The following is a 116,710-nucleotide window of genomic DNA, read 5'->3' as shown; positions in this document are numbered from 1 at the left end:
AAAATTGCTACAATATATGCCATTGAATCGTCCATAGGATTTATTCGCATAAGTTCACTTTACGTGAGTAAATGGCTTTTGAAAATTGCTACAATAGTAGTTACATTTATGCGCGTAACTCCTTTGAAAATTACCCCCAATTTGTCTTATCCAGAGGGTGGATCAGTCAATGATTTCCTTCCTAGGGATCGGTGCGCAGTATAGTATGCATCATTTGATAGTGCTATTCTGTTAGTGTGTAAATGTGGTAAAGGCTAGAGTGACCATTTGGAAAAATGAGTATTCCATACTACAAAGGACGATGACAAACCTGCCCTCTCTATAGAAGTCAAGGAGTTCCTGAAGTTAATGGACAATGAATTCTTCAAGGATGAGTCAAACAGCCGGGTGGCTCACTTGCGATTCTGAACGCCTAAACATCATCTTCCAAACAACAAAGAGCAGGCCCTTTGACAGCCTACCTTGCAACATCGGACCCTGGAAAGGAAGCCTGTGACAAGAGATTACTTTTATGCAAGACTTGTGGAGGTTTTAAGATTTCCTTCTAATTTGCTCCACAAAAAAATAGACAAATCTGTTGAGTACAATGCTGCCACTTTTATTTTCAATGTAATATTACATGGGGGGTAACCACACTTCGAGCAGACTCTCAGTAGGTGTACCCCAAATTCAGCACATACAATTAGACATATACAGAATCAGCATGAGTCAGCAATACATGTCTTACATGATTACTTAATAGGTCAACAACATCACCTAAGTTCCAATTTTAATTCATCTACAAGCACAGCATATAAGAACATAAGAACATAAGATATGCCATACTGGGTCAGACCAAGGGTCCATCAAGCCCAGTATCCTGTTTCCAAAAGTGGACAATCCAAGTCACAAGAACCTGGCAAGTACCCAAACATTAAATAGATTCCATGCTAATAATGCCAGCAACAAGCAGTGGCTATTCCCTGTTGATTAATAGCAGTTTATGGACTTTTCCAGGAACTCTAAAACCCTTTTTTAAACCCCTGCTATAATAGTTTCCATGATTTTTCCCAGCACTGAAGTCAGCCTCACCAGTCTATAGTTTCCCGGATCACCCCTGCAGCCTATTTTAAATATCGGGATTACATTGGCCACCTTTCAGTCTTCAGGTACATGGATGATTTTAATGATAGGTTACAAATTGTAATAGATCTGAAATTTCATTTTTCAGTTCTTTCAGAACCCTGGGATGTATACCATCTGGTCTAGGTGATTTTTTACTCTTCAGTTTGTCAGTCTGGTTACTATATCTTCCAGGTTCACCACGATTTGGTTCAGTTTATCTGAATTGTCATCCTTGAATACTGTCTCTGAAACAGATATCTTCCCAACATCCTTACCAGTAAACAACAAAGCAGACTTCATTTAGTCTTTCTGTGATGGCCTTATCTTCCCTAAGTGCCCCTTTAACCCCTCAGTCATCTAATGGTCCAAACAAAGCTCTCACAAACTGCCTGCTTTGGATTTATTTAAAAAAGTTTTTATTATGATTTTTTGCCTTTGTGGACAACTTCTTTTCAAATTCTCTCTTAGCCTGTCTTATTAATGTTTTACATTTATCTTGCTAATGTTTACGCTTTTACCTATTTTCTTCAGATGGATCCTTTTTCCAATTTTTGAAGGAAGATGTTTTGGCTAAAATGACCACTTTCACTTCACCTTTTAGGCATACCGGCAATTGTTTTGCCTTCCTTCCACCTTTCTTAATCTGTTACTAATAAGAAAATTCCACACATTATTATATCTATTTTCTACCAATTATAATTATCTTTTATCTTGTCCATGGAGCCAAAAAGTTACATGCTTTTCATTGTTATTATAATATAAATCTTTGCTTCTATCTTTGTTCATAGCAAGCATAGCATAAATCAGTAAAGAATATTGTAAGCTGAACTAAACTATATTGAACAGAGAGTTACAATAACATTTTTGTATCTTTGTGAACATATCTATAATGGTCATGTGGAGGCAGCTTCACCTCTGAAGAAAGGTGAAGAGTGTTTGGTATCGCCCTACATTTGGTATATACCATCCTTAGAATCAGGAGAAATTAGAGTTGTATTTGATTCAAGTATTCAGTTTCAAGGATTTTCTTTGAACAATGTGATCTTCACTGGGCCCGACTTGACCAACAATCTCTTGTCAATATTAATTTGTTTCATGAAAGAACCCATGAAAGAACCCATCACCATTATGGCTGATATCCAACAGATGTTCTATGTTTCATTGCTCACAAAGACAACAGAAATTACCTAAGATTCCTGTGGTACAAAGACAATAATATCATCAACAAGATAATCGAGTATAGAATGCATGTGCATGTCTTCCTTGGAGTTCAATAATGTTGATAATAGTAGTATCTGTGATAATAAGCGGGGAGTGTTCTGTCTTCATAGTGTGTTTATATGTTTTTCTTGTTATACTGCCATTCTGTGTTCTGTTGTGATATTGGTTGGCTAAGATTTTACCATACTTCATACCTCTCACCTTTCCAAGCAACCCCCAGGCTCCAGCTCTCTGTCGCTCGCAGCAGCAGCAGTCCACTGGCTCCGACCTCGGACCCATGCCAGCGACTCTGGCCCTGCTCCACGTCACGGGACTTCCAGCCAGGATGCCTCCATTCGTTGGGCCTCTCCGCGGGATTCGCGGAGAGACGCTGCCAGTGTTGCCTCGCCCCTCCCTAGGCATGCGCGCGTGCATCAGTAGAACCTTTAAAGGGCCCGCAGTGGGAAACTGGCCTCGGACCCGGATGCTGACGTCAGACCCTTCAGCGTATGAATCGGAAGGTGGACCTCTGATCCAAGGTAGAGTGAATGCTACCGAAGAGTCAACCCTCTAAGGTAACTACAGTCGGAGGGCGAGGCCAGGTGAATCAGCAGCTGAATGAAGACTTCGTCCTGGAAGCTCGTGATCCCCCCAGGAGGAGCCTGTAGAGATCCGGCTGCTGGGACTTAGGAGACTCACTGAAGTCTAAAGATAGTCTGGATGCAGGTGCCTCCTGCAGGTCATGGATTCCAGACAGCTGGCACCTCCAGCAGCTCATAGACAGTCCGGGAGTAGAGCTGAAGAATGGTCTGCAGCTGGTCCGATGGTCAATTCCAGAAGGGGGTTAAAAGCCAGTCCAGGAGCAAGTCAGGAGAATGGTCCGAGTAAGCCAGGAGAAGTGTCAGAAACTGGTCCAGGGTCAAGCCAAGAGAAGTACGGAAGTTGGTCCAAGGATCAGAAGCCAAGAATCTGTCCAATGAGGGAGAAGAGCAGGAGCAGGATGAAGATCAGGAACAAAACTAGGGAGCCAGGACCAGGAACGAAGACACTGTGTCATGATCCGCTATGCTGGTGGGAGGAGCAATCAGATAGGGGTGTCAATCTGATGTATTTCGTAGGCGGACTTAGCAATCTGTTGATATAGACTGCCGGAGATAGTAGTAAGTGGATCCTTGGGCCGGTGGCAGATGACCACGCCCCCGGGGGAAGATCCCGAGTATGGAGACAGACACACACTAGTTCTTTTATTAAACAGGTCTTGAAACCACCAGAGGTGGCAGTAAGTGAGCTGAAGTGCCCGGGAGGGCTGAAGTCCCTCAGATACTGTAACAGCGATCCTTGGATGGCTGAGTTGTTGAGAAACTGTAGACATTGAGTAGGCAGGGTATGCAGAGTTCATGAACAGAACTAGATGACAACACTCACAAATTGGTCTCAGGGAGCTCAGGAGCTGGAAAGGATAGACCCTCGAGGAGCAAGTACCTGTTTCCAGGGAAAGCTCTGAGAGAGCGATGGTAACTCACAATGATGTAGATAATGATGACTTGCAGGCAGAAGAGAATCCGCAGATAGTCAGGAATGAGGGCCCTCGAGGAGCTAGTACCGGTTCCTGTCTGTAACCTGAAAGGCAAAGAGAGAGAGCGAGGTCCCCGAGGAGCGGGTACCTCTGGTAAGTCCGAGGAGGCAGAGTAGCTCAGGCAGGGAACCCAATCTGAACCTTAGCCCATGCTAACTCAAATAGTAGCGATATCAGAGACCTTTAAATATCGGAAGCGGATGACATCATCTCAGGGGGACGCCCCAGAGGTTCGCGCCCTTGCTGGTACTTCACTCGGAGCATGCGCATCATGGCAACATGGCGGATATGTAGCGTCGAGCCGGCCCGGAGACGCTGGAGAGAAACGGCAGGGAGACCGCGGCAGCCAGCCGTCCTTCAGACCTGGAGGGAGACCACAGAGGTAAAACGGGCGGAGTGAAGACATCGGGCAGCGACGGTCGCAACACACTGGAACCACCAAGCCAGAAGCCTCAATACCAAGGCAAGGTCTGAGGAGCAGACCTTGCCTAAAATACCCAAAGCGAGGGAGGAGTCCCGGGAAGGAGCCACGACAACTTCCTGTCGTAGCCCCTTTAAATCTTATCTTCAGCCGCGCGTGCGGCTCTAAGTCAGCTAGAAGGGAGAGGAGTCCTCTCGGCCATGCAGGGCCCTGCGGCCAGCCTCAGCAGCAGCTATGGCCACGAGGAGAGCACCGAAGGAGGCTGCCTGCTCCTGCAGGAGCCTCGGGGCCAACCCGATACCACAGGTGAGTACTTGGTCCTGGCCGCGGACCGCCGCAGCTGGCAGCCATAACAATATATAGTCTCCTCTTCTGCCCTGGGTTGAGGAACATCGGAAACCTTCTGAGTAGGCCACATGAGGATCAACGGCTTCAGGAGTGACGTGTGGAAGGAGTTATGAATACACAATGTGGCCGGCAAACGAAGCTGGTAAGTCACAGGGCCAAGCTGTCGCAGCACTGGAAAGGGCTCAATATAACGTGGGGCCAAGTGCATGGAAGGAACTCTCAACCGGATGTGCCTGGTGCTAAGCCATACTTTTTCTCCTGGATGAAACTGTGGTGCTGGCCGCCGATGTTTGTCAGCAAACGTCTTGGCGGTGTGAGCCGCTTTACAGAGCATGTGTTGAGTATGAATCCAGAGCCGCCGCAACTGTACAGCAGTAAGTTGGGCTGCGGGTGATGGCACCGGCAAGGGCAAAGGCAATGGCGGCCTGGGTTGTCGGCCGAATACAATCTGGAATTGGGAGGCCCACGAAGAGGTACAGGTATGTGAGTTGTGCGAAAATTCAGCCCATGAGAGGAGTGTTGCCCAATCGTCCTGACGGGAGTTGACATACATCCAAAGAAATTGCTTTAAAGTACGATTTGAACGTTCTGCCTGACCATTAGCTTGTGGGTGAAACGCCGTGGTATAGTCCAGAGAAATGTGAAACTTCTTACAGAGATTGAGCCAATAACGGGCCGTGAACTGAGGTCCGCGATCAGATGCAATGTGTTGTGGAAGACCATGGAGGCGGAAGATATGGAGCATGAATAGTTGGGCCAAGTGAGGAGCGGAAGGAAGGGAGGGTAGTGGGATAAAGTGGGCCATTTTTGAAAATCAATCCACTACTACCTAGATTACTGTGTTGCCCTCTGAAGGCGGAAGATCCACAATAAAGTCTGTGGAAATGTGTGTCCAAGGCTTCCTGGGGGTAGGTAACGGCTGTAAAAGTCCCCAAGTTTTTCCAGTGGGAATTTTGTGTTGCACACAGGTTGGGCAAGAATCCACATATGCTCGAATGTCCTTGTGCATCTCCGGCCACCAATAATATTGCTGAAGGAGCGTTTGCGTCCAAGCTCATCCCGGATGACCAGCTAACTGTGAATCGTGCCCCCAGGCTAGTACTTTGTTACGCAGTTTCTTAGGCACCAAGGTTTATCAGGTGGAACGGTAAACGTCTCCGAGAGGGTAATGCAAGCCGGGTCTATAATATGTTGAATAGGCTCATCAATGTCTTCTGCAGAAAAGGATCGGGATAAGGCATCTGCCTTAATATTCTTGATTGCCGGTGGATATCGCAATTCAAAGTTGAAACGTGTGAAAAACAGTGCCCACCGTGCTTGACGTGGGTTCAAACGTTGTGCTTTATGGAGATACACCAGGTTCTTATGGTCAGTGTAAACTGTTATACGATGTTGAGCTCCCTCCAGCCACTGCCACCAATCTTCAAATGCTAATTTAATGGCAAGGAGTTCTTTATTGCCGATGGAATAATTACGTTCGGCATATGAAACATTTTTAGAGAAATAGGAGCAAGGATGAGAAACTCCTGTAGAGTCATTCTGGCTTAAGACAGCTCCAACCCCTTCAGCTGAGGCATCCTCTTCTACCACAAATGGACGTCTGGGGTCAGGGTGTCGAAGACAGGGTTTTTTGAGAAAAGAGTTCTTGAGTGCAAGGAACGCTTCTTCAGCCTCTACAGGCCAGGCCTTAATGCTAGCTCCTTTGCAAGTAAGAGCTGTGAGAGGTGTAGCCAACTTGGAGAAATTCCGAATAAAACTAAGATAGTAGTTAGCAAAACCAAGGAAACGCTGGAGTGCCCATAACCTGTTCGGTTGGGGCCATTCTTGAATACATTTCAATTTAGAAGGATCCATCTGAAAGCCTTGTTTGGAGATGATATATCCCAGAAATGGTAGTGACTCTTGTTCAAAAATGCATTTTTCGATTTTAGCATAGAGATGATTTTCTCTTAGCTGTTGTAGAACCAACTTAACGTGTTCACGATGAGACTGTAGATCAGAAGAGAAAATCAAAATGTTGTCTAAATAGACGACAACGCAGACATAAAGCAGGTCTTGAAATATCTCATTGATGAGATTCTGAAATACTGCCGGAGCGTTAGTTAATCCAAATGGCATGACAAGATATTCATAATGTCCATCTTTGATGTTAAAAGCCGTCTTCCACTCGTCCCCTCTCGTATCCTGATGAGATTATATGCTCCTCGAAGGTCCAATTTAGAGAACACCTTGGCTCCCTTTAAACGGTCAAATAGTTCAGCTATGAATGGCAATGGATACCGATCTTTGATAGTAATGGCATTTAGCCCACGGAAGTCAATACATGGACGCAGAGTCCCATCTTTCTTTCCAACAAAGAAGAAGAAGTCAGCTCCGGCTGGGGATTTAGAACGCCTAATAAATCCCTTCTGTAAATTTTCTTGAATATATTCCGTCATAGCACGGGTCTCCAAGGCGGATAACGGATAGACCCTACCGCGAGGCGGGGTAGCTCCGGGAATCAAATTTATACTGCAATCAAATTCTCGGTGTGGAGGCAAAGTGTCAGCGGCTTTTTTGGAAAAAATGTCCGCAAACTGACTGTATTGTGGAGGTAATCCTTCAAGACAGGAGGTGCAAATGAAACTACATGAAGCGTTAGTTCTTTTAATGCAGGTCTTATGGCATGCTGGACCCCATTAGAAAAGGGTTAATGATGTCCAGTCAAACTGTGAATTATGCTGTTGCAACCACAGAATGCCAAGGACTATTGGATGAATACCTTCTGGATGACATAAAAAGAAATCTTTTCAGTGTGATTCGGTGCAATGTGGCACTCCATCGGAACCGTGTGATGAGTTATCCTCCCTGGTAGCGGATTACTGTGAATGGAAGATACAATTAACGGCTTCAGACATAGACGAATAGGAATGTGTAGTTGTTCTACAACATCCTGTAAAATTAAATTTCCTCCAGCTCCAGAATCTACTAAAGCCAGAGTGGAGAACTGGTGGTCTCCCAGACACAGGGTGACTTGCAATGTTAGTGGGAGAGCCGGAGATGTGATGCCTAGGGTCATTCCTCTGATGGAGCCTAGGCTTGGGAGTTTCCCAGATGGGTTGGACAGCGGGCAATGAGATGGCCTGATCCTCCACAATATAGGCAGAGACCTGCCTTATGGTGTCTTTGCTGTTCTTCAGGAGAGAGAGGGGCACGGCCTAATTGCATCGGTTCTTCGACTGTCCCTTCTGTGGTAGATGCAGATCTAGAGATGGAAGCCAAAGAGCGAGAAGGAGCGGTGACCGCCAAGTGCCTTCTTGTGCTCGATCCCTCACGAGCTCTCTCCTGGAGACGACGGTCAATCCTGGTTACTAAGTCAATAATAGAGTCCAAAGAGTGAGGTAACTCCCGGGCTGCCATTTCATCCTTAAGTTTGGGAGACAGACTCTCCAAAAATATGGATGTAGACAGATCTTGTCCCAATGGAGTTCAGAAGCAAGAGTTCTAAATTCAATTGTGTAATCAGCCAGTAGCTGACTTCCTTGTCAAAGTTGTAAAAGCTTAGAACCTGCGACTACTTGTTTCCCTGGATCATCGAATACAGTTTGAAACACTTCCAAGAATTTAGGAAGGTTTTGCAGGATTGGGTCAGACCTTCGCCAGAAGGGAGAGGCCCAGGCCAGGGCCTTACCCTCTAACAGAGACAGGATATAAGTAGTTTTCGTAAGATCATCTGGAAAGAGGGAGGCTTGCAGATGGAAGTGCATGCTGCACTGGTCCAGGAAGCCCTGACACAAGCGAAGGTCGCCAGAGTAACGTGGAGGAATAGTTAATGGAATCATGGAGCGGTTATTTCCTGGCATCATGGATGATAATGGTACTGGTGGAGGGGCTGCCTGAGCTGCCGCTATAGAGTCGAGACGGGCACTGAGTCGCTCCAAAGAAGACGCCATGGATTCTAATATCTGCTGCTGCTCCATGACTTTCTGGGCCAGTCCAGGAATGGCCTGGTGCGCTGAAGCCTCTGCCAGGTCCATGGCCTTGGTATTCTGTTATGAATCGGAAGGTGGACCTCTGTTCCGAAGTAGAGTGAATGCTACCGAAGAGAGAGTCAACCCTCTAAGGTAACTACCATTGGAGGGTGAGGCCAGGTGAATCAGCAGCTGAATGAAGACTTCGCCCTGGAAGCTCATGATCCCCCCAGGAGGAGCCTGTAGAGATCCAGCTGCTGGGACTTTAGGAGACTCACTGAAGACAGAAGATAATCTGGAAGCAGGCGCCTCCTGCAGGTTGTGAATTTCAGATAGTTGAAGACTTCGCCCTGGAAGCTCGTGATCCCCCCAGGAGGAGCCTGTAGAGATCCGGCCGCTGGGACTTAGGAGACTCACTGAAGACTGAAGATAGTCTGGATGCAGGCGCCTCCTGCAGGTCGTGGATTCCAGACAGCTGGTGCCTCCAGCAGGTCTTAGTCAGTCCAGGAGTAGAGCTGAAGAATGGTCCGCAGCCGGTCCTATGGTCGATTCCAGAAGGGGGTTGAAAGCCAGTCCAGGAGCATGACAGGAGAATGGTCCGAAGCCAGTCCAGGAGTAAGCCAGGAGAAGTATCGGAAGCCAGTCCATGGTCAAGGCAAGAGAAGTACGGAAGTTGGTCCAAGGATCAGAAGCCAAGAGTCTGTCCAACGAGGGAGAAGAGCAGGCATGGGACGAAGATCAGGAACGAAACCAGGGAGCCAGGACCAGGAACAAAGACACTGGAACCACCAAGCCAGAAGCCTCAATACCAAGGCAAGGTCTGAGAAGCAGTCCTTGCTTTAAATACCCAAAGCGAGGGAGGAGTCCCAGGAAGGAGCCACAACAACTTCCTGTCGTGGCCCCTTTAAATCTTATCTTCAGCCGCGCGCGGCTCTAAGTCAGCCAGGAGTCCTCCCGGCCGTGCAGAGCCCTGCGGCCTGCCTCAGCAGCGGCCATGGCTGCGAGGAGAGCGCTGAAGGAGGCTGTCTGCTCCTGCAGGAGCCTTGGGGCCAACACGACGCCACGGGTGAGTACTTGGTCCCGGCTGTGGACTGCTGCGGCCGGCGGCCATGACAGTGCCTGCCTTCTCCAAGCCTGACTATTGCTATGTCTGACCACGCCTGCCTTCTCCGGGCCTTGACCACTGCTACGTCTGATCACGCCTGCCTTCTCCGTGCCTTGACCACAGCTACGTCTGACTACGCCTGCCTTCTCCGTGCCCTGACTCTTGCTACAAATGTCTATGTTACAGACTCTTTGTGTCCAGAGTTCTACGTTACTTGCTACAGCTTCTCATTGCCGCCAGCATTCATCTGAATCTGACAGTGACGCCTCTGTCCCTATCCTCTGGACTTGGACTCTTAAGGCTTCGGCCTTTCTCTGCTCAAGCACCTTCAGTCAAAATCCATTCCTTGGTGCTTAAGTTCCTATACTGGGACCAGTCCAGGATAACACTACGTCACCTGCTAGCTGCTGTCTCTGAGCTGAACTGCTTGTCTTCATTGTTCTATCTTGAGGCTCGCCTAAGTCCTGCCGGTCCCAGCACCCAAAGGCTCAACCCGAGGGAAATGTGGGCTGGTATAGGTGAAGCTCCAGTGGCCTCTAGCTTCAGCTCATCCACCTGCTGATGGTGGGGACCCGTAGGTCCCTGCCTGCGGGTTGCGTCAATCCCACCTCAGCCCGAGGATCCACCTCTGGCGCATCAAGAACCTGGCAAGTTCCCAAAAACTAAGTCTATCCCATGTTACTGTTGCTGGTAATAGCAGTGGCTTTTTTTTAAGTCAGCTTAATTAATAGCAGGTAATGGACTTCTCCTCCAAGAACTTATCCATACCTTTTTTTAAACCCAGCTATACTAACTGCACTAACCACATCCTCTGGCAACAAATTCCAGAGTTTGTGCGTTGAGTGAAAAAGAACTTTCTCCGATTAGTTTTAAATGTGTTTTGAACTTCTTAATGAGAGTTGTTCTGCTCTGCCTTTCTTTCTCTGTATTCTTCTTAATTAGAGTTGTTCTGCTCTGCCTTTCTTTCTCTGTATTCTTCTAAATTAGAGTTGTTCTGCTCTGCCTTTCTTTCTCTGTATTCTTCCCTGCTTTCTATTGGTCCCTTTAGCCCAAGGCATCCCGGAAGGTTTTTCTGCCTAGAAGGGTTTTTTTCTCTTAGCAGTTTGAACTCTAGCTTCTATCAGTCTGCAGTCTGGCTTCATAAAAACTTGATTACAGTTTCAGAGAAATTCTTCATGGCTGTTACAACTCCTGAAACCTGTGCAGTTACTCTTTATTCCATTTCATTTCAGTGAGCAATTTGTTTTATTCATTATTTCAATACATTTTTTGGAACTGAGTCTATCTGGTTATCTGAAGCTGGGAGAAAAGGTTAACTACCTGTCTAGAAGCACAAGCAAGTCATCCTGTTCTGAGAGCAGCACAGCCATCATGTTCGCAGCTGTTTGAACCACACAGTGTACCACTGAAATCTATGGAGCACTGGGTGGTTCAAACATTTGATCTGAGCTGTGATCCAGATGGGCAGGAGAGGCACAGCAGCAGGAAGCGAGGTTAGCGAATCTTCAGGCCTGCCCCTCCACCAGCTGGCTCTCCCTTGCTATTAGCTGGGATTGGTCCGTTGGCATGGCAAAATGATAATAATCACCAAGACCGCCCCCAAATTATTGCTCCACCACCTGATCTAATCAGAGATCTCTATGCCTAGTTTTGTTAAGGGTCAGCACCACAGTATCCACATCTGTCTAGACTCATAGTGGTAGGAGTGACAGCACATGAAAAAATAGAGTTTACCTGCACTAAATAAAGGGATGTGACCTAGAAAAACAGCCCTGGAAATACATTAAGGGGCGGATTTTAAGAGCCCTGCTCGCCTAAATCCGCCCCTTAATGTACATAGGCCTACCGGCGCGCGCAGAGCCCCGGGACTCGCGTAAGTCCCGGGGTTTTCGGAGGGGGGTGTGTCGGGGCGTGTCGGGGGCGGGACCGAGCGCAGCTGCGTTTTCGGGGCGTGTCGGGAGCGTTCCGGGGGCGGGCTCGGGGGCGTGGCTACGGCCCAGGGCGGTCCGGGGGCATGGCCGCTCCCTCCAGACCCGCCCCCAGGTCGCGTCCCGGCACGCTAGCGGCCCGCTGGTGCGCGGGGATTTACTTCTCCCTCCGGGAGGCGTAAATCCCCCGACAAAGGTAAGTGAGGGGTTTAGACAGGGCCGGGCGGGTGGGTTAGGTAGGGGAAGGGAGGGGAAGGTGAGGGGAGGGCAAAGGAAAGTTCCCTTCGAGGCCGCTCCGATTTTGGAGCGGCCTCGGAGGGAACGGAGGTAGGCTGCGCGGCTCGGCACGCGCCAGCTATACGGAATCGATAGCCTTGCGCGCGCCGATCCCGGATTTTAGCGGATACGCGCGGCTATGCGCGTATCTACTAAAATCCAGCGTACTTTTGTTGGCGCCTGGAGCGCCAACAAAAGTACGCCTATTCGCGGTATTTGAAAATCTACCCCACATTGTTAGGAATTATAGCTACAGGATGTGCAGTAATAATATATTTCATCTTTTATGACGCTTCAAAGCAGATTACATTCTGGACCTACAATCCTATGTGAAAGAACAATATTTTTTGTTAAGCAGGCTGCATTGGAAATCAGGAGTGTGCTTGGAATGTGTACTGAATCATCTGCCCACCCACCCGTACAGCCTTCTTGAAATCTCGGCTTTCAGGTAGGGTGGGGGTGGGGGGCCTTTTGATTTTAGCAAAAATAGCCTAGCCTGTCCTTATCTGCCATTGATTTGGAAATATCCAGTAGTTCAGAAGTTTTACTAGTTGGTAACAAACTTATTGGAATCTGTTCATTTTACTGCGCACCCAGTCTTCTGTCCTCCAATTATTCTCCTGTAATTGAAGCTTAAATGAAGATTAAAATTGAATTAGGTCATGTTATTGTCCTTGGTGATTTTAACCTTCATGTGGATAAACTTCCGCTCTTTGCACCTTGCTCACATTTTTTGGAGGCCATGATGGCTTTGGGATAGAACCAATGTGTTCACAGTTCCACTCATTTCCGTGGGCATTCACTGGACTTAATCTTTCTGAGTGAGAAGCTTGCCTCTCTGTCAGCAGCTAGAATTAGTTGGAAGGAGGTCACTTGAAGTGACCATTTTTTAAAATAATGAATGAATCTATGCTAAATCTATGTGACTTTAACCTCAATTGTCCTGGCACGGTTTATTCAGGGTAGTGCCATATTGATTTAGGTCATCTGGGTAGCATGGCATCTGGTTTCCCAAGTTATTACTGCTGCCCCAAACAATACTGATGAAGCCATAGAGCTTTGGTATGATTTCTTGCAGTTGGCTGCAGATGAAATTGCGTTGGTTTTTTGCAAGATCTCCATTTAGCTAAAACCTTGCTACAGATGCTAGAACAACAATGGTGCAAACTTCATAATACTGAATCTTTGACTGCATATACTCATCCTCTTATGACCTATCAAACCAGTTTCAATGAGGCAAAAAGGCTTTTTCCTATAAAGTTCTTTAAATCGCTGATAACAATTCACGCGAGTTATTTCACATTGTCTCTAACAGATCAGATATTGATAACCAGCTTCGCCCTGAGTCATTTGCCAACTATTTTCAGGGTAAGATTAAAGATCTCCATTCTAGGCTTAGAGCAAGTTCTATTCCATCCCTCTGCTTTACTGAGGACTCGGTAGTGAAATGGAATAGATTTGTTTTCTCGCAGCAAAAAAATTATAAATGTAATAAAAGGCCACGAGCTTGTCTAATTGTCCATTAAATCCCTGTATTACAACAGTGATGAAAATCCTCAGAGATCTGTGCTCCTCTGATTAAAATAATTAACATGCGTCTGGCTGAAGGAAATGTACTAGCCTCATTAAAAAGAGCCTTGATGCCCCCATTGCTAAAGAAACCGCAGTTAGATCAATCCTGCCAATTTTTATCCCATCTCCTCCATTCCATTTATTTCCCAGGTAATAGAATCCTCTATATTCCAGCAATTGCATATGTTTCCACATGCTAATAACATCCTAGACACCTCTCAATTTGGGTTTCATTCCAAATATAACACTGAAGCTTTGGTGGTTTCAAGCCTCGACACTTTTCATCTTGGATTTGATACTGGCATAGAATTTATTCTGATTTTACTCGGTGTCAGTAGTCTTTGACACCTTGACCATAGCATCTTGCTAGGCTGCCTAGCTGAGATTGGCATTTCAGGTACGGTACTGACTAGGTTTCAGTCTTACTTGACAAACAGATCATAAGAAATCAGATACAATGCTTGGATTTCAAACTGGTTTCTGTTTGATACTGGAGTTCCTCAAGGGTCAACTTTGCCACCCTTTTTAACATATATTTACTTCCAGTATCTAAGCTTCTTGTTGCTCTTGGTGTCCAGTATAGAATCTATGCTGGCGACATTCAGGTTTTTTTTCCTCTATTAATTCTGACTCTAAAATCGTCCTTGGTTTGTTTACCATCTATTTAAAACAGATTAATATCTGGCCATCAGGTAACAAATTTGCCTTAAATTTGGGGGGGGGGGGGGAGAAATGAACAGAATTGTAAAAAAATGTAATCTCAGATTTTCCTAAAACATTTGAGGGGATACAAATTCCTGTTTCCAACAAAGTCCGCAATCTTTGGTAGCGCGGTCTCTTTTAAACTGCATGTTAATGCAGTGCTGAAGAGCTCATTGTTAAAATTACAGATGTTGCATAAAATTAAACCTTTTGTGAATTTATGCGATTTTCCTGCTGTTTTGTTTGCAAGCGCTGGTACTTACAGTGCTTGAATGATTACTGTGACACGATTTATTTGGGTCTTCCACTAACTACAGTCAGAGCACTGCAAGTAATTCAAGTCTCAGCAGTGCATATTCTAACAGGAACTTGCTAGAATGACCATAGTATCCCCATTCTACACTCTTTCCATTGACTCTCAGTTCAATTTAGAATCACCATTAAGGTACTGTCTCCTATTCATGAGGCTTTAAATGATGAAACTCCTCAGCGTGGGAGTTCTCTATTAAAAATCTACAGTCCTGAGAGGAGATTAAGATCTCTTAGATGTTCCTTCAGTGTGAGAAGTTTGGCTCTTGGACTCGGGAGAAAAGACACTTGCAATAACTGATTGCCTGGAACAGTCTGCCTGAATCCCTGGGGATGGAAGCTTGTTTTACAGCCTGTATAAAGAAGCTAAAAGCACATTTGTTTGAGAAGGGATTTCTATAAAACCCATAAGTAGTCTTCTGCATCTTTTAGTTTAAATATGTATTTATTTATTTAAAACTTTTTTATACTGACATTCATTTGCATATCACATCAGTTTACATATAATGGGGGTTAATACAACATGATTCAGAAAGTGAAAAAGAAGTTACATGAAACAGGGAGGCGAAGGAACAAGATGGGAATGAAGTAGAAGAATAAAGGGTCAAAAGGGCGGTTGGATAGGTTAATAAAATGAAAGAAAATAACGTAAAATAAAATGAAAAAAGTAATAACTATTTACATGTTATATGTCACACAGTTTAAATTTTGCCTTGTTCTTATTGTTTTATTTTTTTACTGTAACTCTGTAACAGGTCGATCCAGTAAGGCCGCGGTAAAAACAGTGAGGTAGTGTCAGGCGCACCCTTCCTCCCCGCACGCACAGTTCTCTTCACTAACTCCCCGATACTCTCCTCTAATCGCATGCAAATGCATGCCGCGGCTGTGAAGCGTTAGGGAAGGGTTATGCCCGCGCAACCCATTTTACTGTATAGGCGCTGTAACAGCGCCTATACAGTAACCTGGGTGCGCTGGTACCTGTCATTTCAAATGACATTTGAAATGACAGGCACCAGGAAGTGTAAAAAAGTTTAAAAAGTGTAAAAAACAAAAAACCTGTGTGTTATATAAAAAAATAAAACAATTTTAAATACCTGTCGGAGGGCCGTGGGTCCCGGTGGGCGGCGGGCAGCCATCAGCGGCATCCGGTAGTCCCTTCTCCCTTCCTCCCTCCCTCCCCTGCCTGGATGAGCGCCAAAATCGCACGGGCGGGTCGGCAGCGGGGGGGGGGGGGGGGGGGGGGCCGCAGCAGGATCCGGGAGCGGCGGGTAGGCGGCAGCGGGGTCCGGGGGGCAGCGGCAGCGGGGTCCAGGGGTGGCAGCGAGATCCGGGGAGCCAGCAGCGGCAGCATGTTCGATCGGGCAGGCAGCTAGGTGGCAAAGTAAAGATGGCCGCCTGCACGGGAAAATCGTGCAATTGGCCGCTGAAGACGTGACGTCACGACGTTTGGCGTCACGGGGTGTGACGTCACGTCTTCAGCGGCCAATTGCACGATTTTCCCGTGCAGGCGGCCATCTTTACTTTGCCACCTAGCTGCCTGCCCGATCGAACATGCTGCCGCTGCTGGCTCCCCGGATCTCGCTGCCACCCCCGGCCCCCGCTGCCGCTGCCCCCCCGGACCCCGCTGCCGCCTACCCGCCGCTCCCGGATCCTGCTGCCGCCCCCCCCGTGCGATTTTGGCGCTCATCCAGGCAGGGGAGGGAGGGAGGAAGGGAGAAGGGACTACCGGATGCCGCTGATGGCTGCCCGCCGCCCACCGGGACCCACGGCCCTCCGACAGGTATTTAAAATTGTTTTATTTTTTATATAACACACAGGTTTTTTGTTTTTTACACTTTTTAAACTTACCATAGCAGGCCCGAGCCTTGCTACTTTTTCGTTTGTTTTTTTTTGCCCTAGTCCCGTCCGGTCTCCTGCAGCCCCGTCCGGTCCGGACGGGGCTGCAGGAGACCGGACGGGACCAGGGCGGGCAAGCAATGTTTTTACCCTACACTACACTACACTAACTCCTACTAGGGGGAGGCGGTAAACTAGCAGGTTAAGGCCGCGGCAGAACAGCGGGTTACGGAGGAGATAATATCAGCGCCCGTTACAGTATCGCAGGGGAATAGCTAATTCCTTCATTATACAGCTTTTTCGTTCATTACATGCCGGGTGCGGAAAGGGTTATGCGTCTGTTTTCAGAAGCGATACGGACGCGTGAAACTGGAGACTGTATCGCCGAATTGCCTTGCGCGCCCGAATTGTGCGCTACGAGCACGTTACAGACGGGCAATCCTCGAGCGGACGATACTGGATCGACCTGTAAGTTACTTAGAATTTAAGGTAATTTAGCATAATGAAAGTTTTAAACATTAAAGTTACTTTTTTATTTACATTTTACAAATATCATCTTTCCCTAATATTTGTTTTCTTTCCCGAGCAGCAATAAAATGCATGGTAAAAAAAAAAACAAAACAGCCACGTCTCCTGGGCGTCTAGCGCTATATTTAAATGAGCTGGTATGTGTACAGGGACGCGCTAGGGAGAAATTGTGCATCCCTAGTGCTCAAATGCATCTGGAGCCCAGGAGACATAGCTGTGCGCTTACATATGGCTATGGGCACTCAAGAGAGAATTAATGTAATGGATTGATTACAACCCCCCCCCCCCCCCCCCCAACACACACACCTTTTCTGGACACGTTATATACACACATGGGGCAAAATCGTCCATTTCATTAATTCTTTATTGTTAATCACCCAAAGCAGTAGATTTAGGATTTTTTTCATAAGCCCATGACTTGTGGAGTGACTTGACGTCAACTTGGGGACTGGTGTTAAAAAAAAAGTGTGCTGTTGGGTGCTCTGGTATTTACTGCATCAAGGGGCAATAGCTAATAGCCTCATCTACATTGAATTTACACGTGATGAGCGCTATCAGCTAGGCAGTTGTTTGGGCGGCATTTTGGACCCTCTAATCCTTTTAGTGCCATTGGGGTTTTAGTCCAGAATGTCCAAAACGCTGGGTAACCTGTGCACTGGGCTGGGCACACTTTATTGCAAAGGCCCCATAGGGATTACTTTTGTAGGGGTGGTAAACGGCCCGTCCCTCGCCAGGGTGAGCTCTGTAACTCCCCTCCCCCCTCCTCTGGGCTCGGTAGCAGCCGCTGCAAGCTTTCCCTCCGGCAGCCCGTGCGCATGAGCGAGCGGCAGAAGGCAGGACAGGCTTGCTTCGCTCCCGAGTTTTCCTCCTGTAGCCGCCAGTACAGTTGGCACATTCATAGCATTTGGTGTGGGTCTAGAATTTCAGCCTCCCCCTATGCGAGCTTTTCTTTTTTGTTTTCTTTGTTTTTGTTTTGAGTTAGGGAGGTGAAACCCTCGGATTGAATCGGACGGCATCGGCGGCTGCTGGTGCACAGCTGGAGCGGTGTCAGCCCTGCTCTTGACGGACCTCCGCTCCTCGGCATTAATTGCTCGCTGTCTTTCCACAATCCACGAGTTACTGGCACCATAAGCAATTCTTTTTTTCCCCCTCTCCTGCCGTCCTTCCGTAGATTATTTGGTGCAACTTTCTGCAAAGTCTCTTCTTCCAGCTTTCTGCTCGGACTGGAGCTCATCTGATCTCCCAAAGAGGTAAAGTACAGAGGGCACGTTTGAATGTCAGGAATGAGGGCTCAAGCCAGAAACCTGCGGCATCTCCCGAAAGAGGATATTAGCGCCTGAGAGTTGTGTTCAGTAAGGAAATGACTATAACTATAGAGGAGTAGCTTTAAAACAAAACGGTGACGTAGCCTACTCGTTTTAAAACTTGGGCCATTTGAAATGCGGCTCAGTGCGATAAATCTTTTGTTAGGGCCACTTTTCAGAGATCTGGTTTGTAACATTTTTATGATTTGTATTTTAACGCCTCCCTCTAACCTGACCTGATCCCAGGCTGCCTGCTGACTGCAAATGATAGCGAGTAGAAAAGCTATTTCTCCTCAGCTTCTTATGAAGGAAGAAGGATTTCCTGGCTCTAGGGCTCCTTGCTCATATTCACAGGATGCAAAGTCTTTACTTTTAATCAAATATGGAATCCCCAAGTGGTAAATGTATTTCTTTTTAACAAAATAGTTTGTAGGACCTTTAAACCCCAATCTCAGAATGTGACTTTATTTATACGTCCAATTAAATGTTTATTTTTTGATGATTTTTTTGTGCTAGTTAAAAAAAAAAAGTTTACATTTATATTAAAAATTTTACTTAGCTCAAGCCACTGCTTATAATGTAGAAACCCCGACACGGTGCAGTATTTCTTCTCCATTGGATTGAATATTACCAATAAAAATAAAATTGTACATATAAATAATAAAGAATTCCCAGATCCTTGCACATACCCCGAGCAGCAGGTGGTGACCCCCACCTCCTCGGTGCCCCATTGGGAAGGCTGCTTTCGAGGGAGTCTTGGAGTTCCATCAGTTCAAGGGGGTGAGGTATTTATTTCCTTGCCTTAGATCATTGCTGTGACTGCATTCACACCAGCTGGAAGCGCGTGCAAACCAGGAAAGAGGGCTATGGCAGAAATATGGAGTGGCTGCTATAACATTTAGCAGAATGGATACTTTTAATGTGATGCTTTCCCATGCATAGAAATTATTCCTGTTCGGCAGGCTTCGTTGGAAGTCAGAAGATGCGCGCTTGAATCACCCGCACCCCTAACCCTTGAACGAAAAGTTCAAAGTCACTTGATTTATTACTTTTTTTTTTTTTTTTTACAGATATTGTTTTTTCCTAGTCTTTGACGACCTTTCCCGAGCGGCTCCCCAGGGCGAGCGCTGTAATTCCCCCTGCCCCCTCCTCCTCCTCCTCGGGCACAGCAGCAGCCCGCCGCCTGCCGCGCTTTCCCGCCGGCAGCCCGTGCGCATGCGCAGTGGCAGAAGGCTGGACATTCTTGCCGCCGGATTTGTGCTGTGAGGTCCTGAGTTTTTGCCCTCCACCCCTCGGTATTTAATTGTACCCAGTACAGTGGGAACATTCATACCATTTGGAGTGGTCTAGCATTTCAACTCCACCCCCCCCCCCCCCATGTGAGGTTTCATTATTTTTGCTTAGGGTTAGTGACGTGAAGCCCCGGGATTGTACCGCGAGGCAGCGGCGGCTGCTGTTGCACAGCTGGAGCTGTGTCAGCGCGGCTCTTGACGGACCGCCGCTCCTCGGCATGAATTGCTCGCTGTCTTTCCACAGCCTATAAGTACTTGACGATACGGACAGTTATTTTTCCCCCCTCTCCCGCCGTCCTTCCGTAGATTATTTGGTGCAACTTTCTGCAACGTCTCTTCTTCCAGCTTTCGGCTCGGACTGGAGCTCATCTGATCGCCCACAGAGGTAAAGTACAGAGGGCACGTTTGAATGTCAGGAGTAAGGGCTCAAGCCAGAAACCTGCGGCATATCCCGAAAGAGGATATTAGCGCCTGAGAGATGTCTTCAGTAAGGAAATGACTGTAACTATACAGGAGTAGCTTTAAAACAAAACGTGACGTAGCCTACTCGCTTTAAAACTTGGGCTATTTGAAATGCGGCTCAGTGCGATACATTTTTTGTTAGGGCCACTTTCCAGAGATCCGGTTTGCAACATTTCTGTGATTTGTATTTTAACGCTGTCCTCTGACCTGGTGATTTCCAGGCTGCCTGCTGACTGCAAATGAAGGCGAGGAGAAAAACTGTTTCTCAGCCGCTTCTTATGGGGGTACTGTAGAAGGATTTCCTAGTTATGAGCTCCGTGCTGGTATTCAGAGGATGTAAATCAAAGTCTTTACTTTTGGCAATATTAGCGTACACTGTAGTGCGTTATCAAGTCTGTCAATAATATTTCTGCCGTTCTTTGGCTTAATGGGTACATGACTTCCGATGTTTATTTTGCAAAATTATCCCCGCGCCTTGCTAGAGTGCACCAGCACAGACCCAACCCCTAGTTTAGTTGTTTGAAGATCTGATTTTCAACATTCAGGTCTGTTTGTCACGTGACCAAAACGATATGATTGAAATTAATTATTAGAGCAAACTTATCTGGTGAATAACCTGAAAACCAGATCTGATTGGTTGTTCCGTTAGATTTGGCTTGGATGCCTGGAGCTGGGAATCGTACTTTAATGGGAAGACTCAGAGATGTACCATGGGTTTCCGGTGCCTGGGGGTCAATGCTTCCATTTGGGTCCTTCTCATAGCAATACATAAGGTCATAGAAAATCACAATAATACAAATTGTTACAGTTCTGGTCTTTGGGAGGTGTGTGTTTTGGGGATGGGTGAGAGGGGATAGAAAAAGATGTATCTGAATTTTTCCTTTTTTTTTTTCCTGGACCTAGAATCAGCATTTGGGAAGGATGATCTGGTTGGTTGCCTGGAGCGCTGTGAGCTGAGGGGCACTCTGGGCGCTGCCAGCATCATCCATTCTGTGTCACTTAGATGCAATCCCACCGAGGTTGAAGAGAGACCCAGTGGGGGACTCGGCAGATCCCATCCTGCCGCAGTGGTCACTGTCCCGCTGTGATTGAAGAAAAGTCCAGTGGGGACCATGGCAGATCTCATCCCACCACAGCTGAAGAGAGGGCCAGAGGGTGGCATCAGTTGGGAGGGAGGAGTTTCATCAGGGTGCCATTTGCCCTAGATCTGGTCCTGCCTGGGCCTTCATACTGGGGCCTTATTGCATCACATTGCCCACCTCCTTATGTAGAGGGGATATATTGACATATGGGGGCCATGCAGCCACACAGCACGTCTACTAGGCAGTAGTGGCAAAGGCCCGATGGCTAGAGACATTTAGGAGAACAAGGCCCTGTTTTTGACCAACTGCTGGGGAGGGGAAACAGCAGCATGGCTTGTTAAAATCTATGGGTGGTGAGCTGCAGTGTGAAAGGGACTTGGGGAAGATGGGGGGGGGGCACAATGGCAAAGGAGGGCTCAGCAGAGAAGCATCAGCTCACTCAGGTGGCACTGAGGTCTGCATGGAGACGGGGGGAAACGGTGTCACTTAGGGACCCACATATTCACAGCTTTCCCCCTCTATCTATCTTCTGCCCCTTCCATCTTCCATATATGACCCCAAGCCTGACCCAGCATGCTGCCCCTTCCCTTCCACCTCCACCTCCTCCCCCTCTCCCCCCCGATCCTAGGCCAGGCATGGGCACACAAAACTAGAGCAAAAAATACTAACAGAGGACAGCCCTCTGCTTTCTTCTTTAGTCCCTCGTCTGCCAGGCTGCTTGCAGGGAAGAGGAGGGGAGGTGTTGGCACTGAGGTTGGCACTGAGGCCACGCAGATTTTAAAAGGCCTACGGCCAAGTGCGTATCTCCCGGTACGTAGATGATAAAGTTTTGGCAAAAAGGGAGTGGGAAGTGGGCATGGTCTGGGCAGGACATGGGCAAGCTGGGATTGCATCATGCAGTCAGTTACATGCACTAGCGAATGCCGGGATCCCACAATCGCATAACTTGCTTCTGTAAGTAGGTAAATTAAAAAAAAAAAAAAAAAAGGGTAGTTAGCAGGATTTTAAGGGTTGTGGTTAGTAGGGTAAAAGGGAGGCTAGTTAGGTAGGGGGTTTAGAAAGTACTCTCTTTTACTGGGGTGAACTGGGAGGGAACTGAGAAATAGGCCTAATGCGTCATTGCGTACATCTACTACAATGCCCCCACTTAATGCACTCGAGATGGCATTCACGCGCACATGTGGGCGTTGATATAAAATTGTACTTGCATGTACGCCCATGTGCCGGCAAACACGCACACATGTGCGCATGTGTGTCACTTTGAAAATTACTGCTTAAGTTTGTACCTGAAGCCACGGAGGGTAAAGTGACTAACCCAAGGTCACAAGCTGTGGCAATGGGATTTGAACCTTGGTTTCCCTGGTTCATAGTTTGCTGCTCTAACCACCTGTTGCGTCTGTCGATCTCAGACTGCTTCGACCTCTGTGCCTCACCTTTCTTCCTTCTCTCTCCTCAAGCCTTGGGAAGATGGCTGCTGCCACGTCTTCATGCCACTCTCTCCGGTGTCTCCGGAACGGTGACGGTGTTCGCCATGAATTTCCTGAGGGCCTCCTAGGGTGCGCGTGCGCACGCACACCACCCACGTCTATATCCACGTCATGGCGGGAACCTCAGGGGCGTCCCCTCCAAGTGATGTCATCACATCCTGTTATTTAGCCTGCCCTTCGTTTGCTAACAAACTGAGTTAGCAAGGATTGGACTGCCTCCGGTCTAAGCTGCTCTGCCGCTTCCCAGCTGCCGCAGGAAGCTCTCTTGGGGTATTTCTCTCTAACCTGGGTACCCGCTCCTCGGGGGCCCTTCTGCTCTATTTCAGGTACCTATCTTGGGATACAGGGTACTCGCTCCTCGAGGGCCTGCTCTCCCTAATCTGGTGCCTGCCACTGAACAACTGCTGCCTGCCAGGGCCTTCAGCAATACAGCTTCTGCTTCAGTGAGTACTAACACTTTCAGTCTCTCTCACCTTGAGCTTCAGCGCTCACTGTCTACATCCAGGACCTGTCCCTGCTACGCCGCGCTGCCTATCACCTACTCGAGTGTGAGACTGGTCTCCTCTGCTGAGGACCCCTGGACTACTTCTGCTGGGTTACCTTCACTGCTGCCCGCTCCCCGGGCAGTACCATCGAGCTGTACAATAAATACCATTTCTCTGTGTCTGCGTGTATAGAGTCTAGCCTAGTATTGCGGTTCCTCACGGGACTCCTCCCATGGGAGTGGCCATCATCGCAGTACCCAAGAATCCACTCCAACACCTCAAAACCATAGCACCACCAGGCTACTCCTCCCCATTTACCATGTGTGATGGGGCTTTGCCAGTCACTAGTAATATTCCCATGTATTTTTCTAGCAAGGGGCAGAAGAAGGGGTTTGTTTTTTTTTTGACGTTTTTGATTCCTCCCCTGGCCATAAACACACCTTTTTGGGTGAGGCTTGTGTGGGATATAAATGTACCCATGGGGAATGTTCAGTCTTCATTGGGATAGGAGAAAAGCTAGAGATCCCCACTAGGTCTCATGCAAGTGGGTTGGAGAGAGAGACTTGAGAAGAAGTTGAGAAGAGCTAGAGAATCCTCCAGGAGCGAAAAGCAAGAGGGCCTAGAGGTTCCCCCAGGATCTCAAGGAAGAGTGGTTAGAGAGCTGGAGATTCCCCCAGGATCTCAAAGGCAATTCAAGCATTCAAGCAAGAGTTTTGAGGGAAAAGATTTTGAGAACATTTTTGGGATTTGATTGGCCAGTGCCAGAGGGAAGGGCAAACCCCTGGTATCCCAAAGGACTGGATTTTTTTCCCAGGTGACCAGGTAACAGCATGGGAGAAGAGAGGACTGAGACTTTTGAACCAAGAGCTCACGAGACTTGAAGGTTTTGCAGCTGGATTACAGTTCACCAGTTTTGATCCAGTTTTTGGATATTTTTTTTATCTTTCTACCTATTGCGCTTGAAGATGTTTTTCCATCTGACCAGTTTTATGCTGGCGTTGTATTCCAGTTCTTCCTTGGAGGAAGGGCAAGAGCAGGGAGGAAAGTGAAGGAGAAGAGAATGGACAAGGAAGCCATCTGTTTTGTCTTGGTGATTTGTTTGTTAGTGATTCTTATTTTTGTGATTCTGGCCTGGATACTTTTCTTTAAATTGCAGTAAAGACTTTATTTTGAGGACCACTTTGGATTGCTGTTGATTTTTCTTACAACCCCAGTGCAAAACTTGAATGGATGGACATTGTCTGAAGTTTGGTTTCTACTCCTTTTATTGGTTCCGGCTTCCTTGCTCCTTTTCTGGACAGTAGAGCAGCACCTTCTGGAAATCCTAGAACTAGAGTGTGAGTTTGTGGCTAAGATTGTGATTGACAGCGCCAGGGGACCCAAAAGATCATTCTTTCTCACCATCTGGACTGATCCCAAACCAGTAGCACCCCTGGATGTGGCTAAACCACCCAAATGGGGTATCTGCTACCTGTTTCCCCTTCTCAGGCCCCATCTGGTCCTCTCTGCTGGCAAGAGAAAGCAAAGTTTGCCTGCATCTATACAGCTCAAGTGCCACTCAGGTAATTGTGAAGTGCTGGAAGATGCCACATGAATAGTGCAAGATCTGTGGGTGCTGCATAGAAACCTTTGCAGCACTTGACCCTACTGGAGTAAAGATACAGTTAAGTTTTTGATCATCTTCCTGGCTGAGAAGGAGGAGGAGGAGGACTGGAACATATTCCCTCCAAATTCCGAGCTAACCTAAAGACCTGGCTATTCAAACAAGCGTACCCCCAATAATCTCAGCTCCGCCTCCCCTCTCTTCCTATCATGCCAGCTCTTTGATGTACTTTGTACATTTCTCTGTTACAACATTTTTGTTGGAAATTTAACTGTGATTGTACTTGTAATTATAATTATAATTGAGTATTTATATGCCTTATTATTATTTAGTAGTTGATGTTTGACTGGTTCTCATGTCATTTCCTCGCTAAGCCTATTGTTCCTATATATCCTATGTAGCCCCCCCTTCCTGTTCAATGTAATTTCCTCCTTGCTGTTACATGGTAAACCAATATGATGTTGCCATGAATATCGGTATAGAAAAGTTTACAAATAAATAAATAAATAACAGTGGGAAGGGGGAAGAGAGAGAGACTGGAGTAGGCAGGGAGGAGGAGAACGGAGTGTGTCAGGCGATGGGGTTGTGCATGCACACCAGCTGGATAAGTCCCTGCATTTTGTGAATGCTGCTACTGCTATGCCCCAACACACTTTCCTGTGCTTCTGGATAGGTGATGGGAAGTGGGGGGTAGAGGTTGGAATGGTGTTATGTGGAATGAGAGAGAATTGAGGGATGGTGGGGGGGGGGGGGGGGGGGGGGGGGGGGGGGGGGAGAGAAAAATTCATTTTCCAGGGCAGAAGTTTCTTGCAATACATAGGGTTGGGGCAATTCTGCAGCATGGACCAGATTTTCTATTCCTTGCCATAGCTGCGAAGTTGCAGGAAACTAGAGCCATGATTACACCTTAACCCCCAAAATATAGATATTCCGAAAAGCACTACTAGTACATTTGGGAGATTAAGAGCATCCCCAACATATCCTGGTATAACAATAAGGTTTGTTCCTGCCATTGCATGCACAAAACAAATACATTTAGAGGCATTTACCGAGATAAACTATTAGAGTATAACATTAATTGAAAGTACATCTTAGTTGTGAACCTTTTATGCAGATGAAACAATGTCTTTTTAGAAAATGTCTTTTTAGAAAAAAAAGTCTTAAATTACCCAGCTGATTTTAGAATACATTTTTCCAGCCTAGGCAATTATAGTTCTATTAGGTATGTTGGGTCTAATGCATTAAAATATTCAAATGCAAACTCACAAACTGGTGACATTTTGTACTAAAAGTAAAATTTACATTCAAACAGAATTTTCCTGAAAGAAAAAATGACTCACAGCTTGAAAATACCATCTTGTTTAGCATCAGTTAATATGAATAGAGGCTTATTAGACTTTACTCTCTGTCTGTGTTTGTGTGCCCTCCCCCCTTAAAACTTAGCAATGGCTTCATGTAGCTCTGTGAGTTCTGCCGCTGGCCTGCAGGTGACTTAGTTCATGATGCAGTGAACCACCCTGGCCAGGTGGTTTGCTCCTGCTAGCTCTATTGTTACTACTACTTCTCAGGGGCCATCTTGTTTTCTGGTTTATTATTGTTGAAAAGGTCCAACTCAAAGTTAAAACTGTTTAAAAGAACAACTCTGATTCTACTTTTCGTTATTATTCTTTATTGCAAACCTATACTGTGTATAAACAAACAGATCGATACACAGGAAGCAAAAATATACTCACATTATAGTAAATAGCACAGCGCTGGCTCTGGAACAGATTCTTTGCTTAGAGCCCTACTACATACCAGCTCTGCTTATATAGGTTAAAAAGCAAAGTCAGCAAATCATCTGATTTCTGCTTGCATGCTTCATACCACTATTTTTTACGCTGTCTGCTTACAAGCAGCTGTTATTTGTCTCCCCTTATCTTATCTCCCCCTTCGCATTCCTTCCCACAGACTATTTGCTTCGTACCCTCAGAGTTATCTCCTGCCCATCCTGTGGCTTACTATGTTGATTCCGCCGGTGTCTGTGAATTCCTGCAAAGACAGTTTATAGCTTTCTTCTTCAGAGTCTGGCATTCAAGGTCTCAGGTTTGTGTTTCTGGTATTTTTCCATCCGCAGACATACCATCAGTATGTTCAGCAATGGTGGAGAAGCCGGGGATTGAACCCGGGTATAATCAGCAATCCTCCCTTGAGCCAGAAGGGCCTCTGGCTCACACTGGTATTCAATTCTTCACACAGGGGACTAGCAAAGAGACGAGGGCCGTTCTTCCCAGTCTGGGGACGAAACTTTCCTTAACCCCTCCCTTTTAACTACTCTTACTTTCCTCAGCCCTTCTATCTCCGACCTGAGTTGTGATATGTATCATGCAAGCAGTATTCAGATTTTACAGAGAAGAGCAACTACAGAGCAATAAATCTGCATCAATTCAAATGGAATCATTAACGTGAGAATCATAATAATAACAATTGCAAGTAACAGTGTGACTAGGTATTACTGAGTGTATCACAATCATATTTCATCATAATTATCAGTTATTACATTTCAAAGAGATATACATATTACTTAAAAACATTGTCTAAGTGAGGCCACCCCCATGGAACAAGGAAATTCTGAGCACTTCAGTCCATAAAATGAAAGATTCAAGGTATCTTCTGTGGCAAAGGGTAGGAAGACTTCAAGTTATGAGGTCAATGACAAATGAAGTGAATATGTCTTGCAGCATAGCACTCTGGAAGCTGTCCTCGAAGTACAGCCGCTGCACTCCCAGCATTAATTCAGATGTTTGTGTGTATGGATTAATACCTGATAGAAGATGAATAAAATCAAAAAATGAAGTAAATAAGAAACTCTACAATAAACATCAATAACTTCTGGTATGCAATAATCCCTATATACACTATTCATATGGATATCCAATATAATTTTATCATACGTCAAAGAAACAGCTACATAATATCTAATCCCTTTTTTGTTTCCCACTTTTCTATAAAGTAACAATATTCAGACAAAAGCAACCCAGATGCTTATACATCCTTTCATTCAAACTGTCACACATCTATTCATTGCACAAAAGACAAAACAACAATTAACACATATTGTGAGCTCAAAAAGCAAATCAAAAAGTAAAGTTAAACCAGAAAAAAACTGGAAAATGTTTGAATTGGCCAGGGTAAAATAGAAATCAGTATTCTGTTTAAAAAATGGAAAAGAAAATAACCTGGACAAATCTGGAAAAAATGAAATTATTAGTCTCACTTTTTTCATGGCAGGAAGGCTGTCGTTCTGGAAAATAAAATCTGGCATACAACAAACTTATTGATTACACTCAAATTATTTCATATTTCTGTTAAGCCTCAAGGAGGCACTACTACAAGGCACTCTAACTGGGCTTAGGTCTTAGCAGGGACAGCTTTCTTCTTTGCCTTCCGAGCCACTGTGGAATAATATCAATTTTAGTTTTTAACCTAAGAGAATAAATGCAGTTAGTAGAAACTCTGAGCTACAATGATATCTGTGCCCTCATCAAAACATTGTTAATAAAAGCATTTGGAATTTGCAAGGAAAAGCTTGTGGGGTGGCTTTACTGGCTAGACCCCCCTTTTTTTTGTTTGCTCAGCTTCTTAAACATTTGCTGACAGTGTCTACGGGATGGCCCCCCCCTTCTTGGAGGGGAGAATTACTGATAGCATCACTGGAACCTCTACCTAAACTAATGATGGAAATGTACTGTTATCTGGTAGGCCTTGAGCTGGAGACAGCTCTCCTACAAACTGCAGCTGCGCTGACTCAAAATTATGTTTTCGTAGTAGGGAAGACAAATACATTCCGTTCTCTTGGGTAAAACTGTACTGGCAAGTAATCAAAAAGTCACCCCTTAGCATAATATACTCTAAAACATTATTAAAACATTTTGTCAATAAAATCTTACTTTACTTAAATGACGTCAGAAGCTGTGTATTCAGTGCACTTTTCTAGTCAGTAAATTCTGTCTTCATCTACACACAGTGACACACAAACAGAACACTTAATGACAAAGAACCACAGACAGAAAACAATTATCGAACATTAAAGTTCACAAGTAGGCCTTTTAAAAGTAAAAATCTTTGGATCCAAAATTAAGCAAAAATCAAAATTTTAAAACAGATCTGTTCAGAAACAAAACAAAATCTAGGAGAAAGAAAAAACCCTCAGCTTCCTGTACGGCAGCTTTTATTCTTGTAAATCTGTAAAAGAAAAATCTCACATACAAAGAGAGGTTAATTGTAATCTTTTAAATCACATTACAAAGTTTTAAACGGCTAGCTATAAGTAACTGAGCAGCATCGTTAAGTTAAAAATCACTACTTAGAAGATAATCCAACTAAAAGATTCTAATTGCCAAATCACGAAACCAGAATTGTTTACATTCCTTCAAGTTTAGTCATGTGGGATAGATGGGAGAAAGATAAAAAGGTTAGTCTCTCCCTGCTTCTGTAAAATCTTTTAGCTAAATCTATAGCTGCACAATTAAAATATGACAAGCTTTTCATTAGGTCACTTAAATCAGTCTTTGTCACATAATGCTAAAGTGAACTACACACAGAATGGGATACATAATCATGACACATTTGTGTAAGAGCGACAGAACAAAAAAGTGTTCCGCTACTGCAAAGAAAGGAATGATAGGGGCAATAAAATGTAACGGAGTGTTGCCAGGCACTCCCCTTTTCCTAAACCTGGTACTGTGTGCCACTGGGGCATCTACCCTATCTGCTGTCGTCTCATGACAATTTTCATTCTGTCCCTCAAATGTTCTTAAACACTTGTCTAAAGGTTTTAAAGAGGCTGGGTCATTATGCTGATAGCCACAGGCTCCAACTGTTTCATTAATCTGTTCACGGGCTGGGGAATCTAATTCTATAACAGGAGTACAATGAACTCTGTTCATGATATCAGTCCTAGCGGAGTTCCCTGTAGGCTGATATCCAGCTGCCTTTAAAGGCTGGTCACTAACTTTCTGTGGAGACTGGCATACGTTGTCAGAATTCCTACTCTGCTTTTCTGCAACTGGTGTAAGCATTTCTGTCTGTGCCTGAACCGAAACCATCTCTATATCTATTACAAGGCTTGGCTGCCCCGTATTATCTCTCGCACCGTCCTCCGACAGTCGCTCCAACTTCAGATTGTCTCTTTCCAGTCTCAGCTCCGCCTCCTTGCTCTGGCTGCACCGGTTCACCAGGGCTTCTAGCAGTTCCAGGATGCGGATGATTTTAAACTGCAGCTCAGAGATTCTGGCTGCTTGCCCCTGCGAGTCGCCTCCGCACTTCAGCAGATCCCTGCCGATCACGGAGGAGATGTCATAGACATCTTCCACTGTCAGATGGAAGGGATCCTTATCCAGGGCCAGCTCGAGATCCTTCATAGCGAGTAAACACGTCTCGGGTAACCAATTATGTACGTTACCGGAGCGCTGGCATACTCCGGGATTGCAAAGGATGGGGCAGAAAGCCTGCCCTTCTGTAATAACTCACAACTTCTTATCTTAATAAATATATACACGCTAATAGCAAACCAGACAATAAATACAAGAAAAACAACAATTGCTGCAGCGTTAAAACCTTTGGCGCCTTTTCTCAAAACTATCACCACGATTCACACAGGACTCAGCCTCTGCCGAGAACGTGAATCTAAACCCCTTAGGTGCACCTTTCAGCAAGATTCACACAGGACTTGGCTTTAAACTGATTACTCCCTGACCACGGCTGATCATTCCGAGTCAAGGGAATCACCAAAGAACGTGAATCTTCTACACTTCACTAGAAACAATCAGAGTTGCTCCCACAAACATATGCGGAAGATGCCCGCATTCTCCACCAAATTGTTGAAAAGGTCCAACTCAAAGTTAAAACTGTTTAAAAGAACAACTCTGATTCTACTTTTCGTTATTATTCTTTATTGCAAACCTATACTGTGTATAAACAAACAGATCGATACACAGGAAGCAAAAATATACTCACATTATAGTAAATAGCACAGCGCTGGCTCTGGAACAGATTCTTTGCTTAGAGCCCTACTACATACCAGCTCTGCTTATATAGGATAAAAAGCAAAGTCAGCAAATCATCTGATTTCTGCTTGCATGCTTCACACCACTATTTTTTATGCTGTCTGCTTACAAGCAGCTGTTATTTGTCTCCCCTTATCTTATCTCCCCCTTCGCATTCCTTCCCACAGACTATTTGCTTTGTACCCTCAGAGTTATCTCCTGCCCATCCTGTGGCTTACTATGTTGATTCCGCCGGTGTCTGTGAATTCCTGCAAAGACAGTTTATAGCTTTCTTCTTCAGAGTCTGGCATTCAAGGTCTCAGGTTTGTGTTTCTGGTATTTTTCCATCCGCAGACATACCATCAGTATGTTCAGCAATGGTGGAGAAGCCGGGGATTGAACCCGGGTATAATCAGCATTATCCATAATACATCGGGCTTGGAGTGTGTCCGTCAGTGATCACGGATGTTCCGCAGCCCGCCGATAGATGGCGCTATAATATTTATTTATTTATTTAAAATCTATTCTATACCGTCGTTAAGTTAATTCACCATCACAACGGTTTACAAAAAGGCACAAATAGTATTAAAAGTTCATTAGTATAGATTGCATATTATAGATGTGCCATTAGTGAAGAGTAACGTGTTTTTTTATAATATAAAAATCTATGTGTTGATTTTGCTTATATGTTGGTTGAAAAAACTTCTTTTCGGTTCCTATATAAATTTAACACGCTAATATGTATTAGGAGATAGGAAAGAAAAATTTTAAAAACTGATTGCTTGGTGCTTACTTATGCGCTCATTTGTTTTCTTCGTTCTCCTTATAAAAAGCCTGTTTAAAAAGCCAGGTTTTTAGACTTACTTTGAAAAGTTTAAAGCTTCTCTGCAGTCTAATTTCGAGTGGCATTGAGTTTCCCAGCCTGCCAATAGATGGTGCAGGCGGCTCAAACATGGCACAGGTAGGAAGGACAGCGGCCATCGCAGGAGAGGCAGAAATTAGCAGACCCTGGCATGCAGCACATGCTCCGTTCGCGGCAAGGAGGAAGGCCCGGTGCGCTGTTTGCGGCGAAAAGGGAAGGCCTCTGTGTGCCTCAGCGCGCCCGGGCCTTCATCTTTGCTGCGAACGGAGCGTGTGCCACCGGACGTGCTCCGTTTTTTGCATGCCAGGGTCTCTGCTGCTATTTTCTGATCACACCGAAAATGGAAGGCCCCCATGTGTCATGAACGGCGCGCCGGGCCTTCATCTTCGCCGCGAACGGAAGTGATCCAAACTGTTCACTGGGCTTATAAAAAGAGAAAATTAAGCCCTGGCTGAGACTGAGGAGAACCACAACACAATGCAGGAGCAGAAGCCTGCACTTCAAATATTCAACGCCAAACAGAGGGAAGTGCAGGTAATTCAATAAGTCCCCTCAACTTCAGATTCTTTTCATCAAAGGTTTCTTTTTATTTCTACATCGGCAGCTCCATTACTTAGCAAACACAGAATTTAAGAAGGGTCCCCTGACACGGACTGAGGAGAGCCACTAACCCAAAGTAGCGCAGCTCCAGATGGAATCCTGCTTTCTCTTGTGGAGCCAGTGCTGCCAGGATTGGTTTTAGGGTATTAGGTATCATATGCGAACCTTGCAGCCTTGCACATACTCATAGCCCCACCTTTCCCACAAATACATTTAAAATATACATTTATAGCAACAGATTTTACATGAAAAAATATTCAGTGTTCTAAGGTTAAATAAAGATTTATAAAAAATCACTTATAATATGTGCATTATTTACATGCACCACTGTGGTACCAACCAGAAAACTCTGCAAAAAAAAAAAAAAAAGACACCTGCAGCCATATGTTATTGGGACTATTGTAAAGCATGTTGGTTCTTCTTTTCACTCGAACTGCTTGAGCCCCCCCCAGCTTGGTTTCCGCTCCTCCTTCCTGGAGGGGGGGGGGGGCAAGCAACCTTCTGCCACGTGGCAGCTGAGCTGGGAGTTGTCTTGGCTGTCAGGAAATTCTGAGCCTTGGCTGAGGCTTCTGAGCCTTGGCTTCAGGTCTGTCACCTCTCAATATGCACAGCAGGCAAGCATTCAAGGCCGATGCAATATCGGTGCATATTAAGCTCCCTTAACACGTGCAGAGCCACCTCTCTCAGGCACCCAATTTAATATTAAATTGGACGCCGTGGTAAAAAGGAGGCACTAGGGGAAACTGCATGCCCCTTGTGCCTCCTTGGCAGTGGGTGAGGTGGCTGTCAGCCAGTTAGGAAAATGAACGCTCGTTGATTAAGCATCCCTTTTCCTAACTTGACCAACAGCTCCCTTTTAAAAAAAAAAATTGTTTTTTGGGGACATTTCAAATTTTTTAGTTCCTCCGACTTAATATTGCCACAATATTAAGTCAGTGGAAGTACAGAAAAGCAATATTTTCTGCTTTTCTGTATACTTTTTTGGCTCCTCCAAAATTAACACCTGTTTGGAGTAGGCGTTAATTTTAGAGAATAAAAATATGCATGTTGGGCACACATTTTTTTTTTTTTTTACATTGGAGGAATAGATAATAGCCTCATTAACAAGCATTTATATTTATATTACATTATATTATATTACCTATGTGCGCGATTGGACGCGTGTTTTGGACGCGCTGACCCCCATTTTGTATCGCAGGTTATGGATGCGCGTCCAAAACGCATGTCCAATCGTGCGTTGAGCCTTGCGCTGTGGCCAGCGCATGGTATCGCTTCAACCTGATTGACTTTTCCCTTCTCTAATTGCTGAAAGAAGATTTCATTCTTTAACAGAGGCTTAGACAAACAATGGCTTGGCACAGGAGATGAGATATTTCTGAGATACAGGTGAAAATTATGGTTTTCTACAGAAGGAAAGTCCTACTGGCCCCCAGAACCTAAGGGTTCAACCTTCACAGGCGGGGGTTGTTTAGGCAGATGATCACTTCTAGTCCTGCCTTGCAGTCCTGTGTCGCTTCTACAGGGGTGCTCCCTGATTCCAGCCTACCCGGCATGTTAGTAGACTTGAAGGATTTTTGGCAAACTCTGTAACTTCTTGGATTTTGGCACCTGGCAGAAAGCACACTTGCTGGAACAACATGTCTGCCTGGCACTGCTTCCTAAGTGCAGTGGTTGTTGAGCCCACAGCTTTCAGGTTTGCAACTTTTGGTTCATCCTACTTATGCCTGATTTATACCTTAGAGACACATATCCCCCGTCTCTCCTATCTTCAAGGACAAGGGCACTCAACCCAGTCCTCAGAGCACACCTAGCCAATCAGGTTTTCAGGATATTCACAATAAATATGCATGAGATAATGTATGCAAATCTATCTTGTGGATATCCTGAAAATCTGGCTAAGGTGTGTCCCAAGGACTGGATTGAGAATCCATGTTCTAGGTTATGCATATTTAGATCCCTAAGTCTCTGCAGGGATCTAACTGTTGCATCTGTCGGTCTCAGACAGCTTCGACCTCTGTGCCTCACCTTTCTTCCTTCTCTCTCCTCAAGCCTTGGGAAGATGGCTGCTGCCGCGTCTTCATGCTGCCCTCTCCGATGTCCCCGGACCGGCAACGGCGACGGTGTTCGCCATGATTTTCCTGAGGGCCTCCTAGGGTGCGTGTGTGCACGCCACCCACGTCTTTATCCACGTCATGGCGGGAACCTCGGGGGCGTAACCTCCGAGTGATGTCATCACATCCTGGTATGTTTCTATTTTCACACAAAAAAAAGACTCAATCAAATTCAGATGTATCCAAAAGAAATTTAAAAAAACATCTGATTATAAAGTTATAACTTTTCAGTCCCTTGGCGTATCTTATTTCTTTTTGTGGGGCCTTCATAACTACCCAGAGGATACTCTGTTATTTTAACATTTCCACCACGTCTGGTGATATGTAATCATTGGTCCTGAAATTATATATATATATTTATTTATATTTTTTTTTAAAGAATTTTTTGTTGCTTTTAAAATATAAGGGAAACAGATTACTTCCTATTAAACATAATCATGATCCGACCAACGACCTGCCCCTTTTTCAGGGTCCAGCACTTGTGTGCATAACCATCGGTATTTGTGCACGAGGGCCTTTGAAAATGTGACCTTTTATTTATAATTTTTAATTGTGTGTGGCCAGGGCTATGGGAGAGGAAGGTTAGGCAGAAGGTTGTAAGATTTGCCCTAGGCACATAATACCCTTGCACTGGCCCCCAACTGGAGAAACAATTACAGATGAAATGTAATAAGAAAAACCAGAATGAGAAGGGGGCAGCATAGTACCGTAATTGTTTGCAAAGAGCAGCAAATAAGCCAGCATCAGCTCTGTTGTGGGACTACAGCTGGAATTCTTCCTTAAGTTTTGAGTTTATATCTTGTTTCCTCCCTTACCTTTCTTTTTTTTATTGGCCTGCTGATGGTTAAAATTGAATGGATCTATAAACCACTCTAATATCCTTTTTTATTGTTGTTGAACTTGGGAGTTAGGCCTGCTGTCTTCTGCTGTCTCGGTATTATTGTAAAATTGAATAATTACGTATCATAAAAACGTAGCTTTATTAGAGGGGCAGCTTTCACACTGACCACGGTGCTTGTAAGGCTGCAGAGTTTCCCTTTGATTGCGCAGGCTGGCAGAAACACGCTGTTACTTTTGTACACCCCCCATCCCCCTTTTCCTGACCTAATTGCACTCACTTTTACCTGCAGTAAAGGGGGGATTTTTGGCTGTATTTTTATGTTGGTAAACATGAGTTTGCCTGTGTTTAAAACCTTTTTGAATATTGCCCCTTTACTGGGGTTCATTTTTTTTTACGTCATGGTAGCTGGTGAAGTAAGGACTTGGGCCGACTAGATCGACTTTGAAAATTTATCGCCAGGGTTAGCTCAGGGGAAGAAAGCTAGTTGGCTAGTGCTCATTTTTATTGCTAGCTACGTGATGGCTGGCCAAATTTAGGTGCTGCAATAGCAGGCCTAAAGCTACGCTAACCACTGAATCAGGTTCTAACCATGTAGACAAATCTATTGCAATCCGCTTCAAGGTCATTCTTGGTAAAAAGTGGAATATCAAATGTCAATAAATAAAAATAAGTAAGTGGCCACTGCAGCAGAGACATCGTTGACTGGTGCTCTTCATTCCCTGAAGGTCCCAATCAGTAAGGCAACCCCCACCCCACACACACACACTTCAAATCCAAAATCTCCTTCCCTGCCTCAAAGCCTTGTCAGTGAAATACTGATCGCATAGACCAGCTTATGTCCTCCCTCTCTTCTTGCTAAGTTCCTTGGTCTGAAGGCCTAAGAGTTTGGCCGACCAAGTTGCACATCTAAGTTCTGAAAATCAACTTCAGCTTCTTAACTTGATCTAACTGTAGAGACCCCTTGGGTCTCCACTAGATGACCCCAGTTCTCTGCCCTTGTGTTGGCCAGCTTTGAGGGAAAATCCATTCTTCTCAGCACTTCGCTTGAGGCTGTCTGAAGTGTTTTCTTTCCCCAGTTCACAGGGGGGAGGGGGGGGGGGAGAGAGGCTGTGTAGGGTGTGTTGGAGAAAGGAAGAGGTATTTTGGAGTGTTCTGATCTCCTAAGTTAGACCCTTAGCCTAGATCAGGAAAGGGAGAGGCACTGTCTTGTCACCTCCTCTGGAAGGGCTAGCCAAAAAGCTAAGTGAGAGAAGCATTTTTGCCTGATTTCCTGAGTTTTGGTGTTTTTTTCCCTTAAGACCTATGTCTTTCTAGCAGGCTGTTTCCCTTGCCCAGGGAGTTCAGAAGGGAGCTGTATACCTTTTCCCTCCATCTAACAGGAGGTTGAAGTAACCATCAAGATGAAGAGAGAAAATTGTTTTTTCCCCCAAGTCTATTTTTGTCTGAGTTGGGACGGAAGATTTTTCTGACCCCTTCCTTTCCCAGAGCAGGAAGCTTTAAGAACTGTTTCCAGTTAGAGACTTTTCCCCCCTGGAGGGTCCAAAACATTTGCGTGAAGACGACTGAAGCACACCTGGAAGCCCCCCAACAGAGTTTCCACCCTGGAATACAAGACTCGGCCAGGTTGGAGTTTGGGAGTAGACATTTGGACTTCAGGTACTGTGGGGAAGAGGGCATCCATTATGGTTAGGATACCCCAACCAACTTGGGACAACTATCATTCCACGGCATGGATGATAATTAGGTTCCAAACTCCTGTACTGAGGGACACCTCCACAAAGGTAGATACATGTTAAACCTGTTTGTTTGTGTTTAGGATGAACTGTCATATAAACATTTTCAGATTACAGTTTCTCAGGTTTTGTTAATGTGACATACTGATTCTTCCCTTCTACTGAAAATGACACCTACAGTGATAGATTTCTCCCACAGTGTGCCTATAGAAAAAAGATTTATTGATCAGGGAAGCTAAATTCTACAACATGGTGTAGTGTGCTAGGAATTCTTACTCAGCAGTGCCACCTTCTGGACTGGTCTTTTCTGACATATATTCAGTTCCAATAATATGATGAATAAACAAATTGTGCAAATGATAATCTTTTAATTGATGCACTTTAGCTGAAGAAGAAAGGATAGCTTTTGAAAGCTAGTTACCGCATATTTACCTTTTTATTTCTATATATCCAAGTAAACTAGCATGGCAAACACAGTACTTTATTCAGTAATGTATTAGAAATTTTCACTCTCTTCTTCGCATCAAATCCCTGATTATTTAAAATAATTATTTAACAAAAAAAACAAGATGATGTGTTGAACTTGTGACAACCTTTTTCAGTTTTGTACACGACTTTGGGTGGCTTCTTGAAGTCGGGGAAGTGGTGTTGGGAGTCATGTCAGAGATGAAATGATAAACCAACATCTATGGAAGATGGAGTTGGCACGAGTTACTAGAGGCAGAGGTTTGAATTCAGGTGCTCTGAAGGGCCAGGAATGGATGTCTGTAACAAAGGGATGAACAACATTTGAGATGCAGTAGTAGCAGTTGGAGAAGGAAGCTGTTCGTTGAGGATGCAGAGGAGCCCGTCCAGTGAACACAGAGGAATGAGGAAGTTGAAGAAGTCATAAACAGGAATGGAGATGGAGATTTCAAGGGATTGGCATTTGTGATGTAGAGGGTTTTAAATTTGTTTAAACCAATATGGATGCTGATTTAAATGCAGCACAGCTTGGAAATAACTTGACTGTTTGAAGTCATCTAAGCTTTTGTGCTGTTTAGGATAAATAGCTCCAATTTTAGACCATAGCATCTCAGAATAAAGTATGTTTTAATAACATAGATCTCTTTAGGTGCTTATTTAAATTATTTTTACTTATTTAGACATTTTATCTGCTGTCGTTTCATATCAAGGTCACAACGGTTTACAGAAATAACATTCATAACTATAAATCAACAATTATTGACAGTACAGAGGTAGCTTTCATAAACAGAAATTAACATATATCAAATGAAGTGTTCCAATACATATTAAAACCGCTTACTAATGATATAAGACATAAGGCAAGTAGTACATGAAAGTATTATAACAACTATCACATAATAATCAGTGTATTGTACTGAGATTCTTACATTTTATTCCTCATGCTTCAGATTAATATCTTTCGTCCTTCATGTTGTGCATGAAATCCTTCACTACATGTCTGATATGCCACACCTCTGTACAGAAGTGAATAAGTGGCTAGGGAGAAGGGCTTCCTACCATATCATTCACTTCCCCAGTATGGAAGACTAAGGCTTCAGCAGCTTAAAGCCATTTCTCTCTGCATATGTTCTAAGAACACTATTGCATACAATATCTATTACAAATTTAGATTACTGTAATGTCCTGTGTGTTGGTCTTCTCCAGTCAACTGTTCATGTACTTCAAATTATAAAAAGGTAGCAGCATGGATTGTGATGGAGGCACAAATCCATGAGCATAGGTTACCAGTTTCTTAGAAGGCTATGTTTAAAATATTGTTTCTGGTTTTCAAAGCTATTCATAGTCTTGCTCCAAAATGTTTCAACTCTTCCTGAAGATTTACCAGCCCATATGGACTCTGAGGTCATCTTTCCAAAACTTGTTAGACATTCCTTCTATTAAACAAGTCAGGCTTGCGATATCCTGAGATCATTTCTGTAGCCAGCCCATGTTTATAGAGTTTGTTGCCAGACGAGCTAAAGGCAGAAACTTCACTCAAAAGGATTTGGAAGTTGTTGAAAGCGTATTTCTTTGAGCAGGCTTTTGGTGGAGGCTAGCAGGGTCTGGAGCTGTTGTGTTCCGCGCCCGTGGACGGCCACGGGCGTAGCCCCCTACCTCCACCACGGCGGCGACCCGCTGTGGCAACTCCTGACACGCTCCCTGGGGCCGGTGCCCATCACCATGGGGATGGTCCGCGGTCTGGCTGCCCGCTGGGGAGCCGTCCCTGCGCCTCCCTCGCAGATTTCTGCTAGCTTTCCTCCTCGGAGGACATCCAAGATGGCCGCCGCCATCTTTAGGCACGAGGTCATGCCCCCCTGCTGGATTAAAAAGGACCTGATCCCTTTAATAATACTCACCTGCTTCCAATGATCCAAGCAGAGGAAGTATTTAAGGAGGCTTCCTCTGCTCATTCCTCGACTTGGTGTTCCTGGCTCCTGACTTTGGATTGGCTTATGGTGATTCTCTGGCTCCTGACTTCGGATTGGCAAGCGGTGAATCTCTGGTACACGACTTCGGACTGGTGAGCATTGACCCTCTGGCACCCGACCTAGGACTCCTTCAAGACCACCATCTCCAAAGGCCCACCTAAGTCCCAGCGGCCCGGGTCCCTACAGGCTCCTCCTGGGGAGACCGCGGGCTTCCAGGGTGAAGCTCCAGTTGGCCTTTGCACTGATACCCTGACCTCTCTAGGCTCACCTAAGTCCCAACGGTCAGGTCCCTACGGGCTCCTCCCGGGGGGACTGCAAACCACCAGTGGTGAAGATCGCTCATCTCCTTGTCCATCTCCACAGTAGCTTCTGTCTTCAGTGCCAAGAGTCAGCTGCTCTCCTTCTCTGTCCTGCCTCGCCACCCAACGAGAGAACCTACGGATCCTCCGCAAGGTGTAACATCCCCTCGTCGGCCCAAGGGTCCACAAGCCAGAGCATAACAGGAGCTTTTGTTTGTAGCTGTTTGTTTAAGATATCATGATAGTCTATGATTGTATTTTATTTGTTCTATATTTGTGATTTTGTTTTATTTTAATTTTATTTTTTTTCTGATTTTATGCATGTACTTTTGTGAACCGCCTAGAAATGTTAATAGTTTTGGGTTATAAATGTTTAAGTAATGTAGCCTGTGTGATGTTTACTATTTATGCTATTTCTGTTCAGACAGAATATGTATCTTTCCCTTGTGTCATTCTTAACAATAAAAATAATACTGGGCCTTTACTTTTTATTTCCGCTGTAAACTGTAATGAGCAGTGTGTCACACATGTGAGCGTGGTCTGTCAGGTGTGTCACGATGGGAAAAAGGTTGAGAACCACTGCCTTAGAGAATAGCTACTGCTTATTATCAGCATTAGTAGCATGGGCTCCATTTATTTATTTTTTACATTGATTTATATTCTGCTTAATTTCCAGTATTCCTGTTCTAGGCAGGGTTCTTGTTTGGGTACTTGCCAGGTACATGTATCTGAAAACAGGATGCTTGGTGTGATGGACCCTTGCTCTGACCCAGCATGGCAACTTCTTATGTTCTTATGGGAATTTAAATTTAACTAGTTTGCTCAAGCATTCAACAGAAATGGTGAAAGATGGGGCTATCTTATTAGTTTCCTGCACTTCTAAGTCAGATAAAAAATCTTATTATGAAGCTTTTCTTCAGTAATAGATTTTTCTTTTATGGGTCAGAAGAGCTGGATTTGCAAGTAGACTCAGGATAAAAGATCATTTTTTCAGCTGTATGAAGTTGTGCTGGGGTTAGGGGGGGGAATTCTTTTAAATATATCCTGCCAAACGATTAATTAAGTTAGCTGGCTGTAGATAGACCTTTTTTGAGCCTAGTCACCTATAGAATATTTTAGCTAGTAGAATTTCTATGGTTTCTGTCTCAACTCCAGTGCTTGTTTGATATGCAGTGTTGTATAAAATTGTCTCTGTCTCTTTTTTTCTGTAAATAACTTATGGAATCTACCCCCCCCCGCCTCCCCTATCCCCAGGTGGGGAAAATATTAGGACTGGGGTGGGCCCGGGTCAGGCTGGTCGGCTGGCCAAGGTACAAGGTACATGTGAGAATTTCCACTTTGGAAATCCCCTGTGCGTTGTTTACCTTTGCACTGACCCAAGGCACATTTTCAAAGGGAATCTCCACAGAAAGTTTCCTTTGACAATAGGCTTGCAGTCCCACAAATACTTTTCTAAAAACATGCCGTGCATAAAAACTAGGTGGGAGGACTGCCCAGAAAGTGAAAAAACAATGCTGAAATGATGAAGCAAATAAAAAAGCTGGAAGCAAGAAATATGGAGGTTAGTGAGGGCATGGCCATAGCTTTCTATTTAATTTTGTTCTTTATAGATTTATTACTTTGATAATTGCATGCCTTTCTTCTTCAGCAGCAGAGCACTTTTTATTTTTAATAAAAGAACATGTAGTGGAAAAATCAGTAATGCATTTATTTTCTACGAAATATTAGTAATATCTGTGCATCTTAGTGCCCGGGCTACATTAGTTGTACCCATCATCACAAAAAGGATATAAACATAAGAAGTGCTGAGCTGCATCAGGCCAGCGATCCACTGAGCCCAGATATCCTGTCTCCAGAAGTGATCAATCTGAGTCACTCGGAAGATGTATCAACAGATCCTAATGGGAGATCCACTCCCAGCAGAAAGAGGTGGCAATCTCATGTCTACCTGGCTAACAACTGTGAATGGACATGTCCTCCAGAAACTTGTGCAAATCTTGTTTTAATCCAGTTATACAACTGGTCTTGACCATATCCTCTGGCAACAAATTCCACAGCTCAGCTGAAAAAATACTTTCTTAAATTTGTTTTAAATCTACTGTCGGGAGATCCCAATGATTGGTGCACCCATTGTGAGCCTGATGGGTGTACAGAAGGCTTTGGATGAGAGAGACCCCCAGAAGTTATCATTGTGTCTGGTTTTGGCAGGAGGAGTAGCCTAGTGGTTAGAACAGTGGGCTGCGAACCAGGATTCAGATCCCGCTGATGCTCCTTGTGATCTTGGATAAGTCACCTCACTCTCCATTGCCTCACATACAGATTTAGATTGTGAATCCAGTGGCAAAAGGAAAATACATAAAATACATGAATGTAATATGTTTTGAAGTGCCTGAAAAGCAGAATAGAAATAAAATATTTAAATGGTTGTGCATGCAGTAATTCTAGATGGCATTTTAGGTGTGTGAGCATTTAATAATAGGTAATAATGCGCTTCTGTTCCCTTCAAGTGTTGAGGCATTATGACTGGGTACCCAAGGCTGAAGCAGGAGGTATTAAAGTGAAGGGTTTTGGTGGGGTTTTTTTCCTTTTCTTCCCTTGCCTTAGCCAGGCAGGCTGAGAGGCCCAGGGACCCTCCAAGGGGAGTGGGACACTGTAGGGGCTAACCCTCTGAAGGGGAGAGGTCCAAGTCAAGAAGAGTGAAATGGAGTTCCTCCCCCCCCCCCCGCCCCTTCACAAGTCAGGACCAACATGGTAAAAGGAGAGCTTTCCTCCTCCTGAGGAATGAACTGGAGAAGAGCAAGCAAAGAGGCCAATCGCCATGAAGGTGCCTGGAGTGTGTTTCTTCCACCCTCCCTCCCCATGGGTAATTAATGGGTTACCCAGGAGAAGAGGTCTGGAAGTGGGGCGAGTCCTCAGGAAGGAGTGCCCCAGAGGGTAAAGGCAGTGCAGATGTCCGGGGAAACCTGCATTGGGAGGAACTTGAAGAGTGGAGATAAGAGGATGAATGAGTAAATCATGTATACCCAATATGTGTTTGGCCCCCATTGGATGAGAGCTTTGATATAGGTATCTAGGAGGAGTTGTATATGTCCCCAACAGTCCTCACTATGATATATATAGGATTATGTGAGATATGGTGAGGATAAGTACCAACCTTCCAGGTTGGTCTACAAAAAGGTATATCACAGGAAGTGGGTACCCTTTCATTACCTTGCCAAGACGGATAAGTTGTTTAATGGTGGCTGTTGTGGCACCCATGAATTCTGATTTATTCAGTGCTCTATTGTATTCATGCCTCTCATTCCTGTGTAAATAGTTAATGCTGGCTGATTTATTCCAGATAATAAAGTTAAGAGTTTGCATTTCGGGACTCAGCACCTGTCACGGTTATTTCACCAGCTAGCCTTGGGGTGAAGGGGGGAAGGGAGTGAGGAGTATCCTCCTTTTCCAGTAAATGAAAGAAGAGAGAGGAGTTGAGACCCTTTATCCTGCTGTCATCATAACAGTCCACTCTCTGTATGACCATGGTAAGGGACCACAAAAAAAAAAAATTTGGAAGAGATGACCCCTACACAATAGGGAAGTCTTATTCCATCATTTTACCTACCTGGTTGAGGGGTTACACACTAATATTGTAATTTCATGGCGTCTTCCTTAGACCTAGTACTATGTGACATGTTTCCACATTGCTTCATGATTTTATAGATGTCTATCACAGGGGTGGCAAACTATAGCCTGTGGGCCAGAAGCTGTCCTTCTCCCACCTCCTTCTGGTCCACCTACCTTGCATAAGTTTGCAATTGTATTTGGCCCATCGTGCTGCAACTATCATCGTGCTGCAACTATCATCTCCATTCCGAAACTAATTTTAATTTACCATATATTAGTAGGGAGGAAAAAACATCTCAGATTACCTTTCAACCTAAACCAAAAATTGAAGATTTAATAACAGAATTTAAAAAAATTAGTGATAACCCGCAACCACATAATGCAAGCAACTTAACCTCTACTTGACTATCAAACTGCTCAAAAATTGCAACGATACTATGTCCGCCGATAACTAAGACACTAAAGCCAAAACAAATTATGAATCCCTGGTTTAATAAGGAGCTCAAGAAACAAAAACAGAATGTAAAAAAATTGGAAATAATATGGAGAAGAAACAAAATAACCCAAACGTTAGTGGCATATAGATCAGCTCTACATCAATATAAGAAACTTATTGAAAAAGCAAAAAAATAATTTTTCAAGAAAAAATTAGAGTCTTCACTACATAATCCAAGAGAACTTTTCGGTATCGTTAATAACCTAATAAAATCCCCAACCAGAGTTGAAGGCCTACCTGAAAATAAATGCAATGCTGTAGCTTTATTCTTTAAGGAAAAAATAGATCATTAATTCGGAATAATAATTTTAACCATAGTCAGGAAATCATAATGCCAGAAAAACCAGATATTAAGTGGGATCAATTTGAATATGTTTCTTCAATTGAAATCGAAGGTTATATTAAAAAACTAAATTCAGCCAAGCACTCTCTAGATCCCATCCAAGTGATATTTCTTAAAACTATTGCAGACATCATTGCACCAATTATCACTAATATAGTGAATGCCTCATTAAGCGAAGGCACAGTACCTGAAATATTGAAAAATGCTATAGTTAAACCGATATTAAAAAAACCCAAGTTAGACAATACTCAACTGAGCAATTATAGGCCTATTTCTATTTTACCTTTTTTAGCAAAAATTCTAGAAAAAGTAACACAAAAACAATTAGATGCTTATTTGGAAACCAATAATATTTTATTTCCAAATCAATACGGATTTAGAAAAAATTTTAACAATGAAATACTTCTTATTGCATTGATGGATTCTGTTTTAAGAGGTTTTGATGCTGGAAAAAGTTATTTTTTGGTTTTATTAGACTTGTCGTCTGCATTTGACACGGTAGATCATCTCATTTTATTGAATCCCTGCAATACATACCAAGCCTTTGCAACTTTTGCAAAACGCCGCCGCTAGGATTCTGTCAAACACAAGAAAAAGAGACCATATTGCCCCCACACTCATAGAACTACATTGGCTCCCAATAAAATCACGAATTCTTTATAAAGCACTCTCCATCATTCATAAAAGTCTGTTAAACTCCAACCTCAACTGGATCAACCCCCCCCTCCTCCCCCGCACCTCCAACAGACCCACCCGCACAGCCCTTCAAGGAACCCTTCGTGCCCAACCCATCAAAACTTTCAAACTATCCTCTACTATTAGCAGAGCTTTCTCCCTCGCCGGCCCCACCTTATGGAACTCCCTACCCCATAATATACGCCTAGAGACACATACACCCAAATTCAAAAAAAAACTGAAAACCTGGCTTTTCCAGCAAGCCTACTCCATATCCCCCCCTACCACTTAGAATTTCCCCCATTAGTGAATTCCTCTATAATATATACTCTTCGAGCTATGACTATGAATGCCTCCGATTTAAGACTAAGAATTTGCCTGCTGTTTTTTGTACTTTGAACTCTCCTATCTGTGTATATAGTTGGTTTACTCATATTGAGTTATATTTATAGCTAGTTTTCACCCCCCTGTTTAATGTACTCTATTGGTTATATGTAAGGGCCCCGCCCAAAAGTTAATCTTGTTCCGCTGTTATATGTAAGGGCTCTGCCCAAATGTTTTTGTTTTTTGTAAACCGATGCGATGTGTCAACGGATGTCGGTATAAAAGAGACCTTAAATAAATAAAAAATAAATAAATAAATTTTATTGAATCGCCTATCAGAAATCGGAATAAGTAGCTTAGTCTTTGACTGCCTTCATCTCAGTTTTGATCAGTTCCTAGTTAAGGTTTAGGTTGCTATGGGAGTAGGAATGTGTCTAACGTCCTATAAATGTATTAGTGAATTCACTATGGGGTAGATTTTACAAATCTACGTGCGCGCGTACTTTTGTTCGCACACCAGGCGCGAACAAAAGTACGCGGGATTTTATAAGATACGCGCGTAGCCACGCGTATCTTATAAAATCCGGGGTCGGCGTTGCTGAATGTACCTGTGTCTAGCTCTAAATTTGAATGGCTGTTAATACGTCAAATATTAATCGCATCCCGTTGTGTAATAGCGACACACTGGAAGAATTCTGGTCCATTTACTATTAATATGCTAACTTCCAAAGCTGATAAAATGTGCGAGCTTTATAAGTTAACAGCACGAAAACATAAAAACCTACCCAGATTTTTAGCAATATGGCATCCATATCAGGTATGGAGACAGACCACTAGTAGTTCTAGCTTATAGTTCAACATAGTCATTATTTCCTTAGCCTGTTCAATATGATCAATGACTATCAACCATCGAACTACAGAACCATGGAAGCGCCTGGAAGCCGGCTCTGAATGAGAATACAACGACCGAAAAACCTGATCGATAATGACTTTGTGATTTCATCCATACATATATCCTTATTCATTGTATAATCATTTATAAAAGATACCATTTCTATTTGAAGTTGTTTATTTGTAATGTGATATGTTAGAAATGGTTAATAAAATATATTAAAAAAAAGAAAAGAAATGGTAGACAGAGGTAAGAGGCACTGTTCTCCACCAGCCGGAGGGGGAGGGAGGAGAAGAGGGGATTAGAGGAAGTATTGTACCTGGAAGAGGCTCAATACTCTGTAATTTTCCTATCAAAGAACAGTTATGCACAAAAGTTGAAAAAGGATAAGGACGTAAAGAACATCTAAAAATCTCATAGAAAACAGGATTTGTAAATGCCTGGAGGGACGTGAATCATTCCGTGACACGTCTGAAATGTGCTGACCCTAGGAGTGAGAGAAGAGGTAAAAGTTGCCCTCAAGCACGAGTTCTGTGTACTTTCACCTTTATTTTCCAAACCTCTCTCATATTTTATTCATGTTTTCAAGAGGAGTCAGTAAACATCTTTTGCTGAAATAAAATTAGAATAAAGGAGTCCTAGCGAAGGACACTTTTACAAATGAATGCAATAAACGTATGAGTCAGAGGTAATCAGTTTTGCAACAGTTTACATCAGGTCATGAATAATATTTCAAAACGAACTGCATGAGCCACGAAAATACTTACCCATAGCTGACTAAACCCAGCCTGCTACTGATTTGCTGCTTCCTGCTCTTCAGCCTGTGTGAGTGGCTTCTCATAGTCCTGCATTGTTCTCACTCTTCCTTGTCGGAAAACTAGCAACAACGTGTGAAATGGAGGGCAAAAAGCTAGTGTATGCTCTCTTCTTTTGGCCCCTCAATATTTCTTGTCTTTTTTTCACCTTTCCTTTCCTTTTTTTTTTTGCTTTTTCCTGTTTCTTTTTCATCCATCACCTATTCGCTATCACTCAACACACAATTAAACTCTGGAATTTGTTGTTAGGGGATGTGGTTAGTGTAGCTGGGTTTAAAAAAGGTTTGCGTAAGTTCTTGGAGGAGAAGTCCATTACCTGCTATTAATCAAGTTGACTTAGAAAATAGCCACTGCTACTACTAGCAACAGTAGCATGGAATAGACTTAGTTTTTGGGTACTTGCAGGTGCTTGTAGCCTGGATTGACCACTGTTGGAAATAGGATGCTGGGCTTGATGGACCCTTGGTCTGACCCAGTATGGCAATTTCTTATGTTCTTATCAAGTCGAGTTTAGGCAATGATCATGCTAATTTTTCTAGATAATTAAGGCTACTACAGAACTTTGTAGTTTAGACATGAGGAAAGAGGAGTGTGGAAGGGAACTAAGAGGGGATCTTATAAGCTCACCCTATCTAAGATGGTGGAGTGCCAAGGAGGAAGACAGAAAAGACTCTCCTGAATGAGGAGAGACATCTAGCAGGAAGTCGCACTCTGTAGCTGGCAGCTGGGATATAGCCTTAGCAGTACAGCAGTATGGACAGAAAAACTGGGTAGGCTGGATGAGTCGGTTGGTGGGTTTTTTTTTTTCCTTTTGCCATTTTCTATTATTTTATTATGTTGGACTTTTTCTTAGGCAAAGACAAATGGTGATAAATCCAACCATCAATGAATATACATCATATAATAAAGTTGGGTATAAATCATTCAAATGCCCACAAAGTTTTGAATAGGTTCCAATACAGTGTAAAATGTGCTGTAATCCTAGGTCTGTGACCCGAGTCCTTTTTCTTCGTTGGTAGGCACAAAGGGATCTGCGACGCAGTCACTCCAATATTGCTCTGTACACGTAGGGTTATTGTTCTTTAAAATCAGTCCATGTCTGCAAAACCTTCCAGGACTACTTCAAGTTTATTAGAATCTCTACAATGCTTGATGATGTGCCTTTTTCTCTAGGAAAAGACCCTAAACAGAGGATAAAATTGATATAGAAATTATATCCTTTTCTGTTATTTCTGTTGTTCAAATGTAACTAAATATGTCCAAAAAGAATATAGGTTTTTGCCTGTATGGTAGTTCTGGGACTTAAGTGCTGAAACTAATTAAGCAATTCATTAACTTTTAATTTATTGTTGCCTGGAAACAAAAATGTCATTTTTCCTGGCAAAATGCACTTTTCATAATATTTATTAAACATGGCTCTTTAAAATGGCCTCCCCTGACTCGGATCCTACATAGTCCCCCTGCTCCCTCTACTCCTTCAGAGAAAGAGCCCTGTCATTACCGTACTTATTGCCTTCCCCTTTATTCTGTTAATTGTACTCCGATTTGTCTCTCATATCTCTGCCCCTCCTTATTTACCCCCTTTTATACCCCTTTATATACCCATCCTCTGTCCTTAAACCTTTCCTTCTCATTAGCAACCCCTGCTAGTCTATATATAGTTGCCTTTCTGAACGTATAATTTGTAATGTCATATTTTTATTTTTTATTTATGAAACTTTTAATATACCGACATTCATAGGGCTTTTTTATATACCAACATATATACCTTTTAATATACTTTTAATATACCGACATATATAACTTTTAATATACCGACATATAGTGTCTTCTGTATGTACTAGTTAAAGATAATGTATATTGTTGTATATAGTGCTTTTTGGAGTGTATAAGGTTATCCACAGTGTATAAGGTTATACACAGTCCCTTTTTGAGTGTATAATTTGCAATGTTACATATTATGTTCTTTGGTTGTTTTTCCATCAGGTACTGTTCCTATTCTCCTCTTCCTCCTTTTCCCCCCTCTTCTCTCTCCCCTTCTCTCATCCTAGCTGCTCCCCTCCCCCCACCCTGATTTTTTGTATTTTCCTCCTTCAGTTATATTGTAAGCCGGCATGATGTACCCACGAATGTCGGTATATAAAAGCTAATAAATAAATAAATAAATGTTCAAACCCCATTACATTTCTCACTTTATTTGATCCTGAAGAAAATTGAAGCATGCATACTACAGTGTTTTTGTTTCATCTGAACTACGTTTGCAAAGGATCCAAGATTATTTCTCAAAAAAGCAAAGTTTCTTGCTGTTTGTAGCTTGTTACAGTTACCTTGACAGAACAAGCAGCCCTAATGGCAATACAGTAAGAGATCCAGCTATCCATTCTAGATGTAACCCCAACTAGGGTACATCAAATAAAACTAGTTGCTAGGGAGTCTAATCCTTACACTGGTTGGTCAGGACCTGAAAAGTGGTTGGACAGGTGGTTTAGAGGACTGGGCTCACGGTGTTCCTCGGTGATTCTCCTTACTGGACAGGGAAACAGTTTCCCCCTAACCCCCAAATGGAATGGTTTCATAATGGAACACTTGTCCACTGGATACATACTCTTCAGGTGAACCAAACCCTTGGAAAAGAATTCAGTCTACACCTTGGGTTGTTGGTTTGAATACTGCTAAATATATTTAATACAACAAAAGGGATCTTGAAAAAGTTCACCTCCACAGGCTTTCATAGCAAGAATTAGAGAGGCAGCCAGCAACAAACGTAAAACATTTTAGCATCAAAAATAAATTCCTCAGAAATGGGAATCCCATCACTGGCAGGCATCCAGCATGGTCCACCAGCAAGAAATACATCATTTACTCCAAATCAGAAGTTAGGATAAATGAGACTTCTGCAAGGCAGGCTGTCCTCTATGCTGTTGTCCCTATGATTCTTCCTAGGGGCGCTTCCAAAAGAAGTTAGGCCTTAAGCCTAGGAGCAGAGTTTAAGATTTACTCTCTGTATGGAAAAATGTGTTGCCTCCGCTGGTTTCTGCACCAGAGAGCGAAATATACACCGAGCGGGCAAAAGCTGGGAGAAAAGGCCAAGCAAAATGAACATTGGCCATGCACTCCTGCACGTCTTGCCTGTCAGCTGTCAGTAAAGGACCAATTAGTGAAGGAGTGACGTGAATATATTAATATGTAAGTGCCGGGAGCTAGCTGCTCTTCCCTGTTACATCAGTGAGAGGAGGTAAAAGAATCTCTTCCCCCTGTTCTCCATTGTGGAGCTGTTTGGGTTGGAATTTTTTTTTTTTACAAATATGTTGAAGTTGGAGGAGGTGGAGACCAAGATCAGCCCTGATTGGAGTGCTAACTTTTTTGTTTTTCAAGAGATTGGGAGGGGGGCCTTTGCTTGGTTGCTACTTTTTTTTTTTATACTAATATTTAGCAAGCCAGTGAGCAGCAAATTTACCTGGTAACTTAAGCCTGTAGATTCAGTTAGACTTAACTGGTTAGGTTTCCCACACAATGTGCTTGATTGACATTACCCATCTAACTTTAAGTGCAAACTTGCTGCTCACCGCCCTATTGAATATGAGCCTCTCGGTGTTCAGAAATGTATGCACGTCGCTAATGTGCCTGCTTGACACCTTCATTTGAAAGCACTTACAGTATACCCAGACTTTTTAATCCACGTAACAACCTGATATTCAACCACAAAGTACCCACATAGTTTGAATATTAGGGCTGGTTTGCGCCACTTAGGGTCCTTATTGAAATTTTACTCTATTGATTTTTTTTTTCCTATAGGGAAAGGTCATTTTCAATTAAGGCCCATCGATTGCAAACTTGCAATTGTACCTGGGAAATGGGTTTCTAGAAAAGTCATTTATCTTACAAGAGTCCTATTTTTTTTCCAGAAGGCGGCAGATTTTTTTGTTTTGTTTTGTTCTCAAGACAAGAGACTGTGATGATTAATTTATCTAGGAAGAATGTACAGAATTGCAGCAAAAGAGGACCTTGTTAATGCTGAATAACTGAAAAGGTAACAAGGGGAGGGTAGGATGATCTTTTGGACCAGGAAGGATTGCTGCAGAGCTGATTATTACCAAAGCTCTGAAGGGGAGGAAATCGAAGTCTATGTGCCAGAGTGTTTTAGATACTTCACCCCTAAAAAGATTTTTCTCTTGATTTCTTTTTGTAGTAAAACAATTTCCTTGCCATTTGTCTGTGCAGGTTAGAGATGTCAAAACACAGTATAACTTCCAACAGAACATCCCAGAGGGCGCTGTCCAATTTGGATTATACTTGGGAGTTTGAATACTACGACTATGGACCGGTTTCCTTTGAAGGGCTGAAAGCTCATAAATGTAAGTTCCTGGTTTCTCAAAATGTTTGCAAAGAACTGGAATGCTACACTGTTCATTTTCAGTGCCACCTTGTAAGAAAGTTTAGGGGTGCAGGGATCTGTTTGCTACAGGACACTGCCAGCTGCCCTCCCACCTTACTTGTGATCCTAAGTCAGGAAAAAGACAGCATGTATTCTCCCCAGAAATAGACTTTTATTTATCAGATTGGGTATGATATAACATTTAGAAAATAACACCAATTCCTGTCTCTAACATCCTGAACACTAAGCATCAGTTTTCCCTAAAGAAAGTTCTGTATCATGGGTGATTTCACACATGCCATAAACCTTAGCCTGCTTAATATATTAACACTTATGGCTAACTTACTTACCCCTGATTCCAACTTCAGGCGATATCTCTGTTCACCTCTGAAGCAGGCTCCAGCTGGCGAATGTGTATAGGGAAGGACTTCTTTCCTGGGCTTGGTACTGGCAGAGCAGGAAGGTGGTCCTGGAAAGAGACTTGCTTCTGACTCTGGTACTTGCTGGGCTGTCTGGGCGTGCCCTTGCCCCTCCATGTCTCAGATTTTGTCCCTCTCTCCACACCTGAGCAGGCACCTCATCCCTCCGGTCTCCAGGCCACACATAAGCTTCTCCCTTTGATAGCAGGGAATGCTGGTCTGCTTCTAGCCCCCCTTTTGCTTTCAGGGATGCTTCGGCACAGGCTTCAGGGTCACTCTCAGGATCCACTCTCCGGGTTTTCTCCCAGGGTTTTCATTCAGGGTTTGTGCCTCTGCTTTTCTTTTTCTTTCCCCCCCCCCCCCCGTCTTATACTTCCCAGCTGATGAATATGCATAATCTCATGCATAACCTCGTGGTGGGTGGAGGGTCTTTTGCCACATCGTAGGTCTTTTCCCTCATCCCCATTACTTCAGGAGGTGTCCTGCCATGTCTGTAAGCCAAGCTTTCTGCCAGTGTCAGCGTTACTTCCATCTCTGTTCGCCCCCCTCCCCCCCCCCCCCCCCCCCCAAAGAGTGAGGGGCTTTCTGACCTTTGCTTGCCTTAGCTCATCCATGGGCTTAAGCTGTTGTCTCTCTCTCTTTCTGCTTTTTTTTGTTTGGAGAGACGTTTACAAAGAGGCAGATCTGATAAGGTATTCGTCAGTGTATAAGGACAAAAGTTTTTCATTTTCCACTGAGACAGTGCAGTTTTAAAGTTTACCTAGATAAAGTCTTTTGCTGTGACAGTGCTTGGGGCCTGTCAGTTTCCTGGCTATTATGATTCATATTTGATTCAGTGCTAAACATGAAATATCTCCCTACAACCTTATTTACTGCTTCCTGCAGAACTTTGTACCTAAGTGGGGAAATGCATGCATTATAAAAGAGTCTTTGGATAATATGCATTTTTGCAGAGTTTTGGTTGCCCCTGAATACCGATGATCATGTGTTGATTGCCTTAGCATAGAATTAAGGGTGAACAAACAAGTTTTGGTTGGAATAAGACTAAATAGATCTGTGATGAGCTTTGGAGAGTTACCCTCTTTTTCTTCAGGTCAGTGGACAATTTGCACAGCTGCACTGAGTTTAAATAATACAGAGTCATCTAGGTCTTGGGCTGCCTACAAATGCTATTACAGCTCAGTACAGGGAAGGGAGCTGGGGAGAATGACATAGGTAGTGAGACAGTAAAGTTTTCAAGTTGAAAAGGCCCATATCTGATAATGGGTGAGAGAGCCAATGCCCTTACCAAATCCTTTGTGTTTGCTTCAAAGTGCTTGATCATCCTAATTTCAAATGTTTTCCATTCTTGTGTATTCTTAAAGTTCCTTTTACATATCCTGATTGTGAGGCTGTTAAAGGAAGATCATTCCCTTAAGAAGTACTCACTTACTGAACTTTCATTCTTTATTCCCTCTGTAATGTTTTACGTTCTGTCTGTGAAGGTTGATTCTTATCCTTAACTTTTGCCTTGTTTCGCCAATGCAGCGTCCTTCTTCACATTTTTTTGTATTGAATCGTGTTCACAATATTCATGTGAACCTTTTTATTTTGAATGTTTTTTCTCATATGGGTAGCTGTAGGGTCCTGTTATGTGCTGGCATAACTAGCATTATGGTGTCTTGCAGAGTTTTCTGTCTCTTTTTTCTGTTTGGGTTTCTGTTTGAAGCTTATTGTACCAGCAATTGGCATTGCTGTGCAAACATTTAACAGAGTATCCCAACTCATGGTGTCAAGTGTTGTGTAAAGGGTGAGGGCACAGTTTTTAACATGGCCATAGCCTCTGGTTTCGGATATTGCGTCCATGGGACTAGAAGGTCGTCATAATGGCCAGGAGAGTACTAGCAGCTTCAGAAGTGAAACATGAAAGATGATGTCAATGCTCAGTGTGGGTAGAAGTTTTTATTGGAGGCTACTGCCCCTACCTGTCGTAGAATGTTAAATGGTCGAATAAATCTGGGAGAAAACTTGGTGGAAGGCATTTTCAGTCACAGGTTTTGAGTGCTCAGCCATACTAGATCTCCAGGCTTGAATAGTGGTGCTGGTTATTGCCTCTATGTCAGCCTGTTTCTTGAATCGGCTAGCCACCATGGTGAGCCCTTGGTGGGTTCTTTGCCATAGGTTGAGATGCTTACAGGTAATGTTCCCACAGCCATTGTAATATTTGCTTGATGTGCTCTCAGTGTAAATTAATTCTTTGCTTCCGTGTTTACTAATGAGGATGTTGAGGAGATACCGGTTCTGGAGGCTGTTTTCAAGGGAGATGATTCAGATTAACTGAACCAAATCATGGTGAATCTGGAAGATATGGTAGGCCAGATTGACAAACTGAAGAGTAGTAAATCACCTGGACTGGATAGTATACATGCCAGGGTTCTGAAAGAACTAAAAAATGAAATTTGAGACCTATTAGTAAAAATTTGTAACCTATCATTAAAATCGGCCATTGTACGTGAAGACTGGAGGGTGGCCAGTGTAACCCCAATATTTAAAAAGGGCTCCAGGGGTTATCCAGGAAACTATAGACTTGTGAGTCTGACTTCAGTGCTGGAAAAAATCATGGAAAGTATTCTAAAGAACAAAATCACAGAACATATAGATAACCATGGTTTAATGGGACACAGCCAGCATGGATTTACCCAAAGCTCTCTCACAAAACTCTCTCACAAATCCGCTACATGTTTTTGAAGAGGACAATAAACGTGGATAAAGGTGAACTAGTAAATGTTATATATATATAGTAAATTTGGATTTTCAGATTGTGTTTGACAAAGTCCCTCAAGAAAGGCTTCTAAAAAAACTAAAAGGTCATGGGACAGGAGGCAGTCCTTTCATGGATTGCAAACTGGTTAAAAGACAGTCTACACTTTACTCTGAAGACAAGTGTATACAGCTAGATGTCCAGTAATCCTTGGCTAAGAATGCCTTTAATTTCACACTTTTTTCACTTTCTGTCCTCAGCTCCCGATGTCCTAATTTGGGAGCCTATACAGAAAGTTAAACTTCTTCCTTTCTTAACTTCCAAAGTGAGAGAGAACTCAGATCTTAATACCAAAACATTTATTGAATGATAAACAGTTTGCCATTCACTGCAGATTGTATGGTGTGAAGCTAGCTGAACAGAAGGCAGAACTGTTACAGCTGTGATGAGGAATTCTGAGAGTTCAGTCAAAGGCAGAAGACTATAGCCAAAGAGGAAGTTGTGACTGGCTGCAGATAACAGAAGCAGCAGTAGTAGGGAAAGGAAGCAAGGTGAAAAAAGTAATGCTTCTAGGAACCTGCAGAGGATCCAGGGGAGCTGCAAGCTTGTCTAGAGCCATTTCCAAATTGAACTTTCAGCAGGAAGTAGGGACTCCCAGGGATTCCAAGGAGCAAAAGACCAATAGGAAGAAGCAGAACATAGACAGAGGAAGAGCAAATTGGAACAGTTTGAATCAGAAGCTCAGCAACATTTAAACAATAACCAATAAGGAGGGTTAGCTGTACAAAAAGAAGAGAACTTAAACTAAGCAATGACATAAAATGTTGCAGGCAGCAAATAAAGAAACATTTATACATATACATTTAAATATGCTGCAGAGACAGACCAAGTGGTATTATTAGCTTTGTATAGTTATATAAATAACTATATATAGGGCTTGATTTTCAAAACAACTTAAGCACATAAAACATTGTTTTATGCATGTAAGTGGTATTTGAAAATCAATCAGGGGCACATGCACATTAAAGTACTCACATAGCTGTTTTGTACATATTTTTATGCATGCTGAGGAGAGGTCTTCCGGAGGAGGGGGTAGGGGGGGGAGAGTTTCAACTTATACACCTCCTGATTTTAAAATGTATGCACATAAGGTACCCCGCAAAAATTATTTTCTGCTTTTGTGCAATTTTGTGCGAAGTAACTGTTCATGTACTCAGCCAATTACCTGAGCATTTTAAAAATGCATCCACACACAGACTTTACAGCTATGAGGCCTGTTATAAAATTATCCTCATAAAGATAGAGTTAAAAAAAACCAAACCATAACCTTGCAACAGTTCACAGCAGAAGTTGTACATTCAAATTCATATGCGTGAATCTTAAGAAATGTATATCCATGGAAACATTACCCTACTTAACTGGGATAAAGTAGTGTGGCAGCAGTGTTAGTCCATTTGAATGCACAGAAATAAAGGTCAAGAATCAAAAATTATAAGGTGAACCTTTTTGCTGGACTAACAATACATTTCGTGACTAGCTTTCAGGAGCTGACACTCCCTTCCTTGGGTCCAAACAGAATGAGCAAGTCAGAATGAAAGATGAAATTGCCAGAAAACACAGTGAATTATAGAATATGTAATAGTGGTAGTGCAAAGAGGAAGGGGCTGAGGCGAAGGTGCTGGTTGATGTGTTAGAGCGAGAAGGACAACATATGCGAACATCTCTTGGAAAGGATTATAGGGTACAGCAAAAGATAAATTGTATTTATGAAATTGTTTGCCATCCAAAGACAGACTGGTGAATTAATAATTTCTGTAGCACTTTGGCGTGCAGAGCACCAGGCAATGTGAGTCATCTGGTTACAGCTTTTTCATTAAAAGAGCTTACAGTCTAAGAGGCCAATGTACTTTTATGTATTATTTAGGTTTTTGCTAATGCTCTTTTGCTACCTGGACTTGTATGCAAATAAGTCCAGTAGTGCCCGGTTCAAGGCCAACATTTAGCAAGGAGGAATGGCCTGGAGGTTAGAGCAGTAGGGCTGCGAATCAGAGAAACCAGGACTCAAATTCTGCTGCTACTCCCTGTGACCTTGGTCACACTCGTGCAATAGAATTCACTTCACCTTCTGTTGCCTACAGTTTCAACTTAGATTGTAAGTCTTCAGGAGATGGTGAAAAACCTACAGTACCTGAATGCAATCCAATTTGAAGTGCTTGAAAGGCAGAACATAAATCAAATAAACTGAGGTGTACTTTAAGCTTTTGCGAAATGGCATTTGTAAGTTATTTTCATGTATATATATTTACTATGTGCTCATAGTTAATGAGCTGTTATGTATAATTTTGCATCGTAGCCACTCAGTAATTGTAAATTTAAATAAAATCCCTTTTTTCCAGTCAGACCAGGTCAAACCAGCGGGTTATCCATGCCACCCTATATTTTTGAAAGAGCTCAAAAATGACCTGTTTCTGGTGATTTGTAACCTATCATTTAAAACAGCCACTGGACCAGAAGACTGGAGGGTGGGCCAATGTGATGCCACTTTTTAAAAAGTGCTCCAGGAATGATCCAGGAAACTGTAGACCGGGAGCCTGACATTTGTGCTGGGCAAAATGGTTGAAGTTATTCTTAAAAACAAAATTACTGATCACATAAATAGACATGGTTTAATGGGGGAGAGTCATCATAGATTTTGCAAAGGGAGGTCTTGCCTTACCGATTTACAATATTTTTTGAGGGTGTAATAAACATATGGACAAAGGTGAGCAGATTGATATAGCAGAAGGCATTTGAGAAAGTCCCTCATGAGAGACTCCTCAGGAAATTGGGAGGTCATGGGATTGGAGGCAGTGACCTATTGTGAAGTGGTAACTGAATAAAAGACAAGAAATAGAGGGTAGGACAAAATGGTCAATTTTCCAAATGGAGAAAAGTCATTAGTGGCATGCTCCAGGGATCTGTATTGGGACCTGTACTAATTAGCATATTCATAAATGATCTGGAGAAAGGAATAACAAGTGAGATGATTATATTTACAGATGACACAAAATTGTTTTGAGTCATTAAAATGTCAGTGGATTGTGAAGAACTGCAAAAGGACCTTGTGAGACTAAGAGATTGAGCTTCTAAGTGGCAGATGCAATTTAATGTGAACAAGTGCAAATTAATGCATGTAAGCAAAAATAATCCCATCTACAAGTACACGATACTGGGTTCCATGTTAGAAGTCACCATCCAGGACAGTACTTGAAATCTTCAGCTCAGTGTGTGCAGTGGTGGTCAGGAAGGCAAATAGAATGTTAGGAATTATTTGGAAAGAAATCGAGCACTAAACTGAGAATATCATAATGCCTGTGTATAGATCCATGGTACGACTAAACCTTGAGTATTGAGTGCAATCTCAAAAAAGACATAGTGGACATAGAAAATGTAATCCTTTTTTGGTGGGTTGAATGGGTCACAAAGGGTCATAAAAACATTAGTGATGGGATTACACTAGTCACTAACATTATCCCTACATGATTTTTCTATCTAGGGGCAGTAGGAGGGGTTTTGATAATTTTTATTCTTTCCATTGCTTTTACTCCAACTTTTCGGAGGATAGGCTCTGAGGGCTTTAAATCCTTGGAGCATGCTCACAGTTTTAGAGAGCTAGGTGTTGGGGAGCTAGAGATTCCTCCAGAATCTCAAAGCAGGAGTGGGTTAGTGGGTTAGTGAGAGGAAGAGCGAGGAGCTGAAACCTTTCCTGGGTTTCAATATAGAGAGGATTGAAGAGCGGAAGATTTCCCCAAGATCTCAAAGCAAGGTGGTTAGAGAGCTGGAAATTCACCCTGGATCTCACAGAAGGCAAGTCAAGCATTTGGCAAAGAGATTTTGAGGAAGAGATTTTTTAGAAGACTTTCTTGTGGATGTTGATTGACCAGTGCAGAATTCCCCCAGGAGTATTCTAGTTATCCCACTCTTACTAGTGAGGATATTTTCAGTTAGGATGAAGGTGCAAGATAAAAAAGGGAAGTGAACAGAATAAGGATGGACAGAGAAACCACTTGTTTTTTATTGATCATTGAATGTATGTTGATTTTTATGTTTGTTATCTTGATTTGGAACCTCTTCTTTAACTTACAGTAAAGGCTATCTTGTATTTGAACACCAACTACAGACTCCTTTCTTCTGCACCTTGGCTGCGCTCACGATGCCCCTTATTTAGGTGCAGGAGGGGAGGTGGGAGGCAGCGGCCCTGCTACCGCCAGATGCATCTTTCTGCTGACTCCGAGCCATAGGCCTGCCTTCTGGCCGCGGTGTATTGGGCTCCGTTGCGGCCCCGCTGAGACCTCCGTCGCGGCCCTGCTGAGACTTCCCTTTGGATACGACGGGCTGGGTTCTGTTGCGGCCCTGCTGAGACTTCCTTCAGGTTGCGAAAGAGCCCAGCCCAGCAGGTGACCAGTATGACCAGCCCACCGGGGGATGCCAGATCTCCCAATAGGCCAATCCGCCCCTGGATCCTGGCCTGTTTCTCCAGTCCTTTGGAAGCAACCCCTGTCTTTGGGATATTTCAGAAATTAGACCTGGAGCATTTGTCCACCTGGTACAAGAGGAGGATTCTTCTGGGTCAACAGAGTATGGAAACAGCTTTCTGCAAGCAACAGAGAGCCTGGGGAAGATTCTTATGACCTGTAAGATTTGACTTTCAGAGAATAAGTTGGAGGAATTTTGGACTGTGTATTCTTTGTGCTTGATTGTTTCAGCTGTTTTTGCTGTGAACTTTGAATTTGTTTTCCTGCTGAGCTGGTTATTTTTCTTAGTAACTTTGTTTTCTTGTTTGAAACACCAACTATTGTGTGGACTGTGTTTAGTTTTCTATGTAATTTCTGCCCAGTTGGCCTGGCAGGTGAGCCTGCCCCCAATCCCCAGGACCCAGAGTATTCCCCCACCTCAGTTCAGCGAATTCAGGGCTCTCCAGGGCTGGGAAAGTGACCAGAGGAAGAGGGGGGTTACAGATGTTTCCTCTAGGAACTTGTCTAAACCCGTTTTTAAACCCAGTAATGTTGTTTTCACCACAAACTCTGGAAACAAATTCTCAGTTTAACTGTGCACAGAATGAAAATAATAAATTTTCTTATTCACTGCAAATATGTTAGTTATTAGATTCATGAAGTGTCCCTTTGTCCTGGTATTATTTGAAAGGGTAAATAATCCTTCCCTGTTTATCTGTTCAGACCTCTATCATATCTCCTCTGTCATCTCTTCTCTAAGCAGAAAAGCCCTAATCTCTTTAGCTTTTCCTCACAGGGAAGCCCATTCCATCCCTGTCATCATTTTGGTCGCCCTTCTCTGTACCTTTTCTAGTCTATTGAGATCGGGTAACCAGAACTGCACACTACTTAAGGTGTGGTCACACCATAGATTATCTTTTTTTATTTTCCAGACCTTTCCTAACCATACCTAACAATCTGTTTGCTTTTCTGTCCACCGCCATGCACTGGGTCAAGAATTCCGAAGCAGTGTCCACAATGACTCCAAGAGCCTTTTCCTGAGTGGTGACACCTAATATGGAACCCATCATTGCGTACCTACCGTCCGGGTTATTCTTTCCTATATGCATTACTTTGTACTTGCCACATGAAATTTCATTTGCCACGTAGATGCCCATTCCCCCAGCCCTGCAAGGTTCTCTTGCAATTTATTGCAATCAGCCTGTGATCCTACAACTTGGAATAATTTTCTGCCCTCTGCAAATTTGATAAGCTCACTTCACACTCTTTTCCAGATCATTTATAAATATATTAAAAAGCACCTTGCAGTACAGATCCCCAGAGCTCTTCTCTATTTACTTTACTCCATTGAGAGAAATGACCAATCAGGCTCACTCTTTGTTTCCTATTGCAGTATCTCCCAACCTTTTCGACCCCAAGGCACACCTACATTAACAAAAATGGTGTGTGGCACCCCAGCCTCCACGGGGCAGGCAATGCAGACATGGAGAAGACTCACATGACAAAAAAGGAAGAGCTAAAGAAGCACCGAAAGCCCCACCAGTCTCTCTTCCAAATTTTAAAACAAAAGGAGAGAGGGGCGGAGACATATGGAACCCATCACAATGGACCAGCTCCCTCTCTATGGAGCTGATGCAATACAGTGCGCTCAGCCTGGCGCACTGTATAACCCGCAGTCTGATGCGGGTTAAATAGGCGCTAATCCACCCCCTAATGCAATAAGGGGATTAGCGCCTATTTAACGCGTGTCTCATGCAGAGTGAATGGGATAGTGCTCATCACGTGCAAATGCATGTGAATGAAGCTATTACTCATTCACTCCAAATGAAAAAAAATAAATGTGCGTCTGAGACGAATATTTATCGCTCAGCTATTAACGCCTGACTGGAGCTGAACGCATTGAAAAGAAGTACAGAAAAGCAGAAAAAACTGCTTTTCTTTTTCTGTACTTCTTTTAAAAGTTAAAAAACACAAAAAACTCAGCCGGCCGCATTAAGAAGACTGACGCCATTACACTCGGCGTCGGTGTTCATAACCGACAGACAGCCGGTAACCGCTGGGTTGCGTTAGCAAGGAGGTGCTAGGGTCACTTGACGACCCTAGCGCCTCCTTGCTATCGCGACCCCCCTATTTATAATATAGCATGGTGCCCCCCTTGCGGGTGCCATGTGCGCGTTAAGAAAGCGGGCGCTGACTTTTCAGCGCCCGCTTTCCGTGCTTTTTTTTTTTTTTGCATCGGCCCCCAAGTATATGCAAGTGGAGGAGAAGGAGGAAGTCTGTTCAGTTAGTTACCTTGGTTCCTGCCTGTGGCTGCCAGAGCTCCTTTACTGCTGCTCCTCCCAAGACACAGAATGAGTCACACCCAGTGCTTAGTTCCTGCTTTCCTCATCTCACTCAGCCTAGGGATGGGACACAGGCTGGAAGGACTCAAAGGAGCAGGCTCAGGATGGGGAAGATGAGGAGGTGCTGTGTGCACGGAACGGTTTCCAGCTATCCGTGCCCTGCATGTTGCCCATTAAGTACCAGAATTGCCACGATGCAGGGCTCACGCTGCAGCTAGAAAGAAGAGGCATGCATGGTTTTACACATACTCTCAGTAAGGAGCTCTTACCTGTTTAAGAACCACTGCTGGTGTCTCCTGTTGCTGCAAGGTGCTAAGAGCAGAGTTCAGGTGCTGGTCTGGATCTGAGCAATAGATAGTGGTGACTTTTCTGTGGCACACCTGATCAGTTCTGAAGGCATTCCCGATGGGAAGCACTGTTTAATTCTATAGCCAGCTACCAATCCACAACAAGATATTGCCTCCTATCCCATGACTTTTTAATTTCTTGATCAGCCTCTTATGAGGGACTTTGTCAAATGCTTTATGAAAAACCAGGAACACTATATGAACTGGCTTGCCGTTGTCATCATGTTTATAACCCCTTCAAACAAATTAAACAGATTTATTTATTTATTTAGTGCTTTTTTTATATCGACATTCATGATACAGATCATATCAGATCAGTTTACAAGGAACAAAGGGGAATAACATTAACCAAAACATAGAGGAAGGCAAAGTTACAATAAAACAGGGGTACTGGAACTGGGCGAAGAGGAGCCAATAGCAGAAGATAACTCGATAGTTATAGCAAAAACAAATCATTTACAAAATATGTGAAGGAGAGCATTAGATAAAGGGCATTGGTATGAGATTATAATTGAGATGGGCCTGAATTAAGGGAAGGCTTGTTGAAACAGCCAAGTCTTGAGTTTTTTTTCTGAACGTCAATAGACAGGGTTCTTGTCTTTGTAAGACAAGACTTCCCTTTGCTAAATCCATGTTGGCTCTGTTCCATTATTCTGTGTATCTCTCCAGATAGCCAATAATTTTATTATTCAGAATAGCTCCTTCCATTTTTCCTGGCACTGATGTCAAGCTTACCAGTGTGTAGTTTCCTGGATCACCCCTTCAGCCCTTTTAAAAATGGGCATTATTTTGGTTACCCTCCAACCCTCAGGTACTGTAGCTGATGTGAATAAGAAGTGACAAATCATTAGCAACAAGTCTACAATTTATTTTTTTAGCTCTTTCAGAACTCTGGGGCATATACAATCCACTCAGTTGCATCCCCGTGGCAGAGTACTGTTCTCTTCCGTAGTGCCACCATCTGCTGCTGCCTCCCTGTTACTGCAGCACCGGGAGACCAATCAGGAGATCAGGAAAGGGGTGCAGACAGCTCAGGGATATCCCAGAAGGTCCAGGTGACTTTGGCTGTGAGCTGTCACATTGGTGGCAGGATTCTGCATGCTTCCACTGTCACTTAATACTCACCGAACCTGACTACTGATTGGCAAAAACATTCCATTTTCTAAAACAGAATTTTAGATTCCTGAAATTATCTAAAGTTTTTAAACAGTCAGCATTTATTTTCATTGCATACTTTTAGTACTGAGAGTTTTGTACTGAGATTGTCATGATATAGATTTCACTGTGTGAACTTAAGATAAATGTGTTTCGCATTCTTTTTTGGGGTTTTATTCCCTTCAAGACAGTAAAAAGCTACAGACCTGTCCATGCATATTTTATGATGGAGCTTTGCAGATCTTAGCCCTAAGATTTCAGAACTTACACCTGAAGTCATAGACATCTCCCTTCTCTTATTCTGATGTGCACTTCTTAGGAATTTCTGTGCTTCTTACTTGGCACACTCAAGAGGTTTTATTTTCTTTCCTCATGTGCCTTTCAGGTGCAAATTGTTTCTAGGTAGGTACTTGCAATTTCTTGTTGCTATGGGAAAGGGAAGATGTAGTCAATAGGGGTTTCTGCTCAGGATTCAGGTTTTCTATAACCAGTTCATGAACTGATTCTGAAAACATTTCACTGGAACACAGCCCTCCTAGGTTTTTGCCGCTTCCTTTTGCACTAGCTGATATGGATTGCACTACTAGAAAAAGATGAGAAATGAAAACAAGAAATCCATCTTCAATTTTATATAGCAAATCCTGGTGGAGTATTTTGTGAATTTGTAAATAAGCTATTTGTTACTCTGAATTTCGGAGAGGCTGTAGCTTGACCCTTATAAATGTTGTGTGATTCATCCTTGTAAATGTTGCATGTGGCTTACATACATCTATACATTTTAGCTGGTTTATATTAAAGGTCAGAAACATTTTTACTGGAGAACAAATTTTAACCCAGGCTGTGCCTAAAGAATCTATGTTAAGGCAAGTGCAAGCCATGCTGATGGAGCTTGCATCTCACTTTCTCTGAGGACAAGCAGAATGACCAATTGCATATGGGAGAAGTCATCGTCCAGAGTTTTCTGGAAAAGCTTTTCCAAACATGAAGCCCACTCAGTAAATATGATGGGAAATGTCTCCCCATTCTGAGTTCTCTCTTCATTGTAAATCTTCTTTCTTTCATGATATTGGGCCTTCTTAGTCATTTATTTCTCTTTCCTAGCCCATCGTTTTCTTGCACATGGTTTCAGTGCTTTAAGTTTAATTATACAGCTGCTTGGCCCTACGCTTTTCCCTTAGTATGGCCTGCTTCAGCAACCTTGTTCAGATTTTCTCATAAAAATTTGGCTTTTGATTTTGTGTCAAAGATTTTCCTCACCATGGTTGAGAAGTCAAGCGGCTTCAATTATTGCCCCTGTGGCAAGGACAGGATGTCTATCACAGATTATCACAAAGTTTGCTTGCACTGTTTGGGGCCAGAGCATGCTGTCCTTTGCTATAGTATCTGCTCAAAGATGTTAGCCATGGTTATCAAGTTCTTGAGATTGAAGTTCACCTCATTTCTGTGAAGAAAAAGACCAGTACACCTCCGCTGGTAGCAAAGGACATGGGAGCCACATAGACTGATAATGAGCATTTAGCACCAAGGGAGGTCTTCAACATCAGGACCAGGAAACTTTCTTGCTATGCTCATGAGAAGTATCTCTTGGGGTTGAGTTTGCATCCAAAGAGAGTCAGCTGGCAAAGGTGGCTTTAACGTGCTTTAACGTGCTTTAACGTGCTTCTTCTTAGGCAGAAAAGTGCTTACATTACTAGCTGTGCACCTACGAGATGAGCTCACAGCTATGACAGTCTCTAGAGGTCTGAACCAGAGCCGCTAGTACTTCCCCTTTGGTCACACAGGAGGATCTTTCCTCTCCTACTGAGACTTTATCCAGATTAGGCTTCTGCAATCTTCAAAAAAGGACTGGACAGATGAATCCTTGTTGCCCTCAATCAGCATCTCAAGCAGGTGGAGTTCTCAGCACCAAGTGCTTCAGCAGTCTCCATGGCGGCAATGGAACAGAGTCCTTTGCCTTGGCACTGAGACTCTGTATTAGTGCAAAGTCAGAGCCAAACAGCTTCAGAGAGGGAAGCTTCTCCAGCTGTTCAGCAATGCTCAGCCACGAGCCATTTTATATGCATACTGAGGCTGTGGCTCAGGGATCAGTGCCAGCTCAGATTGCACCTCAGATTGTTATCTCTGGGTCTAAGGAGCCCTGGGGTCCTGTTTATAGGTCTGATGAATCTTATTCTGAAGAAGAATGTTCTCCTGACTTTCCCTCTCCTCAACTTGTGAAGAAAAGATCTTCTCCTGAGGAACTATCCTTCAGTTTTTGTTCAGAGCATGGCTAAGGCCAGTCACTGTAATTTAGAAGTTCAGAAGGATTAATGTAGAAGAATGTATACAACACTACTCTCAGTACCTCCTTTGGGAAAGAAGAGATGCATTCCCATTCTGCAAGTGATACAAACATTGTTAGTTTTATCCCTCAAGAGAAACAACAATTTATGATCTTGTTGAACACTTGTGGGGAATATGGAAAGCATTTGGTCCACTCAACCTGCAATGCTTGTGAGATGGCTCTGAGAGCTTCTGCCATGGCTATTGGTGCTCATGGGATCTCATGGTTTTGGACCTCAGGCCTGATTTGTACACAAGCTTGCAAATTACCATGCAGTAAAGAGAACCTCTTTGGAGACAAGTTGAAGAAAGTAATGGATCTTATCAAGGGCCATTGTGTACAATTCTGATCGCACTGGAGAAGGTACAGAGAAGGGCAACCAAAATGATAAAGGGGATGGAAAACTCTCTTATGAGGAAAGACTAAACAGGTTAGGGCTGTTGAGCTTGGAGAAGAGATGGCTGAGGGGAGATATGATAGAGGTCTATAAAATCATGAGAGGTCTAAAACGGGTAAATGTGAATTGGTTATTTACTCTTTTGGATAATAGAAGGACCAGGGGGCATTCCATGAAAGTTAGCATGTGGCACATTTAAAACTAATCAGAGAAAATTATTTTTTACTCAACACACAATTAAGCTCTGGAATTTGTTCCCGGGGATTGTGGTTAGTGCAGTTAGTGTAGCTGGGTTTAAAAAAGGTTTGGTTAAGTTCTTGGAGGAGAAGTCCATTACCTGCTGTTAATCAAGTTGACAAAGAATAGACACTGCTATTACTGGCATCAGTAGCATGGGATCTACTTAGTGTTTGGATACTTACTAGGTACTTGTAGCCTGGATTGGCCACTGTTGGAAACAGGATGCTGGACTTGATGGGACTCTTGGTCTGATCCAGTATGTCAATTCCTTATGTTCTTATGTTCTATATTTCAGAACCTTTCTGCTGCCAACTTTCAACCAACCTGCACAATGGTATCAGGGTTGCCCTCAAAGAAAACAGTTTTTTCCTCTAAGATTATTTTCTGTATTTACTTGTCCTCTCAGCAACAGAGTTCAAGGCCTCATCTGCACAACTGCAGAAGTTCAAAACCATAGCAACTTGGTCAAAATTGAGGATGGGATTTTGACTAGATCCAGAGCTCATAGCCAGAATTCCAGTCTTAACCAAATTTCCTCTTGGGGAAAGCTAACAGGTGAATTTTCAAAGGAGTTCTACATGTAAATGTAATGTGCTATCATAGCAATTTTCAAAAGTCATTTACCCACATTAAGTGCACTTAGTATGGGTAAAACTCTTGACATTTCGATGGCATATATTATAGCAAGTTTCAAAAACCCACTTACACGGGCAAAATGCATTTACACTTGTAAAACCAAGTTTTAAATGTGTAAATGCTTTTCAAAATCAGGCCCTAAGTTTTTATGCTAGGAACTGCTGGAAATGTAACACGTCTTCCTCTTATAGACTGAAGTGGTCACACCTGTCTCATGACAAGAAAGAGACAGGGGATCTTAGTCCCAGTGCTTCCTGGTGTCGAAAAAAACAAAGGATTCCTAAATCTTCAAGGGTTTTGAAGAAATATCTGGTCTTGTCTCCCAAGCCGCCTCTGCTCAGACTTGGAAAAAGCCCTGACCCCTGAGCTAGTGACTATACCAGCACTGATATTGCATGATTTATAGAAGAGGTCTGCAAATGGACTATTGCCTAAGACCTCTTCATAGGAATTGAGTGGGTATAGTAACATAGTAATGACGACAGAAAAAGATCAAAATGGTCCATCTAGTCTGCCCAGCAAGCTTCCCAAGATAGTAACTGCCGCTCCGTACAGGTTACCCCCAAGCTTTATTGATTCCCATCCTCAAGCCTTTAGGGATCCACAGTGTTTATCTCATACCCCTTTGAAATCCTTCACATTTTAGACTTCACTACTTCCTCTGGAAGGGCATTCCAGGCATCCACCACCCTCTCCATGAAGAAATATTTCCTGACATTGGTTCCAAGTCTTCCTCCCTGGAGTTTCAAATCATAACCCCTAGTTCTACTAAATTGTTTCCAATGGAAAAGGTTTTTGATGACTATGGATCACTAAAACCTTTCAAGTATCTGAAGGTCTGCATCATATCACCCCTGCTCCTCCTCTCTTCCAGGGTATACATATTCAGGTTCTTCAACCTCTCCTCATAAGTCATTTAATGGAGACCACCCACCATTTTGGTTTCCCTTCTCTGGACCACCTCCATCCTGTCTCTGTCTCCTTTGAGATACAGTCTCCAGAACTGAACACAGTACTCCAGGTGAGGCCTCACCAAGGACCTGTACAAGGTGGTTATCACTTTCCTTTTCTTACTAGATATTCCTCTCTCTATGCAGCCTAGCATTCTTCTGGCTTTTGCTAGGGCCGAGTAACATTGCTTCATCGACTTCAGGTCGTTAGATATTATCACGCCAAGGTCTCTCTCCTGCTCTGTGCCCATCAGCCCTTTAACCCCAATGCATACAGTTCTTTCGGATTACCACACCCCAGTTGCATGACTCTATACTTCTTGGCATTGAATCCCAGCTGCCATATCTTCGACCACTCTTCCAGCTTCCTTAAATCCCGTCTCATTCTCTCTATTCCTTCCGGCTTGTCCACTCTGTTGCAGATCTTAGTATCATCCGCAAATAGTCAAACTTTACCTTCTACCCCTTCCAAAATATCATTCACGAAGATGTTGAACAGAACCGATCCCAACACCAATCCTTGTGGCACTCCAATTAACACAATTCTTTCTTCAGAGTAGGTTCCATTTACCATCACCCGTTGATTTCTATCCGTCAACCAGTTTGTAATCCATGCCATCACCTCCCAAGCTTTTTATTTTGTTGATGAGCCTTCTATGTGGGACTGTATCAAAAGCTTTACTAAAATCCAAGTAAATTACATAGAGCGCTCTTCCATGATCCAGTTCTCTGGTCACCCAAAGAAATCAATTAGATTCATCTGACAGGACCTTCCCCTGGTGAATCCATGCTGCTTCTGATCGAGCAACCCACTGGATTGTAGATAGTTCACTATCCTTTCCTTCAGCAGAGTCTCCATTAATTTTCCCACCACTGAGGTGATGCTAACCAGCCTGTAATTTCCAGCCTTTTCTCTGCTCCCACTCTTGTGAAGCGGGACCACCACCGCTCTTCTTCAGTGTTGTGAGTCGCGGAGGCACAGTCACTTTCAGAGAGGAGCCCCAAGACACACCGTGAGAGGTGTGAGCGAGTACAAGCATGGGTGAACCAGGAACGAGGCTGAACTGAAGACAAGGCAAGGATCATCTGGACTGGAACAAGGAAGGCTCAGCCCTCCACTGGACCTACACACAGCAATGAGACCCAGCAATGCAACGCTGGTCTCAGAAGTAGCCCTCCAGCCACTCGATAGCCCTTCCGGACCTGCCGCTTGGGAACGACGAGTGCGTAAGGCCAGACGGAGGCTGAGGACAGGAACAAGATGAAAAAGGGAACCTGGAACAGAAGACTCATGATACAGAAGATTCAGATGTAGACTCAGGATTCTCGAAGGATTCAGACATAGACTAGGATACTTGGAGGATTCAGACGAAGACTCAGGATACTCGGAGGACTCAGACAAGAATTCAGGTTGCTCAGAAGACTCAGACAAGAATTCGGGTTACTAGGAAGTCTCAGGCGAGGATACAGGAGAAAGTACTGGGTGAGAGGTGCATTGCAGCGCGCACTACACAGCCGCCCATGGCTGGTCGCGGATCACGCCGAAGGCGAAGCAGACTCCAGACGAAGCAGTGGAACTTTGAAGCCAGGACATGACGAAGATTCAGGAGAGGCCTGCACCGGGGCACGCCCTACATATCCGCCTGTGGCTGGTCACGGACCACACTGAAGTGGAGCAGGTTCTGGCAGAGTCTTGGGCAAGGACAAAAGCAGGCACAAGGGACTTTGAAGACTGGGACAGGATTCAAGACTCAGGATTTAGGATTCAAGACTCAGGATTCAGAAGCTGGCATTAAAAACAGGAGTCTTCCAGAGGCTTGCGCTTCCAATGAGAAGAAGGCCTTGCACCATGAGGCGCCCTACAGAGCCCCCCATGGGCTGGTCACGGACCACAATGGTGACACGCCAGGAAAGGTGAACAGATGAGGGACCTGGGACCTGGACGAAGAGCTGAAGATGAGACAGATGGAGTCAGGAGAGGAACATCGGACATCTGGAACGTGGAACATGGTACCTCTGGACATGGAACATCAGGACATTAGGAGAACTAAACATCAGGAACATCAGGAACACGAAACAAGCGACGAGGGACGAGACCAGGAACATCAAGGTGAAGAAGTTCAGGAACATGAAGAACATGAAACGAAGCTCCATCAAGGCACAGGAAGACCATGGAGGATCTGGACCAGGAAGAAGACCACAGACGCTGTGAAGACCGGATCCAAAGGCCATGAAGGAATGAAGCAGAGCCCTTTTATAAGGCTAATCCAGGCAAAGGCTGATTACATCATTGCTGAGGGCTGTGGGGCTTTTCCCACTGCTGGCCCTTTAAGAGAGATGAAGAGGCGTGCGCCCATGCCTAGGGAGAGTCCAGAAGATGAAAGAAGTCAGCAGCTAAAGCCGGGCCACAGAAAGGACGAGGATGGCGGCTCCATGCCGCGAGGGCGATCCCGGCGGCAGCACACAGACCGCTAGAGTAGAGGCAGCGGCAGCAGCGGCTTCCTGCCACTCGAAGAGGACATCTGCGGCAGTGGCACTATACCGTAAAGATCAGAGGAGGTGACGCGGCACCAGCCGCTCGGAGCAGAGTATGGCGGCAGCACTAGGGCTGCAGAGAGCGATGACATCGGCGGCAACAGGGCCGTGGAGCGGCAGAATCCCAGTGGCGGCACCAGGTACCGGCCAAGAAGCAGGCCTCCGGCATCAGCAATGGCGGTAAGTGGAGAGCCTATCCGCGGGATGGGGTCCGTGGGCAGGTTCATAACATCCAGTCACTAGGCACTACACCCTTTTCCAGCAATCTATTAAACAGGTCACACAGTGGACCCTCCAGCACATCTCTGAGTTCCCTCAGTATTCAGGGGTGAATCTCATCAGGCCCCATGGCTTTGTCCACTTTCAGTTTTCTTAGCTCTTCCCATACGTTATCTTCCATAAATGGAGTTTTGTCTACTCCACCCCTTCTACAGTCTTGATAACAAGTGATGGTCCTTCTCTAGGTCCTCCTTAGTGAACACTGAACTGAAGTATTTGTTTAATATTTCTGCTAATTCATCATTTCTCTCCACCCATTAATCCTTATCCCTTTTCAATTTCACTATATCTCTATGGACCTTTCTTCTTTGATGTATCTGAAAAATGTTTTGTTACCTCGCTTTATCTCCTTTCCAATCCTTTCCTCTGCCTGACTTTTTGCTTTCTTTATATGTCTATTGTTTGAAATTTGTTCTTAATAACTGTTGTTTATATTTTTATTATGAATTTTAGTGTTTGCAAAATTCCTGTAGTTATTGAGCAAGGTTGCTATAGTGGTGTTAGAAGATGCATTACAAATGATTGCATTTTCCATGTGCACTTTAGAATATCCTGCTAGAATTGGTGGTATCTCAGTTTGTAAACCGCTAGCCGCCCCAGGGTACAACTAGTTTAAAGCTGGGTTATATCAATGCAAGACCAGCGAGAAAGGAAAACACTCAAATTTCTGATTTGATACAAGCGTTTGATCTTGATATGCTTTTTATAATGGAATCAAGTCATACTAATGCAGATGTTCTGCTTTTAAAACATTAATATCCACCAGGCTTTGCATAGGAAGGTGTTGCAAGAAAAGATAAGCGTGAAGGTGGTTTGCTAGTGTGTTAAAATGTTTTAAATCCTAGATTGGACCTTACTCGAGGAGCGAGGAAGCCCAGGGGTCTCTGGCATATGATGTGAGCACTACCCCGAGTAGCGGGGAAGTGTGGGTACAGTCTCTGAGGTGAACAGGACGCTGCCCCGCAGAGCGGGGAGCGAAGCATAGTCACTGAAATACTCTAGGTGCTACCCCGAGAAGCGGGGAAGCATGGCACAGTCACTGGGGTACACAGCGTGCTGCCCGAGGAGCGGGGAACATGGCACAGTCACAGATGTAAGGCAATGGCCCACGGAGCAGGGCACACCTACATTGAGTCTCCACGAGGCAGAGTAGTAAGGCAATGGTCCGCAGAGTGGGGTACGCCAACGCTGAGTCTCCATGATGCAGAGTAGTAAGGCAATGGTCCGCAGAGTGGGGTACGCCAACGCTGAGTCTCCATGATGCAGAGTAGTAAGGCAATGGTCTGCAGAGTGGGGTACGCCAACGCTGAGTCTCCATGATGCAGAGTAGTAAGGCAATGGCATGCAGAACGGGGTATGCCAATGCTGAGTCTCCATGATGCAGAGTAGTAAGGCAATGGCTCGCAGAGTGGGGTACACCAATGTAGAGTTTCCACGAGTAGAGTAGTTCCGAAAGCAACCCTGAGGAGCAGGGGAGCTGACAGACAGCGTCCAAGGCGCAGGGCCCTCCAAGGAGCGGATAGCCAGAGACAGGATAAAGGCCCACGAGGAGTGGGTACCCAAGAGTGTCTCATGCCCAAGAAATAGGAAGCAGGAATCAATGTCCGAGGAGACATCAGCAGGATACTGTAAGGAAGGAACTCATTGCCAAGTCGATTAGGGCCAGGCCTCGATGGTGCTTAAGAGTTCAGGGCTAGTGATGTCATCAGGAAGAGACACCCCTGAAGTTCCCGCTTTGGCATCCTTAAGGAGGGCCATGTAGCGCGCGCTTAGGAAGGCCCGGAGGAGACATGGCAGTCGGCGGCGTCCTCGCTGCCCTGGAGAGTCGCTGGAGCGGGGCCATGTGCGTCGGAAGTGGCTAGCCACAGCTGCGAGTTCCCCCAAGGGAGAGAGGGCTGCAGCACATTAATTGAGTAATAGCGATTGCAGCCGTCTGCGACCGATGGTCATAACATTATGAAATTAAGGGAATTTTGTTGAAAATGTTTAATTGGATATTTTGTCTAATTTATTCCTCTCCAGACATTAAGAGTATGGAGGTTAATTTTAGAGTTTAATAATTGCTTATTTTCCAGGATTTTCATTTCCATATTGACACTTTTGACTCTGCTAGTGCTAAAGTATGACTCTATGTCTATGATGGAGATGACGCAGCTTGTTCAATGTGCCATTCATCAATCTGGTCATATTATAGATCTTGTAATTGTTCAGGATTCAGTCCTTTTTGGAGGATAAGATTTCAAAGGTGCATTCCATTGTAAAGCCATGGTGTGGCTGTAGGCTACTATATTTTAATGTTATTGTTCATGATTCTTTTAAACCTTACATAATGATTAAGAAAGTTGTGAGACCAAGGGTGGACTTAGAATATTTTGAAAGTCCATGGGTATAGGAGTCACAGAGTATTGTGTTGGAGACTGCTGATAAGGCAATTGATTGCTGGAATACTGCTTTGGCTGTGATTCCTAATAAGGTGAAAATAATATAAAAAATAATCAGATTATTGACTTGAATTTGCACAGATGAAAGGAGTGGAAATATGAAGATTTATCGCTGAAAGCAACCTAGTGCTAAAGGACAGTATACAACTGAACAAAATAATTACAGGACTGCTTTGTTCCAAGTTAAAAAGAAATCATTGTTTTCCTTAAAGGCTTCATTAAACCAGCCAAGAAAACATTTTTAGGTTGTTAAACTGTTTTTTCAAGCAAATTCATATATGAATTAGCAACCAGTAGATTGTGATACAGTTGCTGGGGTTTTTTTCCAAGATAAAGTGCACTTACTTCAGGCCTCCTTAGTTTGAATTAATTTTAATACGACTGAGGTCAGTGCCTGTGAGTAATGTCCAGATAACTTGGATGTGGTTTAGCTGTAGTTCAAAAGAGTCTTTTAAGAATACTGGGTCAGGTAAATACAACCTTTTGGCCTCTTGACACTTGCTCATTTTGAGTTATATGAAGTTTGCTGAAATTTTTTGGGAACATTGTTTAAGTCTGATTAATCTCTTTCTTAATGAAGGCTCTAGTCCAGTTTTGTTTCGTTTTTAAACATGCAGTAATATGTCCTGTGAAAAAAATGATTAGTCTGATTTGGATGTCTTGAGTTATTGTCCAGTCTTAAATCTGTCCTCACTTAGTAAAGGAGTCAGTTTGACCATTAAATGATCGATGGATAAAAGGGACACTAAGGAAAGACAAGGCCATAGCAGAGAGTCTAGATTAATTCTTTGCTTTGGTCTTTACTGAGGAAGTGCCTCAGTGTTTCACAGGAGGGCTCAGACTCCCTGCCTTGCTAGCTATTCCATTCTAACCTGGCCTTGGAGTTACTTTTCCAGATCCCACCTCTATAAATGGTTCTAACAGATTCCTCCAACTTGGGCTGGGGAAGTGAAATGCAAGGGCTTCACACTTAGAACTGTTGTACCTAGGAAAGGAGAGATCATATACGTTTTCTGGAGCAATGGGATGTGATGAATGCTTTAAAGGCCTTCAGAGATGAGGTGGCCAATTGCAAGTAGAAAACCAGGTAACCATGTTCTACTTGAAAAAGAATAGAAAAACAAGATCACTTCTGTGTTGGGAAACTGTTATGGTGTAGAACTGAGCCATTGTTCATGGGATGACCTCAAAGCCACATACCTGGCAAGAAAACTGAACATTCTGGCTGATAAACTCACTCAGATTAAAGATCCCCCATGAGTGTTTCCTGGATTAGGTTATAGTGAGCAATATGTTTTTCGAGTGGAAAACACTCTAGATACGCCCGTTTTTAACCATTCTGAAGAGGAAGATCCTGACCATCTGTTCAGGAGAGAATTCGAGGGCAGACTTCTGTATGCATATCCTACAGTACCTCTGGTAACAAAAGGAGACCAAGTAGCTTATCATTCCCATAGCTTCTTACTGGCCGAGACAAATTTGGTTTCTACTTGTTCATGTCCTGCCCATCAGGAATATAATCAGGCTGAGCAATTCCCCAACTCTTATCAAGCAGCATTACTATTTCATCCAAATATTCAGACTCTGACCCTCAAAGCCTAAATGCTAAAGAGTCAATTTTAAAAGGGGCGTGCATACGTTAGGTCAGTAATATATGCAAATATATATCTTGCATATTCATAACAGATATCCTGAAAACCAGACTAGTTAGGTGTGCCTCCAAGATAGGGTTGAAAACCACCATCCTAAACATAAGGATATATGCTGAAACTAAGATACATGCAAAGTAAAGTGTTGCCACGTATTGCCAAAGATATTGCAACGCCTAACCTGCAAACACAGGCTGCTGTGACACACCGCCTGCATCACCTTGACACGCATTTTGTTTGCTACTTTCCTGAAGAACCTCTTCAAAACCTCGGGGCAGCAGCAAGCATGTAAGGAGGATGCAAGCGTGCTGTCCCAGCGGCCTGCTCTATTTGCAGCACAAGCAGGGTGATGACCTACCTCTGACGCTGTCGCACTTAGACAGGCCGATGCACTGTTGGCGCGCGTTAAAACAGGCGCTTGTGATTGAGCACACGCTCTCCTGACGCGCGCCGAGCCACCGCTCCTGGGCGCCCGCTTTTATGTTTAAACGGGCTGCCGCGGTAAAAAAAAAAAAAAAAAAAAAGCGGCGCTTGGGAAAATTATGTGTCCCTAGCACCTCCTCGGCATCAGGCGCCCAGGACAGATGGCTGTGAGCGGGTTAGGAAAACGGACGCTCGTTAATTTAGTATCCTAACCTGACCGCCGGCACACTCTCTTTCTTTTTACCATTCTCCCTTTTCGGTTCCTCCGACTTAATATTGCCACAATATTAAGTCGGAGGAACTAGAGAAAAGCAGCGACTTTTACGGCTCTTCAAGAATTACTGCCTGTTCTGTGGCAGGTGTTAATTTTTGAGACTAAAAATGTGCACTTTTTTTTTTTTTTGCTTCGGGGTAATAGCTAATAGTCTCATCGACATGAATCTACATGTGATGAGCGCTATTAGCTACGCGCTCGATTGGATGCGTGTTTTGGATGTGCTAACCCCCCCCGCCCCGCCCCCCCCTTTTGCATCAGGGGTTATGGCTGCGCGTCCAAAACGCCCATCCAGTCTCGCGTTGAACCTTGCACCGGCTGCAGCGCATGGTATCGCATCGGCCTGAGAGAGTTTTTAATTCCTTATGCTGAATCAGCGAAAGCTCCCCTCCCTCTCCACCACCTCCACTGCACCCACAAAACAACCTTCACAAATAAGCAACAATAACCATTCTGCCACCACATCCCATCTGCAACAGCTGTCTATGCCCCGTGTCCCGTCACCTCCACCCACACCCCCTGTCGGTACAGTCCCGTTATGTACTGCCACTGTCTTTAGCACACACATATGATCGGCACAGTATTCATTCTTTGGTAGACCAGGTGCACCAGTGCTGAAGTGCTTGCGTTGATCTTTGCCTCAAAGCCGGATGCAATTAGCTGTTAATGCTGTATGTGGAAACTTTTCAAGAAGGTGAAATCATTTTTACTTTTCGTTGAATGTCTTGCAGATTCCATCGTAATTGGATTTTGGGTTGGTCTCGCGGTCTTTGTCATTTTCATGTTTTTTGTACTGACCTTGCTGACCAAGACGGGAGCACCGCATCAAGAGTAAGTCTTTCATCCTTTTCCAACATAAATGCAGCATAAACCTCCTGTAGCATGAACTGTGTTTTCAGAAAGAAAACTGAATCGTAATTCAGCACAATTGCATGTATTCGTTGGTGTCAGAACTAGGTTGTGGTAGAAATATTCTCCTAAATCTTGCAGGCTAAAAAACAGCCCGCTATCCTTGTACTTGGGGTTGGATGGCAAACTTAGGGGTCTATTTATCAAGCTGTAATCTAAGTTAATGCATGCTATTTACCATTATTTGGGATGGAGGCTAGTCACTAATACTGCACATTAACTTGTGTTAACGCATATCACAGGTTGATAAATAGAATCCTTACTGGTAGATTAAAAAAAACCAAACAATGAGAGAGAGCAAGCACACTCCTCTGTTAGAGACACAATCTGATACACTATGGACCAGATTTTAAAAGGGTTACGTGCACCGGGCCTATTTTAAAAAGGCTCGGCGATGCGCGTAAAGCCCCAGGGCTGAAGTAAGTTTCGAAATAAAAAAAAACCAACATCAAAGGTAGGGGGGAAAGGGTGGGGGAGGTAAGGGAAGGTGGGGTGGGGGGGGGTAGGAAAGTTCCCTCTGAGGCCGCTCCAATTTCGGAGCGGCCTGGGAGGGAACGGGGGGAGGGCAGCGTGGCTCAGAGCGGGCTCGGCGTACGCAAGGTGCACAATTTGCACCCCCTTGCACGCGCCGACCCTGGATTTTATAACATGTGCGCGCCTGTGTTGTGCATGTGTGATTGGGAACCTGCCTGGGTGGGGATGGGTGTATGTGTGTGTGAATGGGGACCTTCCTGGATGGGGGTGTGTGTGTGTGTGTGTGTGTGTGTGTGTGTAAATGGGAACTTGCCTGGGATGGCTGAGTGAACAGGAGCCTGCCTGAGGAGGGAGGGTGTATTTGATTGTGAATGGGAGCCTCGTTTGGATGGGGGGGGGGGGCAGATTTTTGCCACGTCAAGCTCAAGGTGATTGGAAATCAAAAGTTTTCAGGTATGTATGGGAAACAAGGTATTTTCCCTTTTTTAAATTATTGGGTGTTTGATGTGTCTGCTATTTTGAAATATTTTATTGCTGTTTGTAAATTATTTATTTATTTATTTATTTACTTATTTGTTCAGTTTTATATACCGTCATTCGGTTCAGCCATCATAACGGTTTACAAAAATCAAACAGAGAATAAACCATTAAAAACATTGATGCATAAATTAATAGTGGAAAAGAAGAAGGGATGGGGGAGAGATTGGTGTGGAAAAAGGGAGCATAAGGAAAAGAAGGGAAAAGGATAGTGGTAACAGTATTGGTATTTAAAGATATTCGATTTTCAACTTTTTATATGAGTGTAACCCTTAGTGGGGTGTTTAGTCCCAAGGGCACACAAACTAATTTATTTTTCTTCAGGGCTGCACCAGCTAGCAAATTACTCCCACGTCTGACCCTTAATCCCTGGGGAGCAGGGTCGGATTTCCCATCAGGCCAACCTAGGCCGTGGCCTAGGGTGCAGCAGTCAGGGGGGTGTATATACAGCAGAAATAACAACCAAACATTTACACATCTTTCAGTATTATTTTGAAAAGGCCATCTAAAATGCTGTTTTTAAAATTTACATCCATATACTTTAAATAAATTGAGCGGTACATTTACGTTGCCCATCTCTACAGTTTGCGCTGTCTTGCTCAGACATAGGCAAAAAGCATTTGCTATTTCTCTCTCACACGCTCAGCGTAAACCACGTGTTAGAGGAAAATTCCAGATTTGGCGTTACAATAGTGATTCCAAGTGATTCATTACGCTCATATCGCTTGTCTTCTACATATCTTCTGATAATAGGTACGTAAAATATATCGTTACTACTTTTATATACTGTTTTGTTAACTCAGGGCTGAAAGCCGTAAGCAGAAAAAGTTGACGGGGGTGTTCGCCAAATGATAAGGGGGCTGCGATTTTTATTACAAAACATGAAACATACACAACTTATGGCTTGTTTATGCAGCATCATTTAATGTGGTGTAATGTAAGTTTGACAGAAAATGCAAAACATTTCAATAAAATTCTATAATGTCAGATGAGAATCGATGTAAATCTTCTGCATTTTATGTCAATTTTATTCGCTGTTTTTTGTATCGAATACACCATCTGGGTGAATAATTTGAACTAAACAAAGAAGTAATCGTCATACCTCGTATGGGTTATATAGGCAGACGTCTGCATTTTGCGGGCTGGCCCGACCCGAACCCGCAGGCCGGGTCGGGTTCAAACTATTTCAGCGTGGGTTGGGTCGGACAGAAGAACTTCCGTGGGGGGATGCGGATCCGGCGGGCTGAAAACTTTTTTACTGGTTTGGTCTGCTTTATTTTGCTTCTGGGTTCACTTGTCGCAAGTTTAAATACGTTTCGAATAACTGAAGAAGTTCGATGGAAAGGTTTTTTTGTATGTGTTAATGTTATGCAGTTTCATAAGTAGTGTGCAGTAGTGTAGTTCTGAATTAAAAATATATGGTTCAAAGATTATAAAGGTTGTATTAAGTGCTTACGTGTTTCAAAAATAAACTGTTACATATTAAATTGAAAATTATAAATCAACTTTTGAGGGGCAGGGGGCACAAAATTGTGTTTTGGCCTAGGGCGTAGAAATGTGTAAATCCAGCCCTGCTGTGGAGGATTCTTTTTATGGGGGGAAGCTCTCACTTATGGCCCAGATGATGTTGTGCCTCTCCCAGTGTGTGTGTGTGTGTGTGTGTGTGTGTGTGTGTGTGTGTGTGTGTGAGAGAGAGTGTGAGTGTGTGTGTGTGAGAGTATGTGTGTGTGTGAGAGTGTGAGTGTGAGTGTGTGTGTGTGAGAGTGTGTGTGTGTGTGTAGACTGTAGGTGCTTCCCATGAGGTGAGAGGCTGTAATAAAGTAGACAGGACTAGGGTCTGGGAGTTTAAAATAAGAGTTTACTGACTGGAAATCATTAAATTAAGTCCATTTGTCCATAAGAGTGAATTTACATATAACTGTTGGTACAAGTGCATTTTCCTCTGTAGGTAAGTGTCCTTTATTCAGAGCTCTGGATAGAGCTCCTATGGTGATGTTAATACACATAGCTCACCCAGCAGCTATCCAGGAATCCTATTGGAGGGGCCCCCCACTTCCCAGCAAAAAATCCTACCTTGCTCCATCTCTTTTCTGGACACCCAGCCTGTCCTGGTCCCTTGGGTGGAGATCCAGATGGGGTCTCAATACTTCAAAAGTTAAACTGGATACATCTTCTGCCTTCACTGTCTCTTGTAGCAGGATCCTTCACTGGTGCTTGCCCACCTAGGGTTTAGAGTGGGCTCACAGGTCTTTGGTCCCCTGGTGAGAACCCCTTTCATCCCAAAAGGGTATCAGGCTCAACAATCTATCTCTTATGTAAATTAGTAGGAGAAGGACCCTTGGGCAGGGAGTGCACGATGGGGAATCACTTCTAAAAGAAACTCCATACCTGGGAGGCCTCACCAGAGTGTAAAACTTAAACATCCTTACTGTTCAAAGGCTTCCTCAAACTGATTCCTCAGTGTTCTAAAATGGCTAGCTAAATCGTGTTCAGGCATCCAATCCAGACCCTCCAAGTGGGAGGGTCTCAGGGAAATGGATAGCTCTTTCTAAAGTGTGTTCTATGCAGGGACAGTGGCATCTGGTGGCCAGACCGGAGAGCTCTGCCACATGAATTCTTAATTGGATGTTATTCTGTTTGTCATCTTTTTGGCAATATTCTCTTTATTGTATGGTTTATTATGATTAATTTTATATTTCTTGATTTTATTGTTTGATTTATGAGGATTGTGATGTTTCTGTTTTTCCTTTGTTTCATAATATACAGAGTCTAGCTGTTGGAGTTTCCAGTTCAGTTTCTGTCTGCACATTTCTACTTATATATTATGGTCTCTGTATTCTGTATTTGATGAGGGTCTGTCTGTGTTCTGCATGTGAAAGTGAAGTTAGGTATTCTACTAGCATGTATAGTTTCTATGTAGGAATTTAGTATAGACTGGTTTGTTCTGTTTTCCATTATAGGAAGTGTTTTAGGGCCTTGTATAATATTTGCCTTTTCATAGATGGTGGTGTTCCTGTTTGAGTGCTTGCAGTTAGAACTGTTTTTGTGTGGTATTTTTACTATATTGTTGACTGTCCAAGAACTAAACCCACACCTATGACACATTACAACTGGCTTACAACCTATGACACTTACAACTGGGTTCTAAGTGTCTTTTTTTGCAGGGTTTTCTGGATAGCACCACAACAGTGCATATTTTTCTGTACAACAAACTGGTACCAGCTACAGGGCCCAGCCAGTATCAATTTTATGTACCGGTAGGTGGGGAAGGAGCACCTGGGGATCATTCCTTCACAATTTAGAAATGTTGGACCTATGGATGGGGTAAAATAGGTTCGGGGGAGTGTGTTAATTTTCATAATTTCTGTTGCTGGAGGCAGCAGGGCTTTTTTTTCGGTGACGGAAGGGGGATTGGGACAGAGCATGATACTGACAGTTTCTATAGTGTGTTGGTTATTGGGGAAAACAACAAAAATTTTGTGTTAAAAAAAAAACAGAAAGGGAGGGAACGCATCACAGCAATTTTTCACACAGGGCAGCAAAAATGCTAGCATCGGTCCTGACAACAGCATGCATGGTTTTACATTTTCAAAACTACATGCAGTGCTTTTCAGGGAGAAAGTATCCACAGAGAAAGCAGATGCAAATCTTTGTGGGGAGTTTCCAAAGAGAAAGCATGTGTGCACTTTTCCCCTGAGAAGCAGTGCAAGTGGAATGTGCAGCTACCTACCCCTATAGTTTTGAAAATCACCCTGTAATATTGCTTCAGTTCCAGCATCATACACCGATGGTGAAAGCAACATTATTTCATTAAAAAAAATAAAAGGGAATGTAAGTGGCATACTGGTATACACTGTCACTTAGTATTGCCTTTATCTTGCCTTTCTTTCAGGATTTTCAATAGGGAAAGATATCGCAAAGTACAAATCACAATTGGACTTGTATATTTTTTGTGGCTGATATTTTGGGAAGATGCAGTCTGCCCTCTTTTCATCTAAGTCTTTCTTAAATTGAATTTCCAGTAGTTTGTAATAACTCAACAAATTTCACTGGATCATCACATTCTGTTCCCACAGGAATCCCCAAAATTCTAAGATTGGGATTTTCCGACTCCTTTTATTTGGGCATCCGAGTTCCTTTTTCATTTTGCACATATTTTGATTATGTTCTGCAGCAGTGTCACAATGTCTTCCGACAGGGAAGTCTTTCCTCCAGTTCATCCACTCTTTTGAAATAAAGAGAATTGCATTGAAAAGGAAGCTCACAGGGGCAAATTTTAAAAGCCCTATGCGTGCCGAGCCTATTTTGCATAGGCCTGGCGATGCGCACAAGCCCCGGGACGCGTGTATGTCCCGGGGCTTTGTGACCGGGGCGGGGGTGGGGCAGGGGCGGGACCGAGGCCGTGCCGGGGGATCGCACACCGGCACTTGGCCGGCGCACACAACTTACACCTGCCCAGAGGCAGACGCAACTTATGAATTAAATGTTGGGGGGGGCGGAAGGAAATAGGGAAAGCCATCGGAGCTCCCCTAGGGCTCGGCGCGCACAACATGTACAACTGTTCACCCCCTTGCGCGTGCTGACCCTGTATTTTATAACATGCGCATGACTGCGTGCGCATGTTATAAAATCGGGCATAGATTTGTGCGCGCCGGGTTGTGTGTAGGTATTAAAATCTGGCTCACACTGTTTTAATTTCTTTATTCTTGTCATGATTCACTGTCATTAGTAATACTTAAATTGGTAAAAGACCAGATAAAGCATCAATTGTGTACTAAAATAAATATTGCAGATGATTAATAAGCTACAGGGAACCCAGTTGCAAAAAGGGCTCATTCACAAATGTTTTGGAAAAGAGTTTATAATAGCTGTTTGCTACTCACTTGGAAGTCTTGAGACTGACATGAGACAATTTAGTGTAATTACAGCTCTTCAAGATATTTTTGTTGGCGTATTTACATCTTTTTTGAATGCCATAAAGTATGTCAATGACTACTAATAAATAAAATAGGGTTGACACCTTATAATTCCAATGTCCAAACAAAAAGCAAAAATGTCTTCCAAATAACTGTCCTGTAGTAAGGATACTTGTTCAGCCCTAAAAATTGATATTACTTATCTTATACATAGTGAATCCAACTTTACCACTTCTTGCTTCTGCCCATTTACACATGTATAAGGACGCATACTAAGTTGCTACTGTATTTTATAACATGCACGTGGCAATGAAATAACCAATTTTACCATTTAGTCTATTCACAACAAGCAAAAAATGCACCAATGTGGGTGACACAGACTCACTTCACACTCATGCTAAGAGCCCACCAACCAAAATTTCTAACACACCACACTTCTTTTAATAATAGGAATAAAGGGTTTCCGCAAGCCAAAAACATGAGACCTTACTCAGTCACCGCTGGTCTTCTCAATAACGCACCTAAAAAGTGTTTATTTTTCTATTTTTACGTAAGTTTTTTATGCACTGAAAATATCCTATTATAGAAACACTCTGTCATTTCCAGCCAGATCTGGTACTACAAAATCCAACATCAGCTGACCTTTCGTTAGCACAGCAATTACTTCAGGGTAAGATGCTGGCATCTGAGTCAGAACACCTTCAAAGAAGAGGACAAGAAGGATGGTAGTCCTCATACATGGGTGATATCATCAGATGGAGCCTGGCACAGAACATTGATCTAAAAAATCTAGAACTTTCAACATGCCCTACTGAGCATGTGCAACTGTAGTCATCACTCTGCCCCCTAGGCAGCGTCCCTCAGTCTCTTATTTTCCATGGAGCCGTGTGGTCGTGGGAGCTGTGTGTCTCACAGTATTCAGCTTTGCTTTCTCCTTACAGTTTTTGTAGGGGTTGCTGGGGCTGTTTTGGGTTTGTTCCCCCTCTCCTTATTTGCCGCCCATCTTATACTTTTCAGCCGACGCAAGCTCCAACAATGATATGTGATTATCACATGCTAAACCGCATTTTATATGTGATGAATGCTGTTTTTCACACATTGATCACTTACCACAGCTTAGTAAATATACCCCTAATATTGGAGGCTATTATAATTGCTAAATCTTATACTTCTGGTAAGTATGGAAATAATTGCCCCTAACTTGGAGTTCCTGGATGTTTTTGTGGACTGGGGAATGACTTACCCATGGGACTTCAGTTTATTGGTGAGCATCTAGTCCCCTGCAACCTGTAAATTAGTAAAACTACAGTCTCCTGTATAGAATCGACAGAAAAAAAATAGGAAAAAGCATAAGCATTGTCAAGTTAAGTGTAAAACATTGATAAGACTGGCTAAGAGAGAATTTGAAATGAAGTTGGCCGTAGAGGCAAAAAACTCATAATAAAAACTTTAAAAAATATATCTGAAGCAGGAAACCTGTGAGGGAGTCAGTTGGATCGTTACATGACCAAGGGGTTAAAAGAGATCTTAGGGAAGATAAGGCCATCACCAAAAGACTAAATGAATTCTTTTCTTCTATCTTTACTAAGGTGGATGTTTGGAAGATACCAGTTCTGGAGATGGTTTTTAAGGTTGATGATTCAGATGAAATGAACCAAATCACAATGAACTTGGAAGGTGACAGACTAAAGAGTAACAGATTTGCCAGATTGACAAACTAAAGAGTAACAAATCACCTGGACCAGATGATATGCACCCCAGAGTTCTAAAAGATCTCAAAAATGAAATTTCAGATCTATTAGTAAAAATTTGTAACGTAATCATTATAATTATCCATTATACTTGAAGACAGGAGGGTGGCCAACGTAACCCCAATATTTAAAATGGGCACCAGGGGTGATCTAGGAAACTATAGACTGTTGCGCCTGATTTCAGTGCCGGGAAAAATAGTTGGATATTATTCTAAAGATCAAAATCACATAGCATATATAGAAACTCATGGTTTAATAGAACACAGCCAGCATGGATTTACCCAAGGGAAGTCTTGCCTCACAAATCTGCTTCATTTTTTGAAGGGGTTAATAAACATGTAGATAAAGGTGAACTGGTAGATGTAATGTATTTGGATTTTCAGAAGGCATTTGACAAAATCCCTCATGAGAGGCTTCTGAGAAAACTAAAAAGTAACTCTTGCTGTAGTTACACAATGTTAGGTTCCATATTAGGAGTTACCGCCCAGGAAAAAGATCTAGGCATCATAGTGGATAATACATTGAAATCGTCAGCTCAGTGTGCTGCAACAGTCAAAAAAGAAGGGCGACCAAAATGATAAAGGGGATGGAGCAGCTCCCCTATCAGGAAAGGCTAAGGTGGTTAGGGCTGTTCAGCTTGGAGAAGAGACGACTGAGGGGGGATATGATAGAGGTCTTTAAAATCACGAGAGGTCTAGAATGGGTAGATGTGAATCAGTTATTTACTCTTTTGGATAATAGAAGGACTAGGGGGCAGTCCATGAAGTCAGCATATAGCACATTTAAAACTAATCAGAGAAAACTCTTTTTTACTCAACACCCAATTGTTTGTCGGTCTTCGACGGCTTCGCCCGCTTGTTGCACCTCTATCTCGGCTCCTCCCGCTTACTTGGGCAAGATGGCTACTGCAGTGTCGTCAAGCTGACTTCTCTGGTGTCCCCGGAACGGCTATGGTGGAGCCGTATGCCATTGCTCCTCCCAGGTACTTGCTAGGGTGCGTGCGCAACCCACGTCTAAGTACGCCCAGTGGCGCGAACCTCGAGGGCGTTCCCTCATCTGACATCACGCCAATCCGGATATATCTACTTATCAAGATTGCTAGCTCATTGAGTTGGCAAAGGCTCGAATAGACTCGTATGGACACGAACTGTTCCTGTCTGTGCTACTCTGCTGCTTCCCTGCTGCCTGCAGGAAGCTTTCCTTCTGCCCTTCGGGGTTTGCTGCTAACTTGGGTACCCGCTCCTCGGGGGCCCTTTGTTCTATTTTCAGGTGCCATTCAGGGAACAGGTACTCGCTCCTCGAGGGCCTGCTCTCCCTGCCTCAGTGCCTGCACCTACGACAACTATCTGGTGGAATCACATCCATAACAGCTAACACCAAGTGAGTACTCTAATATCTCATCTGTCTCATCCACAGTAACTCCTTGCTGTGGAACCTCCTGACGTCACCTAGGAGAGAAGGGCTTCCTCTGCTGAGGTCCCTGAGACTACAACTCACCACTTCCACCTGGTGGCTATCTTTAATCTGTATAATAAAAGAGTTCAATTCCAGTGTTTTGTGTATAGAGTCTATCCCAGTGCAGTGGCTCTTCACGGGGCTCCTCCCCGTGGGCATGGTCATCTCCACAGCACCCAAGGATCCACTAAAACACACGTAATAACAACAGATTGCCAACTCCATGGATCCGGCTCAGCTCACGGCGTTGCAGGCCATTCCAGGCCTGGCCCAGCAGATCGCCGAACAGCAGACTGCGCTGGAGGGACTGACCGCTGCATTTAATTTGCTACACCAGCAGATGAACTTGCCTTCTACCTCAGGTAAAGAGGCTAAACCGTCAAAGGTGACGGTCAAGATGACTGTACCTCTAGCAGCTCCTACCCACTTCTCGGGAGAAGTATGGAGATGCAGAGACTTCATTAACAAGTGCTGCATGCATTTTGCGTTACAACCTGGACATTTCCCCACAGCTTATGCGAAGACTACGTATATCTTATCATACCTAGATGGACGAGCCCTGTCGTGGGCATCTTCGCTGTGGGAACGCAAGGACCCCATCCTTCACAACATTAAAGGATTTCATGAACTGTTTAAATCAGTTTCTGATGACCCTGCCCGATATTCTGTTGCAGGATCTTCCTTGGTTCACCTAAAGCAAGAGAACAAGACCCTAGCTGACTTCGCTATTGAATTCAAGACACTGGCGTCTGAATTATCCTGAGACCCAAGATGCCTGAAGACACTGTTCTTCGTAGGACTGAACACTCGCCTGAAGGATGAACTCTCAGCCAGAGAAATGCCTGAAACCTTGGCTGAACTGGTGAAACTGACAACTAGAATCGATCACCAGCTTCAAGATAAAGTTCAAGAAACCAAGACTTCCAGGAGACCCTTTCTGAGTGAAGTCCAAATCAAGACTGCATCCAGGGCTGCCCCTACAGTCCCAGCAGCCAGTGAAGAGGAACCGATGCAATTAGGCCGCAGCCACCTGACGTCAAAGGAGAGAAGAACGCAGAAGAAATTAGGGCTGTGTATGTACTGTGGACAAGCTGGCCATGCTATCCAAAATTGCCCTATATGTCCGGGAAATGGATAGACCTAAGTCCTGCTGGAGGACTCTTCTTAGGTCTCACCACTCCTTCTCCTCCGCTTTCTCTTCTCTCATCTGTGATCCTCTACAGTACCAGACTCTTGCCCTAGTGGACTCAGGGGCAGGAGGCAACTTTATTCTTCAACGACTAGTGGAACATCTACGGATCCCCACTTCCACTTTGTCGCCTCCTCTACTTCTTTCATCCATCCATGGAGAACCCTTGCCGGGAGAAGTAACACTACGTACTGGACCAGTGTGTCTACGTACCAGTGCTCTCCATATGGAGACCATCTCCTTCTTTATTTTAGAGAAGGCTATGCACCCCATTGTACTGGGATTACCGTGGCTACAACAGCATATGCCCCAATTCGATTGGGTCACTCTGGAACTGTCAAGTTGGGGTCCAGACTGCCATAGGCGATGCCTGACTGAGGTTAAGCCATTACCTTGTATGCCTACCACCCCAGTAATGCCGGGCTTGCCGCCTCAATATGCATCTTTTCAAGATGTCTTTTCAAAAGAAGCTGCAGATATACTTCCGCCTCACAGACCCTATGACTGCGCCATTCATCTGAAGCCGAATACGGAGCCACCCAAGGGCAGAGTGTACCCCTTGTCTGTGACAGAGAACAAAGCTATGTCCGAATACATTTAGGAGAATCTCAACAAGGGCTTCGTTAGACCATCAAAGTCTTCTGCGGGTGCAGGCTTCTTCTTTGTGGGCAAAAAGGACGGCACATTGCATCCTTGCATAGATTACAGAGGCCTTAACGAAATAACTATTAAGGACCGTTATCCCTTGCCTCTGATTTCAGAACTTTTTGATAGACTACAAGGAGCCCAGATCTTTTCAAAACTGGATCTGAAAGGAGCATACAACCTGCTTCACATTAAAGCTGGCGATGAATGGAAGACAGCCTTCAACACTCGAGATGGCCACTTCTAGTACTTAGTGATGCCATTCGGCCTATGAAATGCTCCGGCTGTCTTTCAAAATTTAATGAACGACATCTTCCAAGACCTCCTCTATAAATGTGTTGTTATCTACTTAGATGACATCTTAATCTTCTCACAAGACATCACCACTCACCAAGAAGAAGTCAAGAAAATACTACAGAGGCTTCGTGAGAACCATCTCTACACCAAGCTATCTAAATGTGAATTTCATAAGGAATCAGTGCCTTTCCTAGGCTACATTGTCTCCAAAGAAGGTTTTCAAATAGACCCACAGAAGCTGAAGAGAATCAAGAAATGGGCACAACCCACTGGGTTAAAGGCTCTCAGACGCTTCTTAGGTTTCACCAACTATTATAGGACCTTCAATAAGAATTACTCCTCACTTACAGTACCGCTGCCAGCTATGACACGAAAAGGTGCCAACACAGCTAATTGGTCTCCCGAAGCGATTGCTGTATTCCAAAAGCTGAAGGATGCCTTCTCGACCAAGCCATGCCTTCTACATCCAGACCTCTCAAAACCTTTCATCGTAGAGGTCGACGCCTCAGACCTTGGCGTAGGGGCAGTACTAAGCCATGCTGGCAATTCTAAGGTCCCACATCCATGCTCATTTTTCTCCCATCGCTTTTCTCCTGCCAAGAGAAATTACGGAGTTGGAGACAAGGAATTTCTGGCTATAAAGATGGCATTCGAAGAATGGCGCCCTTGGCTCGAAGGAGCACAACATCAAGTAACGGTCTTCACAGACCATAAGAACTTGGAGTATCTCCGCCACACACAGCGCCTGAACCATAGACAAGCAAGATGGTCGCTGTTTCTCAACAGATTCAACTTCGTGCTCAAGTATTGTTCAGGAGACAAGAATATCAGAGCTGATGCTCTTTCACGCTTCTTCCTCTCCGAGGACGTACCCGAAGAGCCGCAACACATCATTGACTCTGAGAAGGTCATATTGGCACCTACCCATTCGGTGCCTGCAGGAAAGACAATCATACCCAAGAACCTCAGGAAAAAGCTATTGGCTTGGGCCCATGATTCCAAACTCAGGACACCCTGGGCAATGTAGGACGTTGTCTAAACTACAAACCTTTTATTGGTAGCCCAGCATGAAAGAGGACACGTTCGCCTATGTCGCTTCCTGCGCAAACTGCGCTAAACAGAAGATGCCGCCAGGACGTCCATGGGGTCTCCTCCAACCCTTGCCAATCCCTGAAGAACCGTGGATACATATTGCCACTGACTTTGTGGTAGATTTACCATCATCAGGAGGGAACAACACCATTTGGGTAACCGTTGACAGGTTCTCGAAGATGGCACATTTTGTGGCTCTCCCAGGCTTACCCACCACCATGGAGCTCGCTCAATTGTTCATCACGCACATCTTACGCCTGCATGGCTTGCCTAAGCACATAGTCTCCATTCGCGGAGTTCAGTTCACAGCTAACTTCTGGAAGGCATTATGCAAGAAGTTCGATATAGCCCTCGACTTCACTTTGGCATATCATCCCCAGTCCAACGGCCAAACAGAAAGGATGAACAGGACACTCAAACAGTTCATTCGTGCCTATGTGAACACCCGACAGAATGATTGGAGTGAACTCTTGCCATGGGCAGAATTTGCCATAAACTCTCATCCAGCAACATCCACTGGATCAACACCATTCGAAGTGGTCTATGGACCAATACCATTACCTCCACTGCCACTTCCGTTATCAATGTCGTCCCCAGCAGCTCAATCAACTGCTACAGATATCCATCAACTTTGGACTTAGACTAAAGAGATGCTTATGAAAGCAGAAATACGAGCCAAGTAATGATATGATGCTCATCACCGCAAGGCTCCAGACTTCAAGCCTGGTGACAAGGTCTGGCTTTCACTAAACATTTAAGACTCAAACTTCCTTCAGTTCGATTCTCTCCTCGCTTCGTTGGACCATTTTCCATTCTCCGACGACTGGGCAACCTCACCTACAGTCTGAAGCTACCAGCTACTCTAAAGATCCACAATGCATTCCACGTCTCACTATTGAAACCAGTGATACTCAGTGAATTTTCCAACAAGATACCCAATTCTACTCCAGTAGATGCAGAAGAAGACATTGAATACAAAGTTGACGCAGTTCTCGATGTAAGAAAACTAGGCAGAGTGTGGGAATACCTCCTGTGATGGGATGGTTGTGGCCCAAAAGACAACTCTTGGACTCCAATGTCCACTATCTTGGATAAGAAGATGTTACAGGATTTCCATCATCTGCAAAAACCTAGACCTGATAGGTCATTGCGTGGACGCCCTTTGAAGGAGGGTACTGTTGCATCTGTCAGTCTTCGACGGCTTCGCCCCACTTGTTGCACCACTATCTCGGCTCCTCCCGCTTACCTGGGCAAGATGGCTACCGCAGTGTCGTCAAGCCGACTTCTCTGGTGTCCCCGGAACAGCTATGGTGCAGCCGTACGCCATTGCTCCTCCCAGGTACCTGCTAGGTGCGGGCGCGCAACCCACGTCTAAGTACGCCCAGTGGCACGAAACTCGAGGGCGTTCCCTCATCTGACATCATGCCAATCCAGGTAAATCTACTTCTCAAGATTGATAGCTCATTGAGTTGGCAAAGGCTCGAATAGACTCATATGGACACGAACTGTTCCTGTCTGCACTACTCTGCCGCTTCCCTGCTGCCTGCAGGAAACTTTCCTTCTGCCCTTCGGGGTTAGCTACTAACTTGAGTACCCGCTCCTTGGGGGTCCTCTGTTCTATTTTCAGGTGCCATTCAGGGAACAGGTACTCGCTCCTCGAGGGCCTGCTCTCCCTGCCTCAGTGCCTGTACCTACGACAACTATCTGGTGGAATCACAGCCATAACAGCTAACACTGAGTGAGTACTCTATTATCTCATCTATCTCATCCACAGTAACTCCTTGCTGCGGAACCTCCTGATGTCACCTAGGAGAGAAGGGCTCCCTCTGCCGAGGTCCCTGAGACTACAACTCACCACTGCCACCTGGTGGCTATCTTCAAGCTGTATAATAAAAGAGTTCAATTCCAGTGTTTTGTGTATAGAGTCTAGCCCAGTGCTGTGGCTCCTCACGGGATTCCTCCCCGTGGACGTGGTCATCTCCACAGCACCCAAGGATCCACTAAAACACACGTAATAACAACACCAATTAAGCTTTGGGATTTGTTGCCAGGGGATGTGGTTAGTGCAGTTAGTGTAGCTGGGTTTAAAAAAGGTTAAGTTAACTTCTTGGAGGAGAAGTCCATTACCTGTTATTAATCAAGTTGACAGAGAATAGACACTGCTATTTCTGGCATCAGTAGCATGGGATCTACTTAGTGTTTAGGAACTTGCCAAGTATTTATAGCCTGGATTGGCCACTGTTGGAAATAGGATGCTGGGCTTGATGGACTCTTGGTCTGACCCAGTATGGCAACTTCTTATTTTCTTATGTCTATGGGTAAGATGAGTTGTAAATCATCTGCATCATACCTATACTGTATCTCACAGGCTGCAATAACTTTCCCAAGAGATCCAAATATAAATTAAATAATATGGCTGATATTGTTCAACCCTGGGCAATACTGGAGGAAAGTTGTTTCATTAAAGACAATTTCTCCTTTATCTTTACTTGCAAATTTCATTCACTTAAAAATGATGTAACCATTGCAACACATGACCCCCTATTCCCACATCAGCTGATCTCCCTAAGAGAATCTGATGAGAAAGTGTGCTGAATGTCAAGGACACATCCAGGGTGACAGTGGCTATCTTCTTTAACTAGCTCTGTTAACAAGTCAATAACAGAGATCAATAGAGGCTCTTTACTATGGTTGGCTCTAAATCCACATTTGTGGATATCCAGTATCTCATTATCTATAAAACTAATTGCAGAAGCACACTTTTCTCAAGAATTTTCCTTAAGATGGGCTGATTAGATATAGGTCTATATCTGATTAAATCATTTGGAGATACTTTGATTCTTTTTTGAACTGGACAAAAATGGTTCTTTTCAGCTGATTTGGCACCACCCCATCACACAAAAGTATTAATATCAGAAATATGATCAGCAAATATTATCTTTAGGCATCAAATAAGCCAAGCTGGACAAGGGTTTAGAAGTATGAAAAGTATTCCGGTTCCCAGTGTCAGGATCAGAGGAGAGCATTCTGAACATTTTCACATTCCCTTGATCAGTGACTATACTGTCGACACTGGTGAAAGATCTACAGACTGTGTTAACTTTATCAGTAAAGTGGCCTGCAAATTAATCTGCACGAAGAGTGCATTTATCTTATGGCTGGGCTTTGACAATAGCTGCTTAGTAATGCTGAAAAACTCTGAAGGTTGATTTAGAAACTCTGTTAATTTAGTTTTAAAAAATTGCTTCTTTCTTTTGATCAACACTGATTTATAACATTTAGAAATAACTTGTACTTCTAATTTACTAGCATCATCTGTTTCTTACATTTTCTTTCTAATTGCCTCACCTATCACTTTAAATCACTGCATTCGGAGTTAAACCAAGTTGCATTCTGAATAATATTACAATTTTTAACAACATTTTGTAGAGTGATTATGATTTAATGTCTGAAATAACAAATGATTTAAAGAATCAACCTTAGCAGCAACATCTCTGATATCAGGCTTGGTAATTACCTGTAACTGATTCCAATAATCCTTAAAAACATTTTGGTCAATTGTTCTTCTGTCTGTTTAGACACTGAAGAGAGTATGTGCCTTTTAGTTACTTCAGATGAACATCTTACTTTAAATGAAATCAAGACATGATCTGACCAGGTTAGAGGAATGAAACACAGTTCTAGAATCTATTCTTTTTTTACTCACTCTTTAGGAATAAATAATAGGTTATTAGTATGCTGGGTAGCAGGTGTAGAAAATGCTATCATTTTATGCAAATCCAAGGAGGACATGATGGTCAAAAAGTCTTCTGTTGTACTGGATGGTGCTTCATCAAATGGAAATTAAAATCTCCTAATAAAAACAAATTCAGATCCTTGCACGATACCCGTAATGAAATAAAAGGTTCTGCCAGAGATCCTAAGTCTACAACCTCAGTTCCTGGTGGACGATAAATGAAGCAGACTGCTAAGTAACTAGTAGGAAAAAACAATGCTATCACAGCTGCTTAATAAAAATGGAGCACTTGAAAAAAACTGCTGTCTTTTGAATACAATCAATACTCTCTCTCCTTTCTTATCATATCTCAGTTGATGAACATATATATATCCTACAGGGCATAACTCATTCAAAATCATGTCATCATCTTTGGTTAATCATGATTCTGTGCTACATAAGATATCAAAATTATATTCCAAAATGATATCATGAGATGCCCCCGTTCTACTTTTTATCTATTGGGCATTTATTATCCCTGTCTTTGTCATACATTTGTCATAAAACATTGCTCAGCCAATAATAGAAGTATAGTATTCTAGATGGGAAATTACCTGATGGCACTTAACTGTAGGTTTACAATGTAGTTTAAAAGGATTGTAGCTACCATGACCTTATATCACAGAAATGGTACATCCAAGACTATTATTAGATTTATTTGGCATGAATGTGAGCCCTTGAGCTGTGGCATGGTTGATGCAGCCCAGTAGGTGAAACTACTAGGCCCACGCAAAACTGTGTTTGGGATGCCCAGGGATAGGGAAGACCTGCCCTTCAGAGGTGGTGACCCGCTGCAAGGAATAACTCTGGTGTTAATATTTTTTTGGGGACAAGAAAGATTTTCGGTTAGTTGCCCAGGAGGAAAATTTTTGATCTCCTTCTTGCCTGGAGTGAGAAACAGCCCAAGCTGCTATTTGGACACAGGATCCCACCCATCTGGAATCCCCACAATAAAAAGATTAAGAAACAGAAGTAGAGTAAACATCCTTAAGACCATCTAACTGTGAGTAAGAACCTATTTACATCATCAAGGACACCCATCCGGTGTCTTCACCCTCTGTGTGAGGAAGGGATTTTGGCCAGCTTTGGAAGGGGATTTCCTGAGCAGTTTATCTCTATTCCTGCTAATCCAGGAGGGTGGGACTCCTGCACAGATAGAGGAAGAGACTGTGATGTTGGGATTTATTTATTTGTGCCATTCCATCTGACTGCTCAGCTCAGTAAAGTTCTAATTTTGGACACTGTCCAACTGGCTCCGGCGTGATTTTTGGGCACACAGCACACAGTGAGGAAAAATACCCCTCTCCCAAGGACAGCACAAAGGAAAAAGTCACTCCTAGCACTTGAGCCCTGAAAGTTAACTCTCCCCCCCCCCCATAAAAAGGATCCACAGGTGGGGGTTACATTTCAGTATGACCTTATAAACTCTAAAAGTGGCATACCGCACTGCCTTCAGGTCAAACACAGCAAAATAACTTGCGCATACTCGGATCACACTCAGGTCACTTGAAAGGATGCAGTAAGGGACTGGGCCCCTAGGGGTGGCCCTTTGGCGATGGCGTACCTAAGGGCCAAACCCCTTTCACAGGCACAGATGTCAGAGGAGAGGGTGGGGCTAAGTCCCATGAACAGCAGCAGCAGCAGCAATAAAAGAAGAATGTGCTGGCCAGAGATAAGTTAGTTGCAGCAAAGGGAGCTGCAACTTCACTCACCCAAGCTGAAGTAAAGAGCAGCGTGCAGTCAATCAATGAAGCAGCAAAGCACTGACAGTGATGTCAGAACAGGGGGGGGGGGGCGAGGTTAAGCCTTACAATTAAAATTAGTCTTGAGTTCTCAACCAGGTTCTCTTCCTCTAGTCCCCTTGGCATCATCACCTTTTCCCTTCCCCCACTCCCCAGCATCATAATCGGCCCTCTCCCCTCGCATCATCATCATCTTCATCCTTTCCCTCTCCTCCACCTCCTGGCATCATCATTATCATCTTCCCTTTCCCACCATCTCTTCTCTCCCCCAATCATCATCACCTTCCCTCTTCTTCTATCCCCACCCCCTGGCATCATCACCTTCCCTCTCCCTCCATCCCTCTCCCCCATCCCTAGCATCATCATCACCTTCCTTCTCCCCTCACTCCATCATCATCATCTTCCCATTCCAACCACTTCTTCCTCCCCACTTGCATCATCATCATCATGACCTTCTCCTCACTCCTAATAACATCATCATTGTCACCACCTTCCCTCTCTTTCCTCCCTTCTCCCTCACCTCCTGGCATCATCATAATCACCACCTTCTCTCTCCCTCCATCTCTTCTTCTCACCCTAGCATCATCGTCAACATCATCAGCTTCCTGTTCCCTCTACCTCTTTCCCTCACCCCGGCATCATCATCAACTTCCCTCTGCCTCTATCCACTGGCATCAACACCTTTCCTTTCCCACTACCCCTCGCCCTTATCCCTTTGCATCATCATCACTTTCTCTTCCCTCTCCCTCCACCCCCCATGCCACTCACTATCTCTTCCCTTCCAGCCTCTGGCATCACCTTCCCTCTCCATCACTTCCTGGCATCACCATCATCATCATCTTCCCTCTCCCTTATCCCCTGACATCATCATCTTCCCTCTCCCTTACCCCCTGACATCATCTCCTACCCTCTGTCTCCACTCCTCACCCCATCAACATAATCATCATCATCATAATCTTCAACCTCCCTCATCCCCCTGCTATCACCTTCTTTTCTCTTTCCTTCCACTCCCTGGCATCTCCTTCCTTCAGCCTTAGTCCCTGGCATCATCATCGCCTTCCCTTTCCCTCCACCTATCTTTCCCATCCCCATGAAGCATCATCACCTTCCTTTCACTCTCCTCCACACATGGTGGCATATTCCGCTTCCCCTTTCCTCACTCCAACCCCAAACCTTGTATAGAAAAAGTCTGTGAGCAGGCTTCCTCCTTTCCAGCTTCCCTCTGAAATCTTAACTGCGTGGAGCGAGCAGGTTTCAGGACCCCCACGCAGTTTCTATTGCAGACAGAGGCGAGCCAGCAGAGGGGAATGCAGGAGCAACTGCTGATAAGTGCTGCTCTCCCACGCTCCCTGCTGGCTGGAGGACATTCTTCTGGCCAAGAGGGAAACAGGAAATGAGACTGCAGCCACGGCACACCAGTTGGAAAACTCTGTATTAGTGCATGAATTTTATAAGGTGAAAAGAAAAAGCAAAGAAATAGTGTTGTTCAAAAAAAGAACTTTTGGGCTATGATTAAAATTTTGAGCGGTATTTCTTGGAAAGAAGGCATGTGCAGTCTTTTATGATCTTTACCATATTTTATGAATGCCCATTGTTTGAAATATTAATTATAAAAGAGATCTTGCAATATGTGAATGTTTGCAGCAGGTCCATCACTTTGAAAGGGGTTTTTTTGCTATATGAGTGGTGAATAATATGATATCACCTAATTTTTTTTATTGCACTATCATAATACATTTTGGGGGCAATTTTCAAATGGATTTATGCAAATAACTTGGTATTTACCCATGGAAAAAAGGTCTTTTTCCCTCTTCTCTCCCTTCCCAGTGCAGAGGAACCTATGCATGCTGTCCGTAGTGCACACACTTTTCTGTACAGGAAAAAAAGTAAAGCACTGGGACCATCCCAGAAGTATGTGGGGGTGTATTTGTAAACTACTGGGGAAGAAACCCTGGCAGATGTCCTAAATTACCCCCAAATTCCTTCCCAGTTTGGTATAAGGCTAACTCTATTGTCCCAGTCCACTTCCATATCTCCACCTTATCATATCAAATGCTACTTAAAAAACACCCACATTATCAGGCACAGATAGATGAGAATAGACCCATGTTTTATTAGCAGAGTTTTCCCGACAATAAACAAATTATTAAGTTTGCATTTTAACAATTTTCCTGTTTAATTACTCCAGTACAAGCAAGTAAAGCTAGTGATATCACTGAATACAGCAGAAGCTGCATCTCCCCTCTTTCACTAAACAAAAGCCACCCAGTATAAATGTTATTCTGTAAGTCTGATGAACTGTGCACTGTCAGATCCCTACCCATATTCTGGCTGAGCTGGAAGTCCAATAGAGGAGGAAGAGGAGGAAATTAACCAGTCAAAAGAAAAAAAACACAATCAGTAAGATGAATTAGAAACGAATGAAGTAGGATTTACAAATCGTAGTCTCTGAATTTGGCTCCAACTGGACATAACTTTGAATAAATAGAGGCATAAGTCATAGGTAGGCTGCTCCTTTAATCATATCCTCAGTGTTACCTATGCACAACACAGAATTCATGATAAGGGCTTCATTTAGGATTAGTTTTAAAGTTGGGTTTTACTTCAATTTGAAACTATTTTGATTTTTAGAATTATGAGAATGCATTTTTATTTGAGTAACCAAGAACATTTTAGACTTCTAAAAATTAAGATTAACTGAGTACCTGATTGTTGCATATCTTTTATAAATGATCAGTATCAGATAGGCACAGTAAATTAATTCTTTTGAAATGAATGGGCAATGCTAAGGGATAATGAGCTATTTAAGGAATTCATTTACTAAGTATCTTTCCCATAGACACGGAATAGCAGAAAAGCCTTAGTAAATCGGGCCCTTAATTAGTTTTGTCTTTGCAATTATCTTCAGATTCATTTTAGGTGCTCATCTCTGATTTTTAATTAAATGGTTATTAATTTTTTTCTCTATACTGAAAAAGTGATAGTATTGGGTGAGACATATGACTCCAGGAAAAGCAATAGCAAGACCTACTTCAGAGTATGTTTAGCTTTGCTGATTTATCAGGAGACTCCAATAGGCATTGGTTGGAAGCCTTTGACAAACTAGGGCCACAGATTACATACATGTGCAATCCTTTTCTTGAAAGGGGCATATTTTCCTTCCAAGCACACACAAATATTTTCTAAATCTGGGGCTGCCTTTCTTCCGATTTCCCCTCCTCCTTGTGACCCAAGGGTGGGTGAGTCATTTCTGTGTGTTGGGGGGGGGAGGGAGAGAAGCTGTTGCTTTTTGGTGGAGATGCTGGTGGACTCTCCCTCCCCGTGTGTCAGTAAATAAACTGAATTGCTGAAGTGCTGCTGGACTGGGAACACATATGGAGCAGGACACAGAGCTGGGTGATGAAAATAAGTTTACTGATTGCATTTCCGATATGTTATCAATATCCAACTTATAAAAATAACTGAAAGTACAGCTGGATTTGTTCTCTCTCTGTGCACGTGGTGATGCCTCAGGTTCTTTGATGGGTTCCTAACACCTCCTCACTGAGTATCCAGGAAATATCTGGGGAAAGTCCTATTCTGCGCTGAGTCCCCTTAGAGCAAAGCACAGCCCTACCTGAGTCCTCTGTTGATCTAAGCGTTTACCCAGCCTGCACCTGTGTCCCAGGGGATGAAGATCCTGCGGAGGGTCTTCCAGTTGCTTCACTCTTCTCCTTGTGACCATCCAGACAGAAGGTCTGTTGGTACCAGAGATCCGGCATTACTGTCCAGTCCTCCGAGTGAGAAGAGGGGTGACAAAAACCTCCTCTCAACAAAAAGAGAAAAAATACTTTTCTCAACTGTCCTGAAAACACTTCTGGCAGTGCTACTGTCACTACAGCCCTTCTCTGACCGAGAAGGAAGCTGGCAGGTCGTCAGTGTCTTGGCCTCCGGATACAGGGGATGGCCGTCTCCAAGAGAAACCAGGCTGCACTCCAGGAAAACAATTCTCTGCATAAAATATCTTCTTAATTAAAGTTTCCCTCTACTTGAGGTGGTCCCTTAACAAGCAAGTATTACTCAAAAAAGGATTTCCCTCCAAAAGTGTACTGAGTGAGGGAGTAGACCTCACTCAAAAAGAGCAACTCTGAGAGCTCCTCTCTCAGCAAAATCCTAACTCAAATGCCACACCTACTTCTCTCCTAGCTCCTCTTATAGGCAAGGTCCACCCACTCTGGCAGCCTCTAGTGGTGGAGCTGAAATGTGGTATTCCTGCACGCTGGTTCATGGGCCACTAAGGACATCTATTGGCCAGCCCATGGGGGGGGGGCCACACATACTTCAGAATTATTACACTGTAAAAATGCATTGGGATCCCATATGAATACAGAGTTCTCCAGAGGTTCAAATATTTATTCCTTTTCAATTGCACTTTTCCCCTGTGTTCCCCTTTTCTTTCTTTACTGTACTTTCAAATAAATTCCTATGGCTAATTTTATAGATGAATAAAACCATCTCACTTTAAAGCAGCAGAACTATTCAATATCCCTCAAAATATGAGCTTGCTGGTTTTTATGCTAGACTACCTTTTTATTCTGTTCTTATTCCAAGGTATCCTTTTTTTTTACAATTCCAATTTCTTACATGTTTTGTACTTTCATGGAATAAAGAGATGCATGCAATTTATTATGGCCACACCCCTCAGTTCTGAAAAATTCTTACAGACACCTGTGTGTGCAAGTGAGGTAAAAAGAAGCTGCTAAGTGTGCCATGACTGGCTGAGCTTTTTGCCTTGGGCCATTGTTGGTCACCTTTCACCTCGGTGTCTCTCGGGCCTCTAGCCACCATGGACCCTAGAGGTCTGCACTGCCTGCATCGGTGGAAGTTCTGGTCAATCTTCACTGCCATCTTGTGGCCTTTTTGCCCCTCTTTGATACTTCCCTGCCTGTTTCTAGTTTTTAGCCCCAACTCCCTTCCAGCGAACATAGCTTCAGCTGACAGAGAGAGACCCTGCTGGAGGATCGCTTCCACAGTATTTACATTAAATTGGAAACCATCCGATCTGCACTTGTGATTGGCAGAACAGATTTCCTGCAGTCAGTTCCTTTCTGATCATGATTAACTTTAGGTAACTTCTGAAGAGGTAGCTTACAAGGTCTTGAAAGTTCATGTGTTGGGGGGAGGGAATACTTCCAAAGCCATTTACCCAGGTAAATTGGTCTTTCTGAAAATTGCTCTCCCCAGTCCTGCTGAAAGTATGTGAGTGTGGATTCAGGGGAGTCATTTCCAAGGGCAAGGAGAAGGAGGGCTAGAGAAACAATGTTTGTAGATCTTATTTTCAAATCTACATGCATTGTTTTCCAGCCATTTTCTGCCCACACAAATTGCAGGTGGGCAGTTTGTAGGATTTTTGTAAGTGATTTTCAAATAGAACCTACCCACATTTTCCCCTTTAAAATTAGTTGCACCGTCCATGTGTACAAACTAACCGCAAAATTTGCAGCTTGGCAGGTTTTTGGAAAATTCCCCCATAATGCTTTGGATATGTAACCCTTACTTGGTGTGTGTTAAGTCCCAAGGGCACATAACCTAATTTGTTTCTTTGGGGCTGCTCCCACGCTGACTCTTAATCCCTGGGGGGACTCTTTTTACAGGGGGAAGCTCTCGCTTATGGACCAAAGTGGGACCCTGGGCAGGCCTGTTGGTCTTACAGTCAATGAGGGATCCATCTCAAAAATAGCCTGATACAGAAGGAACTAAGTAAGATTAAGCAGTAACTTTTAGATCCCGATATAGTTAAAAATCTGTTTACGTTTTTGGGTGCTTATGGTTCTTTTCAGAAAGATGTTTATTGATGAGAATGTTCTCAATTATTGTTTTTAATTGAATATAAGAGAAGGGGGGAAACGGGTGTGACGGAGCCCTGCACATGGATTATAATCTCATTCTTTAGGGGATAGAAAGATGAGGATTAGTTTGGGGATTTATTTATTTATTTGTCTAATTTATATTCTTCGTTTTCAGTTTAAACCGATTTTCATCCATAAAAGAATTTATTTCTCGTCGGGGCTGGCTAACTCTTTCATAATCTCTCTTACTTTCAGGGCCGGATCCTTTGTAGATTGGGGAGAAGATATACTTCCAGCGTACAATGTGACAGGGTGATCTTTCTACACATTCCCTTTTCCTTTGTGTTCCCTTGCGAAAGGGTGGGTGCAATGAGTGTGAAAGAAATACTCGGGACTCACTGTGTTAGTGTCCAAAATTAAAGTCTTTTCTGTTCAAACAGTGAAGAATGGCACAATAACTCAAACTGCAGTACAGCCTCTTCCCTCTATCTGTGCAGGACTCACATATCAGGGTCAGGGAAACATCCACTTTCTTGGATTAGGTAATGTGGAGCTCCCAGGTTAGAAGGGTTTCTTTAGACTGGTCAAAAAACCCCTTCCAATCTGATAAAAATGGAAAAAGTCTATGGCACAGAGAGTAAATCTTCTCTCTCCCCAAGGGTGGTGGTAATGTTTGGTTTCCTTTATTCACGGTCAGCAGAACTTCAGGATCTCTTTAGTTCTTATACAGTCTCTTGATTTCTTCTTTCTGGATCCCTTATGGGAAGGATCGCCTTGAAACAAGCAAGTCTCTTTCCTCCTGGGTCTTGAACTCAAACTGAAATTAACACTGGAGTTACTCCCCACCACCACTTCAGAGGAAGAGGTGGTGGGCATGTTGGAATTCCAAAATGCCTAAACCATAGACACACTCACTCCAAAGAAAGTTGTCTGCATGAGAAATCCCAAACTGACTCCCTGGTTCTCATCAGAACTTAAAGAGCTAAAACAAATCGGAAGAAGATTAGAGCACAGATGGTGAAAATCCAGATCACAACAGGTCAGAGAAAACTGTAGAAGGCTTCAGACAATTTACTACAAGGCCTTTATAGCAGCAAAAAACTTATTTTTCAAATTCATCACCCAAGCTAAAAACTTGTCCAGGGAACTTGTCCTTATTTTCAGCAAACTCCTTCGACTGGCTCCCAACAGAGAGGTTCCAATAATAACAAAAGTAGTCTAAGTGCTAATAATTAAAAACTCACCTGAGCTCAAAGACTCCAATTTATCCCTGTCAACTGAAAAGCATAATGTAAATACAAACAAAAAACACACTTTGAAATGTTTGTATGCTAATGCCAGAAGTCTAAGAAGTAAGATGAGAGAATTAGAGTGTATAGCAGTGAATGATGACATATACTTAATTGGCATGGTAGTGGGGTGGCGTTTTATGTCCGGGATGGCATAGAGTCCAACAGGAGAAAGATCCTGCATGAGACTAAATGCACAATTGAATCTTTATGGGTAGAAATCCCTTGTATGTTGGGGAGGAGTATAGTGATAGGAGTATACTACCATCCACCTAGCCAGGATGGTGAGAAGAACAGTGAAATGCTAAGAGAAATTAAGGAAGCTAACCAAATTGGTAGAGCAGTAATAATGGGAGATTTCAATTACCCCAATATTATCTGGGTAAGTGAAACAAGAGGATATGCTAGAGAGATAACGTTCTTAGATGGAATAAATGACAGTTTTTTTGGAGCAATTGGTTCAGGAACCGATGAGAGAGGGAGCAATTTTAGATCTAGTTCTCGGTGGAGCACAGGATTTGATAAGAGATTTAATGGTGGTGGGGCCGCTTGGCAATAGTGATCATAATATGATCAAATTTGAACTGACTGGAAGGGGAACAGTAAGTAAATCCATGGCTCTAGCATTATACTTTCAAAAGGGATACTTTGATAAAATGAGAAAAATAGTTTTAAAAAAACCTGAAAGGTGCAGCTACAAAGGTAAAAAAATATGCAACAGGCATGGACATTGCTAAAAAATACCATCCTAGAAGCACAGTCCAGATGTATTCCACACATTAAGAAAGGTGGAAGGAAGGTCAAACGATTGATAGCATGGCTAAAAAGTGAGGTGAAAGAGCTATTTTAGCCAAAAGATCTTCATTCAAAAACTGGAAGAAGGATCCATCAGAAGAAAATAGGATAAAGCATAAGCATTGATAAGACAGGGAAAAATTCACAATAAAAACTTTTAAAAATATATCCGAGGGAGGGTTGGACCATTAGAGGATCGAGAGGTTAAAGGGGCACTTAGGGAAGATAAGGCCATCATGGAAAGATTAAATTATTTCTTTGCTTTGTTGTTTACTGAAGAGGATGTTGGGGAGATACTCATTCTGGAGACGGTTTTCAAGGGAAATGTTTCAGATGAATGGAACCAAATCATGGTGAACCTGGATGATGTGGTAGGCCTGATTGACAAACTGAAGAATAGTAAATGACCTGGACCAGGTGGTATATACCCCAGGGTTCTGAAAGAACTAAAAAATGAAATTTCAGACCTATTTCAATTAATTTGTAACCTATCATTAAAATCATCCATTGTATCTGAAGATTGGAAGATGGCCAATGTAACCCCGATATTTAAAAAGGGCTCCAGGGGTGATCCGGGAAACTATAGACCAGTGAGACTGACTTGCGTGCCGGTAAAAATCGTGGAAACTGTTAAAAAAAATAAAATCACAAAACATTTAGATAGACATGGTTTAATGGGATACAGCCAACATGGATTTACCCAAGGGAAGTCTTGCCTCACAAATCTCCTACATTTATTTGAAGGGGGTGAATAAACATGTGGACAAAGGTGAACTAGTAGATGTGGTGTATTTGGATTTTCAGAAGGCATTTGACAAAGTTCCACATGAGAGGCTTCTAAGGAAACTAAAAAGTCATGGGTTAGGAGGTGATGTCCTATTGTGGATTGCAAGCTGGTTAAAGGACAGGAAGCAGAAAGTAGGATTAAATACTCAGTTTTCACAGTGGAAAAAGGTAAAAACAGTGTCTTAGGGATCTGTATTTGGACCAGTGCTTTTTAATATATTTATAAATTATCTGAAAAGGGGTACGATGAGTGAGGTGATAAGATTTTCGGATGACACAAAATTATGCAGAGTAGTTAAATCTCAAGCGCATTGTGAAGAATTGCAGGAGGACCTTGCAAGACTGGAAGATTGGGCTTCAAATGGCAGATGAAATTTAACAACACCAAGTGCAAAGTGATACATGTAGGGAAAAATAACCCTTGCTGTAGTTACACAATGTTAGGTTCTATCTTAGGAGTTACCACCCAGGAATGAGATCTAGGCATCATAGTGGATAATACAGTGAAATTGTCCCAGTGTGCTGTGGCAATCAAAAAAGCAAACAGAATACTAGGAATTATTAGGAAGGGAATGGCAAATAAAACAATGGATGTCATAATGCCTCTGTATCGCTCCATGGTGAGACCGCAACTTGAATATTGTGTGTAGTTCTAGTCACCGCATCTCAAAAAAGATATAGTTGCACTGAAGACAGTGCAGAGAAGGGCGTCCAAAATGATAAGGGGCATGGAATCGCTGCCCTATGAGGAAAGGCTAAGGAAGTTAGTGCTGTTCAGTTTGGAGAAGAGATGACTGAGGTGGGGATATGACAGAGGTCTACAAAATCATGAAAGGACTTGAACAAGTTAATGTAATCGGTTATTTACTTTCTCAGATAATAGAAGGATTAGGGGGTACTCCATGAAGTTAGCAAGTAGCTCATTTAAAACAAAAAAAATATTTTTCACTCAGTGCATAGTTAAGCTCTGGAATTCATTGCCAGAAGATGTGGTTACAGCAGTTAGTATAACTGGGTTTAAAAAAGGTTTGGATAATTTCCTAGAGGAAAAATCTATAAACTGCTATTAATTAATAAGCAATAGTAGCTTGAGATTTATTTAATGTTTGGGTACTTACCAGCTACTTGCAACTTGGCTTGGCCACTGCTGGAAACAGGATACTGGACTTGATGGATCGTTGGTCTGACCCAGTGTGGCATTTATGTTCTTATATTTCAGGAGCTGATGGGTTGAGTGCCAGAAGTTTATTAATTCCTGCCCCTTGATAGCAGCACCTGGGCGTTCCATGGTGGTGGTTAGGGGTACCAGAATCTGGGGGTAGCATCCATAAACAAGGAAGAAGGCGGTTGAGCTGGTAGATTTATTGATATGGTGGTTATGGCAGGCCTCCACCCAGGTAGGGAGGGAGGACCAGTTATCCTGTCTTTGATTAATGTAGGACCGTAAAAGGACTTTGAGAGATTGATTAGTTCGTTCAGTTTGTCCATTTGCCTATGGGTCATATGCAGAAGAAAAGTCAAGGTGATCCCAAATTTGCAGCACAAGGCCCGCTAATAATGAGCACTCCAAGGTCAAGACAAGCAGCAAGCAGGCAGGAACAGTGTCTAGAACCAGGCACACAGCAAGCAAGGCGGGAACCAGGAATAGGCCTGTTGCCAAGGCAAGGAGTCCAGGTCCAGGGAGGCTAAAAAGTCTTGAGTGTGTGACATCATCTTTGGGGCAACTACCCGATTCTCTCCCAAGAATGCGCAGAATCATGCACACAGATATGCACACACACCCTATGCTTCTCTTCGCTGGGTCCTAATAATGCATACTTCAGAGCATGCAATGGTGGCTCCCTGCTGTGCAGTAAGTGTGGGAAGCTGAGGAATCTGGGAAGGCGGCTGAATTCTAACAATGTCTGTTCCTTTCAGCTAGGAGATCTTTGACAGCAACTGTAACAACTGAGTCCCCAAAGCCTGCACCATGTTTGCCGAAACATAGCTAAATTGGATGTTGACTGGATACTGAATGAAGATTAGGAAAGGACATTGAATTAAAGCTGCTATCCTAGCAAAGGAACCTGAATTCTTGTGTGTGACCCTTCGGTCAACCACCAGATGGCACTTTGTCCCTGCACATTAGAATGTATAACAGCTTAGTATTGAGATCACAATCCTGACAAGCCCTCCTCCGAGGAAGGCTGTGATTGGTCAATCTCAGGGTACTTAGTGAGGCTAAGAACAGGATCAGTGTGGCATTTTTGTTAGAGACTTGGAGGAGTAAGAGGCACCTCAGATTTTTCCTTTAGAGTGGGGTGTAACCCCTTACTGTTCGTTTCTCTGGAGGCTAACCCTGATGTGCAAAACCTGCCAGTGGGATTTGCCTTCGTATCCTTGCAGATTGATTTTCCTTTAGTCTGGAGTGAATGCCTGATTTTTTAGTGAAGTCTCATTTCCCTAAGCTGAAAACCAAGTCACTGAATCTGTTGGCTAGGGGCAAGGCAGACCTGCAGTGAAGGTGATTTTTGTTCTCTCCATGAGGCTTTGATTATGTTAGTTAAATTATTGTTTTTGGAAGTGTGGGAGGTATTTTATCTGCCCTTCCCCACTCTGGGATGTAGGGCTGCAGAAGCCAGATTTTTCCATCAGATCTTCCCATCCGGAAGGTCGCAACAACAGAAGGAGCAAGGAGAACTGGAGCAGTAATTTCTGAGGGCTCTCCATCAGGATCATAACTCTCAGGGACATGAACGCAGACTGGGTATGAAAGACTGAGCAGTTTGAACTAAGGATTTTTCTGCAGCTAAGGGGATCCCATCACCCACAGGATTTCCTTGAATATCTGGGATAGTTTATTCACTAAATGAAAAAGTGATAATCTAAATTCCAGGGATTTGAGAGACAGGACACATACCGAGAGAAAGAGAAAGATCTATAAGCAACACAGCTGTAATCTTACTCTTTGGAGTGATTGGACATTGATTTAACCTTAAAAGGATTAGTAGACTTTATCTTGAGCACCCAGCACAGAGTCCAGCTTGTTTTGTACCAGCATCTCACCCCATGAGATCAGCAAGTAAATAGACAGGAAAAAAGCACTCCATCACTTTATCCCCACAGAAAGAATCCACCGCTGGGGAGAAGGGGAAAATGGGTGTGCAGACAGCCCCCGGCAAATAAATACTTTTATGGCCCTTAGGGGACACCCGAACCCCAGACATAGGATTACACTTGTATATACAAGATGTTGAAGTTGAGATGCTTCCGTAGAGTAAAAGATAAGTGCTGGCTCATTTTTTTCATATATATATATATATATATATATTAGTGCATGATTTTTATAAGGCAAAAAGGAAAAGCAAAGGAAAAGTGTTGTTCAAATAAAGAACCTTTGGGCTTTGATTAAAATACTTGAGCAGTATTTCTTGGAAAGAAGGCATGTGCAGCCTTTTATGATCTTTAGCGTATTTTATGAATGCCCATTGTTTGCAATCTTAATTATAAAAGACATCTTGCAATATATGAGTGTTTGCAGTGGGTCCATCACTTTGAAAGGATTATCTTTGGTGTGAAACACATAAATTAATCAGAATGTAAAATAAAGTTTTGATTTCTTTTTCTTTCTAAAAGTGCCTTCTCATTTTTCAAGCTGTGAGGTTTTACCTTTTGAATGTAACCTGACATGGATTTGTAGAGTAAAACATTCTAGGATTTTATTTTATTTTTTTAATGTTTATAAATTAAAGCAGCTCCTATAATTAGAGAATGAATGTCTGCAGTAGTTTGACTATGATTATTATTATTATTGCCATGGATTTATTATACTCCCCCCCCCCATTTTGAATACAAAATTCACTCAACATGGTTTACACTACAGAGAGTTAGAACAGCACAATATAAACAGAGGTATTTTGCAGTTTTACAAAAAGAAAGGGTGAATCACAGATTTAAAATAGCAGCAAAAATCAATTTGTAGCACCAGAACATAAAAACATGTACCTAAAAACTAACTTTACCTAAATCAACAAATATTGTGTATGGCTGTAACTCTCCCTACACTACTAATAAAAAGCATGAGCCAAGTGCAGTCCAAATGAAGAAAATAAATTAACATAGTGACTATACTCCATCAGCAGCACAGCGGAAAATACTAGTAACCAACACTACAAATAAATAATGCTGCACCTACCCCATCATTCATCAAAAAGTGTTAGTAATGCATTGATAATGAAAAGGGTTGTGTTTATGGAAAGTTTTGAGTTACTGCATGGCGCAATAACTTATTGCTTTGCATCAGTATATTGTATCCTGCACTAAGGGGGGGGGGGGGGGGTAGGGGGATATGAGAGAGAGAGTATCTACAAGGCCCTCCTAGTAGGAGGGCCACCTAATAGGTCGAGGTGAGGTGTTGATGGTGGTATATTTATATCTCCTATAAAGATATTAGGTGCACACAGTGACACGCTCCCCAGAGGCCTTCTCTCTCTCACACTCACTCTTCTCCTCTCCACTCCACTCCCACTCCCTGCCCAGAAATGGCCAAAATGCAATTCCCAAAATTTATCACAAATTGCAATATGGCCATTTTGAGCATATCGCACAGCTTAACACCAGGGAAAAGGTGTTTTTATTTCCAGCATTAAAACCATGCGATAATATGCATTATGCTATTGCACAATTCGATATCGCCCCTAATTTAACTAATTCCCATCCAAAACTCCTTCCCGATCCCACCCTCTCAAAAACGTGCATTCACACCATGCACTACAGTGTTTTTCACATGCGTTATGGCGTTAACGCACACGTTAACGCATTATTGCGTGCATTAATGCCATAACGCATTTTGATGAATGATGCAGCTAGTTTGTAGCAGAACTTCAGGTGATGCCAAGTAGTTACCTGTAGCCAGTTTAATAATCTTAAAGCTGAATTTTCAAAAGTTTTGTGTGGAAAAATCAGCATATACGCATGTAAATAGGGAATACTTGCACATAGGCTATTTTAGAAACTTACAAAATACACGTGAAAGTAAGGGTGTGTGAGTAAATCTACACGTAAAAAAAAGGGGCTTTCCGGGAGCATTCCTGGCTGGGGCCAGCACTTAAGTGTGTAAATTGCTATTTTTTAAGAGATTTACATATGTAGATTTGGCAACTTCTCGCATATAGATACACCTGCTGTATACCTGGAATAAGTGAATGTAAAGGCTTTAAAAGTGAAATATTGACAAGGTAAGAGGATCTTGGTGAAATGGGGGATGTTGAGGCTGAAGAGCCAGGATGGTGTCGATGACCTGTAGAAAGACTGGGTGAACTGGTGGAGGCATTGGAAAACTGGTAATTTCAATTATGCACCCATGTGTTAAAATATATCGACTTTTGCACATAACTCGGGTTTTAAACGAGCAAGCGCTACTTTTTTTCACACGTAAAATATGCATGTGTAACCCCTCCCTGGTGTGCAGGTCTAGCATGGGTGAGGCCATAAAGTTATTTATACTCTTTGGGGCAGGAAACCTGACTCGTTCTTGTATCTCCTCTACTTCCCAAGGTGTGGGCTCTCTGGACTGGGGGAAGAAAGGAGTCCTCTCAGGTCCTGATATGACAGGGGTGGTTTTCTTACACATTTCCTTGTGTTTCCCCTGAGGAGGATACTGGTCTCTGTTGTGGGTGCAGTGAGTGCAGAAATAAATACTCTGGAGCCACTTGGTTAGTGTCCAAAATAAAAATCTTTACTGTTAAACACTGATGGTGAATGTCACAAAACTCAAACTGTAGCACCACAGAAATCTCTTTTCAATTCCTTAACAGTCTCTTCCGTCTATCTGTGCAGGACTCACTTATATCAGGACAAGGAAGACATCCAATCTCTTAGTTTAAAGTGAAGTGGAGCTCCCAGATGGGCAGGGTCTTTAGGATGGTCAAAACCCCTTCCAAGCTGATAAGAATAGCAAAGTATATGGCAGGGAGAGTAAATCTTCTCTTTCTGTTCCCAGGGTGGTGAACACTGGATGGGGGTCCCCAGTGATGTTATTTCCTTTCCTCATGGTCAGCAGATCTTCAGGATCTCCTTGATCTTACACAGTCTCTTTAGTATTCTCTCTGGATCCTTGATATAAGGGTCCCTCTTTGAAACAAGCAGTTCTCTTGCTTCTAGCAGGAAGGAAGGGGCAGCCAAAAACCTTCCTCCTGGATCTTCTAATAAAAGTGTTCTTCTCCCAAAAGAAACAGAAACTAACAGCGGAGTCCCCTCCTCATAGCAGGTCCCCACCACTTCAGGGGTGTATCCTCCCTATCCCTGGGCAGTTCACATGCAGGGCTCCCCAATCCCTGTGTGTAAGACAGGCCCAAGTGTCCAGTGAAGCCCCTAATAAAAATCTCAAAAATCCCTAAACTTAGACCCAGAGGGATATCCCAACCGGCTATTGAGTAGACTGAAAGGAAGACCCTTCCTCCAACAGCCTGGGTTAGCCTGCCTTACCGACTGGGCCTGTAAAATAACAAAAGGTAAATTCCTACCACCTCTGCATCCTGTGCTAACCTAAAAGGACTGCTTCCCAAGCTGTAGCAAGGGCACAGATAAATATTGTCTCAAGTGGGCTGGCCATTCCAGTCCTCACAGAAGGAGGGGCTGCATTCAAATAGTTCCTCCCTCCACTCTGACCTATTCTCTCTCTCTCTCTATAGTTGAACAAAGGGCTCAACTAGGTCCTACTGGTGTCGCAACCGGAGGGTCCATCACACAGATGCATATATTAAAAAAATTGGTAGGAACAGTGCACTCATTCAGTGCATTGAAATACTCGCTTTCAAAGCATTGCAAGTGTTCACAAGTAAACATACATGCTTGTGTATGTTGGGGGTTAGATGTATCTGATACACGCAAGTTATAAAATACTATTGTAGATTTCCGTGCAGCCATGTCCTATGCAGCCGCATGAAGTTGTTCGAAAATTATCCTCATTATATGCAGTGTGACTTAATAAGCAGATTAGAGGGTACAGCAAATTCACATATTGAATGTGATCTGAAAAGAGGAAAGAAGCCTGGTATTTTTAGAGGAATATTTAAATATTCTTATGACCTAATAAATATATTTTTCAAACTCACTTGTCATGTATTAGGATATTAAGCTGAATTAACTATAACATCTTGTAAACTGTTGTGATGGCTTCACTGAATGATGGTATACAAAATCAGTAAACAAATAAAAAAACTTCTGGACTTTGTTTCCTATAATGTCCTTTTATCAGGCTTGTTTGCAATACTTTCATATGTGTGCTGGCCATTGATATGTTTGGGAAATTTTCTGGACAGTGCAAATGGACAAATATTTGGAGATATTCAGTTGGCAGCATATTCTCATTCTGCCATAAAGATTCCAGTGGGCACTGCAGGACATTGTGTCCTGCAGTGGCTTCCTGCAGTGCGTCACTTTTTACATGCTTACAGATTTCACACAATAGAAGTCTAGAGAGCAAATGAAGACTTTTCAACATAGCCAAAAGAGGTTCAGATAAGTTACACTGTTCTTGCTGTAATTACACTACAGGGTAAAGTACGCCATACATTATTTTCACGGATTGCATTATATAAAAGTTTCCACCCTGCTGCCAAAATAGGAATTTTGGACCAAGTTACTAAATTCCCCCCTCCCCCATAGACGCAAAATGAGAAAAACCCTTTAGCACATCTGCTCTTTTATCCAAACACTTTATAAGAGCAATTTCAAAAGGAGTAGATTAAGTTGTTGAAATTTGTCCTCCTCAGAGTGGCTAAAAGCATGTGTGAGTTTTCACAATCCGTGTACTTACAGCGGGATTAAAAGGAGGTGTTCCCGGGGCTGTGTGGCACATAGATTAGAGAAGGAAGATAGCCTGCATGGCTTTTGAAAACACTATCTAGGCCTGCTGTTTTACCCCCTGTTGGCCACCCATACAAATAGCAGGTGGAAATGTATTCCTGCTGGCATTTTTCGGGAAGCTTGCTCATTTGGTTTTTTTCATTCAAATGGACTAACACAGCAACCATGCTACTTTATCCAATAACTTTTAATTGTGCTTTACAATGCAACTAAAATGCAAGTTTTGTGTTTCATAGGATTATTGATTTGATGCTCTCCTGGTCAAAAAACAATATAGAGCATTTGATATAGGGGCAATCTTCATTTGTCCACATGCATTGTGTAGCTAAGTTCCAAAGGGAAACTACCTGCAGAGTTATCAAACAATCCTATAAAATAGAAACAAAACTTTGTGCTTTACAGTGAACGTAAAATATATTTCTCCAGCATTTCTTTAACATCACTGGATAAAGTATTGTGGTGTCATCTTTCATTTTCCATTAATCACACAGCTGTATGAAAATAGATATGAGCAAACTCAGCAAAAACAACCATATTAAAAATAGTTGAAATTACATTTTGTACTATTATGTATATTTTGTGAGATTTCATAACTTCATTTATTTCTTCGTTAAGAGAGAGTTTTTTTCAAATTTCTTGTTTGCTTTGCTTCCTAGAAATGGGGATCCTTCTGAAAAACGGTTTCACATGAACAGCTTTGTTGCAGACTTCGCACGGCCTTTGGAGTCAGACCGCATCTTCTCTCGTCAAGTTACAGAGGAGTCACGGTCTCTTTTTCATTGTTACATTAATGAAGTAGAGCAGCTGGACAGAGCCAAGCCAAGCAGCAAGAACTCAGGTCTGGAGAGCAACATCCGCATCCAGGAAGTGGTCAGAAATTGTAAACTGGAAGAGGAGTTGAACTGTCTTGCCAAGTTTAACATCCCTAATTTTGTGAACACAGATCAGAACTCTCCTCTGAGCAACGATGATCTTCTGATTAATGAACCACCAATTATTCTTAAAAATAAACCTGTTCTCCAAAATCCACATCATATTCTCAACTGAGGAAAAGGTCCCCCCGGTCTCTGTGTCACTGTCTGGTGAATCATTTTTATCTAACAAATTAAATCCCTTTACTTCTCTGGAAGTACATGGCACGTTACATTTTGAATAGCCAATTAACAGGGTGAAAGGAAAATGAAAGTTATATACATGTAGCAAGTGTTCAGAGGACAATAGGATGTAAGTGCTTATAGGTGGGTAATGTCATCAGAAAGAGTCTGGCTGCTATCTAACTTCATAGTTTCTAGAGCAGGGGTTCTCAACCCAAGCCTCGGGACACACCTAGCCAATCAAGTTTTCAGGATATCCACAATCAATATGCATAAGATGAATTTACCTACAATGGAGGCAATGCATGAAAATCTATCTTATGCATATTTACTGCAGCTATCCTGAAAACCTGACTGGCTAGATGCAATCCAAGGCTCTAGAGCTATCAAAACTCTACTGAGCATATGCAGGCTTGTTCTCATTTTCTCTGAGGACAAGCAGGATCTGAGAGTGCTCACTGGTGGAAAATCCATAGCTTCAGGCTGCCTAAAAACAAAAAGGCAAAAATACAACATTAAGAGTGCCAACGGCCAATGTTTTTGTTGGTAACAGCCCATTTTGTAGAAAAAATGTTTTTTGGGAAAGCAGCCTGGAAATAAAAATAAGGGGCGCTAAGATAGATGGAGTTGGATTCAAAACCTCAAAATAAATCTTTCAGGACAAATCTGCCATGTTGGGAGCCCCTATCCAAATAGTAAAGAGATGTGAATGTGTGGCTTAAACTCCATATTGTAGCTTTGCAGATCTCTTCCTTGCAGACTGATCTTAGATGAGCACCAATGCTACCATGATTCTGATACTATGACCTTTGACAATAGTCTATCTGGGTAGTTGTTTATTTATTTACGGTCATATATAAATTGCTCATAAAGAAAACTGTTCTGCAAGCATAACAAAAAGAGATGCAATCTGCTATCCAGTTAGACAGTGTGAGGTTCATACTCAAAAGCCACAGAGCCAGATACGTTTCAACTACCCGGCAAAGTGCCAGCAGCTAAATATGTGCCCAGAATCAGTGTTTGCCACTTAACCATGATAACTACTTATCTAGCTAAGTGGTGGGTGGGGCAAGGGTGTACCAGGGAGGAGCTGAGTTAGCTAGATTACTTATCCGGCTTACTCTGATATTCAAAGTTAGCTGGATAACTTATCTGGCTAAGGGGGTCATTTACTAAGCGGATCACACGCGATAAGGGACGTTTCACACGCGAAAAGCCCCTTATCGCATGCGATAGCAAGATGGGGGCGGAGTCAGGGCGGCGTCAGCCCCGGAAGAGGAGGAGTTGGGGCGGCACCGGGGCTGACGCTGCGAAGACTGCGCCGACAGCGAAAGGTAAGCACTTTTATTGCTGTCAATTTTGCACCAAATAACTTCACCTTTTATGGTGTACTTATCTGGCGCGACACCGGCAGCAATCGCATCGCGGAGGTGCAGGGGTTGTAGTTAATTAAATTTAAAGGGTTGGGATGGGTTTTGGTTTTTTTTGGGAAACGAATACATATGTAACTAATGAACGGATTGTGGTCCCCCGAGAACGGATGCAACGGATTTGGGTCCCGACGAATACGAATACTGAATGGGACGAATCCGTCCCTGCTGCACATCCCTAGTAGGTTTATCTGTATAACTAGCCACTGCACAATGGTTGACTATGGACCTCTATGTGTTTGGCAATAGAAACTCTGAGACAGTTTGGCTTGAAAGAAACAAAAAGCTAGGGACATTTTCTAAGGGTTTCAGTCCACTTCAGTTAGAAAGCTAAAGCTCTGTTGCAGTCCAAACTGCACAAAGCTTGTTCACCTTTGTAGACATGTGTAGAGATCCTGTTAGAAACCATGAGGAATATTCCATTGTTATAGGGGGAAGTAGAAAAGTAGTTAATGTGGGTGTGTAGCTCCCCTTTCTGGGAACCTAGAATGGTCTTCTCTTAGAATATATATACCCCTGTCACCACTTTAGGGTGTGGAATTTTTAGCTGACCCATCCAGGGACAGCACAACTATATATGTCTCTGGTTTTGTTTAATTTTCAGGAGGAAGACCTCTGAGGTCTCTGGATTGAGACCTGGGTTCAGAAAATAAGATGGAGAGCTTTCAGCCTTTTGAAGGACTGTGTCTGAAACAGTACAGACCATGTCTGGAAACCTGTTAATGTTTTGTGATTCCTGACATAGGAGTTTTTCCACCCTCCTCATCTCATATTTTGGTTTCTCTGTTTTTTTTTACTCTTTTGTGTTTTAACATAACTGAGTACTCAACCAACTAAAGGCATAGGGGCGGATTTTAAGAGCCCTGCTCGCCTAAATCCGCTCAAATCCGGGCGGATTTAGGCGAGCAGGGCCCTGCGCGCCGGTGAGCCTATTTTACATAGGCCTACCGGCGCGCGCAGAGCCCCGGGACTCGCGTAAGTCCCGGGGTTTTCGGAGGGGGCGTGTCGGGGGCGGGGCCGAGCGCCGCGCCGTTTTCGGGGCGTGTCGGCAGCGTTTTGGGGCGGGCCCGGGGGCGTGGCCATGCCCTCCGGACCCGCCCCCAGGTCACGTCCCGGCGCGCGGGGATTTACGTCTCCCTCCGGGAGGCGTAAATCCCCCGACAAAGGTAAGGGGGGGTTTAGACAGGGCCGGGCGGGTGGGTTAGGTAGGGGAAGGGAGGGGAAGGTGAGGGGAGGGCAAAAGAAAGTTCCCTCCGAGGCCGCTCCGATTTCGGAGCGGCCTCGGAGGGAACGGGGGTAGGCTGCGCGGCTTGGCGCGTGCCGGCTATACGGAATTGATAGCCTTGCGCGTGCCGATCCAGGATTTTAGCGGATACGCGCGGCTACGCACGTATCTACTAAAATCCCGCGTACTTTTGCTTGCGCCTGATGCGCCAGCAAAAGTACGCCAAATCGCGCGGTTTGAAAATCCACCCCATAGTGTGTCTCAGTCTGAGAACACAGGTGAACTGTAATGAAGAGTGGGTTTTCATTCATTCCTGGATGAAGGACCGAAGGTTAGAAAAGGAGACTGTTCGGACCTATCATTGCAGACCACCTTGAAAAACACAATATCCTCTTCCCCTCCCAATTCGGATTCCGCAAATTCTTTAGTACCGAGACCCTCCTACTTTCTCTAACTGACACCATACTAAAATGTTTCGACAAGGGCCACTCATACTTACTTGTTCTGCTAGACATTTCCACCGCCTTTGATACTGTAAACCATAACATCCTCTTAACTCGTCTCACAGAAATTGGCAAATCTGGAACCTCCCTCCAATGGTTTAAATCATATCTAGACAACAGACTCTACAATGTCAGAATAGACAACAGGGAATCTAAACCGATCCACCTATCCAGGGGCATTCCCCAAGGCTCCTCACTATCCTCTACCCACTTCAATATCTACTTGTTACCCCTATGCCAATTCCTCTCAGAATTAGGCCTCACACACTTTATTTATGCAGACGACGTCCAAATCCTTATCCCCATCACAGACTCTTTACCCAATGTCCTTAAAACCTGGGAACACACCCTATCATTGATCAACAGCCTCCTCACCAACCTGAATCTTGCCCTTAATACCTCCAAAACAGAACTTATTATCATCTCGCCTCCCCACAACTCCATAAACTCTCAACCCCAGGCTACTACTTTCTCCCTGCATGTACGAGACCTTGGTGCTATCATAGATAACCACCTAAACCTAAAATAATTCATTGGCTCGACTATGAAGGAATGCTATTTCAAACTGAACATGCTAAAGAAACTTAGACCACTCCTCCACCTTAACGATTTCCGCACTGTACTACAAGCCACTATTTTTTCCAAAATCGATTATTGCAACTCCCTACTCCTAGGCCTCCCCAAAACCTCTATTAAACCCTTTCAAATGCTACAAAACTCCGCTGCCAGAATACTTACAAATGCCCGTAAAAAAGATCATATCACCCCCATCCTCAGATATCTCCACTGGCTCCCCATCTACTACCGTATCATCTACAAGACCCTCTCTATCATTCACAAAACTCTACACAACCAGAGCATGCGATGGCTTAATGACTCCATTCAATTCCACACCACTAACAGAACAACCAGATCCTCCTATAAAGGTACCCTATGCACACCCTCCCCTAAGCTTTCCCACCTTAACACCACAAAAGAACGTGCACTTTCCATTGCAAGTCCTTCAACCTGGAATTCCATGCCAGCCGAACTGCGGCTTGAACAATGCACTCTGAAATTTAAGAAAAAAAACTCAAAACCTGGCTCTTTAAGCAAGCATTTACCTAATCTCTAATATCTACTGTTCCCACCTCCCACACCCCCTCCCCTCCCCTCCTGCACGACCTTGGTTTTTTTTCTCCTTATAAGGCTCCCCCCTTCTTAGCTTACTCTCTCCCTCCCCTTGCCTTTCCCCTTCTCCCCTCCCCTGTACCCTCCGGGAACCTCGCCGCACGATATTGATGCCGCTCTTGTTTTTTGTATACTTCCAGTTGTATTTTATCTTATTGATGCTTCTCTTGTTTTTTTGTATACTTCCAGTTGTATTTGTAACTTTTCAGCTGTTGCACCTCGCATACTGTTTATTTCCTGTATTTATTATTCCCTTGAATTTCTTTTCCCTGTATTATTATGACCGCATCAGTTTCATGTATTTCTCTTTCTTTGTTAATACAGTTCCATGTAAACCGACATGATGTGCCAACGAATGTCGGTATATAAAAATCTTCAAATAAATAAATAAATAAATAAATCATTATTATCTCAAGGAGATCAGAGAAGAAAAGGAGTGACCAAGGTGGTCATCAAATACCATGAGTAAGAGGAAGGAAGAAGAACGATAGGAGAGGTAGGAGTGATTAGGATTTTTCTAAATGGACTTTGTCTAAATTGGGCAATAAAAGCCACTCCTATCAATTGGGAGAGAGCTTATAACTGCCCCATGATTGATGGATTGGAGAAGAAGAGAAACTAGACTTATCAATTGAAATTAAAATGAACCATTCATATACATTTTCTACAAAGAAAGAAGGTCACAAATCTACTTAAAGACTTTTTAATATCTTATTTGAAACATCAAATGCTGTAAAGAACTTTCATCAGTTTGACCATTCATCTGTTAAAGTTATGCTGGAAACCATCTAATGCTTCCAGTGTGATTATTGCTGCTGTGATCGTTAGTGCTGTTTACAAGAACTTTAAAATTGGGATTTACTAAGTGCAATGCACAGGGCCTAGAAGAGAATTATTCTCCCTGCTCAGGGAATTATGGACATTCGGATAATATAACAGCTTGGGAAGACAGAATTTAAGAGACTGAGTTTGAGGTGTGGTTCCTGGGGCTTTTATCCAGGACTATTAGCCCAGGGGCTTCACAGTTTTGGCACCCAAACAGTGACTTTGTTTGCATTGCACAACTGATTTTATATGAAGAAAATATGTTTTGAATTGTTTTCAAACATTTTTGCTGAATTTTGAGTCAAAAGCGCAGTGTTTTAGCTAACTGTGACATTGAATTAAAATGGCTGCTTTTCCTGCTGTGGGATCGTCTTTGATAGTAAAGCATGCAAAAGTAGCATGAAGAACATTGAACTGCGCATGTCAGACTGTTGTTATTGAATGCCATCATTTACTGACCAATTGAAACAAACTGAAATGGAGTAC

The 116,710-nt window shown here is 43.4% G+C and overlaps 1 protein-coding gene across 2 annotated transcripts; it reads left to right on the top strand.

Moving 5' to 3' along the window:
- Nucleotides 1-17,499: 17,499 nt before the first annotated feature.
- MRAP2 (melanocortin 2 receptor accessory protein 2) lies at nucleotides 17,500-113,345 on the top strand. Of its 2 annotated transcripts, none has more exons than XM_029595497.1 (4): nucleotides 17,500-18,105; nucleotides 50,853-50,986; nucleotides 75,381-75,480; nucleotides 110,634-113,345. In XM_029595497.1, the coding sequence occupies exons 2-4, from the start codon at nucleotides 50,860-50,862 to the stop codon at nucleotides 111,022-111,024; spliced, it is 618 nt and encodes a 205-aa protein (XP_029451357.1). In that variant the 5' UTR covers nucleotides 17,500-18,105; nucleotides 50,853-50,859; the 3' UTR covers nucleotides 111,025-113,345. The 2 variants fall into 2 exon arrangements, with proteins under 2 accessions (XP_029451357.1, XP_029451355.1); XM_029595495.1 differs by lacking the exon at nucleotides 17,500-18,105 and adding an exon at nucleotides 19,436-19,836.
- The last annotated feature ends 3,365 nt before the right edge of the window (nucleotides 113,346-116,710 follow it).

The sequence above is a fragment of the Rhinatrema bivittatum genome, chromosome 3, assembly GCF_901001135.1.
Source record: "Rhinatrema bivittatum chromosome 3, aRhiBiv1.1, whole genome shotgun sequence".
Classification (NCBI taxonomy): Eukaryota; Metazoa; Chordata; class Amphibia; order Gymnophiona; family Rhinatrematidae; genus Rhinatrema; species Rhinatrema bivittatum.
This window is presented reverse-complemented; position numbering and strand designations above follow the sequence as displayed.

What these genes read in the sequence shown, in the direction of transcription:
- MRAP2 (XM_029595497.1), top strand. Translation starts at nt 50,860, where the DNA reads ATGTCAAAACACAGTATAACTTCCAACAGAACATCCCAGAGGGCGCTG. An exon ending in AGGGCTGAAAGCTCATAAAT is followed by an intron (nt 50,987 to 75,380) that starts GTAAGTTCCTGG and finishes AATGTCTTGCAG; the next exon opens with ATTCCATCGTAATTGGATTT. An exon ending in ACGGGAGCACCGCATCAAGA is followed by an intron (nt 75,481 to 110,633) that starts GTAAGTCTTTCA and finishes TTTGCTTCCTAG; the next exon opens with AAATGGGGATCCTTCTGAAA.